Source organism: Zosterops lateralis (assembly GCF_965231275.1).
Source record: "Zosterops lateralis genome assembly, chromosome: 5".
NCBI classification, from domain to species: Eukaryota; Metazoa; Chordata; class Aves; order Passeriformes; family Zosteropidae; genus Zosterops; species Zosterops lateralis.
The window spans coordinates 31,283,036-31,427,214 of record NC_139766.1 but is presented as its reverse complement, the minus strand read 5'-3'; the positions used below and the strand labels follow the sequence as shown (position 1 = coordinate 31,427,214).

Sequence of the window (144,179 nt, the reverse complement as noted above, 5' to 3'; positions counted from 1 at the left end):
ACCATTTCCCTGGAGAGCCTGTTCCAGTACCCAACCACTCTCTGAGTGAAAAACTTTTTATTGATATCCAACCTAGATCTCCCTCAACTCAGCATCATGCCATTTGCTTGAGTCCTGTCACTGGTCATAAGAGTGAATAGATCAGTTCTTGTGTCCAAGACATTAATGAAAATGCTGAAGAGAACTGGGCTGAGGATGGAGTCCTGCAGAACCCCACCAGTGACAGTTGCCAACCAGATGTCACTTCATTCACTACAACTCTTTGTGCCTGACCTGTGAGCCAGTTGCTCACCCATCAGGCAAGGTGATTATCCAGCTTTGTGCTGGATATTTTGTTTCAGAAGAACTCCGTGTGAGAGCTTCAAAAGCTTTGCTGAAGTATAAAAAGATTACATCTACATGCTTTCCAAGATCAAGTAGATCTAGATGGGTTACCCTATAATACAAGAAAATCAGGTTCAACAAGCAGGATTTTCCTCTCATCAGGCTGTGCTGACTGTGATTAATGACTGTGTTGTCCTCTATGTGTTTTTCCATACCACTCAGAATGGCCTTTTCCATTATTTTAGCAGGCCTTTAGCAGGCCTGTAGACCTTGCTTTACTTAAAAATGAGAAAAATGAGGCTACTCTGGGCTGTTGTATCCAGATAGTTGACTGAGCAGTGGATGAGTTTCTAAAGTATACAAAGAAGAAGGAGAGAATTAGTGATGGAAAGAAAGAACAAAACCAAAACAAAGGAGGAGAATAAAAGAGAAGGAAAGGAAGGAGTAACAGGTAGGACTTTAGTGACAAAACCAGCACTAAACCAGTGAGGACTTATTCAATGCAAGAACATTCCTGGCTAAGATATTATCCATGGCTTTATCAAGATTTCAGTATGAACTTTATATTAACCTTAACTCAGAAAGTGTTGTTTATTCCAACAGCCATAACTGAGCAGTATGTGAGAGGTATATTCATGGTTATTGTGAGCAGAGTGCCTTTCAGTCACGTTGCCGTTCAGTAATCCTGTGGTGAGCTATGCAGTGCTAAATACTAAACTCCAGACCAAAAGTTTTAAAATTGTGATGAGATGGTTATCCTACATGCTTTTGGCAGGCATGACTAAGGGCTTATGGGATGATCATACCCTTCTGAGGGCTAGCTGTAGGCTTAGCATATCCCAAATGCCACTACATAACACATGTGTTTTGGAATTGCACTTAGTGCTTAATGCCTCTGTTAAACAACAAGCACATATAAAACCTTTAATAGCTATAGCTATAGCTATAAAAATGGAAATGAGGCTACAGTTAGTTTCTTTGAATTTCAGCACCTCAGGAGCAAAGTAATAATTTTCATTGTTTGCAACAATAAATCTCATTTTAACACTTTTTTTCCAGTGCTGGTTTGAAATGGTTTGTTCTCCAGCTGGTCTGGCACATAATAGTACATCCTAGATGACTTTGAACAGTAAACTGTGCTGATTTTGCATGTCCTTTTAATCTATCTGCTGGGAATTAGACATACCATATCCCCAGCTGAGGCCTCTTTACTGTTTGTATTTATCTTCAAGTACAGAGCAAAATTTTCAAACTAGACAATGGATACCACTAGAAAAAAAAAAAAAAAGTTGCCTGTTTGTTTCTCTTTTTTTTTTTTTAATAACCTATAGCCTAAAGGAAATTATGTGTGCACCTCTGAGAAACTGATGACAATATTGAACAAAAGCTGAAGACTGCTTATTCAACTCCTATGCTTTAAAAAGGTAGTGAGAAATAACTAGGAAGTTATGAATCATTTAGTGTGAGCTCAAAGCTGAATATCTAATGGGGTGTTTAATTTCAGATCTAAAATATAAGATTAATTTGTGCTAGTCATTAGAGGTTTTTTTGGAATTTCATCTCCTTAAACAAACTGCATGATGTTTTTAGAAACTAGCTGGAAGTGATGATAGTTATGATTAAAGACACAAGGATTTCTTCAGAGCATTTGATATGCATTTTGATTAAAAGACATACATAGGGGGAACTCACAAGATGACTGGGCTAGAAATTGGATCATTGATAAATTTTGAATGTTTTGAATAAATTTATTTTACCAGGACTTTTAGACACAGTCCTTTGTTTGTCCCTACTTAGTTTCTTCATCAGCTGTTGAGATGAGGACATCAAAAATGCCCTGGAAAAGTTTGCAGATGGCATGCAGACTGAGAATTATGTTATATTATACAGTCATATATGACAATATGGCATGTATCTATTGTAAGTATATCATATATTACATATGTGCTATATATATATATGTATATATGGAGAAGAGTGTTGAAATAATGAAGACTTTTCAAAGTAGTACTCCAAAAATTATGTGTAGCTGAAAAAAACCCTTAGTAGGTTCATTTGATCAAGGAGTTTTGTGAAACATTTCTAAATTGCTATGGAAATCTGCCTATACATGGGGAAAAAATCAGATAATGGAATGTTTTTCAATTTTGCTGATCAAAGTGTTACAAGACCTAATAGTTGGAAGTTGTTGTTAGACAAAATCAGCCATGAAATTAGAAGCAATTTCCTGGATGTAAGAGCAACTGAAAAGTTTCCAGGGAAAATTTTAGATTAACCATTTCTTAATGTGTTTTGGATGAGACTCATTTTTTTTCCTTTAAATATTATAGTTTTATATCATTTCTGGGAGAAATTCCAGAATCATATAAGTATTTAAGTTAAATCACTGGGATTATTCTTTTAAGGCAAAAAAAGTTGTGAATTTACATGTTATTTATTGATTTCCTTCCTTGCTGAACTGTAAGAAAATAATATTGCCCTGTGGCTTCGTCTGCTTACCTGGAGGGGTTGGAAAAGACTTTATCCCTAGAGGCACAACTGATCAGAAGTGGTTATGGTTGCAGTTGGTTATTGCAACCAATATGGTTATTCCTTCTTTCCCTGAAATACCACTGAGTAGTATAGCACAGACTAAATGTAAGACTAGGAAGACTCTTTTTTCCCAAAAAATGGGGGGTTAAAGGGAAGAGAGAGAAGGAGGAGAAGGTGACTTGTTTTCAAACTTGGATGCGAACTTGACAACTTCATCTCGTTGTGTCTCCATATGTATGCATGCTGTGACAGCCAGCTGGTGAGCCCCCTGCCTTTGTCAAAGAATGTTGATCTCTGTTCTTTCCTCTCTCTAGGGGCGTGGTTTAGTGGTGCACTGCAACCAGAGTCTGTGTAGGTAACACATATCCAGAATGCATGAATGGGTGCCTTATACCAAAGGTCTGAGCAGATGTCAGAATGAGCCTTTTCCCAGTAATTAATTTCATCTTGTTTGGTTTCCACCTCACAGTTTGTCAGTTTACCAGTACACTGAGAATACAGTCATGGCAATCATCTCATCTGTGCCAGACTTTGAACTCAACAACTCACCATTGCTTTTTCTGGCTTTACTGTTGCAATTTTGCATTAACATTGACACTGTGTCAAGAGCTGACCATTGTGGGAACTGACAGTGGTCAGAACGTGGATTCTTAGGCTCCAGGCAGTGCCTCGAAGCCTGTGGGAAAGCCAAGTACAGAGCTCTCTCAGTCTGGCCTTGGAAATCATGAGAAGGAACCCAAAACAGTCCCTATAAACAATCCCTGTAGATAGCCTCCTCCTGACACCTGGCGTGTTTCCAACTTGTTTACTGTTTTCCATCTGATAGAGATGTTTACAAAAAGGTGGTACTCTAAAGGACCAATCCTATTCATTGTACCAAAACACCCTATAAAAAGAATCTGTCTTTCAATAAACTTTGCTTATAAGCCCTATGAAAAAAACCACAGTTCTACATGTCGTTACGTGACCCATCCTAAATTGTAACAATAGACCATTTTTGAAGAAATTAACTCACTGTTTTGCCTAAAAGTCAGGGCACAGTGTTGATGAAGTCCGCTTGTCAGTGAAGGCCTAAGAAGTCTAAAAAAGTGTGAGAAGCAGATCAACAAGAGAGAAAATAAGTGTCATACATTGTCTGCAATTTCTGCTTTGAGCATACCGCTCCTCAAGGCCATCATCAAAAGTAATATCTTCTCATTTTATGACCTCACAGTCATTCTAATTCACTTGAATAATTTATGACAACAAGGAGGCTTTTGCTTTAGAAATACAAATCTTTCTTTGAAGCCACATTTTTCACTTTTAAGATGGAGAAATATTCATTATGATTAGATTTTCTTTTTTTAAAATATGTTAAACATAGCAATCAGGCTTTAGAAAAACTTTGGAAAATATAATAAAGGCATTTATTTAAATTATTGGCTGTAAATAAATTTTAAAAGTATAAAAATTGACCACTGGAGTACAAATTATGTTAGGCATACCTTGTAATTTTTGACTGTCTGTGAAGAACAACAGCAACAGTCAAAAACTTTATCAGAAACTATCAAAGGATTCAGATCAATGCAAAGAAATTACTAAGAGCCAGTAAGCCATAAGCATCTATATATCTACGTATCTCTTAGCAAAGAAAAAGGGATCTCCTAGAAAGGACGTTTCATTTTCTGCCACTTCAGCCCTTTGTGTTCCTTTGTGTTTTCAAACACAGCCAGTACCATTCCTCATAGCATTTATCAGCCTTTTATTTTTTATTTATTTATTTATTTATTTATTTATTTAAGTTTCTTTCCATCTTTGAGATAAAGCTGAAGGGAAATAGCTAACCCTTGAAATGGAAAAAACAAGAAGTTCTTAGAGAGAAGAACTAATTGGTAAATAGATGTAATGGACTGAAACTGAGATGGTGTACCAATAAAGAGACAATGTGGGCAAATTGTTTCATGGTGATCATCAAGCATGCACCAAAGCATTCATCTGAAGTGTTGTACTACACAATACCTTCAGGAATAACACAAGAGATTATGGTAAATGCTTTCCCCCCTGAGATGTTGAACACTCATAGAATCCACTGACTTGGTAGAAAGCAGAAATAATCCATCTGCAATGTGACTGGATGCTCCTGAGCATCTTTAAGGCAGCAGATGAAAACAATGGGCTCAGATAAATTTGATAATAAAATTCCCTTTTATAAGATGGAATGAACTTTCTTATCATAAATGTTTATTTCAAACTGTATCATACACAATGTCTTTTTTACTTAAGGGGATTAAGTCCAGGCTGGAGTCCATGGTTCTGTCCATGTGATTGTTACCAGGGCAAGATCTTGAAGAGATTCACTGACTGTAAGGTTTCACAGGCCAGTCTGGCCATATGTTGTCACTGAAGACTGTTAATTACAGGTTTAAGGAATTTTTTCGGGATTTATTTTCAAAGTAAAATGGCAATTTTAAGATTTTTCTCTTTCTTCTTGAGACTACTAACTGATGATGAAATTATACATGCTCCAAAAACTTATCTTTTTCTTCAACAAACAAACAAACAAACAAACAAACAAAAAACCCACCAAAAACCTGAGGGTTTCTAAATAAAACATAAATATTTGTAACTGTTTAAATGACTGCCAAACAATAAATTTTGCTTTTCCCTTCAGACCCCGTAAAAAGTGTGACATGATACACTTTGGCATCCACTAATCCCTGTGAAAACATGTTATATAAAATGGACTGTGCTATCATAATTTTAAAGCATTATTAAATTTTTAGCATTATTTTAAATGAAAATAATTGCCATCAGTTTTGTTTTGCCACTTCTCTGTGCATTAAAGTTCTGGTCTTTTTTTAAAAAACTTGGGGGGAGGAGAAAAAATGCATTTCAGAAAGTCAAATGCAATTTTTTTTAACAGCTGTCAAGATTTCAGTATTACCTTGAGCATACACACTGCAGCTAACATGAAAGGTTCTGTGGCTGCATTTTGTTACAAGATTGAAAGATTTTGTTAGATGATTTGCTTTCTTCTCAATTCATTTTCTTTGAATATATCCAGAATTTTTTAGTTGTCTCCTACCTTCAGATATCCTAAGATAAAACAAGCAATTATCATCTGACCCTATTTCCTCAAATCATGCTAAATGTTAAGCTGTTCATCTTGTTTTGAAATTCTGCAGACTCTCCAAGGGAAAAGTTCCCAAGTTCTCTATTCAGTTTCCTCTAAATACAGAGTTCGCACACTACAGTTCGCAACAATCAGCCCTTTGGGTTAACAGAGATTCTATAGAATCATTCATTGCAAGTGTATCCCAAGACCCCTAGATAAATCAGTTGCTGGATTGTTTCTAGAGGGCCTCCTTATCAAAAGTTCCCAGGGAAAAAAAAAAATTGGAATTCATTTTCAGCCAAAATTTGGGTAGCTCTTATATTTCTCTGGGAATTGGTTGCCAAGCACTAAAAATTCAGTTCCTGTGCAAGTATAGCCTGCACTTCCTTGCTCAGATAAAAATGATAGTGCATGAGGAAGAGAGAAAAAATCACAGAACACTGAGCTGAGAAACAATCTCACATGTCTAATGCAGTATCTCAAGAAGATGAATTTGTATCACAACTATTTGAAAGCAGAGAGCTTGGATTGTGTGACAAAACATACAAGATTCTTCTGGACCAATGAAGTTTGGGAGGAATGGAGGGTGCATAGAGATTATTTGTAGTCATGTCAAAATGATACCTTTTAAAAATATAGAATCTCCTCCAGTTGAATTATTGTAAATTTTACTGTAAGGTTTATAATTGAACAATGTAATATCAAATCAAACACAGGATGAAGGGTGATGTTGTGTTTACTCAGTCACAGATTCAACAAGCCATTCTGTTCAGAGCATGGGAGAGGTTGCAGATACCTCTACCATGAGTGTGCTCAGTGACTGTGAGATGTCTGAGCAGTTTGATGTGGGGTACCTACCATGCTGCTTTTTACAAGCAGGCCATCAGGATACTGTGAAAATTACATACCTGGAGAAAGAGGTAATGAAACACTGATGGAGTCTTTCTCTGCACTGGACTCAGTTTCGAGTCTCCAATCTGTGAATTAATTCCTTTTTAAGATTTCTAACTTGAAGATTTATAACCTTTCCAATTAATACCTAATGCAAATGCAGAACACAAATATTTAATCACTCCTGGAAACAGAAACCTCAGTCTAAATGGCCCTAAAAGAAAAATCTTATAAAAAACATAATAACCTTCCATCAAAACCTTTGATGTTAAGAAAAACATCCTAATGTCAATGTTTTGCTCAAAGGTGATTGTTTAATATTATTAAAATTATTTCTGACCAGAGACATTTAAAAAAATTTAAAATTTCACTTAAGTGTATAAATTATTAGGTTTCATTTAGTGAACTGATAATAATAGAGTCAGTCATTTTAACACTGCCAATGCTTCTGATATCTCATCTGTAAACATGCATAGCCCACTTCTATGCACATGAGTTAAATATTTAAGAATATGAAGCTGAGGTTGCTCATGCATGAGTGAGCCCAATCTCTTGGAATTACAGGAAAATCTAACCCCTTGTAAATTCTCAAGATGTGTTTTCTTGTACCATTCCCCAGAGAAGAGGGAATGATATTAAGAAGATTATTTTATACAAGAATTTTAATTATAGCACTAATGAGCCTTTTCTGTATTCACTAGAAAATTTGGGCTATTAATTCATTAAAAAATTCTCTGAATTAACACTAAATTACCAGTATATATGATGTAATAATCTTTAGCCATAAGAACACTTTGACTAACTCTTGGAGATCTCCTCTACACTTTGAAAGTTATTCTACAGCTTTCTCACAGTTTTCTTACTGTCATGATTGAAAGCCTTCTCAAGGTTTCAAAGTATTATCATCAGTTTATTTCCAGTTATTCTGACACCAGCATTACTCTATGCCTTTTATAAATATTTTGTCTCATGTTTCATTTATTTTTGCTGTCTTAAATTGTCTTCCCTTTAAAATCTATTCTGAATTTTGCAGGGTCCCAGCTGTGTGATAGAAATCTGTATAAGGTCTGGTAAAAAGGAAAAGTGAGAAGAATCAGCAGTGCATATCATCTCATGCAGAGCCATCTTCAAATGAATTTTCTTGGTGTTGTTTTACTTTTTTTAAAAAAATTCAATATTAGGGATAAATTTAATATAACAGCACCTGCTGGTAGATTTAATACATGAACAGAAATTTCAGATCAAAGGCAAATTATTATTCTTTTCCATATTTTCTTGACAAGTTACATAATGCCAATTATAAGTAATCAAAAGTTTCCTGATTAATGTCAGAGAGATTTCAATTGTGTGCCTCATACAATGGTACAACTAAGATAACTGCTAGTGATATAACAAAGCCTTGGAGCTGATAAAAGTAACCTAAAAAGCTCCAGAGAAATTTAGAGAGTGAATGTATGTATGCTGTACTGAGAAATTGTAATCTCACACATCAATGATAATCTCAGATGCATGCAAAAAGTTACAAAAGAGAAGAGATGAAAAAAGTCAGTGGTAGGAAAATAGCAAGATATTATATTTTGAAGTAAAGTTGGCTTTCCTAATTAGGAAATCCCACTGGTTACTTGCACCTTGTAAGGGAAAGAAATTGAAATGCATGCAAAAACTTTTAAAATACCATAAATATAGAAAATTATTAGCAAAATAATAGAATTTCAAGTACAGTAATATGAGAAGAATAGACTGAGAATAAAAACTGAAATCTATTGAAGATTTCATCAACTTCACAGCTTCTTCAAGCAACATGAAAATTAACACAAACAGCAGCTGTTTAAAATATAATAAAGGGACAAGCCTCCAAGTAATGTCAGAAATGTCAGCTCCTTTTCAGAAAAGGGAATGAAATCTTGAAATCAGAGAAAAAAGTCTAACAAATTCTCTGGAAAGGAGATATGATAAAAAAATGTGATAGATAAAAAGCAGAAATTTTGGAAATGGAGTGACTACAACCAAATGGACTGGGATGAAACGAGAGGCAGGGAAAAGGACCAAAACTTGCAAAAATTACTCCAATTAAAATCCTGAAATTAGGGAAGAAAGATAAAGAAAGAGAGTAATCTAAAGAAATGAAATGTTAAAAAAGAAAAAATAAAATTCTGAAACCAAGTGGAAACAGTAAAAGTGAATGGGATGACAAGAAGTACAAGGAAATGGACCAAAGCTTGCCCAATTAATCCTCATTGAAATTGCAAGATTTCATTCCCTTTCCTGAAAGGAGACCAGAAAATTCTTATTTGTACGATCCTTAAAATGATAAGAGTGTTGAGAAAATGTGACTGGGGCATTGCAGGGCAGAGAGGTCAATAACAAACCAATCCATACAAAGTCTTTTCTTCAACTTCACCAACTTTCGGTGAATCCTTTTCTCATATTGAGAGTGAAAGGATGGGAGAAGATTTTTGGTGTAGAGAAAAACCATTTAGATTGTTGGTATTTCAATCATTGGCCTTTCCCCAGCTGATTACAAATTTCTTCTGGCCAGCTTCATCCTTTTTGGCACTCTTTTAAAGTTTGTGGGAGCTGGCCAAAATGGCTTTAGTTAGCTTGGAAGACTGGGATAAATAGGTGTGTACTGTGTGTCAGTTCAGATCATATCCTACCAATACAGAAACAAGCTTTTGTGGAACAATGTATTATCCTGCATAATCAAGCACTGATTAGAGCAGAGCATGGGGGTGCACATCAGTATGTATAACATACGATATTAGGAAAGAAACAGAGCAACCTGATAAGAGTCGAATCGTATCTATGAGATTTGCTATTCTGAGGGACAACTACAACAACAAAAATATGAGATAGAACCATTCAGTTATTTCTGCTTTAGGCATTCATTATCAATAGCCTTAACATTTCTCTGCTCACTGTTGTTTGTCTCCTGCTCCTCAGATTTTTCAGTGACATCCTCTATGAAACTATCCAATAATGGAATTTTAGTTGTGTAGACAGTAATATTAGGAAAAACTAATTTTCTTTATGAATATTTTCATCATGCTGGAATTCTAGATTTTTTCCACCAGTTCCCATACCTCTCAAAGTCTATCAGTCTAAACTTCCCTGAAAATTTCATCAAGGCAAGAGGAATAAATATTAATCAATAGCTACAATTTTCAGCAGGTGAAGATGCTCAAGATAAACCAAAATACAGTCATGTTCATGGGCCAAAGCATTGTATTGCGCTTACATAAGAGAAAGTATCAAAACTGGTTTCAAAAGATGTCTGGGAGAATTCTGATTCACCAGTATATTGTATTAAATAATTCCCCGCCTCCCTTTTTTTTTTTTTTTTTTTTTTTTTTTTTTTTTTTTTTTTTTTTTTTGACACAACAGAATTACAGGAAAAAATACTGGTTTAACAAAAAAAGGGAGCATCAAGAAAGAAGCAGGAGCATGGTGTTGACTTAGAGCTATAGAATAATTTTGCACTAAAAAACCAAGCAGAAGGTTGCAAGCATTGCCTCAGTCTAAAAAGCTGCTAGGAAGAAAAAAAGAAAGCTGAGAATTATTAGAAGTGCAAACACAGTAATAAGGATATGTCTCCATGTCACATCGTGACACCCCCAGGCACCTGAAAGGACAGAACTGTGTCTGACAATTTTCACTGCAGCGTCACAGAACAGAGTGCTACTTATGTTACCCACAGGAAGAATTATTGCAGGAAGGTGCTACTCTCTGATTAGCTCAAGTAGCTCCACACAACCCAATAACCTGCAGTGTCAGAACAGGAGCAAAACTCTGATTTGAATCTGGTAACTAGGCTGCAGTTTTCTACTGTGGTTTAATGTTAATTTGAAAAATCCTGATTATTATTTGTACTGACCAGATACATGTGTAGAAGACCTGCAATGTATAGTGCCTTGAGCTAGGTACTTTGCTGCCCTATTCTGAAATACTGATTGATCAAAACTCACAGTTGTTTATAGATGAGAGTTGTGTGCCCGCTTGCCCATTTTGTGTGAAAACTAAAGAAATGCTTTATTTAATTTCAAAACTAATTTTGCATAGACATGATTTAAAATACAAGCCAAAGTAGGCTCAAAAGTTAATAGGCAGATCAAAACAGGAATAAAAGCAGCAAAATAAAGATATGTTTATGAAATCAATCCTTAATATGAAATAAAAATATTTCTAAAAAAAGGAACTGAAAGGCTTGACTGAAGATTAATTTCATACAGAACAGTTGATATATTTTTTCAGACAGGAAGTTGAAATATTCAATATACAAGATTCAAGAGATCATACTGATAGCATGATTTGCACTTAGTAATAGCTTAAAATTAAAACTCAGTTATACCAATTCAAGCAAAATAAAAAATCTTGTTTTTAAAAAACAAAACCATAATGTTTTAATTTAAAGTAGCTCTCTAAGCAACATTTTTAGTGCTAAAAAGTTCTCTAAACTTTTATTATGTTTTAGCATCTTTAGATTTCTGGAGGTCCTATACATAATTTAATATCATATTTACATTCTGTGTATTTGCAGAGTGCTCTGTAGCCCATGCATAGTAAGAGATCTGTGGGTTTCAGCTTATGAAATTACTATGTTAATAAGGCACAAATCCTGTAAAGTAACTTTACATCCCACACAGTCTACCACTAAATTAATTCTGGCATTTTGACTCATCAGACTGGCAAGGCCTAAGATACAACACTGGAAATAATAAAAAGTAGCACTTGAGGGCTGATCAACCTAGAAATTTTAAAGCAAGTGCATTGTCTGTACCCAATAGAAACATTTAAATTATGTCTCATATAATACATGTTTCAGCTTGGAAAGGCTTAAAAATTACATATTTACTAAAAAGCCAAAGGTTTCTAAAGATCAAATGAACAGTCTTTCTCTGTAGGAGATATCACTTCATAGAATAATTTGAATAGAAGTAGAATAACTTTAACAGCAAGCAAATGTAAGTTTCATGGGATTAAAAATCCTGAGGATAATTAAAAGTTCAAATTTTAGTAGAGCTTAGTGAAAAATAATGGTGCCTAGCTGCCACTGTAGTAAAAATTTAACTTCTTCAAACATTTAAAAATATTTTTGTGTCATTCCTGTTTATTTGCCTTCATAGCCAGGCAAAGTCCTCTCTACTAATTCACCTCCAGTGGCACAATGACACTTTCATAATGCTGTTGCCAGTTATCTGTTGATTCACTTGCTGCTCATGTGCAGAACACAAAAAAAAAAAAAAACAAAACCTCTCTCTTTTGAGAGAAAATTGCCTTTTACATTCTATATATGGTGGCTAACTTAGTAGAATTGTTAGGTTTGAATGACTTTTAAGGACCCTCTGGAAACAGAACTGATCAATTTACTCTGGCAAGTGCAGGAAAACCAATATTGAAAGCAAAAGCCATTATATCCTGGAAAGTTGCTCTCTACATGGCATTACTTTACACACTAATCAGCAATTCATCTTATTTTTTCTGGTGAAAAAGTTTAGATTGGAAGTACAAGAAAATATAATCATCACTTTCTTTTTCCCTAAACATGGAGCTTACAGTAATTATAGGGGGTTTTTACTTTCATTGTGCTTTATGTTTGAATTTAGGCAGCTGCTCAATTTCAAAACCTTTGGGGAAAGTAAATGAAGGTGGTTCATCAGTCTTAATTCTTCTTTGTCATACAAGGCCATGATATTTTCTAAATATATAATTACATATCCTTTTACCTTTGACCCTCTAGTGCGTGTAGTGAAGATGAGGTCTATTTGTACAGGAGCAAATGCTGTCCACCACCAACAAGTTTGTTTGACTCATCTCCACTCGAAAATGCACAATTTCACAAAAAACCTCAGTAATACACTGCAAGGTGTAAAGCAGAACCTATGATTCGACATCTCAGTAGGTACTGTAGTCATTGAGTATAGCTAAAAAGGGGTGCAACTGGCTCCATCTTCCCCACCAGACAACTACTCTTTTTTTTCAGAAATATTTGCCACTTTCTGTGTCAGTGATTTCAAACCTTAGAGTCCAATATGATGAATTGCAGCTTAGCAGTAACAAGCTAAATTGTTCTTCACTTCTGATGCTCCTTATTCCTTGCACTCCCAGATCTTTTGTTTAACCTATTTTTCTTTTCCTTCATCTTATTCTTAAAAGTAGCTAAAATGTTTTGGCTCAATCATCACTACAGGGAAAAAGTTCAGCCAGACGCAGACACATGACATGAAAAAGGTTGGGAGAAATTATTGAAAAATTGGTGAAGTTATGTGCGCATTTAAATAGAGTGAAAGGCCAAGAAAACTTGAAACTACTTTGTCCTCCTGTAAACAAGGTTATCCAAGGATTGCGTGTTGGTTTGCCTGCATGGGTATTAGGATGCATCTAATACTGGGTGTACTTAGGAATCTAGGAGAAGTAAAGGGAATGGACTTTTTCTGAATGAGTACTAACCTCAGCTCCAGAAAGACCTCTTATAAGTTTTCACACATAAAACAGAAAATGAAAAGGCACAAGTTAGAATTGGGCTAATACACAAAACAACAGATTCTAGATGCCTCTATCAATGTTTATGGTAACCCTTCTCTACAGCTGTGTCTACCTGGATTCACCTTCCTCTGGGCAAGGTGTGCAACTAAAGACACTGCAGGCAACCAAAACTATTTCAGTGGTGCCTGGTAATAATAGCAAGGCTATTTGTTTCCATTGCATTCAAAGAGAATTCATTTACTTCCTCTGACACTAGAAGCTGCTGTAGAGATCACTTTCCAATTTATGTTCATAACGTACTTTGGACTTTTTGTCGGTTGAGGTTACTAATAGCCGCAGCTGCTACTTCACATTCCTTATATCTGCTTCTGAATATATTTTCTTTCTCTGGAATGTAGGTTTAAAGGAAATGATTTAGTGAATGTTGACATTTGATTAAGGCCTTTGTGCATAGGGAAGATATTTAAAGTATTTTGCAGGCTACACATCTAAACCAGCCACTTCTTGACATATCTGTCCTGAAGCAATGGCCCAACCTAGTGAACACGTCCTGCTGTGCTAAGAGATGGCCATTGGTCTGGACAGCTGAGGGACATGAATTCACATTCAAGTGATGTAAATTCATTCATCCAGGTGTTAAGTGCCTGATACATGGTCAAAAACTTCAAACAGTTGGATTTCTTGAGGCTTTGTGACTTTAGTTAAGGAACTGAGAAATTTTACTCTGCTTTTATTATTAGCTAAGCATCCACATTTAAGCATCTGTTGATTTGGTCTTCTAGATGTGCTCATGAGCTGAAATATGTAATAAAAAGTAGATTCATTAATGATTATCCTATAACATCAGAGCACATTAATTAATTCTCTTTGAATTCAAGTTTTTATGCCTGCAGGAAAATTCACAAAATGGTGGATATTATGAAATGTTTCTGTTGAACTCAGTGAACAACACCAAACCAACAGTAGCTGCATATGAATTAGGATTTATGTGTCCATTAAGTATATCTATGTACTGCAGTAACTGTGGCAGGAAAATACTTGGGATTTACAATCTCAGCTACATACAGCCCATCTCCAACAATGATTATGGCCTTGGATTCAAGAACATCTGTTCTATGTGCTATGTAATCTGCACAAAGTGAAAAATACCATAGCACTTTCCCTGTAAAGTGTCTGCTGTGATCTTTCTATTTAGAAAGTTGGAATTTTCTTTTTGTAAGAAGTAAAAGTGTATCTCCGCATACCTGTTTACTCCAATGAAAGAAAATCCACTTATTTCAAAGCCATAAAATCAGCTCTGTCTATGAAGTCATAAAATACGGTGTAGATAGGGTCTTGAATTAAAATTCACACTGATAAATAGTTGTTCAGATGTTTTGTCTGCTGTAATTCTCAATATCAGAAGTCATTTAGATATTGTCATGATGTTTCAGACCACTGTTCTGTTATAGGAAACTTAGTCCCAACAATTAAGTATCAATGAAAGGAAATATTGAATTTCTATGCAATGTCACTAATACCTACAAAAATGTGAGCAGAAGAAATAAATCTTTTTCATTAATTTCCAAAAGGTATGGTTCTGCTGAATTCTCAACATGAAATAAATTTATATTAAGAGTTTTAATTTTTTTTTGAATCAACTTGAATATAATGCACAAAAATTTAGAAAACTATTGGCACATATTGCTACACTGCAAATTGTATGGGCTCCCTGAGAGTTTATGTGAATCCTGATCAGTAAAAGATGTGAGATAGATATTATCACAACAATTTAGTGAGGCACAGAAAAGGATACAGCACACTTGCTGTTAAATTTCATCCATCTATTCTGGCTTGGTGAAAAATCAAGTTGCAGGTACACACTGGTGATGTCTCAGATTTCTTTATGTTGGTTTTATCTTCAGGCACAATTATCTAAACTGCAGTGTAGAATATAGTTTGAATCTATGGAGCTATGACCGTTTTCTATCATGAAAATGTCAGTTACAGCTTTTACCACAATCATACTGGCTAAAGATCACATTTCCTACTCAATAAGGTGCTTCTAGCCATCCCTAACCTGCGCTTACTGGTCATATCTACTTATGACAGAGGCTTGTGAGAGGGTGGTGGTAGCAACAGTGTGATGACAATTCTTGGATCAAATTCTTGGATCAGAAAAAAAAAGCAAGAGGCAAATTATAAGAATTTAAAAGTAGCATTGAGGAAGAAGGGATTGATATTTTGGGGTGGGCATGTTCTGATTTTGGTGATTGCACAACTTTCCCGGCCCTGGTGGAGAAATTATCTGCCAGTGATTCCAGTTCATCAGAATAGGAGGTACTCTTAAGGATCTAATGGAATTCCGCTATATTGTATAACGAGGACTGATTTCATGTTTAAGATCTAGGGAAAGTCCCTGAAGAGGAGGAATAATTTCATGACTGCTCCACAGATTCATCTTTTTTCTTCACTGTTAAACAGAATAGTACTTACTACCTCACTGGGATAAAGCAGTTAATGACGATTTTCAGTATGTACACTGTCCACTTTTGAACACCACAACTTTTCTAAACATGTAGTTGGTTTTTTTATTTTGAGACTTGTATTTCATTATGTTTTACCTAGGGTTTTATGTTTCAGTATTCTTTCTGGGCTCTAACATCTGAGATGATGATTCATTGAGGTTTTTTGTATATGCCAAATTATTTTTGTAATATGGGTAATATAATAAAAGCCTTGTGAAAGATAAGGGTCTATTTGCTACATCCAAATGATCACCTCAAAATTGAGAATTACTGTAGGCATCAGGGTCAGAAAATAAAGTTTCTAAAATATTTATAATGTGCCATGCTCATTCTGGCCTGGATAAAAGAAATGCACAGACTAAAGAGGAGTGTGGTCCTCAACACTGGTTAATTCAAGGTCGAACTGAAAATGAGCTTTCCTGGCTTTAAACAAAACCAGTTAATATTAAAGTCTTCAGAATAATTTTGAAAGCTTTTTATGGAAAGAACCATACAAGTACTGACTGGTATGCTTTAGATGTCCTTTTGTTAAGACCCAATTGGTGAGGGGTGCCCCGGCTCAAATTAAGGTACAAAATTGCCCATAAACTGAAGTCAATAATATGGATTTATTTCGCAATAAAAGTGAGGTAGAGAGATAGATCAAGCAAGCACTACCTCTGGACCCAGTGGCACTCCTTGGGTGGGTTGTTGGAAACTTTTCACTGTTTATACATCTTAGCGAACACAGTAATTAATGCTCATTGGCTACACAGTTCCCTTACTCTATTGGTTAAACAATTCCCTGATTTCTAATGGTAATTAGTCCACATGCTTTGTCTTTCCCATGGGCAGGTGTTCAGCCATCTCAGGGAGAGCAAGGCTCCGCCATCTGTAAAACCATGGGAAGAAAAATTCTATCTCTCCAGTTGCCCCCCACTTCTTTCTTCCCCAGCTTTACAAACTGAGCATGATGTCACATGTTATAGAGTATCCCTTTGGTCAGTTAGGGTTAGCTGTCCCAGCTGTTAAAACTGTTGCTGTTCTAAACAAGATGATTAGCTGTTCCTTAGATCTAATTATTTCTCAGTTGTTGCTCTTGGGCTACGGGATGTGGCTGCTACTCTTCTATGTATTTTAATACATCTTACAGCCTTGTCTTGACAGAGAGTCTTCACTCTGCTTTACTCCTAATTTGTGCAAAATTTTCATTGGGAAGACAGAGCACTCTAGAGATGTACCCAATGTTATAGCTGAAATAAATCATCAGTATTGAGGTGGGTGGTAGAGGGAAAATTGCAACACCAGAATACAACCTAAACAGCAAGGTCAGAAACCAGAAAAATCTATGTCTATGTAAGGGAGTAAGTCTTTAGAAAGTAGACTTCCTACCAAAGAACTTAGAGTAACTAAAAATGTTTGCGGTGCCATGAGTTGTTCATCTGTCATTTCAGAGAGGCAACAAGATGAACCAGGACTTTCAAAAGGCAGTTTCTCCATATTTCTTAAATCCAGGAGGAAGAATGAAGAAGATTAAATGGAAATTCCTTAGGGGAATAAACTACTCATAAAGGAAGCTGATACAGAACATGTATGTATGTATGTATGTATGTATGTATGTATGTATGTGTGTGGGCCTGTCTTTGGTCTGACTTTGTTTTGTTCTGAGGCTGTCTAAAGAAAAATTCTGAAACGCTCTCAGAGTTCAGAACAAAACACACATCTATGTAGTACAAATACGCATTCTGGAAGAGATGAATTGTAAAGATCCAAGAAGAGTACGTCTAAGCTTGTGGGAGGTTCTACATTGAATTGTGAAAGAAAAAAAGAGACAGCACTCAAAAATGTGCTGAAAAAACTGACTGAAAGTGATGTTTCAACTCAGTCATAGAGGAATGACTAAGCTATAAAGTCTGCGTTGACTGACACAAAACTGGTCCTCCAGGAAAACGACTTAATTACTGAAGCATGCAGTTTTAAGCTTGTTCAAGTTATTTGTACAATAATTCCAAGAAATAGAAAGTGTTCCATTGAGAAAAATACAAAAAAAAAAATGCTATTATTGATGCAATTTCAAAAGAAAATATCTGAAGTTTTTATTCGAATCTTAGTTCCCTCTTTTATTTTTAAAATCAGTTATTCACATATCTTTCAGTGCTATCTTTACACAACATAGCTGCTCTTCTGTAAGACTAGTTTTCATCTGTCTATTTCTCAAAAGTATCAGAGCTTAGACTATCTGGAAAAATAATTTTTATCTTTCAGGTTTTAGTGCAGTCTGAAGTTAGACAGCGACTACTATGACAAAGCAGGGATATAACTCTTATTTTGAGTACGGAAACATGGCTACAAAGTGTTTATATACTGCACAGCGGTTTCACAATCATCACTGAGTTCACAAGAAAATTAGGACAGTATTTTAAACTTGCATTGTGTAGTTAATTATGCTGCATTATAAATTAAAATATTTCAGAAGTAATATGAAAGAAAAAAAGAATGCTGTCACAAAATAAGAAATTTCAGGGTGAGATATAAAGAAAATCCAATAATTAGTTTTAAAGCTGGAGGCATTGATTTTTTTATAATTCTTTACTAAAATTGCTTTATTCTACTGCAAGTGTTTGATGGAAATATAATTTTCTTGTCCCATAGATGATGATGAAGTAGCACAGTAGTTTCTCAATAGGTAATTTTCATAAAGCATTTGAAATGCTCCCTATGGAAATTTCCTATTTTATTTCTGCAAGGTATTTCTCCATCTTTTCTTGTGATGAAACCTTGAATTAATTTACCCTTCAGGACTCATATCCATGGCAAACCCCCTATCAGTAATCATCCTGAATGGATAGAAAAAATTCTATCCTTTTATTTAAATACTATCAGCCTTTTTTTTTTTTTTTTTTTTTACCACATAACCTCAAAATTACTATGTTAAGATTTTACCACTAGCAGTTGGATATTAATAGCTCTCAGAGAATATCATCATGGATTTTTCAGGGGAGGAAAACCTTTTAAATACCATTACCTTCAAACAACATTTTCTACTTGCAAAATGCTTTCTTCTCACATGATTCAACTCTTTAATGGTGCTGGTTAAGTGTTTGGAAAGGAGACGCAGTCACATGCCCTGAAAAGCAGAGTCACATAATAATAAATGACATGTAATTGCATTACATGATATTTCATACCATTACTTTTTTTATCAGTTCTCAGACAATGCAAATAGGCTGTTAGACATCTTCTCATGTGCTTCTACAAGAACCTAACACAGTGAACACAATCCTTTAAGCTGTAAGAATTATGTTACCTCAGAGTTTTAAGTTAACAGGGCTAATTTTACAGTGGAGTGATATCAACTCTTCATGCAATTTGTTCTGCTGATTTTAATGAAAAATATGATAAAAACATCTGGGGTAGATCCCATATTAATTCTTGTTTTGCTGGTGAAGATGCTTTGCTACATGATGAAGACTCTTTGCTATATGCAGCAGGTACATCACTGCTGTCATCACAGCTGCATAAGCTCTAAGGTGAGCCCTTGTTCACTGTGAATAAGAAGATGAATCAATTTTTTTTTTGTTTCAGTGCTGTCAGAAACACAGTGAAATCTGTGACTAAACAAAAGCTCTCTGAAGTAAATATTTAATTTCTGTTGCCAAATCTACATATGTTTAATGAATTATTTGAGAGGAAATATTAAGAGCTTTGGATGTTTAGATTAATATCTATAGTATTACATTAGATTTGCTGCAGTATAATTTCAATATAATTTGAAATAATGTAATCAAAATTAGCTAATTTTCTATGAAGTCAATATTTACTAAAATATTGAGGTATAATGTTTGTTGTATCAGTAAGGGAAGATGGATATTTTATTCTGTCCCAAGACAAACAAAATCAAATACAATTTCTCAGTAGAAATATTGCATCTAGAACCATACCTGATAAGGCAAATCTTGAGTTAATTAATTATGGTCATATTCTGCAAATTGAAAAAGTTCAGCTAATTAAAATGTGAGCTGCTCCACTTGACTGTGCTCTGGCAAAGGCAGTACTGGGCACTGCAAACTAAATTTGGACAACTTGCCTTTGGAACTCTCAATGTGCCTTAAATTTCCTATTGACTGTCTCTGTTGCTCTCAATATTCTGCATCAGTAATTGTACAAATACAGACTTCAGTGGTGGTTAAACTGATTAAACTTGAGTTTCAAGGCTTAGCAAGAGCTAAAATGCCTTTGTTGTGAGCCTACCATTTATATTAATTACTCAACAGTGTTGACCATTGCACAGGGACTGAATTAATCCAAATCATGGCCTCGAGACTGCACAGATATTTAAATTTTCATTGTAAACAATTTATCTTCCTGTTTAATTTTACATTCATGAAGAAGATATTCTATATCTGATATGAATGATTCTTTTCCTGAAAATTTTACCTATCACACAAGATCTCCAGCTATTTGATTTGTAGAGGTGTGCCAGCTATTGAAATGGAAAATAACACCTGTCCTCCTGATTTTATTTCTCACTTGATTCCTTTATATTTTTAATCCATCATTACAACATGGTATGCTAGGAATCTAGGAAAAAGAAAGTAATTTCACTGAAAACAATGAAAGGCTTAGTGGAATTAACAAAATAAATATTATAACTAGATCATTTCTATAATCCAGATAAGGCTGTTCCTGAGCTCCTGTACCATTTAATTCACTTTTATTCCACTTAAAGTTGTCTTACTGCAATTTAGACTTCTTCGGTTATCTCAGTAGATGTCCCCTTAGACTGAAGGGGTCTAAAAAAATTCTTCCATTTTGTGTAATAATTTTTTTCTTGCAATCAGTTCTAATTTACTTCTGTTGTATTCAGTTCCCTCCCATTGATTCTCCTTTCTGAGCTGGACCAAAACTTCCAAAACATTTTGCTTTGTCGTTTCATATCAATAATAAATTCCCTCACATATTCACCATGTTCTTTGCCTATTTTCTCTGTCTTTTTCCATCAGTATAGAATGGAATCTAATCAGTTGTTAAATGTATATTGGAATTTTATAGCTTCTATTTTTCACTTTGCAGCAATTGAGTAATTAACAGTTCTTGTAAGCCTATATTAGTCAGTATAGGTGCTAAGAGATGATTTTAATTTGTGAAGACTTCTCAGGTACTATTAATATGGACAAGTACTGTTTCCATCTGAAAGTTGAAAAACAGGTTTCTCAAAGAAACAAGAATGTTTCTTTAAAAATAAAACTATTCAAAAACTTGAAAAGGACTGTGCAATTGGTGAAGGGCAAAAAATATGCAGTCCTTATTTTATTTTTCTTTTCTGTTTCCATATTTTTAAGACCTAGAATGGCTTTGATCTTCTTTGAACAACAGGTGTTGCACAGGTCTTTTGCTTCTGAGTAGCCTGACAGTTCTAAATAATATAATTTTTTTGGTTCTTGGGTGAGACCAATAACACATAAACAAAGAACAGGCTACACTGTACTTGCTACACACAGCTTACAACATTTCACAATAATAGCACTGTATGACAGTAACTCCACCAAAGTGAGAAATAGGTTTACATGTAATGACAGTAGGTAGGTAGTTCAAATCTCCGGTGGAGCTTCATGAGTAATTTATGTAAGAGCTAAATTGGTTGACGTAATTTAGGAAAGTGAGTATCATTCATTTGTAGACAAGAATCACTGCTGACAAAAATGCCATGTGGCTTTTTAGCAAAGAGAAGTTGAGAACATTTGAGTTTGCTATGCTCCACGGTTTTGGTATAATAAATCATAATAGCTGCTTTTCAAGGAAAAGAAAATAATATCTGTATGGTAAACCAGAACATTAAATGCTTGAAATTTTGATGGCGGAAGAAATATTATTTGTGGCATAATGTTGTGCAATTCTAAAATCATGACTTCAAACAAGTCTGCTAATATATTCCAGATAACATAGTTATTGCATTTTCTAGAGAAAATGAAATGGCTTCTCCAATTATGAACTAATATTTGTTAGCTACTTTTCAGGGTTTTCTCCCCCCAAGGGCTAGCTTGATAGGTCACCTTAGTGGAGACAAAGAAACAGCAAAAAACAAGAGCATGTAGTCCTAAATTAATAAACAAATACAATTTATAATGAAGAGCACATATCAGGCTATAAATTTTGTGAAGAACTTGCATACGTATTTAAGTCCACCTATACTCTATAGGAAAAACATATGGTTTGTATTTGGTGTTTATTTACATCTCCTTTTCAGAGAAGGTATTAAAAGTGCTTATGGGAGGTTTCAGAACTGCAACGCCTTCTTGAACGACAATTAAATGACCCTTTTGTGTGTACTCTTGCCCTTGTTTGTACCATGATTGTTTTTAGAATAGCAACAGTCCCACGCAGAGGACTCCTAGAAAATACTATATCCACAGCTGAGTTTAAGCAGGTCTGTTTCATTCAGTGTTTCCCAAACCAATGCAAATATGTTAAAGAAGAGTTATTCTTTTTTCCTCTACCTACCAGAGCAACTAGGAATTTGGATACTAGTTTAAGTGGAATGAAGATGCATTTTTTACTGAATATAAAATATCATGTTGAGAGCTACTGTTGGGCAACAGAGACATTCTTGTTTTTCATGTGCTTTCAGTACAAATTGACTCCTTTTCTGGCTTATTCAGGTGCTTCTGAGGAATAGAGAAACAGAGGAAAGCTGAAGAAAGGTGAAAAATCATGGTCTCCAATATAGAGTTTCAGGGTGTGAGCATGATCAAACAAACGGCACCACATCTAGCTTGTAGTCTGGACTCTGCAGAAGGCAGGTTTCCCTTAGGAGGCAAAGCCTATTGATATAAAGCTACAGATTGGGGAAAATAAAAATTTCAGTTTGGAGTAAGCATCTGTTAAATTTTCCTCCTAGGCTTTTGCTTGTGCTTCTATTAGTTTTGGAAGCTATTCCCTGGTGGAGCATCTAATTTCATGTCTCTGTATATCAGTCAACTGTCACTTATGAAAATGCTGCCTTGAGTCAAATCCTACAATTCTGTTCCAAAAGTGCTCCCAAAAGAACAAAAAGGGGATAGTTTTGATGGACAAGATAATACAACACTCAAGTCTTAATTTATAATCTTCAACCAAATTTGTTTTTTTCCCTTGATATCAACCTAGATTTTTGTCATTATTCTGATTTAAAGTATTTGGCTGAAAATGAGTTATATTTATAACTCAAAATCACCATATCCTTAGTCATGCAGTCTTGTTTTTAATAGTTGAGATCATTACAAAAGACTGACTGTAGCAATTGAGTCTGCTTTTATTTCCTTTTGTCTTTGGAGTGTTTCAATTAAGTTTTTCTACTTCATTAATAAAAAACAACATATCCTTTGCTTGCTCTAGGCAAACTGAACTATGTGAAATAGTAATGACATGGCTTAAGATTCAAAGTCTAATAAAATGTCTTCAGTTAAGTCTGAAGTATGCTAAAAGTAAAGTGAATGTAGTAATCAGCACACCTCAGTAGGAACTTGATTTACATTACAGCTTCTCTATGTTCAATTTTATTCACCACTGAAGCAGATTTAATTATTTTTACCATGTTTGTACAGTTTACAGCTGTTGCTGTAGGAATTGCACAAAGCAATTAACTGCTTTCTCTGCTATTAAGAAACTTGAAAATGGTGGGGAAAATGGGTGTCAAGCATTCTGTTATTTGGTTTCATAGAGAAAATCCTGCTGCCATATAGGTCAATCTGACTGTGCAACTGCAACATGTTATCATGCAGAGGATTCAAATTAGGATCTTAATTTTCAACTGGTTGATACAGAAAAAAAGAGTGTCAATTGTCCAGTGATATCTGAAATCAAACCAAAAAATCCACTGAATCACTAACCTGAAATTGACTGACAAGTTATGCAGTAGAAGATACAGACAAGTAAAAATTCAAAAGATTGTATAAACTGGAGAACTATTTTCTATTTCTTCATTTTAGACTGAGAAGACAGAACATACTGGGCAAAAGGTTCCTGATATACATTCAAAGCAGGCAAAACATTGTGTCATCATTTATTCTGGCTTTAGAACGGCTGTACACACAAACTTGCCATAAAATTTTTAATTGGCGCTTCTCAATGTCATTTTTAAGGCAATCTTTTAGTAGAGGTAGAAGCAGATTGCACCAGAAAAGATACAAAAATTTTTCAAATCAAAGTAAACCTTTACACATTGTTTGGTGCTGAGGCAAGTTAAGACATAGAAAATCACCAAAGCTATACCCCTAAAATTTAAATCTGTTCTTATTGCTAGCCCAGACACAGTTTTTCAATTCTGCTTTAAGAGATATAATAATTGGAACTTGTAGTAGATAGTCAATATTATCATTAGACTGGATCTGTTCTCTGAGCAAAGTGCAAAGTGTTCCAATGATACTTCATTGTAAATACTAAAGAAGTTTTCCACTTGAAGTTATCTCCACAGGCAACCACAAAATACTTATGGAAAGAGCTGGTTGCTATAAAAACTTCAGTGTTTGGAACCTTGACTCTTTCTATTTCTAATTTTCCAGCAACTGTCCTAATGCTCAACTCTTTTACATCTACAGAGCTTCTCTAGGAATAGGAATGGGATTTCCTCAGGAATGCAGGAAGAAGTAGTTGCACTTTCATGACTTAGGTGCCACACCTACCTTCCATCATGCAAGATGACTCTATTCCCTAAGTGGAATCAGGATGGCTTCATATATCAAGACCACAAATATAGGGACAGAATATAGAGTAGGATACATAAATCCATGGACACACTTTCAGACATTATAACATAGCTTTGAAGAGATCAAATACCATAGTGCTATGCAAACACTGAGAAAAGCTGAATTTTCACTGGTGGTGGGTATGCAGGAAAGAGGATTAATAACAAGAAAAGGGAAAGGCAAGAAAAGTTAGTCCTCTTAGAGATTTCCATAAAACTGCAGATGAAGTTATCCCTCCTAGAAGCAGAAATAGGAAAACAGGTGGGTTTATATATTGCCATGTTTTATGCAAAACAGGCTTTAAAAAGCCTTTAAACATATGTCCCATGACACAAAGTATCCTTCATGGAATATAATCTCACTCAAATAGAATAAAATTTCAAAACCTTGGTGAAAGGTTCAGCTTTGCGTGTAGTCCAGCTAACTGAAGTCAAAGATCAGAAGATAACAGAACCCCTGCTAATCGTTGAAACAGTATGCTCAGAAATAATGACGATAATTTGGATTTCTGCTTGCATGCCATGTCCTTCAGAAATGCACACTAAGAAGCCACTCATGCAGTCAAGAAAAACCTACACCATCTTTTTTTAGCAGAATTGAATATTAATCAGCATTATAAGGAAATGAAAGACCAAAGAACAAAGAGAGGCACTCAGTTACATTCGATACCAGAGAACAGCCCAGGTTCTAAGGGACATCAACTGGTCAAACTTTACTGGACAAGGGAGGCTGGGAAAGTTTCTTTAGCATTATGTCCAGTCATGTCTTGAAAACCTTCCGTGACGAGGATTCCACCATGTCCCTGGGCAGGTCGATACACTGGTCAATTCTCCTCACTGTGAAAAATTTCTTTTTTATATCACACAATGCAAGTTCCACTTGATGTCTTTTGTTCCTTGTATAGTTCCTTGTGAAGAGATTGCTTTTCTTTCCTTTTTCAGTTACCCTTTTAGGTAAAAATCTATGATGAGCCCCCCTCCACTTGAGTGTTCTCTTCTCCAGAATGAAAAGACATAATTTCTTCAGTCTTTCCTCAGAGTACAGGTGCTCCAGTGCTTTGATCACCTCTTGCGTTTCTCCTTTGGACCCTCTGAAGACTGTCTGATATTTCCAGTATCTTCTTGTTTTGACCACTTGTTTCATAATAGATGTATGAGAAGTAGGCAAATGCAAGCTTATTCATGACTTCCTCAAAGAAATTTTTCTTCATCCCTATGGGCTAAATTTCATTTACAATAGGATTGAAATTATTTTACAAATTGACTTTTAACTGTTCCACCCAAATTGAAAGTGTCCAACCTGTTAGGAGTCTTAAGGCACATGTAGTTGGAGGCTAGGGTTGATAGTCATCCCAAAGTTTTAAGTTAAGCAAGTCTCTTTGCTATAGAAGCTGCTGCCAGTAGATGCACTGTTTACACAAGGGCCTAACAGCATCAGGAGAATGGGACAAAAGGAGTTGTGCTGCCAAAAGAGAGGAAGGCAGAGAAATTAAGTGCATTATAACCAATAGAAGATTTATGGTGGAAATGAAATTTGAACATCCTGATCAGCATGCTTGTGGAAATTAACACCCAGTTAATTTGAATACTATAAAGAAAAGAGTCTGAAACCATGAAACTTTCATGTTTTGCTAGGGAATATAATGCCATGTCATAACAGCAACAGGATATAAAGCCTTGTCAAAGACAGTTTGTTATAGCTTTCCAGACTCCAAAGCTGAATGAGACAGTCACTGAACTTCAGCTCATTCTTTATAAGACATAATTAGTACTGGTGTTTCCAAACTGCAGCTGCTCTGACACTGATATATCAAGTGTTACAACTCTAAAACACACTTTGCTATCAGACAATGGACACAGCTACAGGAAATAGAAAACAATTTATTTTAGAAAAAGAACTTTTCTCATAAGCAAAGCCTTGTTTTGGAAAATTTCTCACTTCAGGGAAAAAAAAGTAAAAGATATATTTCTTATCTATTTTAACTTTTCAAAATGTTAATTGGACCAACTCCTAGGCAAATGGAAAAGTTCAAATTGTAAAAATTGTTTTGAGGTTGTCGAAGCAAATTGTTTTACATCAAAATACACTTTTGACTGGAGAAAAGGAAGATTAGCCTTTGAAAATTTTGAAACTTTGACTTTTCATCCCAACTGAGAATGAGGTTCTTCTAAATTTCAATAGTTTTCTCATGGTGAAAAATTGTTTGAGTACTGTTTTTCAAATATGAAAAAGAATAGTGAGATTGATAGATTTTGCAAGTAAGTCCTTCAACAGTAGGTAGTAACCTACTGAAATTGGTCATCACTGAATTGTACTTACGGAGACTCATTCTGCCATTATCCAGTAGAGAATTACACCATCTCTATCCCCCAAAAAATTGCAGAGAAAAAGGTTATGTCATTTTTTATGGAAGCCAGTCAAAGCCTAATAGGAACATAATATCATTGTGCTGATACTTATATTCTTAATGAGCATCCTAAAATTCTCTAAGTGATCAAAGATATAAACTCTTTATGGTGCCAAGAGACAAAAACAGCTCAGTAGAATGTTTAAGCCATTTTGATTCACCAAGTTCAGAAAAGCTTCTGAAAGATATTAAAGCGACCACTTGAGGAAAGTGAATCGGGATGAAGACAGAGTATGTTGATAAACACATACTGAAGAGTGAGTAAATGGATTTATTCTTTAACTTTATAGGATTATAAAGTTTTGGTATTAATTCAGTAAAGGGCCTAGGCATCATTGCAGGCAACTCAGTGGAAGCAACAACTCAGTGAGCAGTTTCAGTCAAATGAATAATCAGGTTACATGAATGCAGGGTGTAGAAGGTGATTATGCCTTTCGAATACTGGAGATGAAGCAGGTCTGCTTTCTTTCCCTCAAAGGAAAACTTGAATTTGGATTAGAGTTTCAGAGAGGGCTACTGAGAAAGAACAAGTGCACAGAGCAATTTCCCGTGAAGAGAGACTGAAACTACTTGATTTGTTTACCTCAAAAAAGGGATAAATGAAAATCTATGTACAGAAAGTAGTTAACATTTCACACACATTCTCTAGCAACAGAATCAAGATGACAAAATCAACCACGAGGAGGTTGGAAAATGCCAAAACTAATAATGCTTTAACAGATGTGTCCCAAAAGAGAGAGAAATAATGCTAAAAAAATGGTTTGTACAGAATTGCTTAGTTGCTTTCCCAGAGGTAAAAGATTTCATTCTTTAAAAATAAGTTTTATTTCAGGTCAGTTTCTGCAATTTAGAATCTTTATATAATGTTTATGTTACAAGAAGTCTTTCTAATTGTGGTGGTGCTTAAATTCAATTCCAATTGGGTTTTCACTGCTCCAGTTTGGTTTTATAATTTGTGTTTTATAATTTTGTAATTATTACTATTGTTTAAGATGGCCTCTCCTTCCCTCTCCTTCTCTCCTTCCCTCTCCTTCTCCCCTTCTCTCCTTCCCCCAGACTTTCCCGCCAAAACCTTGGTTGTCCTGGTAACCCTATCCCATAATAGTTGTTTACCACTTTTCTGTTAAGTGTCAATCTTTAAGTTATATAACTTCCCCACCCCCTCATCATGTATTCCTCCTCCCCAAGTTACTTATTATTGGTTCAAAAGTTGTGCATTCCCTCATTATACGTTGGCAAAAGGTTGTGATTGGTCCCACGCAATCCCACCCCTGTAACCCACTCAATAAAGAGCCGTGGCATTCCGAGGTCAGCGTCTCTCCTCGGAGCGCTGCCTTGGGGACCACGCATCCCTTGGTTGCACATCCTGAGAGTCCCGCCTTTCTATTCTGCGCACTATCCGCACCATGGTCGGGTTTGCCCACGCCTCTGGCAAAGTGGCCCCCGGGTTGTAGTGGCAGCAGGGCTGGCCGGAACTGCACCCATTGGAGAAGCCGAACCACTGCACTAATGATATTTGTTTTTACACTCATAAGAGACTTACTTATGTTGCATTGATAAATGGACCATAACCTGTCACACACAATGCACCTCAAGCTTCATGTTCTTTCAGGCAATTGGCAGTTTGGACTATTTAAAATCAAATATACCTCTAGATAATGCTGGAAATGGAAATACTTATTTTCAAAACACTAACCTATAAAGCAGTTTTCCTAGATATTTTTTAATCCCTTTCATTTTTTTTCTCCTCCTGATTGCAGCAGCAACAATTTTAATGGTCACAAAATTTTGACATATTAATTCAAAATGTCAATATTTTATTAGTTATGTATTACATATAGAGACAGTTATAAAAATATAGGGAAGATATATAAAGCATAAACATTTTTCAAGAGCGCAACCATCTTTGAGTCATAAAAATAGTTTGCCAGCATGTTTACCAGGGAAAGTAATCCAGTCCTGATTTGTGTCTTAATCTAGTAAGAGAGGGAAATATTAGGCTTCTGTCCTACTTCTATCATATATATTATGTCAATTTTGAACTGTCAATGACTATGCCTCAATTTAGATCTTTCAAATGAAAACAACATAATTCCCATTGGGTTGTTCCAATATTTTTTGAAAGGATTCTAAGATGTAATGCATAGTAGTTTCTGATTGTTAGGCCAAGGAGAAAATATTTAGAGTGAATTTTCTCAAAAAACATAAACACAAACAAGATAATGGAAAAAACTGAAAAATATGACTAAACTACATATGACAAGATAGGTAATACAATATTTAGATAATACATAATTGCATAATTACCTTACATAAACATATTTTTATTTATGTCAAAATCTACCAATATGGTCACCACGTGAATATTAAAATCCTAAATTTAAACATATCTTACATCCTACTGTTTTGGTAGATACAATTTGGGTTTGAATAAGACCAACAAATTATATCATGTTTTAAATATAATTTATAAAATTATTGCTTGCAAAAATAAATGACAGGGTGAAGATCTTTATCACAATCTGTCATTTGTTTTTTACAGCAGTACTACAGAGGCTCTCATCTTTACAGTCTTGCAAGTCTTTTGAAAACTGACAACTTCTTACTAGATTAGCACATAAAATATGTTTTCCTTAAAGTTATGCTATTCCCACCCCCACAGTATCTCAATTATATACTTATGGGTAATAAAATACCTACAGACTAGATAATGGCTTGTGTGTCTTACCACATACAGAATCTATTTGCTGATTGTACTCTGAATACTCAATGATGATTGTGTCAAGCTGCATTCCATACTTTCTACTGTTGCATCTAACTACTTATTAAGGACCAAGTTGAAATTAATCCTGTTCCAGGCACAGTCTGTTGTTAGAATAAAAGGGAAAAGCCAGTGGTAAATGCAAAGTGTAATTTCCTCCTACATATGGTCATCTTCTTTTCACATAGATTTGCCAACAATCAAATTAGATTTCTGCATCTAATTCCACAGATCTTTTCAACATACTGAATCTGTAAGTTTTAATTTTAAAAGTAGTTATTCAAAAGATTTTCATGGCAGCTGAGCATTCAATACTGTTTTGTTTCATCTGAGCATTAGAAGTAAGAGATTAAACTCCATTCTTATTTGGTCTGAATTGTTGTTATTTTTATGTAAAATAGATAGATTCCTAAAAGAACTAATTACAATTGCTGTAATAGAATGCCATAATTAATAATAGGCAGATAATTTATTTCTTACCCTAATTAAAGGTGGTCTTAGCCTGCTTTCTCAAGCAAGCATAACTCCAGAAAGTCACTATGTCTTTTTCATGTAATGTAAAACTAATAACATGATAGTAGATAAGACACTAATAATGTGTGTACTAAAGTACAAAATTGGATAGAGAAACTTGACATCAGCATCTGAATTCTAGAGTTCTCAAAATATAAAATTTGTCTTTAAAATAAGTATCATGGTAAATAAAGTAAATAAATATTTACTATACAGGAGAATACTTAACAATGAAAACATCAATTACTTGCTTTTTGTCCATGAATAAGTCACAGCATCTGTCCAATCGCTTTGTCATAGCCTTCACATGAAAAACCCTAAGGAAAGACTGTGGATTAGCATGTATATTTCCAGTTCTTACTTAGACTGGTAAATTAGGAGTGCACTATCCTAAGAATTCTTCCTCAGTCAGGGAGTTTCAGGAGTATCTTGTCTGAATGAGTAACTGAGCTGGAATCTGTATCCAAAGGAACTTAGTCACTTTATTACATGTGAGGAGGATGCCTGCTGTCTGTATAATATATGAGAAAAAGTGATAAGGGAAAGGGAAAGACATAGTCACCTTGACTATATGCCAAAATGATCATGTTCCTAGAGACCAAATTGGCTTCATTTTAATACCACAGCTATTAGAACCATCCCTTCTGAATCCATTAGTGGATATCAACCTGCTTCTTTAGAGAATGACAGTTCTCTCTCTTCTGTATTTCTTTGTCTTAAGTTGTTTCCTTCAAAAAGTGATTCAAAGAGTGATATGGATTTCAGATTGAAAAGTAACACAAATTATGTGTACCAAACTAGATAGTATTTCTGTGACTTTCTGGTAAACTTGAAAGACACATTCCACCTGAAAGAAACAGAAAAAGAAGGTAAAATTTAATACCACAGAAGCTTTTTAAATGTTTCCTGTTACAAGTAACACTAGTGAAGCAGTACTTTCAGCATCAATGCGTATGACTGCCTAGGGAATAAAGAACAGAAGAAGCTATTTCAATAATATTTTTACAAATCTGTATAATGTTAAGCATAAATGTGATCCTGAAAATATTCTGCTATTACTAAGTCAGCAGTATGCCAGTTTCTATTATCTCTGTTATGGCCATGTATAAAAGTTTTAATCAAGGATAAATTTCTAATTCCCTAAAGCACTGTAAACTCATCCATACTTAAAAATCAGCTGTTTGACTAATAAGGTACCAGTAGGCATTACTACTGGCAAAGTTCAAGTAAATTAGTATGTGATATTTTAGTCACAATTAAATTTACTTTTATTCAATACTGTGCAAACACACACACATAAATTGTGGTTATTTTTTTCCATAAAGAAACTCAGATTTCAGGCACTATTTGATGCAAGATACCTGAGCTAATTAATCTGTACTGATATATCCAATATCTTTTAATGGCTCTATATGTCTGTCTGTATATGCCTGTGGAAAATAACAATATAATTGAAAAGACATGGATGATGTCCTGAGAAACAGGCAAATCTACAAAGATGCTAAAGGAGCAATGGATGAACACTTGCGTAACAAAGGAAGACTGGACAGTGGAAATTAAATAAGAAAATATGTAAGACAAAAAATATACATCAAACACAATAGTCATTATGTTTAGCCTGAAGTGTCAAAATACAGGAAAGGAAAGACTGGAAAACAAGCCTGGTAAAGAAAATCTTTTGTGTATAGATAGAGTAGAAGAAGTAAAACAGATTCAAGAGAAATGACAACATACAGATAAAACCTCTGAAAAGTTTTTAAAATCTAATATTGGCTCTGAAAGCAATTGCAAGGTGTTGAAATGGAAAGCGGATCATCGTATTGGTAAGGTTGGAAAAGACCTCTTAGATTTCAAGTCCAATGACCAACCTAGCACCACCATGTTCACCATTAAACTATATCTCCTAGTCCCACACTCCTTTCCAGGAATGGTGATTTCCATAGGCACTTCCATGGGCAGCCTGTTCCAATGCCTAACTCTTTCAGTGAAGAATTATTCCTAATAAGTAATCTAAACCTGCTGTGCTGCAACTTGAGGCCATTTCCTCTCATCCTGTCACTTGTTACCTGAGAGAAAAGACTGGTAACTGGAAGATATTGGAAGTCCTGTGATTTAAATGCTGAATATCAGATCCAATGTATACCTTAGTTTCATTGACATGTTTGATAACTGAAAATCAAACAAGTAATTTAAAGAGATGAAATACTATATCATTACAACCAAATGTGTCCATAGCCTTATAGGAACAGTATTTATGTTAAAATAATCCTATTATAGCATTATCCTTATCCAATTGATTTGAAAGTAGGAAGTTTAGCAAGTTGCTAAAATCGTCAGTGGACATTCTACATTGTAGCATGAGGTGAGATGGGAAAAATCTAAGGAGAAACTAAAAAGCTGCATCATCAGTTCAGAAATGCTTTTAAAGCTTCTGGTGGTAGAAGGAGAGCTTTAATACAATTTGACTTTGTGCCATATTCATTTTCTGTATGGCAAATACTCAAACTCATCTGTAAGCAGTGTATAAGGATAAGCCAAAGACACAAGCCTTGTAGAAAAACATGAACAAAAATTTTGAGGAGATTTGTGTATGAAGGAAAGGAATTTTAGTAAATATATGCAAATAATATAATTTTCTGATTTCAAAGATTTAACAAAGAAATCGATCAGGGTTCCATTAAAATTATGTCACAAAATACAATATATTTCTTTATCAGATTTAATATTCATTTTTTATCTGAACCAGTTTTGAAAAATTCCTGATGTTCATAATTTGCAATGAAAATTATCTTTTAAAGTTTTATAAAACAGGTGAAATGTGGGAATGGCAATTTTTATTGTTCAGTTAATAGCAGTACCTAGTGTACAATGAGTGAATTTCTAAATCATATGTTTTGTAGGCTTTGAAAAACTTAAATGAAAAAGCCTTTTGAAAGCCACAAAAACCATTCTGATACTTTGAATTGGAAAAATAAAAATAAATTTTCAAATTTTCCCTTAAAAAATATAAACATGTTCTGATTTGGAAGTCTTGAAATGTTTAAGTCTGTATAATTTCATTATTTATTTTCAATAATTATGATATCCATATTATGTATCATTAACTTGTAAAAATGCTAGCCAAAAAATATGAAGATAATTACAACTGATCAAAACAGCAATTATTCTGATTATCAAGTGAAAACATATGTTTTAACTGTATTTAGAATATTTAATTTTAAATGTGCTATATTTTGCGAATAAAAGCTAATCACAGGGAACACACCTGTCCTGCCAGGACTGTGGGAAAAGCACGGGCAGATGAGCATCGATGACCCAATGAGTAAAATGGCGTTGTAGAACCATCTTCTCCAAAGCCCATCAGAGAAGGCTCACTAGACCACTGACCCCAGTGGAAACCCCACCAGGATTAGTCAGCTAAACTCCCTCCAGAAGGATATCCATGCTATCAGGGGTGATTGCCTGTGTGGGTATAGGACTTACTATTGATGCAGGAGGAAGAGTATTTTGGCGTGCTAAAGCTTCTAATATGGCTTAAAGCAGCTATGGGAATAAGCAAGACTTATTATGGGATGCTGTACTCAGGCTGGCTATACTGTATTTAATTTCCCTCCATAGTGGCCCATACAGTGCTGTGGCTTGGATTTGTGACAAAGAAAACACAGGAGTTTTGACTACTGCTGAACACTGCTCTCAGAGCATTAAGGTATTCTCATTTATTTGTCCACCAGCAGCCTTCATTACTGAGCAGCCAGAGACACTGGATCGAGTTCTTTCTGTTCAGGTGTGTGGCAAACTGTGCTAACAGTGAGGGTGTGCTAACAGGAATGCTTGACACTGACTGGATGTGGGACATGGAGTCACATCAGTCGCATATCTAGGAGGCTGGGACCTGAGAGGCTCGCTTGAACCATGAAGTTCACCAGACATAGACTCTAATGACTTAAAGTCAATGCATTTAATTGACACGCCCATACCAGGGGACACCACTGAATTTCTGAAGATCTGGCAGTGCAACTATTTACCTTGCTGTCCTCAGTGCTCTTGGGTATCCTAGAAATGGAACACCATCCTTCTACATTCTTCTCTCATGAACCTGATTAAATTTCCTTATTTAGGTACCTCTGACAGATAATACAGTCTCCTCTCTGACCTGTACAGCAAGTTCCTCTCAGCTTCAGCTGATGTGGCAACTAAAGATTTCCTCTCTGCCAGGAAAAAAGTCCTTTGTTCCTTCCTTGAATTAACCTCTGTTTTTAGAGGTCGACAGTAACTCTTTATGCGTTTCTTCGTTGCCTTAAATATTTTCCCTTTCTACTCTTCTAAGTCTCTAAAGAGAAACACTCTATTTCAGGTGCAAGGTTTACACATTTATCTGTGAATGTTCACCATCATTGCTAGACATGGCAGTCGCATCTCTGTTAACTGACTTACTGTCACTGCTAAAAGTCCAGTCCAGGAATCAAAGACAGTATCATGACAAAAACTTGAATAGGCCTCTTAATCACAACATTTAAAATAAATGGGGAATTTTTCAACCTATAGAATAGGGTCCTGAATTTTATTGTAACATGCACTTACTAATATCATGCTGATAACCAGAATGATTTACAAGCAAAAAATATATACTAAAAAATATATGTGTAATACAAGAAATCTGTGACTTTTTAGAAAGATTAATTAAATTCTTATGTCAGGAATCACGACATTACTATTTTAAACATGATTGTAACTTCAGTCTAAAATTTGTATAGGCTCAGTTAAGGTAATGATTTGCTATCCTAATTTTGCTTTAAGAAAGAAAGCCAGAAAATATATTTATAAGACAGTAATGAATACCACAAAGAGTTGGAAGTGTAATTTATTGTAAATTATGGGAAAGGTTTCCTTTTCAAAAGGAAAACTACTGAAAAATATTCAAACATTTTTAACTTCCTAAATGCTTTCCAGACTATATATCAGATATTCCATGATTAGAATGATTGCTTTTTGTGCTTGAAGATTTTATACATTTTTTTTCCTGAACAGTAAATTCCAATGAAAAAATTTCCTTTTTTCTTTATTTTGTTTCAATTTTTTCTATTTTATTGAAGTCTAAAGTTGTTTAATTAACAACTGAGTTTAGTAATTATCCCCAGTAAAATAAATCCAGAATAATGATACAAGGTATTAGGAACTGATCTGAAGAGATTTAAAAGGTCTATTGCAATCTGTAGGTGCATTACTGTTTTAAAGGTGAGAATCAACTGTGCTGTAGAGTAAGAGAAACTCATGAGGTCATGCTATTTCTATGCTGAGTCTGATTCTCATCTGAAGCCATTTTTGATGGATTTTTTTTATGACAGGAACAAACAAAGCCAGCTTGTCCAGTAGTGGAGCTGGAAGATACATATATTTCTATTCATAGTTTGTGACAGCTGATTGGCAAAGGTTGCTTTTCTATGCAACACCAAAGTCCTATTGAAAAACTGTCAGGAAAGTTATACGCTCTGTTCAAAAATCTTATGGAAGTAATTTTTTCACATCTTTTTATTCTCTGCATCAAGATTTTTTTTGTTATTTATAAAAGACAGTTTAGGCTATTTGTAGAAGTCATCAAATAGGATTTAGGATGTTTGGATCATAAGTTATATCTTCCATAGCTGTTTCTTTTCCTCCTGGTCAGAAATAGCGTGCAAAATAACATTCTTCTAATGAAAATAAACAAACTATGTATTGACTTCACTATGATGAGTCAGAATGAATACAGAGGAGAAACAAGGAAATTACAAAGAGGGAGATGTAGCAGAAAATGTTTTGGTCATTGGGATTATAAATTAATTAATATAATAAAAGAAAGTGCTCACAAAACATTCTAAAAGAGAAACATTGAATGTTTATGTATCTGCTTCTCTGCAACTAAATAGGCTTGAACTCATTCAGGTATCTGTCAGCAGGCACCTCCCTACATTTGCCAATCTGTAGCACCACTGTGGACACGGTGCAGCAAAAAAAATCCCCACTAGATGGTAGTGGCACCACTAATTGCTGGTCCTTCATCTTAAAACCGTATTTTTCAATTGCACTGATGCTTGTACCTTCAAGATCATAATTAAACGGTGCTATTTTTTCAACCCAATTATAAGCCTACAAAAGGTACTGATAAATTTAACAAATACTGAAATTTCCATCCTGTTGGTATCCTCTTTACTAGCACTTGTTGTTGGGCTAAATGGAATCAAAAATAAATGTGGAAAAGGAACTGCAAAATTCAGAAATCAATAAATGACATTAACTGAATATAAGAAAAAAAGAAACAAAAATCTTTTACTTTGGGTCAATTCAAGATTAAACTATAATTTTCTATAACACCCTGAGAATCATCATTTAAGGAATGGGTGTTCTGTTCTCTAAAGTCTTCAGTCCTTTATTGAATTATACTTTTCAAGACTCACTATGCTTCTTCATAAAAAAGTAAAAAAACCCAAAAGAAACACCAAAAAAGGGTGATTTAGAAGAAAAGGTCATCTTAAAAAGCTCATGAGAAAATTGTTGTAAGCCACAATTTTCAAGAGACTCTTTGCCATTAAAGAGAGCAGCACTCTTTATAACTAAATGGTTTCAAACTGAAAATTTATGATCAGTTCAATAAATGGTAATACTTGACATCCATCTGTTTACAAACACAAAGAAGTGGTTCAGAAAAATGTGTATAAGTTTTTTGCTACACAAACAAATATTACCTACCAGGGAATAATTTAAAGCAACATTCCCAGACTGCTCTGGGGGATATCATTCATACGTCATGTACTTTGGCTTGTCTTAATGTTTTTCTGCCATTGCCATTATATCATGTGTGTGTGCACTTGCTATCTTGCTTTGCCCTGTTTTAGGAAGGGTCTCTGAGCTACTCTAGCCTCTAACACAGTCTTTATAAACTTTTTAAAAATTTCTTTTTCTTTCTTTCTGAAGTACTCCTATTCATAGCCCATATTTTTCAAAAAAATCTATATTAATCTGTATCTTTGTGCAATCATATTAGTCTGCTAATTTTAGAGAAGCTTTTAGTAACTCAGGGTTACCGCTTCTAGATTACTTGATGCTTGAGAAACTAACAAGAAAGGAGCCCAGAAGTAATGGCAACAAGCTAGGAATTAATACCAAGAAGGAAACAAATCAAATTAAATATGTTGGGTCCATGCCCTGGGCACAATTTGAATGTCCTAGGTCGAGTAAAACTCTATTCACAAGTAAATCTAGTTCCCCGAAGCATCTACAGATTAAGAATGGCTTGTTTTAGAAATTCCACTAATTGTTTCCTCAGGGAGGATATTGATGTTTATATGAGCTGTTATGTCTGTAGGCAGACATTTTCTTTAGTGGAAGAGACTTCAAGGAAACAACTCTCTTTTCCTGGCTATAGCTGTTGTATATCATGAAAACAGAATCTGGTAATCTATCCTGCCGATTTTTGTTATGCTTTAATGCTCATTTCAGACTGATTTATGCATTTTTCCTGGGTGCAACACATGGACACAATGAATTCTGCACTAAACATCCAAGATAGCTTTGCAGGATTTTTACCCTCAGAAAGCATATGAAACCTGGCCAGAAGATGCAGAGTCTTCAGACTTCAGCTAAAATATCTGCAGTCTATAATCTGTGCAACAATTTCATTTCCCTGAAACACTGAAAAAATGTGGGTTGTTTCCTGCAACCTTGAGTGCACTTTGTTGAGTTTCTCTTTTTGAGAACAGGATACCCTATCATTATCAGCTTTTTAATATTTATATTATTCTGTTTGTTTTTCTGTGATTTAGGTGGTCAAAGGGTATCATGTGGTGGTCTTCAGGAGCCAGTTCCACCTTCATATGAGGCTGCTGCAGCTCCAGGTCTAGCCAGTGGGAAGGCTAAACATTTTCCCAGTAACACACCCAAACTGCTAACAGGGAGTAAACTGGATATTTGACCAGTGGCGTATGTTCTGTTTGAACGCCTTTTCCTCTCTCAAATTTTAACATAGGTAGTGAAAATAAAAGGCTTGGTAGATCATCAAAAGCAGCCTCGGGCTTTGGCAGATGTCTAAAATCTGGACTATGACTCTTAATTCTCTGCTTAATTTCTGACTAATTCTTGAGCTCCAGAAACTTAAATAATGTCTCTGTTTCCCTTGGCATCTGTGTTCCATATCTGTAAATGACTCTAATATTACAGACCTGACTCTGTGGGACAGCTCATCTCCAAGATGGTGTCTAAATATATTCCACAGCTACAAACTGAATGGGACAATGCCTATCTAACAAAGGAGAGTAGAACTAGTAGTTGTAGTAGCTGCAGGATGGATTATAATTCCCATGGAATTTAAAGGATTCTTGTTAAACTGCTGGCATCTCAGTGACTACAGCTCTCACTCAGGACCACAAGATCAAGAATCAGTTTTCCCCTGAGGATGTTACTTCAAATCACCTGCCTCCCTGATCAGAAAGTAAACTCCTCCTGTTGAAGCCATTTAATCCAAAGAAAAGCCAGTTGGGCCAGAAGAACTATTATGTGTTTTTTAATACCTATGGCAGTCTCCTGGACTGTGGCATAAACCAAAGAAGGAAGCTCAAACCACACCAGCTTTAGCATGGCATGTAAGTTTTTCTATGGCTTTTTTTCTTTCTCTCAACCGTTTCCTGAAAACAAAGAACAGCACATTTCATTTTTCAAAAAGTCACCGACCTTAGTCTTAACTGCAGACAGTCCTGCAAGGGAGCATTCACCTTGGTGAAATAAAGCACCCTAGTTCTAAAGAGAAAATTTGTAGAGGCTTATTTCAGCTTTTGTGTCTCAAGATACCTAGACAGTCCAGTATTTAATTTTCTTCAGGCATCATGCTGAGGGGTTTTATCCCTCACACATTAGTCTGGATTCTACTTGAAGAAGCAGGAACTTCAAAATTACATATTTAAAGTCTCTGCATTGTAGTACACATACCTGTTTTCAGACTATAGCCCTTTGATCTTTTATTATGTAGCATATTCTAGTCTGAGACATTAGTTGATTCATTTTTTTTGGAGCATACAAAGATAAGTGTGAATTCTATCCCACAGTGACCAGTTTAGAATTTCTCAAATTCCAGCTGCAGAATTTACATAATTCTACCTATAACTAAAAGTCCTACTGACATAAAGAAAGGCTGGTCATCTCAAGAATTTATTCTAAATATTTTATAATCCAGGAAAATGAATAGGGAAATTAGACACTGTCATGTAGCAATTTCTAATAAACAACATTACAATATATCATGTGCTAAACAGGCAGAGAGAGAGTCAAATTTTTTTTAGTTTGTTTGGGGAGGGGTGAGTTTTGTTTTGAGTTTGCTTTTTTTTGTAAAGGATCTCTTCTTTCATACACAGGTTTATGGATGATGTGTTCTGTAACAGATTTTTACAACTAATATTAATATTTACAATATTTTGACATTTTCAATTGAAAGACAATATTAAGTTTGACATCTATAGGAAAGACAATTAAAAGTTTGAAATCTTTAGGATTAAATATTATCCTGGTTTAAGACTGGTTAAAATATTTCATACAGAAATCAACCTCTCATTTTCCTGAGGATAGGAAAGTGTATCTCCCACACCCTTCCCACATATATCTTAATGTTTATACTAATCACTGACAGCAGGGTATGTGCCAACACTTTCTCAGATGGCTGTCATTTTAAGGTAAAATGAAGATACAGATCCCAGAAGCCATTAACACCCTCCATGGTTATTCTTTTGAAAATCCTCTGTGACGACAGTGTAATCACTGAAAGAATAGCAATGGGGACTCTGAGAGACCTTGAGAACTCAATAGATGTTGTGATGACTTACTTAAATAATTCTTACTGGCTTTCTCTTATTGCCATAGAAGGATCTATGCTGTTCTCCTTTCATATGGCAGAGTGTTGGAGTTCTGGAAACATACCATGTACTGAAGACCATACTGTGCTTTGTGGGTTTGTACTGCTTTTTGTTTTGTTTCTAGAACTGCTAAATATGGAAAAATATTTTCATATTAAAAAAGTACTTCTGGACTCATTTATGAGAGAAAAAGGTGGAAAATTATTTCATTATTGGGAAAATAGGTGAAAAACATTTTGTGAATTATTCTAAGTGCTCCAAAATCAAAAAGTGAAAGAAATAAACCCACAATTTATTAATTCATTAAGAGTTCATGACATTGCAGTAAATTTCCTTAATTTTGAAAAGTTGTTTCATTATTTCCGATCACTTTGAAGTTTATATATTAAAGAACTATGAGATACAGTGTATCAACTCTTAAGAATTTCAAACACATGGTTGTTTTCAAATGAAAAATACAAAATAAACATTTTTAATATCCCTGAAAATCTTAAGGAAACTTTAATTAATTGTTCAAGTTATGCTTATTCAACTGCAAGTATTTTCCATTAAATCTTCAAACTGTATTTTAAAAAACTGTAAAAGAAACGTGATGTTCTATTTTTTTACCCCCTTTACTGTTATCAATCCTTGAAAAAAGACTGTGATCATCAAATATGATTGAATAACTCAATACAGAATCATATTTGGGGTAAGACAGTGTCAGGTTCTGTCATTGATAATTATGTGGATAAAATGCCAACAAGACTAGAAGGGAATGTTTTGTAGCTAGGCTTTGCAAATGCAGTCTGCAAATTGCATGATGGGAATTTTCTGTTTTATAAAGGGGTAGAGGTGAATGATGCGTTTAAAATGTAAAGCTTCACAAAATGTTGAGGAAGGTATTTCAAATATCATCTAATATAGAGAGTTTTTTCATCTAATATAGGGAGTATAAACTTAAAGAAGGTAAACAGACAAAGGCATAGATGAAATATGTTGCTTTCATTTCTTTTCATTTTCATTTTCATTGTGAAATGCACACGTATTAACATGAAAATGAACAAGAGACTACATAAACTAACTTAAATACAATGGAACCCAGACCCCCTTTTTTCAGAAAAAAAAAAAAAATCTCTAAAAGAAAGAAGACAGGCTGGGAATTAGCAAGACACTTTACTCACAGACTTTTTCCCCCTTGCTAATATCTGGCATTTTTTAAATCTACTGCTTTTAAGCGTCCGGTACTAGTTACTTTTCAGAAACAGCATAGTAATGTGTATTAACAGATAGCATTAACAGATGATGGGGGGATTGTAACACTTATGAGCCATCATATTGGACTGGAAATTCAGATTCTATCCCTTTGGGCAAATATTGTTTTCTCCTTAAAAAGTATTCTTCTCACTTCTCTGACATTTCTTTCATGTTTGGGATCTGAAATTATTGGAGTGTATAAATAAGATTATCCAGATTTTTACAGTCAGAGAAACTGGGGTATTATGTGGGTAAATGGCTTGCTTAACTTATGGCAGAGTTGAGAACTAAACCAGAATTTTCTAACTGCTAGTTTCAGTAGCAAATATTATGTCCTGTGTTTGTTACCTCTTTTGGAATCTGGGGGTTGAGATTTTTTGAGTCCATTAATGTTAATTCCATTTTTGTCATAGTAATTGAGTAGATATGATAGCCTAATGTCTGGTTTGTAGTCAGCTGCAAATTATTAATCCAATGGCCATTTATCTCAATTTTTTATGTGTAAAGAGTTAGCCTATGGCTATCTCAGAAGAAATAAGCAGACCTGAGAAGAAGCTTCTGATTAGCAGATGCATACTACGTTATTTGACTGCTCACACATCCTTGAATTTAAAAGGCACTTGGAAAAGCCTTCAATTTTCATCTGTCTTGACTAAAAGAGTTAACTTGTTTTAAATCATGGCTTGCACAATCCTGTCCATAAGACAAATAAAACAAATAAGTCTACAAATCCTTTGGAAATTCAGGTCATGATAAAAGTTAGTGGTTTTCTGGTTTATATTCTCAAAGTCTACTTGCTAAAGAAAGAGAATAATATGTAATTCTTTTAAATGCTTTCAAAAAATGTAAGTTAAAGAATGTAACTCATTTTATTAACAAAAATGTTTATGTTCTATAATGTCTCTCAGTACTAGAAGGCTGTAAAGTTTTTATTCAACCAAGATGTTAAAACATACTATTAAAGCAGTTAAATAATTGTTAATCCTTAGAACAAAAGAACCATGCAGCCAAGTGTGGAATTCAGAAGACATGAAGAGGGGAAAAAGAAAAAGAAGGAATGGGGAAACTTGATGTGTCAGTGCACCTGAGCAATTATGCAGGTAAAAAAATGCCCAAAAGCTGACATTATCTGTCAGCTTCATATAGAGACAGAAGAAGACATAGTCTTATGTATTATTGCTGCAGGAAACAGTATTTGGGAAGTTTACGCTGCTTTTTTCCATCCTCAGTGTAGCAGCCACATTTAAATGACTCTATCCTTTTGCAGGACCTGGGAAATTCACACTTCCACTGAAGTGTTTTCTCACTTATATTCTCTGACTCCAAAGGCTGCCTTTTACTCGGAAGCTGGAATACTTTTTCATTCCCTTGAAGTCTTCATTTTTTGTCCAGGACAGCCGGTGTCTTAGGAGAAGTAAAAAGTAATTCTGTGTTCAGAAAACTTTTGTGAATAATTTGCTCGAATATTGTCACGAGCTGGAGTCAACCATTCCTTATTCATGACTACATATATTTTGATTTTTATCCTTTTAAAATCCGAAATACATGAATCGGATTTAAGTTATCAGATGTGTGATTCTCCTGTGCACCTGGCCAGTTTTATCTGGTTGGACATTAGCCAGCAATGAGTGCTCACAGCCCAGAAGGACAATTGTAATCCGTGCTTCACCAACATAAATGTTACCAGCAAGTCAAGAGAGGTTAAACCCCACCTGGAGTGCTGCATCCAGGACTGGGCTCCTCAGCACAAGAAAGGCATGGACCTACTGGAGCACATCCAGGAGAGGGCAGACAATCATACGATCATAGAAAGGTTTGGGTTGGAAAGGGCATGAAAGGTCGTCTAGTTCCCTAGTGATAAGAAGAAAAATTCAAGAATGATTTAAAAACAGACAGGCAAGGGCCATGGTCTACATTTTAAATAAGACTATATTAACATTTTAATGGTGTCTCCATCGCTGTCATAAGACATGTTGAATTGATTTGATTTTCTGGGAAGTAGATTACTGCATTTTCAATGCTGAACATAATTGATCAATGTAAAACCTATAATTGCTTTTGTAAATTAAGGCTCTCATGCTGAAAATTAGGACAAAGGGGTTAGGAATCTTCAAAAGATTCTCTGGCCATGTAAGAGATGCATCACACTAAACAGGTCTTGGTCTTTGAGATTTAGCTGCTGCTTGCTGTGGTTCTCTTAAAACTCACACAGAGTGCTTTTCCTGCCAGGGAAAGGAATGCATGGATAGGAACTTATGTGCATCTGATCTCATTCTGATATGGGATTAAAATATGCCTGGATCACTTACACGGGCCTAGGTACTAAGATGTGCTCATGGATTGCACTCTAAATATAGGTCTTCTGCCCTAAAAGAAGCCACTTCACCACTTTACAATTCCATCTGTTTGATGGTGCCTCATTTGAATTCAGGAGAAATTTTTTGGGGACTTCTCTCTCTCAGCTGAGTCTGATAAAATGTTGGCAGACTTTGGTGAGAAGTTAAGTGTGCAATGAGTTAATAAGAGATCCATGGTGATTGAGATAAAAAGATCTTTTGGCCTCTATAAGAACGCTGCTTCCTTGTCTGTACTACTGCACCACTATATTTAATTAAAATAATATTAAATTTTCTCTGGTATATTGCTGGAGAGTCAGTTAAATAATCTCAAGTGTCCTTAAATGATAATTGATCAAGCTGCTTGGAAGTGAGTTTGGTTGATTTAGCTGCATCATGTCTCTTTCAAGCTCATTTCTCTGAGCATGAGATGAAGATTTCATAGCTGATCTGCACTCGGTTTCATAGTGTGTTTGTCTTAAAAATATAATTTTCTACCTATATTTCACCAACACAAATACTTATATGGGCTCTTTATTTAACATCATCCCTGACATTAGAGGAGGAAATTATTCTCCTTAAGAAAGAATGAGATAGAGACAGAATGCTCTAAATTAGCGTTATGTGGCTGAAAAAATTATATGGAGAGGAATACTCTATTAATTGGAAAGCCCGTGGGAATATTCAGCCAATGAAATCCAGTGATTGACTGCATGTTGCTAACTTACTAGACTTAAATAGATGTTGACTCATCGCAACAGTGGTCATAGCAACAGATCATTCCATTTAGAGGAAATAGGGATATAGAGCAATACTGTGGTTGAAATATGTTTATACTTAAACTGACACACACACACAGAGATAGAGATATAAACCTCTAAAACATGCTTTCCAAGAGCCATATAAGCATTTTATAACCTGCTAGGAACTTTGCCCTAGGCAATACTTGTAGTCTACACACTCAAAGATATAAATGAGAATTGAACATTTTTGCTGCAGCATTTCATATCCTGACTGTTCTGATTAATCTTTAAATCAATTGTAGATTAATCATCAAGCAAAGTATATGAACAGAATTATATTAGAGTAGGTTAATGCAGTTTATATTGATTTGAAATATATGATATGTTAAGAGTGAAATCTGAACTTGTAAACAGAAAATTACATATTATTTAGTATTATTTACTTTCACTCCAAGTTTTGGGGGTTTTTTTAATCAGAAGGGCTTGTAAGAATCGTAAAAGTAACATGCCAAAGTACCACCCACACAGTGATATTTTTAACATTCACTACCACAGGAACATAATGCCCTCATCATTGATGAGTTCCTGAGGAAAAATGGTTCCAGATGCCTCGTTTATAACTGAACCAATTGTTTTGGAGAGAATGATGCAGTAGTGGAACCACACCCTTGTTATTGGAATAATCCTACAAGAAGCTTCTTATGCTTCATCTCGTTCAGATATTTAGCCCCCTGTAGTATCTAAATAACTTAGTGTCTTTACTATTCTTGTCACAGAATTAATAATAATTTTAAAAAATTATGATAACACCTTTTTTACACCTAGTGATGTAAAGAGTACAGAAAAATGAATTGATGGAAGATACAGTCAGCATTTTCCCCATCATAGTACTTGAAAAGTTGGACTACCTGAACTGCTGGTGGAATATGTGGGTGTAAAATTTTCTATAGTAATGAAGTACCTTTTCCAAATCACTAAACAGCCTTTAACTGGACTGCTCCTAGCAAGTTCTCAAATTGTTGTCCAGAATCCTTGTTTCTTTCTATAGAAGAACAGCCTCACCTTACTAAAATTAAGAAAAGAATATGTCAAATACATACATTTCCAAATAAGACCAACTTTAATTTGTTAAAACTCCCTAAATCTCCTTGGTTTTTATCTCTAGATTTTAAATAATATATTTTCATTTTTAGAGATATTCAGAATTCAGAGATAAGTACTTGATAAAGCATTAGCAAATGAGAATAAGAGTAGACACAAATGAATATAAATAAAACTGCCAAAGGCAAGTGCTTAGATTCTGCACTGCAGAGTGTAAAGCCCAACACATTCTCCTGGTAATGCTGTTTACTGGACTACATAGGGAGAAGTTATATATGTTTGTAGTTAAGGTGATTTAAGGGAAATCCTATGACAAGAATAGAAGAGCAAATTCATACTGTTCATAGCTCTGTTCACAGCTGCTTTGAAAGAGAATATACCAATTTTTGATTTACCCTTAGTTCAGCCTTTTGTACCTTTTATTCAAAACTACTTGCTTAGAGATGTGAAACAACAGGACCAGACTTTAGAGACTAGGGTGGAGTTATTCTGCACATTCAAACAAAACAACCAAGTAGCAATTTGTAGGCTTTTGTGATTCTCCACATAATTGCATTATGCATGGAACTCTGAGACACATGTAAGCTTGGCAGATTTTATCTAGTAATTTTTCAGCAATAAACAATAAACACGAAGCATCACTCCTCATTCAAGTAGTTCATAACGTACAAGTGCTTCAAGCTGATGAAATAATCATGTTATCAAAGTTGGCTATTAAAAAATCATGGCACTCTCTCCTTCATTAATGGATTAAGGTGAAGGCAACTAATTGATGTATGAATCAATCTAAGTCACTGGTTTTATTTGTTTTTCCAGAATACTTGTAATCTGAAATTCGCTTTAAAAAAGCAGATATAGCCAAGCCTCTGTGAACTGCTAACATTTTTTTGAGAATGCTGGGTTTTTTTCTAATACAATGCTTCCTGCAGTCTCCAGCCTCTCTCCAGGTTCTTATGGGTATTATAACATCTAGAAAAAAATATCAGGTCTATCCCAATGTTCAAGAAGCTGAATAGGCATGGCAGGTGGCCAAACTGGTTAAATAAGGAATTGCTGACTGAACTAAAAAATAAAAATATCCTATATGGAAGGTGGAAAAGGGGAGAGGCTACCAATGTGAAATGAAGAAACATCACCTAGATTTGCACCAGTGGACTTGAGAATGGCAAGGATGTGAAAGACAACTGCAAATATTCTTATATATTTAATGACTTTATATAAACCTCATATGTGCCCCCCAAATCTTTACTCTAAATGTCATGAAGCATTGTTAAAATTTGCACTAAGACCACTCTTCTTCATATGAAGAACATTTGGGAAGCTGAATGTGTGGAAGAAATCAAAAGTTGTAGCAGCATAATGAAAGGCTCAAAGGCATGTCTGTAACTTAAAGTGAATTGCATTGGTTACATTTTCTGCAAGGTATAATGGGGGAAAAACATATACTATGATCAAATATGAGATGAGTTACTGAATCATATAATAAAGATTTTAAAAGATTAAGTGATTTTTTTGATACAACTATATATATATATATATATATTTGATATAGGCAATGATTGAATAGCAATTCAGATAAATTTGAATCTAAGAAAACTGCAGCTGAATCCATAAAGGAGGAAGGAAAATTGATAACTTGACAATCTGTGATGGGTTTATCTTCTGAAAGTGCTTTAATACAGTACTGCCCTAACCTATCTGGACTTATCTCTCTGCCAAAGGTTGCCCTGTAGAGACAGCACAGAACAGACTGCATGTTCTTACAGTTGCTTTGGTTCACAGTCTGGCTGTGACACTCCAGCTCCTAATAAAAGGAACTATTTATTAATATGTCAAAGTGCAGCAGCTGACAAGCAATCTGTCCTCTGTAGCTACTGAGGTGGTGGTGATCTCTGGCAGAAGGGCAAGGAAACATCTTCAGCTAAATCTGCAGTAGTGGATCTGACAGAACTTTAAATTAGTACTTCCCATTTCAAACTGGAAAAAATTGAATTTTTCTTTCCTCAAATTGTGCTCTGGACTTTCTTTTTTCACATTTATCTGCAGGAAATTTTAAAGGAAAAGTAAAACATAATTGAGAGAATAATTTTTAACTACTACCAGCATTAAATACATTTTCAACCTAATTGTGCCTGTCTTACACTTACGTAATGTTACACTTGCTGTCTTTTTTAATGTTTCATCTCCAAAGTTGTTGCTACAGGCTTTGAAATAGTAGTTAACTGCATTTTGGAATTTAAATGAGCTGTGATCTATTTTATTTTTTTTTCCCTCACAATGCCAAAAGCACTGTCTTTCAAAACAAGCTGTATCAAATCAAAGATTTGATGAAATTTGTTAGGGAAAACTGTTCACTTCTAATCCACCAATACAAGTACAGTACTGTAGTGCATGATAATGAACATGAGAAGATCATGTGAGACTCATTTGTGAATTTGATAGACATTTTCAACACATACGTGATCAACTTTATGGTACATAAGCTTATCACTCTCTTGTTCATGTTAGAAGTCTTCTTAACTGCTGCAGAGAATCCCTATTCTTGTCCCAAAAAATGTAGATTTTTTGAGTACTGTGCCGCAATAAAAATTATATTTTATTTGTTCATTTAAAATAACAAAAATCCATAGGTGATGCTTTCATTTGTAAGAAATCATTCCTAATTGGACACTGCGTGTCAAGAAGAATAATCTGGTAATAGTGATGGATTTACACAGTCATGCAGATCAGTAGGTATTACTGCATATTTTGAAACAGTTCTATGGCTGCATTGTCTCACAGACTGAATTAATGTACCAGTTGAAAGGGAGGCAGTAAGCACAACGGTATCCAGGAGATCAAGCTCTCCTCTAGGATTCCTACTGGCAATTTCTTGTAGCAAATTTTTTTCTGCATCACTTTGGTAACTACAAATATGACATAATAACTGTTATTTTATTCTCCCATCCTGTCTCCTCTGTTCACATTGTAAGCTCTTCAGGAGAGCAATAAGCTCAGATTGATCTATGCTCATTGTGAAATATCTTTATCTATATCACCTATACCTATATCTATATCTTTCTACATCCATCTTTTTTTGTCTACATCTGTATCATTTATATCTAGATAGACAGACAGACACACCATGTCCAAGAACTGTGCTTCTTTCAGAGTAAGTACTTTACCTACACTTCAAGAAAAAAGGTGAAAAAATAAATTACTTTAAATTCTGGAAAAGTACAGGGATTTGATGCATTAAGTGCAACTGTAATACATTCAGAAATTAGAAATACAGTTACAAACACCTCCCATATGAAATCATGATTTTCAACTAGAATTTCTAGTAAAAGAACATACTTTCAGTGAATATTTTTCCCCAAAACAGTGATCAAGAATAGCAGAAACCAGAAGAAATAAACAAGCTAACAAGTAAGATAATAAAATGGCACCTCAGTAAATTAAGTAAAAACACTCAAGAAAAAAATAGAGTTTACCAAGAAAAATTCCTTCAAATAAATTTTAAATGTCCAGTATAGTTTTATGTAAATTTTGAATTGAGATTTGTGTAAGACTCTTAGGAAAAAAAAAATAAGGAGACATGATCTTTTTATTAAATAAAAAATGGACCTTGCATTAGACTTTTAATGGATTTATAAATATATAAAAGATCCATATAATTTTCAGATACTGAGCTGAAGGGATTTGTATTTTATTAAACAATTTCTTCTGCCCTCCCCCTCTTTTTGAAGAATTTATATTTAAGACATAAATTCAATTTACTTTTCTTTTCAGGCTGTTAACTGCGTCTAATTTCTAACTCCAGGCAGTAAACTTTTAACTACTTATAAGCATGCACACAAAAGTCTTTCTTCATCTCCACGAGAAAAATACTTTTAAGTAATACTAATGAAAATTATTTTATTATCAACAAGCTTTCTGATTTTCTGATTCCTGAGAATTTTGCTCCGTCCTACAGCATATATGTACACAAGGAATATATTTGAGTATTTTTGAACACAATCAGTTGCATAGACATATGGAGATTGTTACAAACATGTAGGTCCTTTACTTAGACTTGAACTTAAAGAAAAGGATGAAGAAATAAGTTTAAATCCCTTTTGTAATCATCCCCCAACAACAGCAGATAAAATCTATCCAGATGTTCAGCCAACTGAAAACACTGGGGTTTATATTAAAGGTACTCTGCAGTAGTCTATGGGAACTTTAATATCTTGTACTAAAGAAAGTTCATGCCACAAAAAGGTATGAAATTATGTCCTGGGTTGTAGTGTAGGATGTACACAAAGTATTTATTCTATCACCATCTTCATGAACTGTTAAAACCAAGTGGGGCAGAGCTCTAGTGTTGGGTTGTCTTCTGCTAATGGCCCATCAACATCTTGCCCTTGACTCACAGGTAACTCCCTCCAGGGGTTATCTCTGTTTAATGGGCCATCAAGGACCCACTTCACACTCATCATCCCATTGTGAGATGCCCTGCCCAGGGGGAGGAGCCAAGCATTCTCACCTGGATATAAGCTGGGATTTGGAACAGCACAAGCAGCCCTGACCCACTGGATTCCCAGAGGAGCAGAGCTACCAGACCTTTCTACAGGATCACTGCTTCAGGAAGACCACCTCATCTGGAGTGCTTCCACCATCCTGCTCAGGTTGTATTCTGACTCTGTCAGTGATCCTTTGTGTTATTGCATTTATTTTATTTTATTTTATTTTATTTTATTTTATTTTATTTTATTTTTACCTTTTTACCTTTCTTCTTATTAAATTGTATCTCTGACTTGGAGCCTCTCACTCGTTTTGCTTTCAAACCACAACAAATACCATAGAAAGTAGTATTATTACCTGTTCATGAAAAAGACTAAACTCACAAAAGTAGCACATGAAAGAAGGTAGACATCTAGATAGTCCAGGAATGGATCTTCACTGGAAATAGTAAAACACTTAAACACAGATTATGTTCAAAATAGAAAAGTATTTTAAACAGACATTCACTAGCCTTTTTTGTGATAAGCAAGGAAAGCACTAGTTCTGTCACTTCAAAATATATGAGCTCCACCCTTGGAACTACAGCTTTTTTGGTAAATACTTTTGTTATTATTCTATCTACATTGGTCAGAAAAAATGCATGACTTAAATTGTTATATTCATAATTAAACACTTATAAAAGCATAGGAAAATTACATTCATTTTTGTGAATATGATGAATCAGTCTTTAATAAATCAAGGACAAATCTTCCTGTTAATTTTTTAGGAAAAGGACTCAGATAATTAGGCAAATTTTTAAATATAACAGTAGATAATTTTATAAATTCAATATACTTTTCTGAATGTACATTTTATTTGACAGGAAACTGTAATGGACTGCTGAGGAAGTTAAGCTTTAGTCTGTGTAATATAGCCTTTTAATATTTGTAATAACTACTTCTGTAAAGAACTAATATGTATTCCTCTGATGCATATTATGTCAGAATTTTGTCACAGACTTAATTGCTTCACAGGATCAATTGGCTATCACTCTGCTTTTCAATATCTTAAATAAAACTTAGGAGATAAATTAACTCTAGAGGAAAGAAAACAAAAAAATATCACTTCTTCAGTCATTCTTTGTAGTAATATCTGCTAAACTTGCCAACTAAAATAAGTACAAGAGTTTAAAGAGGCTCATGTTATTTTTACTGACCATCAGCATCACTATATGAATTACAATGCTGCTTAAAAGTTCTTGGCACACTTGAGCTTTGTACCTGTTAGGTAACGAAATTCACAAATGGGTGAATTCTCCTGCATACGCCATATGAAGTAGAGTGGGAAAGGAACTAGAAGAATTATTTTCCTAAAGTATTTTTTATTTCCTAGTACTGTTTTCAATTACATCAGCTTCAACCATCAGAATAAAATGTCAGTGCAGAAATGCACATCTCAGGAGAGAGGCAAAAAGAATCTTCACAAGTTGATAAATCCACTTGTAAAACGTCTATATTTTCTCTCAAGGAAAACACAGGAATAATATGAAGATGTGTCTTTTTCTCCTCCTCTGTACTGCCTCTGTATTATCTGCATTTGGACACACTCCTTTACGTTATCATAAAAGCTATAAAGGAGCAGCAGCAAGGCCAAACATTTCTCACAAAGACTCTCACTTCATCTCTAGAGCTGATTCATCTCTGATCTCTGCACTCAAGCATACCACAATCACACTGTAATTGCAAAAGCCTAGTAAGACAACTTTTACATGATTATTGTATCTTTGTGATTTCAGACATTACAACTTAGCTACTGTCTTTCCAGAGATTTTACAAGTATAAGGGTTTTATAGTTGTGAAAAGATCATATCTTACGATATTTGAAAGTCATTTAACCCCCAATTAAGTTGAGGCCTCCATGTGCCATGTAAGCTTATTTTTGAGCAATAAATGTTGAGCTTTTAAGAGCCATCTGAATCTGGCCAGCAAGGAAACACTAACAAAATCCCTGGGGAAAATTTGATGCACTCATTTGATCTCCAAGGCTACTGAATGCCAACACAACACTTTTCTGAAGAGGTTTTGCTACATTTCAGCAATCTTACTGAGATCAAACCTGCAGGGTTTGATCAATTGTGGCACACAAAAGGTGAGGAAAAGTCTCTGAAAGAGGCTGTGAGGGCAAGCTGGAACCTAGCACTTCATGGCACATTTGAGTGTCATGGCTGCACCGGAATTTAAATGTGAACCACAAGGAAGAAAGAAACATGGAAAACAGGAACAGTCAGACACATGTTCTTGTACTGCAGTGACCTATTTTTTGATTTTAAGCTGAATTTATCTCAGAGAGGTTGATTAACTTTCAGTAATGAGATAGAAGAAGAAAAAATTATTCAGAAAAAATATATCTGTAATAAATATCAATTCTCCTGCTAGAAAATGCTACCTCTCATTGAGAGCAAAAAGAAAAACACAAAAGCTTTCTCTTTTATTGCTAGCAACCACTGTAATTAAAAATATTTAAGTTGACATATTTGTTACACCTCTAGATTTCTGTTATTTCCAATATATATTATATGAGCTGAAGAATTTTTATATTGGTTAGGCAGAAGCAGTAATCCTAGCCAAAATGCAGTTATACGGAACTGGTGGGTGGCTGGAATTCCCTGGCCTTTAGTTATATTTTTTATCATCCTCCATTTGCCATGTATAGTCCAATTATATTCCACTGATAAACGTTTACCAGACTTGCTTGCAGCAACAAATTATGTTTTGTGCTAGGTATTCAGATAATTTACTTTCTACTACAACATCTTACATCCAAATGGCCTCTTCTCACTAAAAAGCTATCCTATGAGAATAACTACATATTTCCATAAAAAACCATTGTAATGTAACACACATTATACAGAACAAACTTCACAGCTTCTGAAATCATTTTAGCATATTTGACATCAGTATTTCATAGTGATAATAGAGCTACGACCATCCTAGAATGAAACATATTCATCAGAACAGTTTAATTTTTAATTCAGAGAATAGTAATTTACAGTTACATCTGGTCAAGTCCATATGTGTTTCATAGGACCTGCAGCAGCAATTAAAAGAGATGAAAAATACACAATTAAAATGGTTTTCATAAAGAACGTGTGTTTTAGCAGTTTCTATTCAAGATCCAGGTAACTCAGAACAGCCTCTCAAATATGAGAATTTTAAAAAAAGAAATGCAAACAATATTTTAGTCAATATTATATCTTCTTGCTTCCTGTCCATACTCCCTTCTCCTTCTGAAACCTTTCCCAGCCTTCCACACAAACTTTTTATCTCCCTATCAGATGTATTAACTTCAAATAAATCTTGCAATGGGAGACTAGAATGTACTGTGTATGCATTTGCTTTGCACATTAAACCATGTCAGCACGGACAAACTGCAAACTGTCCTATGATCTTTTTATCCTATAAAGACATATACATGTGAATCTGCCCAAGAAAGGGAAACAAAATAATTTCTGCCTACCTAAAAACTAGTTGGCCCTTGTTGTAAATGAGATTGAACAGTTTACCAAAGTAATCATATTACTTAAAATACCCTTAGGCATACTAATACGTACTATTAAAAAAAAAAAAAAAAAAAGGCTCAATGAATTATTTATAACAAGAGATTTAATTAATTAACTTCCTTGCTCCTTTCTGCCTGAGATGTGTCTAGGAACAGATTGTCATTTTCACACACTTGTTTCTTATTCAGAATAATTTTTCTTAATTAATCTTTGGTTGAGTAGTTGTGCGTTAAAAATTCATCATAAATATCCACTGTTTCTCATGAATTCAAAATAGCTTGGCTTGTTTTTTTGTGGCAACAGCATTTGTTTTCCCTTCTGGAGAGTAATTTTAGAATATTTGTACCAATCTATTTGTTAGGGTTTCTATTTGGCACCAGTCTTAACAGTATCTTTATTGGACACACTTCTATAAATAGTACAGTAAGTGCATAGGAATGAGTGCCTAAATACTAAAACACCAAGCTTTAAGCACAACTGGATCTCAAAAAGGAGAGACCACGACTGCCCATTTGTTTGCCTTCAATGGATAGCCAAGGGTTCAGAGGCAGCCCCCATGATGACCTCAGTGCCTGTGTGTCAGTCACATTCTCTGGGAGCCACTGGAGAGGAGATGGGACAGGGACAGACCTGGCTGGGCGCAAAGAACAGAGGGTGGCTTGGCATGAACAGCCCTCATACTCTCACCACACGTATTGGCACTGTCAAACAATCTGGCTGTGATTTGCTAACCCATACCAAATCACACTGTCTTGCCTATGTATTTATATTGAGCAGGTTTGCTCAATAGTCCAAGTCAGACTCAGTAGCTGATTACCCAGACTTTTCTCTGCTGCAAAATCAAACTCCATGCTAAGCTGGGATGTACCCTTGTCACACAGTGATCAAGAGAAAATAATGAATATTAATTATGTTGCAATAGAAATTACTCCAGCATCTTCAGTCTGAGGCTCTGCAACTACATATAAATTAACTTGATTAAATTGTCAAGAATATGAGTGTAAGCATTGTGATATCTATATAGACATATATGTATGATCCAACACATATCCCGGAAAACTAGGTTAGTTCAATTAAAAATCCTAGAAATCATGCAAGTATAAAACAGACCATTTGCATATTCACCTTATGCAATAATTTACACTGAGCTTACTAAAGATTCTACCTTTATATTTGAATTTGACATAGGATTACTTTACTCTTTTTTTAAACAGAAAATATATTTTCCTGAAATAAAATCTCAAAAGAATCAAAATGATTCCATGATGCAAGAGAGAGGATGAATACTGCTGTACTTATTTACAGGTAATTCCATTTTAAAAGTGACCTTTCTCTTCCAGTTTGTCCTTCCCTTCCTTTCTCTTTTAAAATTGTTACTTACAGAGGTGTTCGGTATCCTGCCAGCTATGAGAACAAGACAGCTTGGTGAAGTATTATGATCTTGAAAGCCAAAGGAACTTGACATGTCCTCCTAAGTCTAGAAAAACAATTTATAAATTATGTAGTACAAAATAAAAGTATGAGATTGGGTGTAGGCAATAGATACTATATTTTACTACTGTGTTGTGTTGTTCTCTTTCTTACATAGCAGGGAACACACCAAAAATACATGCTGTGCAGATTAATCCCTGAATAATTGTTGGGGGTTAGGTTTGTTCCTTTTTTACTTTAAAGAATTTTTTTCCCCATAAGTTACCTAGGAGACTAAGTGTTGGATACTTAAAGAGTACTTGGCCAAAACAAAGAGATGGCGAAAACTCAGTTGGGGAGATTTTTCTTTATCTGTTGTAACTCCAGAAGGGAGTGGGTAACTGCCTTCTCTGATAACAAGCCAGCTGTTAAAAACCAAGTAGGGTATTGTTCCTTATCTCTGTTCTCTCTTCCATTACCCCCATGGGAATATCCTCTGTTAATGGACCATTAAAGCTCATCAATGGCATGACACATTTCATCATCCTATTGTGAGATGCTCTACCAAGGAGAAGAAGCCAAACCATTTCCACCCAGATAAAAAGGAGCCACAAGTGTCACCAGGCACTTTGGTGTTCCCACGGGACTCGCAAAGGAAGACTGGACCCACCTCTGGACCCCTGGCTCCACAGGACCATCTCTGCTTCCAGCAGGACCACATCTGCCACTCCAGGAGGGCTGACTTTGGACTATTTCCAATGCCCTGACCAACAGGGTGTCTGGTTGTATTTCTGACTCTGTCAGGGTTTTCTGGGATTCCTTGTATGTTTATTTGCTTATTCTTTTGTACTACAACATTTGTGTTTTTAATATCCCTAGTAAAGAACTGCTATACCTATTCCCAAAATCTTTGCCTGACAGCCTTTTAATTGCAAATTTATAAAAATTTGAAAAGGGGGAGGGGGGGGGGCTTACATCCCAAGGGAGACTCCAATCTTCCTTGGCAGATACCTGTCTATCCAAACCAAGACAATAATATGCAACAGAAAGAGGTACAATAGAGAAAAATGCCATGTATTTTTTTCTGTAAAATAATGATCCTTAAAATTTACTGCAATATAAATCAACAAGAATATTTCTGCAATGTAAAAGTACCATATGCTGCTCACCCTTCTCCAAAAACCAGAGGCATATTTAAATTACAATGTAGAACTAAATTGCCTTGGATGTTGCATCCAACTGGAAGACAAAGTAGACAATCTCTATTTTCTGAAGTTTCAGAAAGCAACATCTCACATCTCACTTTGGCAAAGCCCTCCCCTGTTCAGCGTCTAATAGGCAATAAGGGCTACATCAAATGGTTCCTGGTACAGCAAGTTTCTGGCTGATCTCAGTGTGGACTCTGACTGACAGAGCATCAAAAGGGGCAGAGCAAAAAAAAAAAAAAAGAAAAAGAAAAATGACTGCTAAAACAGAGCTATGCAATGACAGTGCTGAGACCACAGGCCCAATTAAGACTGCTGCCAAAATATTCCTCAGGAGGCTGGATAATTTCCTAGAACCACTGGCGCCCTTGTTAACAAGATCAGTTCAATCTTCTTTTACAATCCAAAACAAAGCACATCCACATGGAGTATAAATCTGTATTATGTGTGCAATTCCCATCAATAAAAAAAATTAAGTGAATTGTGCAATGACTGAGAAATAATTACCTTTATGGACAGGCTTCTCTTTACTTCCGGTTTGCCTAGTTTAGGCTTCACACACACTTCAGAACTATTGTGATCAAAAGCCCCAATTTAAATGCCTCTTTTACTTCTCTGAAAGAGAACCTTCCCGTTCTCTTCAAATACCAGCTGCTAGCATAGGCATTACTGAGCAGAATATTTAAAGCAACCAAAGAACCAAACATATACTTCAAATATCCAAAAGAACATGACTCATTTTAACCACTCCATCAATGCTTTGTCTATGTATCACAAATATAAGAAACATCTACCTAACCTGTGTAATTTAAGAACCATAACAATGTTTTGTTAGTACTGTTACCCTTTTTCCTTTTTTTTAATAGCTTCACCATTTAATTAACTCCATCCTGATTGGCTTTCACCTTCTTTAACACTACAGGGTAATAGTCTTTGAACTCCTTTTCTTCACAGTCTTCTTCCCACTTGAAGGTTCTCTGTGCATGTTTAATAGCTTCCTACATTGCTAGAAAGATGACTTTGTTATCTTCTTTTTGTGACAGAAATTTTAAAATAGTATCCATAAGCAAGTTCTTATACCTTCTGAATTTTTCAGGATTACACAATCCCAAGTCTAGCAGCAAGATATATTCTTGAGGACTGCGATTAAATATGTCTCTGTAAATGCAAGAAACACGGCCAATACTGTGGTTACAAAATATTTTTACATTTTAGAAATTAAATATTTTACAGCAAAAGTTTCTGCTTCAGTGTTAATATCAGAACTGTGAAAACAATATTATTTAACAAGGGGATTAGTGACAGCTTCAAAAAACTTATCCAACTGAGTCTGACATTATTTGAATTACTTTTCTCTCAATACTCTCACCTATTTAGACTTTTACACATAAGACTCAGGCAAGTTTGGCCCCAATTTTCAGAATTATAAGGACATCACAGAATCATAGATTATGCAGAGTTGGAAGGGACATACAAGGGTCATCAAGTCCAACTCCTGGTCCTGCACAGAACATACTGTCACACCCTGTAATTGAGCACGCTGTCCAAATGCTTGAACTCTGTCAGGCTGGTGCTGTGATCACTTCCCTGGACAACCTGTTCCAGTGCCCAACCACTCTCTGGGTGAAAAACCTTTTCCTGAACCTTCCTTTTCCTAAACCTCCCTTAACTCAGTTTTGTATCATTTCCTCAAGGCACTAGTCACAAGGGTGAAGAGATTGCTACCTGACCCTCTGCTTCCCCTTGTGAGGAGGTTGAAACAATGCCTGCAATGTGGTCTCTCCTCAGTCTTCTCCAGACTGGATATTATAAATAGAGAACAATTCTGTATCTATCAAGTCAACATATCATGGATAGGACAGCTGAAACCTTTGTTTCTTTTACAAGGTGTTTGCACATATTTCTCTAGACATCACGCTCTGAGACTTGACACACTACTTTTAGCTTGTTTGCTAGTTGTTTGCAACCTTCTGAAAGCCTCAGAGAGCAAACCATATCCTTGTGATTGCAGAAGTAGTGTGGAATTTTTTTCCACCTCTCAAGTCTGTGCAAAATCTCAACCTGTCCCATTTTCTTCTGGTAGCAGGAATAAGCAGGGCAGACTACAGCCTACGCTTTTCTCGTGGCATCAAACCTGCCCTCCTGAAAGCCAGCTCTGTATTTAAAGAGCATCTTCTTTTATCTGCTTTCAGTACAGGGAATCTTATATATGGACAAAGTCTGTTTAGTTCATTCCTTAGCTGACATTTCCATCTTAGTAGTATTCATTCTTTTAGCTTCAAAGGTCTAATTGCAGGCCTGTGATCCAGACAGGAATCTGTTCCTCTCTGACTGAGGCTGATGCCTGACATATGTGACCAAATAACCTCCAGAACCCCCTTTCGATCTCAGCCATTCTGTGATTCTCTGATAAGCACTATATTTTGCAGCACTGATTAAGAATATTCTGAATTATGATGTTAAAACATCACCGCACAGAAAAACAGGATCTTGTGCATGATAACAGGGTATTCAGCAAACACAGCGTATTAACATCCCCCTGGTGTCTGTCACAGCCATACTGATACAAAAGTGCTTTTGCCATTTTAGGTTATGTTATGCAGGGTAGGTAGTGTTGCTATGACAGCTGAAAAGGTTCTCCTGTCAGCCTATGCTGCATCTCTAGCAGGAGCTCTGCCAGCGTGGCTGTGCTAGAATTGGCCTTGTAATGTAGATGTGTTCTGAAATATCAATGGAGCATGATGCCTGGAAACAGAAAAGCTCTGGAAGCTGGTACTATTGTTAGCAGAAAAATGATGTTTTGTGTTGTAAATAAAATTAAATTTTTTCCCAGGAAATGTGGAGCTGTGAAAATGTGGTTGCATGACAAACTGATGAAGCCCTTTGAGAAACTCCAGGCATTGTACAATTTTATCCAGATATCATCATTTGCTGCAGGCCAAGCTCATTTTAGAGGGCCTGGATGCATGGAGGTATATATGCATTTAAGTGCTTACTGATGTGAACCCTAAGGCAGACATATTTGCACTAGAAGCCCTCCTTCCAAAGTCCTTGAGAAGAATGAAATTTTAAATTTTTTTCTAATTGTAAAATGTGATTTGACATTTCCATCTATTTTACATCTCCAGATCTCTTTTGAAACTGGAAACTCAAATTATATTTTCAAGCTGTGACCAAAAAACCCAAAACCGAGTAAGGAAGGAACTGCACTTCATTATATTATACCGTAAGCATGCAGAAACCATGTCTGAAATGTTGTTCTCTGTCTGGTAAAATGCCCGTTTCTTCCAATCAATCATTCACATAATGCATTTAAATGAAAGAATGATTAAAACTTAACCTAAAAAAAAATCTCACTATTCAACATAAGATATGAAATAAAAATAAATTATTTCACTCATTTCTCCATTACCACCTAATACACCACATTCCTAATGAGCATATGAAATTTGAATCCCAAGCATTGCTGCTAAGTTCATTTTACTGGAACTTGCTTCTGTAGCTGCAGAAGTCCGAGAGAAAGACCATACCACAGAACATAGCTTTAAGGAGACTATAAGCTTTTCTAAAACTATTTATGATACTCTGTTGAGTAATTTTTTGTTGCATATATACCCAATATTTAGTGCTTTATAGCAGTGGTAAATACACATACCCAATTCAAAACAGAAGGCTCTCCAATTCACTGTCCAAACCCAGAATACTTATCATTGACTTTTTGAGTCTGCTTATAGTGTAGTTGACAGCATTTCACAACTTATGGTCTTATAGGTAAGGGAGAAACTAAAAGGATAACTGATATCCTATCTAGGCCCTGTCTAGGCACAAGGATAACATGTTTTTTTTCTTCATTAATATCATGTTATGGCTAGTTATAAAGAAACATATGGATAAAACTGTCCTTGAACCATGGCAAATCATTGCTTTTTTATGATCCAGTATAAGAGCAATTTAGTTCAAGTAGTGACTTCCAAAATTCTTGAAATTCTGTGTACTCTAGCTGGTGGTCTTTGAGCCATTGGTCCACTTATATTAGGCAATGATTTCTTGCCTAAACCAGACTGTATAATGAACTGAAAAAGCTTATCAGTTCAGTTAAGAAACAAAAGTCAAAGATGGGTGAAAACTACATGATATATATCACATAAAGGCGCTGGAAATGCTAATGTGCTCTATGAGTTTATAGAGGATTTAACGCTAAATCTGCTTAAATGAAATATTGAAGTTTTCCATATAAGAAGCACAACTACAGGAACCCAGGGAAAGGAGAGAAAAGCACTAATAATATCATTATTTTCTGACATGTAAGGTAAGTTGGAGAAACTATAAAAAAATCTTTTTTTTTTTCTTTTAGGCCAAAGACCTGTGATCAAGGCAACAGAATACTTTGTTTCTCTTTAAAAGGGTTTTCATGCAGAGAGATACAGAAGTCATGTAATTTAAAACAATAAAGCTTCATTTTACATGTAGGGAATATAAATCAGGCTAGACCCTTGTTAGAAAAAGCAAAATCTCAGAAGGAATTCTCTAGGTGACATCTTATAGCACTGAAGATGATGATGAATAAGTGCTGATGTTTCCACAGAGATGAGACTGTCATTCTAGTTGCTTAGTTTTTGTTGCTATTTCCCTGCTGTATCCATTAAAGTGGTATACTGTGAAGAAAATGAAATACCATCCTAATGAGACCAGGTGCTCTTTATGTAGTACTAACAATAAGCCTAGTTTTTGTTCCTTAGTTCTTATGTATAAGTTCTTTTTTTTTTTTTTTTTTTTTTTTTTTTTTTTTTTTTTTTTACAAATGCTGAAAAATATTTTAAAATTGTGATTAAAGATGCCATGCTAAATGTTCCACATCTGCTTGGCTTTTCTGGTTTCCTATGGAGCTGTTCATTTTCGTCTTCCTCTAAATTTATGAAGGAACTGTATTTAGAAACAGTTCAGTTGGAGGAATTAAATGTGAGGAATTAGTTTACCTACATTCCATGTCTGGTTATGAGTCTGAATATTTGTTATGATGAACAGATCTTTATGGATTTTTTTTAAATATCCAGAATATATAATTTTTTGCTATTAGTGACAGCTTTGGGGAGTACCAGTATTACTAACCAGTGCTCATTCATTTAAGCTATTATAAATTTTTAAAGTAAAATGGAAAAGACTGCATTAATATAAAGAATTTCTATAGGGTATATTCACTGCACTTAAGTTGTTTCCCTCTGCACACATAGCAGGTGTTTCCATCCCCCAGTATGAATAATGACAGGCAATGATGAAAGCTGACCAAAAAAAAAAAAAAAAAAAAAAAAAAAAAAAAAAAAAAAAAAAAAAAAAAGACAATTGTCAGGATGCTGCTTTTACTGGTAGTGGAGGACACTGGACTCTTAGGGCTGGAACTGTCTTGGGATGATGTGGTGGGGAAATATTTGATGTTACTCAAAGTATCATGATTTCAGCACAACATCTGTAAGATTTTAGAACATTTTATACCATCTTTGATGAGAGTGCAGCTTATTTAAGTCACACAGACAGTGTACGTGGTAATTCTCCCTCAGAAGATGGATACACACACTCAACCCCACTGTCAGTGTCAGCAGAGTCAAAGCTTACAGAACAAGGGAATTGTATTGATAGCTCTGAGATCCTCAGGCACCAAAGACAGGCCTTTTAACTGCTTGTGATGGATAAAAACCTTAATTCAATCTATCTGGTTCTTTATTCCTGGGTCACAGGTCAAACCTGTAAAGTAGGCTCTTTAGATTTGGTGCTAAAAATGGCAGAGCAGACAAGGTGCTGCCAAGCTTCTACTGTCCTTATGGCTCACTATACACCACAGCATTCCTTTTGGGAATCACTGGCACTTGGGCTGCATTCACCTTTGGAGATTTTGCAGTTGCTCCTGCAAAGCCACAGCTTTAATCGGGGGCATTGGAAGCTACCAAATTCTAAATATAAAGCTATAATAAATTATAGACTAAATCTAAGTACACTATCAGCAAGCTTCTCACAAATGGAAACTGACATGATTTAATATCCACAGATCTATGAAATAAAGGGGAAAAATGGCATATTTAAATCAAATTGTAATATTGATTTTTTTAAAAACAAACAGACATCTATTTTCTTAGTTACATCAGCTAAGGACTACACTTGCATTTAAAGGCAATAGAATACATCTTACAAAAAACATTAAAAAATACTGTGTGGACTTCAAAATGATAATATTTTTCTTCTAATTGTCTTTGTTGGGTTTTTTCCCTAAACATAAAGTATTTGGATTAAAAAGATTACTTAGTAGTCCTTTCTTCAAGCATGGTGGTTATAGATAATTTTTGTTTTCTATTTTAGCTAAAGCAGCATTTTTGAAAATATAGGGAAGCTGATTAATAGGAACCTTGGAAAACTGGCAATCTGTTCATGTGTTCATCAGTTCATGTAAACTTAAACTGAGAAGGGCCAAGTCATTTGATCTGGTACATTTAGGACCTAGTGATAGCCCAGGTTCCCACCTGGAACTGTGCCTTGAGAGATCTATTGCAAAAAAAACCCAGGAGCTCACCAAATGAGGCAAAATGGATCTGTTGAGCCAGACTTGTCAGCAGAGAAATCAGGTGGAACAAACTTTAGATCAGCAGATAATTATAGGATTTGTAAAATTGGAGAATTGATAAGGCTGGTATCTCTGATGAAGGACAAGTGCCCACCTAGCATCAGGTGAAAACTTTTCAAGTCTGGAAAGAATTACAGAGTATCTGTTGACACAAACCTTAATCTAGGCAGACCTGTCCTGATGGCAGCTAAGGAGAATCAGATTTGGTTGCAGAAGCAGTCTAATTAAATTCATAAAGGAGTCCTGTGTGAGTGAACACTACATAATCGAGCCAGCACAAACTGTCCAGACTTGTCACCCATTTTTTTAAGCCTTCCTAATTTCTGAGAACAGTTATTTATGTCCCACTCCTCAATGTAGTGTTCATCTTTCCAGGAACTACTAACTAGTTTGAAAGTAAAAAGAAAACATTTGAACTTTGGGTTTAGAGTTCAAGTTCCAAGCGCCCGAGAGTTTCTGTCTTAGGATTAAAACTCAAATATTTTGTTTCATTTGAGAGAGAAAAAAAACCCAGAAAACAAAATAAAACTGCTAGACGTAATACTTGGATGTATTCTTGGTTTTGTTAATGACATCTAATAAAAAAAAGAGTGTGCAATGTGGTTTGCTTGATTTCTTTTGACATGAGTGTTGTGGTTTAACCCAAATCTGCATCTAAGCACACATGGTCACACACTCACTTCCCCACAGTGGGATTGAGGATTCAACCCAAAGGCTAAAAGTGTGAATACTTATGTTAAGATAAACACAGGTAGAGATGAAACAAAAGCCACACAAGCAAGCAAAACAAAACAATTCACTGCTTTCCATGGTCAGGCAGGAGAGCGGGGCCCCATCACACGTAATGGTGTAAATTTAAATGTGATGTAATGGTTGCAAAGTTAAACACCATAAACACCATCACTCAGAATGTCCCCCTTTCCTGCTTCTTCCCCCAGCCTTGTATGCTGAGCCTGGTGCCCCATGGTCAGTTGGGGTCACTGTTCTGGCTGTGTTCCCTTAAGGCTCACAGTGCACCCCAGCCTCCTCCCTGCAGGGGTGAGGGGAGGAACAGAAAGGCCTTGACTTCATGTAAGCACTGCTCAGAGACAACAAAAACATCCCCAGTGTTATCTACACTGATTCCAGCATAAATCCAAAACATAGCCCAAGCTACCTACTATGAAGAAAATGAATACCAGACAAATCCACCAGTAGGAGACTGCTAAACTCACTTCCTGCTTCTACAGGAAACACTTTCACTGATTCTGGCAATCTGTTTTGGAAACTATCAGTCAGTCTGACTTAACTGAAACTGACAGAAGTTGCTTAGATAGCATTTCAAGACAATTAATTTGATCTGGAAAACTGACATTTTGCAAATCATTTTTCCATATATCTGTTAATTCACTTGAGTATAGACTCTTGCCTCATCTTGTATATATTTTCATGCATTTTACATTTTCATGTATTTAAAATGTGTGTTTCAAAGACAGACAGATATAGAGAGAACAGTTTTGATATATCTCCTTCTCCTCTTTTGATATATCCCTTACTTAGATAAGACTTAGAAGAGAGCATTACTGAGGGAAAAAAGTTGAGGTTCTGGAGTCATACATTCTTGTGTGGGTTATACCATTCATTTCTTTAATGTAGTGATACAGAGAGATGGTGCTTTCTCATAATCAGATTTTTTTCCATCTCTTATATTACACATCTTCTATAACAGCCATGCTGGATTGTAAAGTAGGATCACTCTGTAGTTAAACTGAAACTTTAATTCCAGCGAAAGTTTGTGTTACACTTAGGCACAACTGGTGTTCATCACAAACCATTCAGTGAACAAAGAGCTCAAAACATAAGCAGCATGGTTGCCTCAAGATCTACCAAATGAGTCAACTGTTACTTCTTTTCTCCCATAGACTGGTGCTGCAGTGGGCATTTGACTTATGGAATTCGAACCTGAGTTGACTTTGTTGAGGTAAAATGCAGAACCCACACAAGTGCAAGCCACTGTTGCTCTTGTAGTACTTGGGAAGGCTTCTGGGAATTAGACCAGGAAAGCAGAGGCCAAATGTATTGGTTCTTATCACACTGCAGGTGTAGAGAAGGTTAAAATCTAATGGTGATGAAGAGGAAAGATGAGGCAAAGTGAAAACTACCTTCTAGAGTCTGAGAGAGAAGCTAGAAAACACTTTTGAAAAGGGCAAGAACATGAAAATAAAATCCTGCCTTAGAGTTGCAAAGGAAATGGACGATCAATTAACACTTTGTATTTGGTTTCTGCTGCCTAATTTGTGAATCATGTTTGCAGTGTGATTCTCCTCCTTTTGGTGGAAAAATCAAAACCTCTTTCATAACTCTGGGAGAGAGACTTGGTGTTTCTCTTAAACCAGACTCACTGCTGGAAGCTGTCCAAAGAACCTGTCATAATACTCTGTAGCAAAGCCATGACTGAATCACTAAACATAATACAGAGCAAGAGCAAGCTTAGCATTCCTGGAAACTAATGGTTAGTTTTCTATTAATTCTATTTCTCATTAGCTCCTAGTACATCATGGATAAACAACCTTGACTTTTCCTTTAAGACAAGAAAGGCTAATATAAGTAGCTTTTTATTTCTAAACTATGACAGACAGAAAACATCCTACTGGGTATTGATTTTATTGGATGGCAGGACTAAAGCCTGCTTTCAGATGGAAGTAAGGAATGTGAGCTTGGAGTCACATGCAGGGGCTGTTTGACAGAATGACGCGATGGATACGTCCTTTGGTTGCTATGGTGATGGCTCATCTGCTTATATGTCCAAGAAAGAGGGCTTTTCATTTTTTCCTGTAAGAGGAAAAACTGCTAACTCATAATAACAAAGTGATTTGGTTTTGCACTAAAGCATAGCTAATGCAAATACCATTGCCCAGTTTTAATTTGGACATGAAATTAATATCCTAGAGCAAATAATATGAACAAATAACTTTCCCATCCTCTACCTACTTACTCCCATAGAATTTTTCACCACAGCAACTGTTTACCTCTTCCGTGAACCTCCAATATATCTGCAACAAATTGGATTTCTAAAATAACTGGAACAAGCTCCCAGAATACTGTGGTAACTTTAATAAATTTATTTCAAAATGGGATTTAATTTTATTTTTTCACTCAAGCCATCCAGATGCTAGAGCTGAACAGATTTTACTGGCTTTTTCTATCAATATTTTCCTGAATATTTAAGTGAATTCTGTTCAGCTGTGGCCATATTCTATTTCTGTTTATTTTCTTCAAGTGCCCTCTGACCAGTCTCTGTTAGTGGGAATGTTTACAAGAAGCTCATACAGAAATGCACAACTGAAGCTCCTGAAAAAAACTGTGTTTTTTAAATGTACCCAGGGAATATTTTTGTTAGGATTGCCTGCATTCACAATCCAGGATGAGCAACACCAAGATGTGACTAAGATCAATTTCATGTGTCAACCAGAAGTCGCTATTTGATAACACTTGCTATCTTAACTATTTGATTTGAGATGCTGAGATGCAGCACTATTTCACTATTTTTCCTTAAGCAGTAGAAAAATCAGTGGAATATTAAAGAAAAACAAACAAACAAACCCCACAAAAAAACAAGCCAAAGGAAATCATGTTTTGCCTGCAAGAGTTCCAAATGAAAAATTAAATTCTCGGTTAAGATTATTTGCAGATACATCAGTCATGCCTTAATTAAATGTAGCTGTCATTCGTTATAGTAATCCTCATGCTGTTTCAGAAACCCAAATAAAATAAATATCAAGAACAACCTGATATGGAAAGCATTACAGAAATTACAGATGTATCTGTGAGGCATTGAAGTCATCCTCTCATTCAACTCATTCAAAATCAGAATGCATGACCATGTTATTTATCAAATGCAGTAGGGGCTCTATGGCCTCCAGAAAGTATTTTTGTAGGTTACCATAACAGTAATTGCAGTGTGACACTTATTTCCATGTGATACTTATTTCCAGATGTCCTCTTGATAAATGTGCCAGATAGAAAAACCAAAAAATCTAAAAATATATTTTAGTTGGCATGTAGCATCAAATCCGCAGGTACCTGTTGAAGAGTAAGCCTGTTTACTTTGAATTAATTGTGATATTTGTTTTGAATGGTTTTCTCCCTAGATATATTGCATCACACAGCGTATTATAAATACCCTTGTTAGAGCAATGGGCAGCTATACATTCTGAGTAGCAATAGTCTTTCCCAATATAAAAGGAATTACTTTTTTTAAAGGAAAATAGAATGCATGAGTTTTCACAGATGCCTGTGAACACAAACCTCCAAATTATCATCTGAAGTCCAGAGATGCACCCTTATGTGTCTTTTATACATGGTCCATTTCATTATAATGATGGTTTTGAGGTTGCAAAAAATACGACAACTTCCCGCAAGTAGTAATGGTGATAATCTACACAAGGAAGCAAGAACTAAAACTCGTGAGATTCTTTCAACCACTGAGATTCTACCAGAGCCATTCCCACTGCAAAAAATTTGTACAAATTCTGTGACATGGTAGGCCCTCCAAGGTGTTAGATAGGATCTAAATCTCTCTTCTAACTTTTAAAATAACGTTTATGTTATTTATAAATTTGTGGTTATAAATTTTGAGTTTGTTTTCATGCAAATTTTTTCACCACAGATTTTAAAATGTTGGTAATAAGATTAATAATACAAATAGGCTAATAATAAAAGTATGCTGAGTGCATGATTTTTTTTTTTTTATTACAGAAATAAAGCAAATTAGCCACAGGTAAACTAACCATCTGCTTTATGCTTGAGCAACTATTTCCCTCACTGCAGTTCCTAACTCACCCATTTTAACTCCACACTAGCAAATAAGTAAATTGAAGTGAACAAATTTAAAGGCTAAAAGGTCCCTTGCCATCCAGACTGTCTCCTACAGGTCTAGGACCTTGCCAGTACATTTCTCTGGTCCATATTCAGTTACCTTTGCATGCCATCACTGTCTGGCTACATTTCAGCTGTTAGTCTGGAAGCCAAGCTTGTGATGTGGTGAGGAAGCTCTCTAACCACAGAACATACTGACATCCTCACCCTGGTGCGGGCCTTAGCAGGCACACACTGGGGACACTCTCTGTGGTGTCACTTCCCAGTGCTGAGAGACCTGTGCCTGGCTCCCAGCAGTGACATTTCCATTTCTAATCCAGCCTCAGATCCTGCTTTAGCCGAGGTGACGTCGATCACAGCTGGCTCATCAGAGTGCCCCTGGGCTGCAGCAGCAGGTGCTCTGCTTGGCCTGCCATCTTTTGCCTGAAAGAATATGCTGGACTTTAATTGAAAATTACTGTCCTGTAGCAGACAGAACTTACCCGTTTTTCTGTGATCCACATTCTCTTAAGCATGCACACACACCCTGCACCTCACAGATAATATCTATAATTAGGCCATGCCTGGCCTGTGGCTTAGATCAGTCTGAAACCCACTTCTCCTTGCTGCATTCCTCCCTTGCACCTCTCTTCAGCAAGTGTTTGTGCATGTACACTGTACTTTGCTTTTGGGTAATATATACCTGCTTCAGCACTCTGCAAAAGAACCTTGGCCAATGATTTTAACATCCTGATAGTCTCCCACTGCATTTAAGCAGTGGATGCACCACACATAAGCATTTTTCAGCCACCTTGATGAAGGAAAAAGACAAAGGCCTGGTGCAGAATAATGGCATTGCTAGCTGAAGCCAGGCATTTGGCTGGATTGGGGAACCAGCCATCTGGGGAAGGGGTGGGGAGGTGCTGTTTGAGGACGACTACCTGGCAGCTGAGTGCCAAGGAAGCCTGGGCCTCAAGTCCTCTGAGGAAAGGCATTTTGCTGCTCTTCTAGTTAGCACCGTGACAGGAGATCCTGGCAGGTGAGACATCTCACCTGGTGGTGACCATGTGCTTTTGGCTTGGGTTGCAGAGGGAGCTGGAGCCACACAGCAAGGCACCAAATGCTGTCTTGTAGAGATGGTACCACTTAGTGGTGAGAGAACTTACTTAGATAATGGCAAAAATTTATATTCTGCTGGGGTAGAAAGTGCCGTTAATCACCTACACAGTGACTGAATTTGGCCTCTTCTGCTACCTCAGCATTGCTTTGATATAAAAGCAAGAATTGTTTCAAGATAAAACAATTGCAGGGCATTCCTTCCTATTGTGTTTTATTACAGTGCTTCCTGCAGTTTCTATGTATGTATCACCTTATGACTGAAAGTACAGCTATAAATAAGTTTCTATGAGATCTTATCCAAGTTTGATTCCTTGAGAGGGGCAAGCTCATCAAACCTTACTGTTGTCATAAGTATCTCCAATCTGGAAGCAAATGTATGCAGTTACAGGCAGACTGATTCTGGCACCATTTTCTGTGGCCTCTGAAAAGAGCTTAGCAATTTAGATAGCTGGGATCTTTCAAGTGCTCTTTTGAATTTAGGTCCCTGGAATTAAAAAATATTATACAATATAATTGCTGTCCATTAGATAAAAATGTATTCTGAAATCAAAATAACTCATCCCCAGAGCAAAACAGAGAGAGTTTTATTATTAATTTTGAGGAGCACATTTCATTTTTAAAATACCTTGTAGAAAACACAAACTGAACGATTTAAACTTTTTAAAGAATTTCATTTTTCTTCAATATATCTTTAAGCAAAAAAAAACAACAACAAAAAAAAAACAACAACAAAAAAAAACCAAAAAAAGAGAAGTAATTCATATGTTTAATATTTGAACTTAGCTAGTTTTCTTGGGGAATTTAAACCAGAAAATTATGAACCTTGTGTTTAAAATTAACTAAGTAATTAATAATAAAATTTTTTACCATAACTCAAATAACCTTATACGACAACATTTCTTCTGTTACATTAAAAATATAATTAAATACCATTCCAAGTTGTATACACATTGTCCTCTGTGTTCTAGTCTGTATGTCATACTGTGCTGGAAATATGGGCTACAAGTTTTATAATTGCTTACTAGCTTAATTGAAATAAATGAACAAAAATCACTTGAATTAAAATAGGGAACAGAATGCAACTTAGACTGCAAGTTTTTTAGAATTGAGTTTCAAATGTAAATTTAAAGAAATTTTCTCAAGTTCAATATGTAAAATTTCTCTCAGAGACATGTCTCTACCCTTTTCTACATTAGGAATATTCAACCTATGCAGGCTCTATAAAATCCAAGAAGCTTTTAAAAAATCATGTGTTGTCATGAAATCACAATGGTGTTCCAGTAAGCCAAAATTTTTCACTACTCAAGCACTTGACAAACCTATACCTCAGTTTTTACATAAACTAACTTAGAGTCCTGCATATTATTTGAAGGACTTATAAAATAAATAAAAAAACCATAGCCGATCTTGTGACCAAACCATAGCTGATCTTGTGAACTGTTACAACATGGTAGGAAGATAGATGGTTAATTATGTGCTACAAAAAACTAAGAATTAAAAAAAAAAAATTGGCTAATAATGTTGAAGTTTTAAATTTTCATTTCTTTTTTAAAGTTTTGAGTGAATGTTGGATAGTTTTAGATGGCATCTTTTATGACCTATTAACATTTTTTATGACCTATTAACACCTTTTGGATAACTACAGTTGAATGGATACTTTCAGATTGATGCTTTAGTAAAAAAAGGAGAAGAATGATATGCATCTTTGTTTACATATGCTGTATTATTCATTGGTGTGTTAATGAAAGAACAAACAAATAATCAAACAAAATTTTTAGTTTAATACCAATAGGTCTAAGATCCATTATATTTGTGGGGTTGACTTAGAAAGGTTTAAATTTCCAAATAGGCACCAGATTAGTTATTCCTTGTACCTTGGATGTCTCCAGCCTTGATTAAGTTGACTTACAGTGCAAGAATCTGAGTTTAATGCTTACTGCATTGTGTGAGTAGTTACACATTTGTCAGGTAAAAGAATGACTGCGCATGAGTCCCATAATAACTTCAAGAACTCCATGTGCAGTTCCATACTGGAGAGGCTGCACTTGCAGGCCATATGCCAGAAGAGCTGACTCAGCACGTGCCTTACTCCCCTGTTATTTCTGGAGAGGTCACACGCAAGAGCTTGGACGTTTCTCATCTGCAAGGGGCACAGGACACAATTATCCATGGGAATGTGAGTGGATAAAAGTAGTGTAGAGTGCTTCCCATAAAGGAAAAAAAAAGGGCTAAGAAAATTAGCTGAGAGTTTGCTTAAGGCTAGGAAAAAATTTTGCTGCCTCATGAATACAGATAGCTGCATCTCAGTTCACAAGAATTAACCCAAAATTGTATATCTTAAGCAGCTTACACTGCCACCGTAGCAGAATTAAACTTTGCCAAAACCAGAGTGAGCAAAATTATTTTTTTTATTCGTGAAGGCATCCTGACTTTGGTTTATTTTGTTTTGAATTCTTGCTTAAGTTCCTCTATTTTTAAAGGTATTTCTTTTAAATGTGGGGGTTTTAGGATTGTAAAGGTTTAGTCAATGATTTTTATGCATATTTGCAATGACTGTGCATTATTAAGTTAATTTGGTTTTAATTTTTGAAACAATAAATTGGAGACAATTTAAAGGCAATCAAAATCCTGAAACTTTCAGAAATAATTCCTAATCCTAAAACTGTTATGTAAGTATAGAGAGAATTTGTCAAGAGTTGTATGCTGCTGTAAAATCCTGAATGATGTTATTAAACCAAATCCACAAATTTTGCTTATTCTACTGGCACATACATCTTCTCTGCTGGTTGCCACTAAGGACTGCTGCCATGTGGAGGCCTGAAATACCCTCATGCTTCTGCAGTCAGACCTCTGGGTCTGACTCGCAATAAATCTTTCCTAAAAGGGAATTTAGCCAGCTGCTGCTCTAGATTTTTACAAAAGGTTGTAAAGATATGCACAAAAGGAGTGCATGTATTCATCACTTTTTGCTCATCCAGATATGCACGTGCTGAAAGTGATGTATCACCTAGCTGAACTGAAGCCTTTCCTCCAGGTCTTCCAGCTGGGATGCACTCATGATGCCCTGAAAGCCTTGTAGGATCTATAGGACCAACAATCAAAATGAGTGAATTTTGTTGTACAACTGTCTATTTTAAGCATTAAAAACATTTAGGGTGGGAAAAAATAGGATTAGAAAATTATCTAATGTGAAAAAAGCCCTGAATATTTGGAAGAATTAGCTTCTGTGTTTATTTTTAATGAAAATATGTTTTTGGAATAGGTGTGATGTACCTGATTCTTAGGTCACCATTTCAGTAGTAGTATTAATTTTATTTTTAAGTGTATGTTAATATACAAATTTTCCTCAGTACTGAATAGCAATAAAAACCTCAGTAAAGATATTATACATGCAGTTCATTTACTGTGCTTTCTTCACAGTGCCTGATCCTACCTAGGATTATTTGCAAATAATAGAGGAAAAGACTGACAGAGTGGAGGTGTTAAATAATAGTTAGGTGATTTATCCTCCCAACTATTCACAAGCTATATTTGCATTCAAGTGATAAAGAAATACTGAAGCTGATTGAAGCTTCTTGTGCTCTTGAGAATGGGAGAAGTACATGGAGACTGCTTTTGCTGGTTTTCAAATATATATCTTACTATTCACCTTCTAATTTCCTCATGATTATGATATTTAGTGTTTTTCATTTAGAGTTACAGGAGAATACCTTTCTTATCTGGAAATGTCTGTCTATTAAAGAAGGATCAAAAATATGAATATGGTTGCATTTTTAAGACATTAAAATGGAAGGCAAATTAAGGTACTTTATTATTATTATTATTTGAAATCTCATTTTTTGTTTAATGCCATTCTCAGGTTTTTGTGTGCTTGATTCATGGTTTCTGAAGGATTAAGGCTGGCAATCCCAACTTTCAAAGTGATCCGGGGAAACAACTCCATTGTATTTCTTTTAATTCTGAATAAGTCTCACTCTTATTCTAGAAAGAAAATCAGATTCATGGTGTGGACTCGAGTGGGGAGAATTTATCCTATATTATTTGCAAGTAAAGCATACATGTGTTTGATGGCTGGTTAGAGGAACGGTTTGTGCTGCCTTTGTCATTTATTACAGAATTATAGCCACGCTGGGAGCATAATTCCTGTTGCCATGGAGTAGCAATGCATATCAATGTTAGAAAAATTTGAGGCTATGAAACGAAAAATATACTAGGCTAGTTCTAAAACAGAAAAGGGGCATTTAGGCAGAATGAACATAATAACTCAGTCTTGAATTTGCACAAAACTTACCTTTCTTTCAGAGTGTGTCCTTTAAAAAAAGACAAATAGTGGTGTCCTGATGATACATTTCATCTAAATGAGATCACAATGTCCTCCAATTTTCCATAATAAAATTGAACTAGTATTGAGTGTCACAACTGTATAAAATTCACTGGTAACACTTGAAAAGTTCAGATGTCCTGTTCAAACACCAACCAATTCACACTGTCTTTATCTGCAAGATAAGCTGACATAAATGTGAGAGAAAAAAAATTTAACAAAGAGTGGTGTTGTTTTAATACAAACTGCTTATGTTCTATTTCAGTTTATCACCAGAGTTAAAATTCTTGCTTTTTTAGAAACAGCAAACTCAAGAAATTCTAGATTTCAATGTCTGAAAATGAAAAAAAAAAAAAAAATACCGCCAATTAGATTAACTTTCTCTTGCTGCAAGCTTCGAAAATAAGAAAAAACTTCACAGAATCTACTGTCACGACTCAGTTGAAAACCATTAATACCTTGATCCCTGGTATTAGCAATTGTGCTGTCTGTTGCCTAGGGAGGAAAAATTAAGGACTGGTGGGCAGTAAAATGAACCAGTAATGGCTTTTACAACTGTGGTCCATGCTCCCCAGAGCTTCATGAACACCAGCAAAACCTTTCAAAGATGTTCCACTCTTGCAGCACTTGTGTGTGGTGCTGCTGCCAGCACCAAGCCCAGCACAGCAAAGCATCACGTCAGGAGGTGTGCCCTGCAGTGGGGAGAATGCTCTGCCTGCTGAGTAGCCACTGTGGTGTCTTGTCTAGACCTGGCAGAGACAAACATATAGAAAATCAGGCTAAGAGGAAAGGAAAACCCACTGCAGGGTGATTTAGAAGAGAGTAGCCATTCATTCACACACACACACATGTAGAGTGAACTCCAAAATTTTCTGTTGGCATCTCCACCACCTAGAAAACACGATGGTTAAATGAAATTAAATGAAAAGTAGGATAACAAGGGAAACGCAAATCCAATGGTTTGGTATAGCTCAGTTTGTTGACATTTGCTGTTGACAAAACAAATGCAATACATATGATTTTCAAAGGCTTTAGTCATCCTCTATGACTGTTACATTCCTTACTGAAAGCAAACTTAATTTTTATAGCTGCCTACAATTATATATGTGCAGCTGTATCCAAACATATTTGGAATATATTATCAGGGTTCTCCTTGAATGCTTTTTTTTTTTTTTTTCCCCCAAAATAGAAGGAAGAATTGAAACCAAGAATGTCATAGGCAGATGATAAACAGATTTTGTCAGTGTCATGGAACACTGCCCAAAAGTTCTGATGCTGAAGAATGAAACTAAAAAAAAGTAACTGATAAGGGTGAAACTGAACCCCATTTGTAAGAATGTTTTCATGTGGCTGCAGACACTACTACTTATGTCCTTATTTGTGTATTTTTGCAATGAATGGAATGTTTTTCATTCCATCTGCCTACGCTGGCATCATCCTCCCCTTTATGATGATGAGATGGTGAGTTGGCATTTCATAATATTCATCTTTAGATGTGACTCTGCACTGCAGCTGTTTAGAACTTTCAACAGTCTCTTGGATTGTCTTCCTGAATAGACATACTTATCCATGAAAAACAGTGAGTTTGTTTTTTTGGGTTTTCTTTTTAATTATGATATTGGTTTTTACTTGCCAGCAATATCCTAAATAAGAAGAGTATGAAAAATTATGCTTTTGAAAGCTATGCTGGACATTTGATCATATTGTATTTCAAATTTCAATAGAAATGTTACATAGGATTGATTGTGTCTTTTAATTACTGCTTTCATGGACCTCAGCGTTCTAGGAGTATGTGAATCAAATGCAAATTCTGCCTAGAAGGAGTAAACCAGAAACAATTTAAGAAAGAAGTAGGAGAATCCTGTTCTGGACTAGCCTGACTGCCTGTCCCAGCTAACTGCAGACATCTGTGTAACAGACCTTTAAATCCGTTTGGGATGACAAAACATTTATCCTCTGTGTCCATGTTTCAAGGACCTTCCATGACAAAAAAATATCCCCATGAACATAAGACTTTCTGCTACACGCTGTTGCGTTTCAGATGCTGTTTCCCATAGGATGAGGGAGTGACAGTTCAACCACTCCTGTCAGATATGCTGTTAAGAATCAAAAGAGAAGAATGTTATAAACAAATTTACACAAACAGAAACTGCACCCATGCTGGTTCTTTCCTCCAGGCTTGGAGGTTTTTGTGGCTTCATAGCTTCACAGTTTCTTTACGGCTTTGTCATCTCAACAAATAGGAGCATAAGAATAATTGAGAAGTACTGAGAAAGGGTATTAAAAGTATTAAAAGAGGAAGAAGAGCTAGATGTTAGATTCTATGTATAAAACTATACTTCACATGTAGTCACATACATGACTTGAATCTTGTAATAAATAAATATTTTCTACAATACTTAAGTAGTTTGTACTTCAAATGCTAATTTAATTGTAACTGAACTAGGAATAACTTGCATTTTTTAAATAGACCAATAAAACATTAGTTAGACTAGCAGCAAAATCTTGCTTCATTTATATGATAGGCTCCCTTTTTCCCCTAACAGTCTTTTGATGGTAGCATCAGGAGTGATTTCTTACTAACTATCTCTCATTGCTGAGCTGCTCTTGAAACAAGGTCTATTTTCTTTCTTTAAAATCTTTGGGAACAGACAGTTATTGCCAAATGCTTCAATACTTAGTGTTGCCTATTCTGAATTTGATTTCCCTTCCTGACACAGCCCATAGGAGTCTCCAAGTGCAACACTTATTTAAGCGGCTATTCAATTCCTCCCTCAGCACAGAAGCTGGGTTCTTGACTTGTGGAGAAAAAGATAAGGGATAAATATAATTAATGAGCATTTAAAAGAAAAACAATAACTATAAAGGTTATAAATCAAAGGTTATATTTAAAGAATAAAACCCCTTGGAGTTATTAATGCTGTAAATTTTTATGCTTGTATTAAACCGGAGATTTTTCAGAGTGAATAGTACTGATACTATTGCATTTAATTTGTCTGCAAACAGTATTTAATTGATATCGAACTACGGTTAAAAAACACAAGTGGTCATAATAGATTTCAATAGGACAGGGACATTTCAGCATCAAGAGCACTATGGCATATGTTCACTGGTATGAACATGTGGAAAAAGGACAGCCAAGCTGATAATATGAGGAGCTGAGGAAGAGTTGAGGAAGGAAAACATGCTACCTGGGATTGAGATGAGAAGGGATTATTTTTGGAAGGAGATGTATTTCTAAAAGTTGTTCTGAAAAAATTGCATCAACATCAAAATTGGTTGGGAGAGATGACTGGTATGAACATAAATATTAATGAAACAGTTAACATTTCTGCTTTTAAGCTAGGTGAAGTTTACGGTAAGAGAGATATTGCATGTTAATAAAAAATCAGGAAAGACTAGAACAGAGTGAGCAAATTATTGGCATATTACCTATTCAGCCAGTCTGAAACAGAAGTTTGGGGATCCATAGTTTTATGTGCCTGTAGTAGCTGTGTTTCCTTATGCTGGATGTAAATATCTACTTGAATATAATATTTGGGGGACATGTATTTTTATATGACTTGAGATTTGTAAAGCATGTATATATAGTCCATAGATCTACACAATGTTTTTATGCAACTTCAAAAATAATCACAAAGGGCTTAATGACATTTTTTCATGTTAATTTTTAAGCATCTGATATTGTACCATTAAAAGTAAACAGGGTTTTCTTTCTGCAAATTGGTGCAATTGTTTATTTGTATCTGTTTAGGGTTTGTATAGGCAGCGCTCTGTGGCAGAAAAATTCACAGCCTAAGTTGTGTGGAAAAATACTTTGGTCTGAGACATACATCTGATAATATTGTATTTCTCTGACTTTTATAAACCAGCTGAACATTTGTACATATTGAAGAAGAGTATGTACTTAAGTATAGAAACATTTAGAATCTGGAAACAAACGTGAAAAGTAAAATTCTTGGTGTGGTTAAATGAAATCCGTGCGCACACATGCAATATAAGCAGAAAGAATAATGGCAGCCAAGTAGACTTCCTGTCTGTAAATCTCTTAAGTTTGGTATAATTTTCTGCTAAATAGTTGCTACTTATACAATTAAGACTGAAGCCACATAAAAGACTGCTGACTTTTTATATTTATTTATAAAAACAACAAATCACAGAAATCACAAGCACTGGATGAGATTAATTTTGCAGATCATTAGCAGGAAGATTCACATTCTCCTGGACATCTGACAGTTGGGGAATTTCATAGAAATAATATATATATTGCTTGTGTAATGGTGTAAAATAGCTAATTTTTGGATTAATGAACTCTAATATACCAAAATCCTCAGCTGACATGAATCAGTTAAGCTGTACTATTTTATGTGAGATGAAACCAGACACTGTCTCTCAAAGGCTATTTGGGTTTAAGTCTTGGAATAATTTTTGGAACACTGTATATACTTTTATGAATAACATTGTTCTCAAAATGTGAATACTTTGGTCAGTGTTTGGTAGCTGGGATAATTTGAATTATGAGTATTGTATTCAACTGGGAAAATATTTTCCATGACCATTATTAATATATGTACTTCTTTGCTGGATTTACTTCTGTTTCTATTGAAAACTGTAAACACTGTTGACTTATACTGTGAGTCTTTTCCACCCTATACACATTGCAATCTCTCAGACACATATTTGAGGTAGGAATAATATTTTTAATAAGTAAATTCATAAAACCACATAATGGAATTCTTATTACAGGCAAAAATTTTATATACAGTACATGGGCTGTAAGCCAGGCCACTACTTGAATATTTTTTCTGCTAAGAAAGTTGGCTTTAGCATGTGTGATTTCCCAAGCCTCAGTGACAAAATGACATACATTTGTAGTTCTTAATTATTCATAAACCACATTAATGATACTTAGTGCAGTCATTAGAAAATAACTAAAGAATAACAGTCCATTTATATTACTACAGTTTGTGAACAAGTTGTTCAAATAAAAGGAGGTTTTGAAATTATATTTCAAATTAGATGATCACATATATTTACGTACTTGTGTATTACATTTTAAGGATCTTTTTTAATTATTTTTTTCAGTGCCATGTAAGGGAAATAACACTTCCCTTCAGTATATCATAATTAACCAAACCTAACATGATAACATTTCAAAAGTGGTCAAAAAGAGGAAAAAGATGTGACGATTAGAGAAGGATGCACTATACACTGATACAGATTGTTCATGATAGTCTCTTTATTATGGATGATTCACATACCTACCTTCTAAAACAAATTAGAACAAAATAAGTAAAATCATTGCTACATATTATGTCTATTGAAATAACATATGCTTGTTTCATATCAATGCACTTGCATTAGCCCAGTGATAGAAGAAAAAGTGCAAAGAGAAAATGTGCAAAGCTATGCCAAATGAAACTACATTGTTGCATACAGTTACAGTTTAAATACAATAACTACCCTGTTTGATATTAATATATTCATTAAGATTCTCTTTGCTGGTAAATATTTAATAATGCCAAGCTTCTTTGTAAACGTAAAGTTTGCAATGTAGATGACCACCAATAAAACTATCTATCTGTAAGGGTTCAAAGTTTGTCAGATTGTCAGCGTAATCAAGATTGTGATAAAGGAAAGGAATTCTTGCAGGATAAGGTAGCACTCAATAAGGCTGTAAGTCTTCAGTGTGTTGCATACAGGGAGGGGGACAGGGATGTTTCACTGCTCCTTCCAGAGGTCCTTTGGCTTCACTGGGGCTCAGATCAGAAATGGATAAGAAGTAGGAAAGGGATGAGACTCTGCAGATGCTGCAGACTCCTGTGACTTGCATTTTAGGAATAAATCTATCCAGAGCTGATGACTGCTGTAGGACAAGTACACTAGCTAAACCACCCAGATAGAACTCTTAATAATGCAGTTGTGCTATGCTAACCTTTCATACAGGGGAAAATTTAATGACTTAGAATATAAAAGAGCATACTATGGCTCATCCACTTTCACAGAAGCAAGTAATCTCAGACTTTTCAAACTGCATCTCCTTAGAATGGACAGAAATCATTATTATTTTCACTAGTCATCTTTATGTTGATCATAAAGTCAGATCTTGTGAGGTGCTGAGTTACATTGCCACTCTCATTGCCAGTGAGCAGCTGGTAAGGCTGCTGATTGTCTTGCATGAATCACTTTGACTCTTTTGAAGCCACAAACTTGAATTAAAAGTAACCATTACTGCAGGTTTAGGCATCATTCATTATTCTTCTACTTTTGCAATGGGTAGTTTTGCAATCCTTACCTAAAACATATTGCAGAATGGCAGCAAATGCAAAAGTAATCTCAAGAGGGCAGCAGATATTATCCAAAGTTATCCTTAATAATTTAAACAAAATTTTCAACTCTCCCCCCAAAAAAAGAACAAGAGATAAATATCTTAAAATTATTGCTATATTTAGCAGCTCATAACATCACCAACATGCACATTTCTGTGATTTAGACTTAATACAAATATTTCAAAATACAGATCTGAAAAATGCTCTCAATTTTTATTACTGGCCTATTCAATAAAATATATACCTTTGGTATAATATGTTCTGTTGTATATAGCAAACCATTTTCATCAAAAATATATTTTAGCACTTACTAGTTACAGGGGACTTTAACTCCTCAGATAACCCACATATTGGATACAGTATCTTGAACCAGCTCATAAATATGATAGACATGATACAGGTGTACATTTTCTATAGGAAATGGAAAGTGAAAGGTCTTTGAGAATTCTAAACTTACTAATGATTAAGCTACTTTAACTGACTTTATGCTACTTTCATAGATATATAATAAGACATTATTTTCATTGAAAATATGCTTTAAATAAGGCAAGTTTTGTAGGAATTTAAATAGCATTTTTTCTTGCATGAAAAACTCATTTACTTGTAGGTGGTCATGCCTCCCTTGGTATTCTAAAATCACTACACACAAAGCAATAAAATTACAGAGCTTAGCATCCTCCAAGGATGAAATCACAGTGAAGAAAGCTGTGATATATTTTATGCTGTAAATCATATTGTATCATATCATATGATGATACCACAATAGAAGAGAGCTGGTTATTTACACAGTGGTTCTGACTGGAAAATGTAAACAAAGATGAGTCAAGCACCTCAGCAATGCATTGACTTGCTAGTTCATATCCAAGGTTTTACAATGTTGTTCATTTAGTTCCGTTGATAACTTGACATGAGGCACCTGTTTTTAAGGTAAGAAGCTGGTCAGGTGATGAAGCGTCAGTGGGGCTTTCAAGTAAATACAAATCCATTCCCTTCAGTTCATTAGTAAACCAAGGGTTTACTAATCTATGATCCAAGAAAGATGGAATGCTGTCAGGTTTATATGCAGTTTAAGGAGTTCAATGACAGAATGACTATTGTTTTCTAAGACATATAAGCTCAAGAAAATCTCCAGTACAGTAAATAATATTTTAAAATAACTGTTTAAGTAAAATTCACATTTTAACATCGATTAACAAAATCTGATGGCTATTCAGAAGCTCCTAGTCCCACTGACATTTTCAGAATTAGCTTGGAAAAGCTCAAGTGTACTTGAACATCACTGTAGGTATAAACAATTGAGCATTAAAAGGTATTAAAAGCTCTTTCCAGAGCTAAATGCCCTTTCTTTTTAACGTCAATTTGAAGGTGAATCTTATTGTGAATTACTTTTCTCTGCCAGAGAACTTCATTATAAGGAGAGATTCACTGTTGCAGGAGACAGTCTGTCTTGTTATTCTTCCTCACTTCACACTGTACTTCCCCTTACTGAAGAGGTTCCTGCTGTCTGAGGAAAGTCCTGAAAATCATGTGTTCCTCTTTGTACCATTGTTTTAAGTAGTATCTTCTCTTTTCTGTTATTTCAAGGTGTCTAATTACACTTATGTTATTACACTATGTTCATAATTTTGGTAGACACCTAATTATTAATTTGAAATCTTTATCCATGGCAGATTAAAAAAAGAAAACCTGCTAGCCTCAAGTTATTCTCAGGAGATCAGTTTCAGAAAGACCTTAAATACTCATGCTGTATACATGTCTCCTTTCCTAGCATTTCATGGGCTTAAGATTCCACTTACGAGACAAAACTGTCATACTCAACTATCATTCCTATAAAATTAATCTTCTCACAGAGATTTAGAACTCCTGTCTTGCACACAATTGAGATATAACAGTTCTTCCTCACTTATGTTTCTAGAAGGTGTTTTCCCAGAAACTCCTCTGGGGCACTTCCTGATTTCAGGAGTTACCATCTCTTCAGAAGTAACGGTCATTTAAATTTCTCATCCCAACCCTCCTACACCTCTTTTTTATGCTGAAACAGCTTGAACTGATGAATCACGGCTCTTTGCCTTCCTTGCTGTCTATCCTCCTGCCCTTGGAGCTTTGAAGATAATCATTCAGGCATGTTTCTCCTCCTAAAAGCTATTTTAAAATTGAGAAGTCAATTGAGAATGTCATTCCTAGGAGGGCTGATGAGATTTAATATCAAAAAAATATATATTCATGTCCATGTTAGTAGCAAAGAAATATAGATAGAGGTATTTATCAAAAATCCTAATGAATTTTAAATTACTTTGATTTTTCAGTTTACATCTTGTAATACATTACATAAAGGCTGGATTTAATTTTTTAAAAGAAATTTTCAGTGATTTTAGAATCAGGACCGTAACAGACAGAAAAAGCATGTGGAAAGTGGCAGGAATAATTTTATGATTTTTTTCACTGAATCAAGCAATATGGATACTTCTGATTCAATCTTTTTCTAGGTGCTTATCTCCATCTAGGAAAAAAAGTAGCCACTCATAACTTTTTATTCCCTCAAGGATATCATTATGTCATTGTACAAGGGATAGACCATTGTATAGTAGGATCTGTATGTCAAGGCTCTGTAACAAGCTTCCAAACACCATGCAAGGAATTTGATCAAAATGCTTTCAGTGTAGAAGATATATTTCACTATAATACTTAACAGGAGGTTTAATAAAATGGACACTTTTTTTTGGATGCTGTTGAGTGATAATAGTAAGATTCCCGTTTTCAGACAGAGTCCACCTTCACTTGATTGTTGTTTGTAATCAGTGGAGAAGGTTTGCTTCTCATTCTGTCTCCTGCATCATTAGAACTATCCTGGAAAAAAACTTTTGCTGTACAAAAAGTGACAATAATTCTCTTGTATTCTCTTCTGAAGTTCTGGTTCAGGAGTCCATATACTATAGCATTAAGGCAGCTGTTGAAATACGCCATGTAATAACTAGACACAAACAACCACTCTGGAATCCTAGGGATTACAGTTTTGGGGTTGACAGCCACTGCAAGGCCTATAAAGTTCAAAGGAGCCCAGCAGACTGCGAACAGTACAAATACCACAAACATGGTTACAAAGTTTCTGAAGTCGTGTGGTTTCAGCCTAGGGTTGTTATCTGGTTTAACCCTTCGCCTTACCTGAATGACGAGGATCCATATTCTCAAGTAACAGAAAGTAACTACAGCTATGGGGAGCAGGAAGTGGAAAAACACAACTGCTATAGTATATGCTGAGCTCACAGACTGTGCAAAAGTACACGAGTAAATCCTGGGGTCATACTGCAGCGATCCCACAAACAGGTTGGGCACGATAGCAACAAATGTTAGGACCCATATAAGAACAATGTAGCACAATGAATTCTTGTCACTGTACAGCTTGTCATATTTGAGACTGTGGCAGATATAGCAGTACCGATTGATAGCGATGCCTGTAATATTGAAGATTGATCCAATGACACTTAGGCCCATCAAGAAGCCACTAATCTGGCAGTGTAGGTATCCCAGTTTCCATCCGTTGTGAAACACAGATGTGAGGACCAGTGGATAAGGGTAGATAGCTACTATCAAGTCTGCAACTGCCAGGCTTACAACAAACACATTTCCTGTAAAATAAATATAAAGAGGCAAGTATTAGTTTTTCTTTTGCTCTTTTCTGTCATTTCTGCTCTCATTATATTAATGAGCAGCCTCAGTGGAACACTTTAAATGTAATTAGTTTTTAGTTTCTAGCTCAAAATTCATTGTCATATACCAGAAATAAGACACCCATTTTTAGTTTAAAAAGGTAGATTAACTTAAAAATGCACCTTTTGGAAGAAAACTGTCTTTAAGCTTATCTATCATGACCTATTATTTTTCTTATGCCATTTATTTGGATTCTTTCCATCACACAGACTTAGAATTTATATCAAATCAAGATATTCATAACTGTGGTTTTAAATAGTCTCTCTTGAAAAATCAGCAAAAATAATATTACTAATAATTTCCAAACTCACCTTTGCCTTCTTTATTTACCTTCCTTTCATTACATTAACTAGCCCTTAACTTTTCCAATCCTGGAATTAAAATCTCTTTTCTCGCATTTACATTTCAAGCTTCCATGACTTTATTATCGCTTTTACATTATTCTCTTTGAATATGCTGGCAAGTACATAAATAATCTTAATTCCTAAGAGTCCAGTTGAACACAGTTGTCTTTCCTAAAGACATGCTCTTCAGTAAAAAAAAGAGATGCTTGGCAGTGGCCTAGACAGTTCCCAGACAGTTTTGATGCCCCCTTTTCTCTGCCTCCAAACTGAAAAATTAAGCAATGAAACATCCTGGTTATTTATTTTTAAACAAAGGGAGATGATATTGTTGAAAGACAATTTAATCCATCATGTTTTGAACTCATTTTTTGAGGGTAGATAATACTTTCTTTTTTCAGTTGCTTAAATGATGATACATATGAATCCCTCCCAACCATTCTAATTTCTAAGAAGAAGTTCACAAGAAACATTGATGTTGCTTTTATTCATTTCTTTAAAATAACTATTACATGAAAAGCTCTAGTTATTCATGTCCGTAAGTACACAAAACTATCAATGTTATCTATACAAGCATGTTTTTAGATATATAAATGCATATATACATAGGTATTTGATATTCTACTTTGTAGTTTTGAGGTTATTCATGGAAGATGAAATACAAGCTTCCATTGCAACCTGTAATAAAATATGTTATTAGTTTTAGATCATGTACAATTTCAGTGCTAATCAAAGATGGGCTTGGTGAATTGTTTTTAGTATTTTTTTGGGGCATACAAAATATAAACAGATAACAGCAAGTTAGTAGGAGAGGCAATGTCCAATAGGGCATTTTAACTGCTAAAATTCTCAAAACTAATTTTTGACTATATTATTTCAAATATCTTCAAATGCATAGTCCCTTACCAATCTCTGGCTTTAAAAGTCCAGTTAGAAATGTTTAATCTGCAAATACTGTCAGAGAAAAACATAGAAATTATCTTTCTCTGGATTCTACCTACACTGTTGTGTTTAAATTTTGATACATGTAAAAATACTACATTTGATATTATCCTAATGGCACCTGGAACAAATGGCCTCAATTAAAAGACTGCTGCACTAGTTTTTCCTTGATTTAGTATCTGGATTTATAAATAACTTTCTTGTGATAATGTCTGTAGCTGTTTCATCTTTGACTGGGGATTCACTGCCAGACTGAAATATGCTTATCCTGAAGCCTTTGGCAGAATTCCAGATCATTTCAGCTCAAACATCAGAGCTTCTTTAGGCAGAAGATGACACAGGAAAAAAGCACTGCTTTCAGAATTTATCCTTGACGTAGTGGCAACTGATATAAAAACAAGAGACTGTATGGAACTTATAGCTCTTTGTTTATCTGATGAATCAAGAAGTGGAAAGTAAATGAAAAGGCACTGTTGGCAGGTTTGTTTCCCCCTGTCTAGAATATTGCAGGATTGATGAAATGGTAGCGTATAAACTCCAGACACTTAATAAAAAGTAATACTTGAAAGAATTCTATTTATATCTGCTTATTAACTTTCTGCTTAGCTGGAGACTGCCTATCCTAAAATTCTTTCTCTGCCATCCACTAAAACTTCTGCTGCTGCTCACCATTATTATTGCTGATATTGTCATCATTTACCCACTTTAGCCAAATGATAAGGATCAAGTTAAAAAGAATTTTTTTCCCTTTAAAAGGTGACAGATGGTATACATTTCTCTGAATAGTTTTAGCTTTGGAAACAAATGAGTCTAAGAAGAGCAGGCACTCTGTCTCTGAATCAACCAAATTTCAGGCTTCCATAAACTCATACACTACTGCTGTTCCAGCTTTTTTTCAACTAGCTGCTGTAGAATGACAAACTGAAAATCCTGGAAACCCAAGCTGTTTCATATGAAAATTGGAAGCTAGCAGGAGGCTAGCAGGATATCCCAGTAGCCTGTCTTAAAAAAACCAAAAAAGAAATCAGGAGTTTGGAAACCAAGTCCCAAGCTGCCAGCTCATGGTTAGCATGTCAGCTGAATGAATGAAGTGCTGGGGGTGGAAACTGCTTGAAAACCAGATACCTGTTTACAGACAGGATTTTTAATTTTCCTTTCAGGAAGAGTTATTTAAAAACTTGAGTTCAGATAAATTTTCCTTATAATATGGAAATATTTGGGATTAGTATGATTGTTGTATATTTTGAACTTTGTTGTTTCAGACCCTGAAGTTGGAGCTGAAAAGAAGTTGAGCTTTCATATGTTCTATGATAAACAATTTAAAAACATGATCCTAGCTTTAGCTACCACAATCACTGAAAAATATTTCTAATTTATGAAATTTCCATGTTATAATGGCATACTATGAAATTAAACACTTATGTTTGTAGAATACTTTCTATTTTATAGGTGAATATGACAAAAAAATATATAGGAATGGGTTAATTTTTATCTTCAGATTTAAGGTTGAACAGAATGCTATAAATGAAGCCTGAAGTTCTATATTGAACTCTTCAAAAAGGCCACAAAATCAAAATCTTAAATAACTCTTCCTTGAAGTAAAAATGTTCATTCTCTTTAGGGAGTAAGATCACGTTACTGTGAAAAAATGTGATTTGTGTACCTAAAGAATGTATTATTATGCATTAACACCACTTGTCTGAACTGAGAAGGCAAGAGGTTGAATTTCTTGACTTTGACATAAGCCAAATAAGCTTTAATAAATTTAAGCAAATGTTGTGCAGAGGATGTATGTGGGAAGAAAGATAATCTACTGGTAACCAGCTTGAGCAGGTTATGTTTTTAGATGCTGTCTAAAGCAATGTTCCATTAAATATTTTCACCACCCTTACTGAAAAAGAAGCCTTTCTGCTTAGCAAACACATAGCAACATCAGACCTATCTGCTGAATATAAAGCTGTATTAATGCAACAGAAAACAAACAAGTGTTTTCCTTGACAATTTGACTTCCGAGAGCACAATACAACATTAACGGAGTGTAAAAATCATGACCCTGACAGATTATAAGAAAAATGCTTATGGTATTGCCAAGATGTCAAAATGAATCTAAGAGCCTTAATAAGAACTACATGATGTAGTTGTATCAGTAGCAACTTGTATTTGCAGAGCATATACAAATTACTGTGTGGGTTGTTATTCCCTAGATTTAGTGATAAGTATGTCCTGAATGATAATCAGAAAGTTTCCAGAAATTTCTAGCAACTTAAATATGTGCAGAATATTAATGGAAAAAGATTAAAATTACATAGATTAGGTGGTGCTGAATGCCTGCCATAGAGTTAGAATGGAGGGCTGAATACAGCAGGTCAAAAATGACTAATTCTTCTGGCAATTTTAGGAGAACTGAGGGTGATGCAGTCTACAGAGCTCTTTCTTCAAGTGTTAGTATTGTGAAGTACTTTAACTCTTCTAAAGTATTTAGTCTGGGGAAAATAACCTACTGTAAAAAAAAAAAAGGGAAACAGCTTATATATAGAAAAAAACCCAAAACCAACAATGTTTTAAAGCATTAGGGAGATTCCAGCTAGAATATTAGGTACTCAGAAAATCTGAGTGAATTTTAGAAAAGATCTCATATTGCTGGCAACATCAGTAAGGCTATGTTTTCTCCTTTTTTTCACAAGTTATTTCTATACCTTTTAATATTGATGGCCAAGTCACTATTTACCTTTTTCAAAGTTTTTCCTGGATATGTAATGCTTTGGCTGCTTACAACAAATATTTTCCACAAGCTACATGTTTTCATCATGTAGCTGCACTTCGAAACACCATTTGATGAATACCATCATGTTTCCATCAGTGCTTCAGCTGGACCAATTTTAGGTGAGTGTTTTAGTCTTTATGCCAATTGGAGCTGCTTTATCTTTTACGTAAGACTAAACAGTATGTGCAGCAGTCATTGAAATCACATACAAGGATTTTGTTTCAGTGGCCACTGTCTCAGACCTCTAATGTTTACTTGCTAAGTATATCTTTAAGGAAAGAGGATAGTGTAATTGGTCCAACACTGCTAATTTTTAGATCAAACTTAGTTTCTAACAATCAGATTAATATCATTCTTATCTACTGTCTTTTCACCGCTTGTAAGACATTGCCAGATATGTTAGAGTCATTTACAATTGTTTCATAAATAGCCTTAGGTAACAGGATGCTTTCTTATAAATTTTGATCTGGTTTTGTAGAGATTAAGCTGTATTTAAATATTATACTGCCAAGTTTGATATGTACACAGTTTTTACACATCTAATGGACAAAAAAAAAATATTTACATTTTTAAGCACTGGTTTCTGATCATTCTAATACTTCTACCATGTTCTATGTTCCCTCAAGGATAGCTTACAGATTTTTTTGACATTATTAAATCTTTCTGATTAATCTAGCCCTTGCTCAGGACATTAATTTGAAAGTTTATGCTCCTAGCTGAAAACAAGACTATGATAGGTGCTCACCAGTGAATGCCTGCAGCATCAGAAACTTTAAATGTGATACATAACTGGGTATTGTTACCCCTGCCCTTAGGGGGGCAACACGTTGTGATGTGGTGTGGACTCTCACAGAGGACAGCAGGCACAGCAGGGTCAAACATGGAAGGCTCTTTATTATCTGACTCCAAAGGCTTATATATATTTTGTACAGAGGGCCAAGATTGGCCCAAGGAGGTTACAACCTCCTGACTCCATTGGTCAATATGACCATCAGTCAAGTTCTCTCTCAGAGAACAAGAATGCAAAACATACAGATAATTTCTAAGAATACAATATTGTTTACATGAAGCAGCGTGAGAAGCTGCTGCAAAGCCTCAAACACTTGAAAGCAAGAAAGTCAGAGGTGACAGGGTACAGCATCAGAGAGATGAACTTCTTCCATAGAGAGGCATTTTGTCAGGCCTCTGCTTATTTAATGATGTTTCCATGCACAAAACGGTATCCCAATGACAAATATTAAAGCCAGATTTGTTTCACATTCCATGAATATTTTCGTCCCGAGTGTTGTTCCATTAGCAACAATATTTCACTTGTAAAACATCATAAACAACAACAAAATCAAGGACTGAAAACTGTTTTTGTGAGTACCTAATAAAATTTAATACAATTTTCTTGTACATATATCCAGAGACAATCTTAGCTCTACTCAGTGTTTCTTCTACCTGGGAGACCATCCAGCCAGAATGTTTCAAGAAAAAGATCAGTTCATAATTTTTCTAGCATTAAATTAATACTGGAAAGTTGTACCTGGCAGAACAGTTTAGGTTTCCACAGAGATCATGCACAACAAAAATTGCTAAATTAAAATACTTCTAAGTGGGGAAAATGACCATGGTTTCTTAGGAAAAATCCCAAAGTCAAGTAAGGTTACCTAGACAAGAAAGTCTGCAGGCCCAGTTTCACTGAAGAACGATTTGAAATGTCTAAGAACCTAACAGTCCTTGCAGCTCAGCATCAAAATGGCACAAAACCGCTGAGCAAAAATGTAGAAATAAATATTACATAAGCTCTAGTTACTCCTGGGAGCTTCATTCACTTTACAGATCATAATATCAACTCCCCTAGATCTGAAAAGCCTATTTTTAAACTAAAGGCACTATTTATAAACCTGTCCTGAATCAAAAAGTCCACGTGCACATTAAATTTGAATAGCATGATGGGCCTGTGGGTTCTGCTTCTCATTATCAAGTTAACCATGACGCTGCAGGTGGTGATGCAGGGAAATGTGAAAGTTTTAAAGCCCACAGTCAACCTTGTAGCTTTAAGTATACATAAGAAAACCTTTTTCTTTGCTTTTAAGCTTAGAAGAGACCTTGTATTACTTCGTTATTTTCATAAAACCTCATTCAAATGTACACTTCTGTCACATCATAGAAGGGACTTTCAGACCTATCGTCTAGTAGGGATGTTAATGAAACCAATAGGGCAATTAAAGACATTGCCACTGCCTACCAGAAATAATGATGATAGGCAGGTAACTTGTTAGCACTGAGGAGAGTATTAAATATTTGAGGTTTAAACTCATTAACAATCTTACTAAAGTAGAAATACTTAGTGTCAGGTAAGTTCAGACATTGAAATCACCTAAGTAACCTCAACATTTAACTCCATTTAAATTCAGTCCTGGTTCTTACAGGTCTAGACAGCTGGAGTACTACATAACAGTATATTAGAGAGATATTGAAGAATAGATTTGTTAAAGAGCTATCAGAATAATCCATATTGTAATGTTTTGTTTCACTGTGCTGAAAGTTGAAGAAAAATTTATGCAATCAGCACAGTATAAATGAAAGATTACTGATGCATTCAGAAAAGAAAATGCTATACTGTATTTAGATTAATTATCACACGGAATCTTCCAGCAAATCTGCAGAAACAATTAAATTTGAAATGCCTATGCCATCTTCTGGCCAAGAAAATCAGATGCATGAAAGAGTAATTGGCAGAAAAAGGTAGTGAGAAATTATGCAGTATTCAGACCAAAGGAATGGTTGTGTATCAGGTCCAAGTTGACTGTAGCCAAAGAGTATGCAGATGAGATAAAGTGGTTTTACAGATATGCCAAACGACATACAATTTTCTGTGGTTTTATCACCTACTATTTTTTTCTGCAGTCCCATGGTACACACGTGAGTAAGAAAGCTCCTGCTCTCCTTCTCACAGTCTAAAAATATTTCTTGCTGCTATTTTTGGTGGTTCAGTCAAGAGAGGAAAGTGATTTGAGTTTACTGTCAGGCACAGAAGGGAATTGAATCCATATGCTGGATCAGTGCCATAGACTTGGGGATGTTCCTTGCCTCTGGAAGTTTTGTGTGTTATGCCAGGGCTGCTTTGAAAATATCTCTTATATTGGACCTGTAACATGAGAGGCATACTTAATTTGTACTATGTGGCAGATTTAGGAGGTGCATGGGATGTTGAATGTCTCAGTACTGATAAGACTGAGGTATTTCTGGGTATGCCAAGAAGGGCAGCACTATCTACTGGATGAATTTACTTGACATGAAATATAAAGCACCTGAGGAAAGCAGCACTAAAGAAAAGGCCTAGACAACCACTGCCCACCTAACACAGGACCAAACAGGAGCTGACACTAACTGAAGACCTCATGTGAAACTGAACTTAAAAAAATTCTAAAAGTGGTCAGGGTCTGGGTCTTTTTTAACAACTTTTAAGAAATGGCATTTTAAAAAAGCACTTTAAATAGCTCTCAGAACAACAGTGCACCTCGGTATACACTCATCTTTCTGTTACATTATGCAGTGGCATGAAATATTTTGCTTTGAGATTCTACATAGTGGGTTCATGTCCAAGATATTTTGCTTTAAGAGCAGCAGCAAATTGAACAAGGCTTCTGTTCTTTTACAGAAATTTCTAAGATTTTATCACAGCTAATACCTATTTACCTTAGTAACAAGATTGTATTAAACTGGCACTGTCATAGGGTTTTATAGTTTTAAAACAGAAATAAAAGATAAAAGTGACTCTTGTCACTCAGCCAAGAGTGAATTAAGACATAACATAAAATATCAAGAAGGCTTATAATTACACTGACGTGAATCAACAAGTCCTGCTGTCTTACAGGTGAAAGTTAGAAACCAGCACAGGCAGACATACTGATCAATATCTCAAGCTCTGTGACCCTGGTTTTGGCTCTGGTATCTGCCTGGCCTGTTCTTTCTACAGTTCACTGGGTGAGTGTGTTTTCAAGGTCAGAACATCTATCTCCTTTGAACATCAGCTTCTTCTATCATGATGGCAATATTTCAGAGATCAAACAGATTTGCCTGAGTAACTTATCCACTTTTACAGATGGGAATTATATTACCACTTCTGACTTGATCTTTTCTATCTCTAATTTCTGTGATCCATTTGGGAGGAAAAAAGTCCTGTGGACAGCCTGTTCTCCAACAAGGTATTGCCTAGATGTTACAGAACACTGAGGTCCAGCGAGCTTTATGAAACCGATTAGAATAACAATATTGCTGATGTCAGAGGATCATGGTACTGAAATGCATCACAGTAGAATCAATGTGAGAGTACTTTTCTCCCCTTCAACTATATATGCACTAGAGACTGGAAATATATGGAAAGACAAAAATTATACTGTTACAGTAATATCAGAGCTCAGATAAATAAAATTAATAATACAGTTTGACCATAGGAACAGGCAGAGATGGATGCTTATGAAATATAATTATGTTTTGTTTCTGTACAAAATCTCACAGATCTGTCAGGACTGATGAGAGGTAATGTGAAGATGCAGTCTATTCCCTTCCAAACTCTAATACGTATTTTGAGAAGACAAGTAGGAGAAAACAAGAGAGTGAAGTTGCAACCAAAACTGACAGGAGAGCCTGACAGGAAAGGCTTCTATACTGTATAAAACATTGCAAACACAAAATCACTTTCCTGAACCTCTTTGAAAGTCACACTTTTATGTAACAGGATTTTGTGGCTGAATTTGTCCAGAATTATTCATGGGATGAAAAAAAAAGTTTAAAAATTCTCAAGAGGATAAAATAATCCATTTTCTTTCTGTTATGACTAATAACTATTGCTGGTCAATCAGCCTATGTAGACAGTAGACAGCAAAGCTAGTAAAATGAGTTCATAGAATAGTCTTCCCAGTTCTTTCTCTTAAAATCAGCAGTGGTAAGACACCTGCCAAGAAAGTGGAAAATAGCATTAAAAAAAAAAAAATCACTCATATATAGTAAACACATGTGTTTACTGTCCTTTCTTCTATCCATTCTCTATTTATCTATTCTTCCTTTTCCTCCTTTCCATATTTATTGTATCACTGTTTTTTCTCGTCTCACTGATTCATGACCCAAAACCTTTTGTTTCTGACAGAAGCTTTTTCCTCCATCTTTCCTCTCTTTTCCTCTTTTCTTTTTTGCCCCAAGTTTCTTAGAAAAGGAGAGAAGACACAGATGATTATCATACTAATTTCCACCTTATCAGTTTGATGATTTTTAGACTGTATTCCACTGTGCCACTATCGCAGACTCAGGTGACTTTATTCCTTCCTCCCTTCCTTTCAGTTCTTCATTTTCTCTGTTGTGCTGCAGCAAAAGTCAAGTTGAATGGTTGCACACCAGAGTGGAGCAAGTGAAATGGTATCAAGTATCATGGGGAATTCACCCAAATAAGTGCTATTTTTCTTGCAATATTAGTGGGGCTTGTTTATGAAAGTAAATTCTGATGGTATCAAGAATTCTTGCTGTTCTATACCATCAGAAATGCATTACCACTGGAAACTGAAAGATGGGCTAATAAGTGGAACTTCCATATGCATGGGAGCAAGGTGAAGGATCTTGATATCCATCTTCTTTATTGTCTTTTCCTCTTCATGATGGACAATCAAATCAAGGAAAAAGGATATGGGAAAACAATTCTGAATTAAAAGAGAGTAAAGACCCTAAGATGTGTAGTTCCTTTCTTCTGTAAAAAGATTGTAAAACCTTGTGCAATTTGCTCCAGCAATTGGACCAAATAGCTGGAGCTCTTCCAGCCCAACATTAGACACCTCTACCAAACTCCTTTTTCTGTTGTTTGTTTTGTAATTTGATGGGAACCCACACCAACTGCATAGTTCTGGACCATCCACCAATGGGGTAAAAATATGGTAAGAAATTCAAATTAAATTTTAAACTGGTTTCACTGAGTGTCAGGCAAATTCAAAATATGACAAAACAACAAAGCAGACAACTTTCTTAGAGTAGATACTCTGGATTGTTGCTGCAAGAATTAAAATGATAGCCCTGGCAATTTAAATCTGTCAAAACCTTAGAGGAGAATATTTTTTCCCCTTTTATTATTCAAAAAAATGGATTTAGATATAGGATAGATTTATAAGAAATTAATTTATAAGAAATTAAGGAATAATAAATAATAAAACATAATATGAGAAATAGATAAAAAAATAAGGAAGAAGGTAGTTTATTAATTATTGCCCTGATTCATTAATCATTACTTTTTAGCTTCTACCCAATATAATTGACTCAGAAACAATGTTTGTTTGCTTATATTAGATGTATGCTTTAAAATATGTTACTGATTAAACCTACAGTTGAAATTTTGTATTAGAGGAGAAAGAATTAAGATGTTGCACTACAGTAAGTAAAATCTGTATTTTAATTTGTATCAAAAAAGTTGCAGGAAACATATATTTTATGTGCACCTTAGTCCCTTGTTTCTTTTTTTTTTCTTCTGTTGTTGTTTTTTGGGGTTTTTTTTTTACCTAAAGATCTAACTTCTAGTCCTCTCATAGAACTAAAATAGATGTGAACAAATAAAATTCTCAGTTTTCGAATGTTATCCTCCTTGCTAGTAGCAACAATCTATAAAGAATTTAAGATAAAGTTTAACACTTGTGATATTTGAATGACCATAAATTATTTTCATTTATTCTAAGGCTCCCCAGGATTCTTGTCTTCGTACAATTTAGTTTCTTTATTACAAAAGTAACTGTCAGGATAGACAAAACAACAGGAACAAGCTGACTACAGACTTTACAGAATTTTAAAAAATAGTCTTAGGTAATTTTTCCCGTAATTCTTCAGACAAATAAAGATATAAATTTTTTCCCAGTATTTCTTCTAGACAGCCTAAATTAGACACTGTGACTTCACTGCAGGCAAAAAGACTAAGCCGCCCTAAATTCATGCCAATACCTTTACAGTATACAGTGATATGGGAAGTACTGATGCTCATGTACATCATCTAGTTATTCTGCAACTGGATGCACTATAATACTGGATGCAAGTAATTAACATATCTCTACTTAAATTTTAACTGAATGATGTATTTTTTGCTATCAGTCTGAATGATGAAACTTTCACAGAAGTTGGCTCTGGGTTGATCAGCTCTCTGGAAATTATAATAAGGAGACCCCATTTATTGCTTGTTTCTTAGATTTTTATTTTTTCCATGCATGATAGGATTTTTCATACAGAACAGAATAAAATTTTCAAGCAGTAATCATTTTAGAGAAAACTAGTTAAACAAACAGTGAGGTATGATTACCCTTTGACATCATAGGAGATTTCACGTATTTCCACACTGTACTTTACAAAAGTGAGGCCAACTTAAAGGATTTTTCTTCTCTTTAGCAACTACTGATACTGAAGTCCAAAATTTTTCAATATCCTCTTGACTATTTAATTAGAAAATACATAAATTTTACTCTTAATGCTAATTAGAAATAAAATGGGGTTTGGATTTTGCCTTTTATCTTAACAGTATTAAATTAAGTTCTTTATTGAGAGCTCCCTTACACAGAGACAAATAATTCAGCATACAGATGAATTTGCCAAACCATTGAAATCCTTAGAAGCAGGCTTTTGAAAAGAAAAAAAATGGCTAAAATAATGATTCAGCTAACTCTGCTGACAAGTTGAAGTAATGTAAGTGAGCAAATAAGTGGGTTATTGCATCATTGAATTGTTATTCCTCTCCATCTTGTTTTAGTCATTTGCCTTTTCTCTGGGTTTTACTTTCATGAAGAGTGGTGTAGAATTTCTCAGAAAGCATTCTTTTTTTGTTGTTGTTGCTTAAGACTAAACTGTTGGTTTATCAGTGAATGTAGTCAAAAAACTATGAGTCTATGGCACGAGCTAATATGAAAGAAATATATAAATAGTGTTGACTTTCAGTACCTACATATGTCTTCAGAACTTATAACTCAGTGTTCTCACTTAATATGCTGCACAAGACTGTCCAGCAAAATAATACAAAACTGCTGAAATCTACACTTGCTGTCAAGTATTGGATTTTGTATTATAGTAATTTCAGTGTGGGTGCATTTAAAAGCTGTGTTATGATAGTTCATCTGAATTATTTGTACCCATTGATTTTTGTTATGACTCAGAAATACCCTAACTGAGCACTTTGAGAAACCAAACACAATTTGTAAAATTAAGTTCAATACTTCCAGTGTAAAAATGTGAACACTTTCACTGTGTGCAAATAAAACAAATCTGCAAAAATGATACTACCATTATTACCTTAATCTCATAATATTATTTATATAATATCTTAGCTGTGGAGCTCCTTCCCTTTTTTTAATGTCTATTTTTTTCTCTTATACTCCTTTCTATCTTTGTTTAAATGTTAGCAAGAATCTTACAGAAAAAAAAAAAAGCTTTTAAGCAAGCTGAAAAAGCTATATATAGACAGCTAAAGATAGTATCCTTTTAAATATTCAGTAAAAACATTTCCAGTTCTCCCTCTGAACCTTACTGCTCAGTTCTTCATCTTTTTTTAGGCACAAGCTTTCTATGTGCCAACATACTTCATTATTTAACAAAATTTAGCAAACCAGAAGTCAACACTACTACTTATGAAACTAAAAATAAGAAACTCAAAGAAATGTGGGATAAGTATCTCAATGAATATTAATAAAAAGTATTTCTATGCTGAAAGGATGCCAAAAAGTAGAAGTTCTGTACTTCTAGTACATCTGTATTTCAGTTAGTGTATGCCAAAGATGTCATGTGCTTATATTGTGTTACAAAACCTGACTTGAAGTTTATTGTGAAGAAGAATGAGTGGTAAGGAAGCCTTAGCTTCAAACAGCCCTGAACAGTAGCTTCACATTTCTTTGCTTTGTTCTATTAGAGAATAATCATCTCACTTTTAAAACAATATCTCTGTAAAATGTTCTACAGGTGACTGAATGCTAAAAAAATTGGTGGGGAAGGGAAAAGCATCTTTCACCCCTCATCTAAAACCACCTAGATTTTCTTACTTTAGTTTCAGAAAGATTGGTATTCAGCTTTGTAGGTGAAAAGGTTTCTTCAAAAATTTTAAATGACAGCTTGTGCTCCTCAGAGAACGCTTTAGGTGTTTCCATGTATGAGCACAAAAATGTCTGCCTCAGCACATTAATGTTTTTATTAAACTAACAGCAGAAGAGCTTCCCCTAAAGATCTGACTAACAGCTTTCATTTGTGTTGTGGAAAACTGGTCAGTTCATAAAACAAAGTTAATTATTTTGGTAACAGGTAAAAAATCTCCTTCTAAAATCTTTTATTGAAGTTGTGTGTGTCAGTTGAAACCATTCATTGGCAACAGTAGAATTTCCTGGCACTACAGTCACCTCCTGATAGATTCAAATTCATATTTTAGGAAAGTTGAAGTGGATTTTTTGTTTATAAATGCCAGTTCAGTTCTTTACTGTATTTTTAGACATATTTTATTAACAAGGTTGTTTCCTGTAAGTTTGGTGTGGAAGGATGTTGATCTAGTCAGAGCTTTAAAACAGATCAATCAACCTTCTTACGGAGAGCTCAGTGAAGAAAACCATGCAAGATGGAGAATAATAAAACCAAACCAGTTTCTTCCTGCATTTTTTGTATTTCTAAGGCACCTCCTTTCTTCCAGAATTGATTTCTCTCAGTTCCATACTTGATGGTCTCCTGTGGTCCTCTTCTCATTTCTTAGGCCTGGTGTGTTTTCTGTTCTTCTCAGCCATCCCACTTCCTGCCATAGCTGCAAGCTCTTTTCTTGATGCCTTCTTGTGCCTGATCTTCCTGTTGGCTGGTGCTTGCTTTTATTGACCCTGCTCAGATGCTTCTGAGGGAGAGTAATTTCCCTTTTCTTCTGGGAGATAAACCTCACCCACACATGCCTTTACTAATGGGGCAAGCAGAGGGAGGAAAAAGGTAACAAACACTCTTATTCAGACTTAAGGGAGAGAAGAACAGTAGTTAAACTTTTTATTCTAAAGACAGTCCCTGAAAATGTCTCTTGCAAGTCTGCAAAGATTTAAAAATCTATGCCAAACCACTAAGTCAAACAAATGAACAAACACATCCAACCTTATTCTTCCAGTATAAGAAAGTACTTAGTTATATGAGCTTTTCAGTAGAGCTACAAAAGTGAGAAGAAGTAAAAAGCAGGACCGGTATCAAAGGAAAAAAACAAGTATTGTTTAGCTTATCCATCAATGATTTGGCTAAAGGGGCAGATGCCTCCTCAGCAAGCTCAGGGAACACAAAGCTAGGAGGAGCGGCTGACAACCCAGAGTGCTGTGCAGCCCTTCAGAGGGACCTTGACAGCCTCAAGAGATGGGCAGAGAAATGGATGCTCTTTTGATAGCATAATGGGGAGAGATTCACTCCTTTTCCCTTCTGCCCCAGGGAACTGCATTTTGGAAAGTCTCTCCACAGGTGAAACATGAGCAGCCAGGTTCACTCTGAAATGCAGCCTGTCACGCTTGGATTCTACCATATCTCGACAGTAAAAGGTTTGTTGAACAAATGTTCATGCAATAAGTTAATATTGCAAATGCAATTTTTATTATAAACTGCAGAAGTATAACTTCTATATCCTTTAATAATAGCAAAAAAAAAAAAAAAAAAAAAAAAGAAAAAAAAAAGAAAAAAAAAGAAAAAAAGCCATAATTAATATCCTGTGCATTTTAGCCTATTTTTTCTCACCTAGATCATCATCACCTAGAATCATCAAGGCTAGAAGAGACCTTCAAATTCAACTCATCAAATTCAACTAATCATCAACCCAGCACCACCATAATAAACCCTGAACTGTGTCCCCGAGTGCCTCATCCAGATGTCTCTTGAATATTTCCAGAGATGGTGAACCCACTACCTCCCCGGACAACTTATTTTAATGCCCAACCTCTCTATCCATGGTTTGTTTTGTTGTTTTTGGTTGGTTTTGTTTTTTTTTTTTTTTTTTTCTAATACGTAATCTGAACCTCCCCTGCACCGTTTAAGGCCAGTTGCTCTCATCCTTTGACTTGAGACATGGCAGAAGAAATCAACCCCCTCTTTACTACAACCTCCTTTTGAGTGGTTGTAGAGAGCAGTGAAGTTGTCCCTGAGCCTCCTTTTCTCCAGGAACAATGCCAGTTATTTCAGCCTCTCCTGTAAGATTTGTACCTCAGCCCTTCTCCAGCCCTGTTGCCCTTCTCTGGACTGTCTCCAGCACCTCCACAGGTTTCTTTCAGGGTGTGGCCCAAAACTAAACACACGATTCAATGTGCAGCCTCGCCAGCGCTGAGTACAGTGGGACATCCCTTTTCTGGTCCTGCTGGCCACACTGTTGCTGATACAGGCCAGGACACCATTGGCCTTGGCCGCCTGGACACACAGCTAGCTCCTGTTCAGCTGGTTCACATCCAGAACCCACTAATGGGGCACCTCCACTTACCAGCTGTGTCAGGCAGTTCTGTACTCTCCAGGAGCCTTCTAGATTGCCTCTTCTCTGCTGTGCTGTATTTCCAGCAGACTTCTACCAAGTTGAAGTCCCCCAAAAGATACAGGTAGAACAAATACAGGCTATACAAGGCTAGAAACAATCTTAGCTATATGGTGGAAAAAAAGTAGGGGCTGCCATGGATTTGTGTCTGTATAAATAGGGAAGATTATTTGAAATGTTGCCCCTAATTCTTAATAAAAATTTAGATGCTGATGTAAATATGATTACAGTCTGTTCAAGATTTAAGGGTTAAAAATTGTGCTATACATGGCCTCCAATTACAAATCAACCTCACATCTATTTCAGTTAATTGCACAAATATGGAGTACTGGGACTAGGGTTTATAGTATTAAATTACTGCACTAGTATTTTATAATTTATAAGCACATTGTTCATACATAAAATGATTCACTGAGAACACATCATTATATAGTGACCTTTTATTACTCTCTAAAGAACCCTGCTCACTGAGATTATTGAACTTCATAGAAATGAGAAGAAATCCAAACTCCCAACAGAGCCAATGACGGAAATCTAGAAGAATTATCAAACCATCATGAATACATCTTTTATTCACACTTATAATTATTCCACACAATCGAGCCCTTCAAGGAACACACGTGGAAATTTCCAGTAGCAGCTATTACTGTATTTTTATTATTTTAGTCATAAATAATGACTAAAAAACCCCCCACCAAAAACCACTAGAGTGTAGTGATATCAAAGCAATGCTTTTCTAGAAGAAAATTCCATGAAGCAATAAAAATATATTTTTTAAAAATCAAATTCAGAAAAAGTAGCATCATTATAAAAAAGTATAATGGGGTAGTAGATTAGATTTTTATTTTAATATAGTATCTTTTTATATTTCTATTTACTAATTGATTACAATTCAGTTTCAAAATTAAAAAATCTGGCATAACCTATTTCCTTGTAGAGTTAACTATTCTGAAGACTGAATTAATTTGTTTGCACACAAGAATGAGTGTTTTAAGAATGAATAAAAACACCCCAATAGATTTATTCATATAAGGTTCTGAAGAATCCTTTGAAGTAAATTCAAGGGTAGAAACCCAGCTATCTCAATGCTTTGGTTTTCATGACAAAGATTAAAGAAAAGAATATTTTTTACAGAAAACAGAAATATTTCACTTCTTCAGAGAAAAAAATCATTAATTAAGTTCTTATTTTAAGTGTCTTATGGTTGATGCTTTGCCTTGCTATACTATAGGATCAGTATTTGCTGTAGAGTCTTACCTTCATTTCCTGAGCAAAGGGATTACTTTTAAAAAATCTCACAGTTATGAGGCTGGATCAAGAGTTTAATTTAAAAAACTCTAGCACCTAGCACAGACAACTTTATGTGTTATAGGTTTTGTTAAAAGGTCAGAAAACAAAATTTCTACTTTGAAAAGAATGGCTTCATTCATTAAGACAGGGCTGTTACTAAATTTGAGCTTCCAGTAATCTTAAGAGAGCTGCAGTGTGGTCATGTCCAGCCTGACCCGAGCCAGCAGGAGATATTGAAGATATGTCACTTCTCTAGACAGTAAATTGATGGATCATTTCCAAGACTATGCTGGTTATTATTATTATTATTATTATGCTTCCTTCTCTGTTCTTTGATGGTTTTTTCTCCCCTTCTTCTACCCACAGTTTGAGGCACAAATATTGGGGAGGACATGCTACCTCTAAATGACAAGCTCTGCTTTCAGTGCATGAATACTCCAAAAACAAAAAGAATGAGGCATTTGAAGATAATTTAATCACATTAGGACCAATCCTTTTGCTTTTTTTTCTCATAAAGATATGATGTTGTATGGCATATGGGGAAAGAACACCTCTGAAGAATAACGTTTTATATTCCTTAGTCTAGTAGATACATGAAAGGATATCAGTATCCATCACTAAGTGATGGACAGCTTTTTCTCCTGAAGTTTTTATGCCACAAATTTAATAAAAAAATTGTGCCTTTGCCAGTGGCAAGTGTAAACTAACATGAATTTGAAAGTGTTTTTTATCTAGCTGCTGGAAATCTTAAGAAATTATAATATAAATACTCTATCCTAGTGATCTTGACATTATGAACACATGGCTATGTCTCATGGAGGTTGTACTAGACTTTCAATACAATCTATCAGAACCATTAAATATTTGAAAGAATGAAAAAAAAAGAAAAGCTTATGTCCTTTATCAAAACTTTACCATTAAACCTACTTTTAATCTTTCAGGTAATTTTTTATTTTAACTGACGAATACTTTTTGTGTCATTAAATGTTGGTATAGTCACTGCAGTTAACAAATCTATCAAGCCTGACATTTTCTCCTGCAAAGTAATCTGCTCTGGGAATAGAATTATCTTATTTGCTCTCAGTTGTGTTGTGTTTAAGAATGAATGCAAGTTACACATTAGATTTAGTAGCCTGAATGAATCTGCCAGTTACAGCCCTGTATTCTTCTGGCAAAGGCCAGCTATAAAAGAACATAAAAAGTAAAAAGGCCAGGGTTTGTGCTAATATGCATTCATCTTACCATCTCTAAAAAGGGTTCTGTGTTTGAGAGAAATTGTAACTGCAATGATCATTGTAGGAAAACTACTGCTACTGGATATGTGTTCACCTTCTGGTAAATGGAAGACAAAGCGCAATGGCTGTTATGTGCCATTTCTCTGTATTTTCTTGTGATTGTATTGGAGGAAAACTTTCAGGTCCAAATATGTTTGCTTAAGCCAATCAACATAATCATGGCAACTTTGAGGAAACCACACATGGTTGCAGGCACTGAGAATAAAGCCATTTAGTGGTTTCTCAAATTTAAAGTCATATACATTTGACAATGTGTCCTTATCAAGGCCTAAAATCAATCATTACTATTCTACAGGATTTCAGATCCCCCAAAGGTAATTATATTGAAATCTATCCAACAATTTCAGCATAACACCTTGGTAAAAATAGAAACTCTTACTACTAAAAATAATGAACATATCCTTAACATATCTTTTAGGTTTTAACTTTTAATTCAACTTTTAATGTTAACTTTTATTTAATAAAAAGAAAATCAGTTTAAACATCAAATTGCAGGAGCATTTTTAGATCTGTGCATGTCTCATTTTCAGAAAGCTGACAGAATATAAATAATCCACTGGTTCTATGGCCTGTTTCTCATGTGTACTGCTCTTTGTATGTGGCGTCTGGGTGTGAATGTTCTTTCAATCATCTCATTCATCATGATGCAAGATACCCACATCTCTGCCTTTTAGATCATTTGGGAACAATATGCACAAACAAAAAGAAGAACTTAAAAATGAATCATGTGTAATTCCCAATTCATAATGACATATGCTATCTACTGTAGTAAGTATAACTTTAGAAGTTACAATTTTTTACCACAGGAACAAATTTCTGTTCTATAAGCTGAACAGATATAGATTTTATGAGACATTGAGCTTTTAGAGGTCTATTTATTTCTCGTATTCACAAATCCCATGCTATTGGGAGACATTGCAGTTCAGCATATATGAAATTTCTGGCCAGTTTTTTGAGCTACAAGTCTGTGAAATAATAATTTTTAGTTATTTTCCATACACATAAAAATACTACAGTATTTCAGGGGATATCGTTGTTGTCACCAGCTGTAATTCTGTTTGTTAGCAATATTTTATTTTGGTTCAGATCTTCCTCTGTACATTTGAATTTAAATAATTATAATTTAGGAAAAATCTTTACTTTCTTAGCTATTATTATTGTAATCATCAATATTTTTCTCAGTAGGTGACTGTGAACTTAAACAGAGTTAAACACTGAAAATAACTGACAGCTCTTTTAGTCAGCTAAATCAGAATCCCTGAGTGTAAGAAGATCTGCATAGAAGGAAAAGGTAAGTTCTTCAGAGTCCTGAAAGCATGTCTATGAGCCAATACTCCCAAGTATTTGATATAGATGGGGATCAGACTTGGAGGAAATTTACTTAAGCTTCTAAACACTTTCCTTCTCCATTAAGCTAGAAAATGTACAGATAAAAGCTTTGGCTCAGGTCCAGATCATATCTGTATGCGAAAGATGGCTCTAGACTCAGTCACATCTAAGGAGAGTAACTTCTCAAGATCCTCAGTTACTTTTAAGTTTTTCTGAGACAAAATTGTCAAATCAATCTGAATTTGCACATTGGACACCATAATTCTGCCCACTGACTTTTTGAGAGCTATGATCATAGTACTTGTGAAAAACTCTGCAAAGAGCCAGCCAAGCCATCATTAAGAATATGCTTGTTTAATTAAAGGATGCCATTAACCCAGTGAATAATGTTGCCATAGAGAAGACTTCCACTGCTTCACAAAATATAAATTTACATTTGAAATGTTTTAAAAATATTTTTAGATAGCTTTCAAATTTGGATTAAAATATAATGAGAGAACTATATTCTAGGTACATTTTTCATGCAATAACACATAGTATTTACATGCCTGTTGAGCTCCACTGATTTCAAATGATATTAAACCCAGTCTGCTCTCAAAATTCAATACTCAAAGAAAATTCAAGTATAAAGTTACAATGACATCTTTAAAAATTTTTTTTTGGAAAAACAGATGGGTGTCCAAGTTGAAGTCAAGAATCTTTTCTGAGCCAATAATCTGTAAATTTAGCATTTCATATGTGCATCCATGAATGAGCCCACAAAAAATACTTTAGTAAAGTAGTAAGTTAATGACTTGAGCACAGTGCAGTTCTCTCATAATGCTTGCATCTGTAGCCTAAATGCAGTCCATCTTCAAAAGCTAATGAGCATTGGATTGACGATTACAATGGTTGCTTTGCTTTTGTTGATTTGAAATCTGGTGGAGAAAAAGCCCAACATGAGTGGACAGTTTGCTGCTGCAGCAGAGAAGGGATGCTGGGTAGTACCAATGAAGGCATCACGAGCAAGGAGAGAGAAATCATTGCGCCAATCTGCTCAGTGCTTGTCAGGCCACACCTGGAATACTGTGATAAGTTTTGGCTCCTACTATACAAAAAAGAAGTGTATGGGCTGGAGAGAGTCCGCAGAAGGGCCACAAAGATGACCAAATGACTGGAAGGCTGTGAGGAAAGCCTGAGAAGACCAGGTTTCTCAGCCTTCAGAGAAGAAGGCTTGGAAAGACCTTATCACCATGTTCCTGTATTTAAAGGCTAAGATAACTCCCTTTTTACAAGGAATCACACAGAAAATATGAGGGGTGATGGGTACAAGTTACTCCTGGGAAGATTCCAATTGGACACAACAATTTTCACAACAAGAACAATCTGGCCTGGACTAAACTGGGTAAGTGTGGGATTCCCCAGCACTGGACATTTTAAAGATTCAGCTGAGACATCTTACCTAGACTGTGGCTTTACTGTGCTCTTGCCAATAAAGATAAATCCCACTTGAGGTCCCTTCCAACCTAGTTTCTTAACTGAGATATTCAATGAAAATACCTCAGTTAGGAGAGATGACTTGGGAATATGCAGAAGTAAGTAAATGGACATTTTTGATTTTTTATAAGAGAAATGATTACTGGATAAGATCAAGTAGTCAGCAGTCTTCCCTTTCAAAACAAAAATTTAACTTATGTACAAAGTGCTTTAAAAAATACTAAAGAGGACTCTTCTGCAATATTCCAAAACTGATCAAATAAGTGCACAAGCTAGCAAACCAGTGCATGGCAATACTGAATCTTTACTGTCCTTTTTTAAACTAGGGTATTAGGAAAGCTGTCTGTAATATTTGACAGCAGTCTATTCCAAAGAGTAAGCAAACATGTTTCCTGCACTGTGAGTTTCAGTGGAAAGATGGCTGCACATATATAAAAGAAATACTTTCCAATATACTTGCTAGTCAAGACACAGAGATGACTGATTCTTACTACTCTGTGGGGAACTGGCTAGAACAGAGTCTGCAGTCAATTTAGCTCCATCTGAAATGGCCCTCACATACAACACAGACCTCAGAAAGGACTATCCAGCTGTGCTAGGAATATGCATAATGAAGACTTTAATTTTGTTCATACAGAACTGGTTGTGTAGGCTGGTTACACAGCCAACACATACCATTTGAAGAGTGGATTTAGTAATGATTTGATAGTAGAGACAACAGGGATAAGAAGCTGCAGCAGATTCAAACATAGCCTTTTTTAATAACTTTAGTTGAGGTTTTCAAAGCTGCATTTAATGTTTAGACTCACATTTTGTACCAGTTTTAACTGGTAGAACTGGCCATCTAGCCACTTGAGGTGGCTTTACAAATATTACCCACCAAATACTATTTTACTCTATCAGCAGCTGGTGCTAAAATGTCCCAATTGTTATACTAGGCACTGCCCTGAGGTTGTTGGGTGAGAACTAAAATGACAGTACAAGAGAGAATAGAGGAAAAAATACTTTTCCATCTACATGAAGAAGGCAAAATTGAACATTTCTGTGGTTTTGGGGTTTTTTTTTTTTTTCATATTTTATACCTGTTGCTAATCTTTTGCTGTACATACTAGGATGGAAAAACAGGATGAGGTAAAATTCATTGACAAATAAATATCCTAGCAGAAGGATCAGTCTTGTATTCCAAATATTAAGAAATCCTTTTCTAGGTAAAATCTTTAAATATTACAAAACAAAACAAAAAAAAAATTAAAAAAAAGCTTTAAAGTCACTCCCATCTGGATGTTGAAATCAAACCTTTGAATCAAATTTGAAAGAGGGTCTCTAAGACACTGAGGCAAAGTTTCTACAAGGCCCTAGTCCTCAAGGAAGTCTTCAGTCAAGCTGATATCTGCCAGAAAGATAACACAGAACCTCAAGCAACCTAGATTTATGGAGAGACAACTTGCTGGCACAGGCAATTGAGGAGCCAAAAGTAAAGGTGCTAGACTGGACCTGGTACTTATGAACAAGGAAGAACTTGTGAGGAACTTGAATGTCAGAGGCAGCCTTGGCTGCAGTGAACATAAAATAGTGGAGTTCAGAATCCTAAGAGAAGAAGTCAGGCACAAAAGCAAGATCATAGCCCTGCATTTCAACCTTTTCAGAGGATATGGCCCTGGATAGCAGAATGGTCCAGGAGAACTGGCTGATATTAGAGGACCATGTATATATGGTCCAATATATGGTCCACTGCTGCAACAGGAAAGAAAAGAACACTGTAGAGGCAACATAAGAAACTTAGACTATACCAAGCCTATACCAGATTTTTCATTTTGCCTTTTTTTACTAGTTCTTAGCTGCTGCACTGCTAATTGTCTCCATAATATTTTGTGCCATTAAGGAGTATCTGTAGCATACGAAATAGCACTGACACTGAGTACAGCAGGCTAATCCAGTTTGAATTGCACTTAATCTTTGTTAGTAGATTAGCAAAATATATTTTCCTGTTTCTTCTAGATTACACATAAATGTTTCTGGAGATTAAGAACTGGAATAGCTTACAGTCCAATACCAAACGTTTTATTGGTTATGATTTCAATACTGGAAAAATACTGCATTTGCAATTGACAGAATCTCTGTGAAATAGGTAGAGACAAAAAATTAGAAGTCAGAGAACAACATGAAGTTTTTTCTGAGTATATATAGTCTCTTCCATAGGGACGTCTCTTTATTCTCTTCTAGGATAATGATTTAAAAACTTCTATGTATAGTTATGCAACTACAGGATAAAAATCTTGTCTTTATATACATACTAAAAATAATGTTTACATATACATATATTTTATACAGGTCAGGTATATGACACCAAATTGTCTCTGGTATAAATACAGAACAAGAAATAAAATGGAAGTAGTTGCGATAAAGGCCTCTAGGAGTATCAGAGAAGTTTAAGTTTATATCAAGTTAGTTTAAGCAGAAGTCTGCCTCTGTTACAAAGTTGATTTTTAGGTGCATTTTCTTTATAACTCATAGTATAGACAAAGTTGCTGACTAATAATGTTAGAATGCTGACTAATAATGTGATAGAATAGTAGAAAATTAAATTATTTAAGATAATCAGAAATCTTAGTGACAACTCATTCATTAGGGATGTATTTTCCCTTTGTTGAACATACATCAGCTTCATTGATATCAGCAGGAGAAGATGACATTTAGTAACCACATCAGTAATGGATATGTGTTCAGATAATCCAACTACTCATTTTTGGAAATCATTGTGTGGAAATTGTTTTAGTGTTGCTGAGTAGTCACATTGGCTATACATTGTGAATGAAACTGTCCAAAACACATGAAGTGCTCCCTTTTATGTATCATTCCATTATAGATGTATTACTTTTATGTATGTGCTGCTTTGGTTTATCTAATTAATAGCACATTTTGATTAAAAATAAAGCCCGTAATTTGAGAGATGCACAGGAATTTTGAAGAATTGTTAAGAGAATTTTCAGAAAAATCTCTATACATTTACATATGTAGAAGAATAAATCAAAGTATTAAATCCTCTCAGTTACTCAATTTAGCTGTATGGAATCCTGTCTAAACTCTGTATTTGGCTGTCTGTCTAAAATACTATTTTCTTCCGGGTGACTAAACCAACCAATCTGGTTTTAGAACTCTTTCCTTCATGTTCAGATATATTTACACTTTAGAAAAGAATCTCATCAAAAATTTGGGAACTCCTGATAAACAACAAACCAATCAAACATTTTTTGAGAAAGGTGTCAATCTTTTGCTTGTTATGATCAGCTTTTTCTACCTTCATGGCCCCCAAGTGTACTTGCAGCCTTGTCTTCTCACCTATCAAATGAGTATCAAATAGAAGTTCATATTATTCTTTACTTGTCAATTCATCTTTCATCACCTAGTAGAACTAGCACAGCATCATTTCTCACTGTACTGTAGCACTCAGACAAGGGGTAACCAATTATATTGAGAAATTCTCTTGGCTGACACTTCTATTTATCCTTCCTCCCTTTTACTGTGTTTCTTGCATTTATCAATCTGAAAGCAGAACACACATCTCTGCCCTAGATGGAGTGTTCCTACACCTTCTGCCAAATCTAACCTGCTGAGAGTCAGCAAAGGAAGTAAGGTAAGAGAGGTCTTCACAGGATAAACTGGTCTGAGCTTCTAAAATGGACCTCAGCTTCAGGGGCAACTAGAAATCTAGTTTCTTTGGGCTTCTTTGAAAATCTTAATCACATCTGTCAGCAGTACAAACAGCAGATTGCATTAAGGAGGTGTAACACAAACATAAAGAAAGCAGGTAACACCCCACTGGTTCTAATGCTGTCCTACAATGCTATATGCCCTATAGTACTAAAGATATTCTAACACCTGGGTTAGAACGTTTTTTGGCTTGGTTTGTGGAGCACACTTGTACATGTCTGTTGTTCTCCCTGTTACTCACTACTGTTCAAAATTTCTTCTTTCTGTGCCTGTCTGGGACAAAACACCACTGAATTTTCTAAAAATCTCCTGATTATTTCTGGTAAAATGTATTGTGACATATATTTGGATATGAATATTCAAAGTATTTTGATTTTGCAAAGCTCTAAGTATACAATTTTTAAAGTTTTTTTTTTTAATTTTTTTTCCCCAGTAAAGCAGAACATAGTGTGGAGTTCAAGAAACAAAATTGTCAGACTTATTTTAAGAAACACAATCAAAAACATAGAATAATTAGTTCTTTGTACTCATGAAAATATTTCATAGAAAAGAAAAAACGCAGTTTCTGTGAACGAACATGTTCACAAGAACTTATCCATACATGGGAATCGAACCAGCTACCACAGCCTGGACAAAGTTGTTACGTTCTAATTAAAATACATTGTATTTTAATGGATTTTCCTACTCTGTAAGGATTAAATAATCAGACTGCATCTCATCTTGATGCCAGCTGACTTGTAACGAATACTGTTATGAACCCCATGTCTGAGTGCTAATTCAGTGAATCAATAACAATATGAGTACAGTATAATTAATAATTTCCTGCTACAACTAGAAAATCTATGACAAATGTATTATACTCTGCATTTTTATTCAGAGAAGTGATGCATGAAATGGAATACATTACAGCTTAGTTTGCATCTTAATGGTCTAAAAACACGGAACATTTTTCCCCTCTAGTGTCTGGTAGTGGAAATGACAACGACTTGAATGCATTTTTTTATTTAAAAAAACTATATTTTTTTAACCTATACCTTTCTTTTTAATATGAACATGTTAAAGTCTAACAGTCTAAAGTCTAATGCATTATTTTGAAATTATTTTCTAATGAAGAATTAATTTCAAACCCAACTTATACTGAATTATTTACTAAAGTTTTATTGTTGATGTCAATGGACTTTTAATTCCTTTCTAAAATAAGAAAATGGGGAAAAGATGTATCTTCAGAAGTTTAAGATTAGTTAAAGTAACATCAGAGTTAAAGACAATTACAGCAGATGTTGATTGGAACTTGTATTGATAATGTGGATCTAACTTTTGGAAAAGCTCTAAAACTTCAGTTGTATCAATACAATCCCCACTACAAAGCAATATTTTCTGGGAATAGCCAGCATCCGTTTACTTGCAGTCAGAGCCCGATCTGCCCCATCCAAGCTTGCTTCTAAGCTTTATATATTTAATATAGTGAAGCCATAAACTGATCCTGGCACTTTGTAGAGCAGCCAAATTCAAGAGATCGAGAAGAGCAATTCAAGGTGACTGGTACTTGTACCATCACTGGCGAGTCCCACAGAGCCAACAGAGAGGAGCAGGCTCGTGGTCTAGGGACTGAGAGAAGATTTGTACATGACCTTTTCCTGTGTGTGTGGGGGTGCTTTGGGGACGTAGGAATCATTAATTGCTACATCCAGTGTCACTACAGTGACCAGATTTTCTCATGAGCCTGAGAGTCCATTCTCTGAATGCACTCAGCAAGTGGTAAATATTATTAAATCAGACTACACAATGGAATGTTTCTAATTTTCTGCACTGAATGTACATTCCTACAGAGTCTACAATCTACTGTACAATTATATAAAAATAAAAGCCTTCGTGTGTACATGAGACTTATCTGGATTTTGCTAGTTTTTCTCAGCTCTCATTAAAGGAGTCTACATTTGGAAGTCTGTCTGTTTTCTCCAAGCATTATTTTAGTGAAAGTCATCCCTTTGGACAAAATATAACTCAGATAACTAAATTTCTGTAACTTTTCCAAATTGGTTAGAGATGGCAGATTTTGAACATTGTTTCCCTTGGAGCTTGGGTTTTTGGAGTTGGGTTTGGGGATTTTTGTTCCTTTGTTTATTTCTGTGTTGATTTATTGGATTTTTTGCTAAAGATTTGCCAAGTGTGAAAGAGAGCTAGCTAACTCCTGCACACCCAGATTCCACAGGCAAAATGACAGCTTCAATTATTTTATTTTCTAATCAAGTTTTTTTTTTTTTTTTTTTTAAAGAGGTAAAGAGAAGGAAGAAGTTGTGTCTTTCTTTTCTTAATCCCTCTGTACCTCTGTTCCAAGTTGCACAGGCATACATTCATTGTTTTGGCTTGTGGTGTCTTCATAATGACGTTCCACACTGTTCTGTATTTACTGAGGAAAATGAAACTTCATACCTTTCAATGAAACCTCTCACACTGTTCCTTCTCTGTCATAATTAATAGGCCTCTCTCTTCCTCCCAGTGATTCAGATACACTGTATGTTTTTAAGAATGAGTAGTTATCCCAGTAACCAAATTGAAACCTAGAAATTGTTACTAAGGGAATGGAGCAAACAGCAACCAGATGTTTCATTAATGAGAAAATTACATCTCTCAGAAAATTCATAATAGTGCTCATTATTGTCAACCTTCTGTATGGCACTCTTATGAAGATTTGAGACCTTAAGAAAAAACTTGATGGGGAATTCTGTCTCAGCTGACCAGCCTTCTTGAGGCATTTCCACTGATTTATAGATGCCTTTGATACTGTACTCTTAACTGAGGTACTTTCATTGTTAATTTTTAACTTTACAGCAAATTTGGTTGGTACTTTAATCTGTAGATGTTTTGGTGTCTAGTTCTTTGACACAACACAGTGTATCTCCTGTTCAGGAGATTTCCTAGGCATTTTTGTCCTAGAAAATATTCGTGGAGGAGAAAGAAATCCTGTATATGACAGACTGTTTTATTTTGACGCTCCTATGAAGGCAAAAAAGAAAAGATGAAAGATTTTATAGGAATTTTATTTAGAAACTTAAATACAACACTGAAGTACATTATTGTTTAAAGTATTTGGCACTCCAATATAAGAATGAAATCAAGTAGCTCATTTCACTTAAGGAAGATGCTGGTCATCCTCATGGAAACATTCCTACAAAACTATGTCAGGCTTAACAAAAATGAATAAATTGCATTCCAAAAGAAGAAAGTTTCAATGCCCTGTAGCAATCTCAGAAAGATATGCTTTAGGTACATCAAGTGATGCCTTTTATGGAACTTCCAAATTGAAAGATATTGCAACTTATTTTTTTTTAGTGTGCTTAATTGAAGATAAATTCCCTCCAGGGAGAAAGAGTTCTAAACAGCTTGATGCAATAATATTTCATGATATTTATTGTAGTATCTACCCACTGCCAGAATCATTGCTAAAAATGTACTTTACTTTCAAAATCTAAAGAAGAAAAAAATCTTACCAAGTGCGGGTGAGCTGTAAAAACCTGACGTTTGTTGAACCTTTGGCTAAATAGTGCCAAAGGAAGCATAAGTCAAATATTTTGCCTAAAATGGCTCTTTAACAAAATTCCTTAGAGTTTGCTGTAGATGAATTAACAAACAGTTGGTTGCAGAGGGAGTTCTCTGTAGATGGCATGCTAATGAATTCTGACAGGCTGAATGGTGCAAAGATAATGGGCTGAGCTGTCCACTGACTGTAAAGCAGAAGATGATTAAGGTTAAGACTTCAGGGAAATACCCCCCAAAAAATGGATGAAAAGGAACAATTTGACTTCGGGGTTGAACTGCAGGGGTCTAGTTTCTCTACAACCTACATCTACACATCAATGATTGATGAGTTAGTCAAATTCAAGCATCTGAATTTTTACACTGGTGTCATGACTTACTGCAAAATTCATTATTGTTCTAATATTTCCATTCACTTTTCTTTTCCAGATATGAAGGGTCAACCAACATTTACTTCATCGTCTTAATACTGCCTTTGAAATAAATTCAGATTTAATTAAATATAGAGTTCATAATTTGATGGAAAACTTTTTCAAAAGAGAATACCTGAAATTAGATTTCAGAAGATGAAAAAAAAGATTAAATAATATTAGAAATATCTACCGAAGAATTGTTACACAGTTTTTCTTCCAGAAGAACTGTCATTAAAATCATGGCTAATAAAATGAGGACTTTATGTAAGAAAAGTGGCAAGACATGTGAAAAGGTTGAAAGACTTTTTTTGAGCCTGTAATCAGTAAAAAAATATGTAGAACTTGTTAGGTAGAAAAGAAAGCTTTGCTTCTAGAGATATTAATTAGTTTACCTTATGCATGAAACAGATTAAATCTCTCAGAAATCACAACAGAAGAAACAGCATTTACCCTTTCTATCCTCAGCAGAATGAAAAGTGATCAAAATTTTTTTCCCTTTTTTTAATGTAATTTTTTTAGATCTTGCCTGCAAAAAGCACACTGAACTGTTCTAGACAGTGAATTGTATATTATCCAAGGTTGGGTCCTCTTATCATTACTCAATATCAACAGACCAAGGTGCTCTTTTTGGACATGTTTACAAAGAATAAAAAGTTCTACAAGACCAAATGAGGAAAAAGGAAACAGAATCTGAAAGTGAACTTGGCAACATATCAAACTTACCAAGCTTTCATAATTAGGCTGTGAGAATTCTGAAAGAGTAATGGATCATTAACATCAGTAGGGTGCTGAAAACAACTTTCAGGGGAAAAAAAAGACAAACTAATCTTCAGCAAAATAAAGATTGTTTTCAACACACAAGTATGGAAACTTCATTGTTAAGCTATACCTTGCTGCTTTCAAGCTATAGAAAAAGTCTTAAACTTTAATTTAAAAAAATATTAAAAGTATTTTTTTTCTTTTTCACAAAATTATAATCTATCTGCAAGCAAAAAACCTAATATAATTTAAAAGGAAAGATTTTGCCTTCAAAAACTTTAAACATTTCAACATATGCAGACATTTTTTGCCATAAACCTCAACAAGATGATCCATGTGACTCAAAGTAGATTTCTAATTGGTCAAAATCTTTTGAGAATATTCTTCATGAGGTCTTGGGTGAAGGATAAGGGGCAATTGTACATTTCTCATCTTATGTTATTGGAAAAGTGTTTATGTATTTTAGTCTTTGTATGCCTCACAGACATATGACAAAGATAAGCTCCTCACAAAATGACGGTGACACTTTTGAGTTCTCTTCATCAATTTCACATGTCATTAAAAGGAGGAAGAGAACAACTCTGAAAAGAATAAGAAAGTAGTTCCTGTATGCATAGATGTAAATTCAGTTTTTACTCCAAAGCCTTCTACAGCACAGAATTAAGCAAGAAGATTCTGAAATCCAGTAATGAATTGACCAAGGAGATCCTCTTTCAGGTTCATGTTAGTAGAGCAGATCTTGTGTTAGGTAGGGTAAGAGGCAGATTGACTCCTTGACATTTTTACAGCAGCTGTTTTCTCTCATCCTTATAGAATTTGACATATCCAGTATTTTGGGAGTTATTAATGCTGCTTTCTAAATTCCCCAAAGCCTGAACAGTTGAAGAGACACAGAGTGGAACAAATAAAAATTTCCAACTGCAAACAAAAGTGTATATATATATCTATATCTATAAAAATATAAAGTATCCTAACAATTTAAATTTTTGTTTTTAAGGTCATGTTTATACATTGCATTCAGTATTCAAAAGCCATTGTAATGTCATAGATCATTTGTCAGCCACTGCTATCTGCCAGGCAGAAATCAGACAGCAATCACTATGGCTGTATCACTTCTAAACTGTTGAAAATACTGTTGTGAGACATTTTTCTATTCTGGATAACTACAATGCAGATGGAGTCTAAGGAGACTTTCTGCTTCATGCAGTTGTTAATGATATTATTCACAGAGCATATACATCAGGCAGATTTGGCTTGACAGTCCATGAGGTAACAACCTCATCTCATTTCTAAAGAGGAATGATGTTCCCTTACGACAGTCACGCTCTTCCAAATTTTGAAAGAAAAAAAAACCCTGCAAAAATGCTATTTAGCTTAAAAGATGTGATTAGGGGAAGGCATCACTGACACAAAGCAGTAAACTTATTTTCTTGCTGGAAATGGTACAAATTTGTCATTTTCAAACCATCCATTTGCCTTTGGAAACCAGAAAAAACCCTATGCTGCTCCCTAACATTCATAAGAGCTTTCATATGAAAAATATTGAAAGATGGGGTAAAATGTGGAACCACCTGGGAATTAACTTGAAAACAACAAAAAAATATATGCCCCAGAAAATTTAGCTGAAATTTCTTTCTGAATTTTGGACTGCAATTGATGTGCACAACTTTAGCCTGCCAGTACTCAAAAAACAATATTACCAACTTTATTTTGATGAAAATCAGCTGCCTTTATTAATATGACTTTTGTGACAATTCAAGCAGCTAAGGATAAGCCAAAGGGGAATGCAGTGTTTTGGAATAAATTTTGATTTTAGATAAATCCATGTATTTGAGTGACTGGAGCACGGGCATAGGAGGCACAAAGATACAGTGACATAAGAAATCTTTCAGCTACTATTGCTAGAAAACATGTCCTAGGAACTTCATGTTGAATACTTTGTTTACCAGAAGAGTCATTTGAGCAGAAAGTGCCTTGAGAATCTGGATAGAAAACAATATAATTTTGCCTCTTCTTCTCAAGTATAACTGGCACTGAAGCTATTTTTCTCCCCAGATGTTTAATACATCAATCATGATCTGCTTTTGTGGAGGTGTTGCAATAAGATGAAGACAGAACTATCTGAAGTAACTTAAGTATTCCGGGGACTTGTTGCAAATTTAGTGTCAGCACTCTGTTTATTTACATTTTAATCTTAAGTTCAGTTTAGACAAGAAAGAAAGAAAAAACACACAAAAAAAAAATCTTCATAATGGCTTTCAGCTCCAGACACTTCAGTAGTGACATGCATAGCTAAGTGCCACAAAAGCATTTCAACATATGTTAGCTTCAGGGATAAGCATTGTTTGACTGGGGCATTCAATATCCTTAAGATGTTTATGTGTTTAAATGGAACTGCCCTGAAAAAGAATGCTGTCTGAAAAAAAGCCAGACCACAGCAACTCATCAGTGACCACTTTTTATCCTCTTAGCTTGTACAAAAATGGTCATATGAAAATAAAAGAAACTTCATGTGAGTTCTCTGTGAGGGGACTATATTTGAAAGACAACAGAAACTGATTTTCTAAAAGAGTCCTTACAGTAAACTATAAAGCCTTGCCTATGTATCCAGGTTTTTCCGAAGAGAACAGAATGAACTATTTCCCAGTCTGTAGCTCCCAAAACACAAAAAAAATCTTTTATCTCAAGGAGAGAAAGAGAAAATCGCTAATACTTACATACCTTCACAATTCTATGCTTGCCCATAACAGCACAGGAGGGATGTACACTGTACCGTTCAACTGGAAAGTTTTATCTCAGGAATGCTCCTGTGAGTCCAATGTTCCTGCTGTTTTCTCTAAGCCAAAGCTGGGGTAGAGAAGCTGGTGCTTGCTTTCCACCTCTGTTTTTCTGAGCTTCAATCTTGGTGTGTCAATACCTTTGACTTGGGGAGAGTTACTCGGGGATGTTGGTTGACACAAAGCTCAACACGACCCAGTAATGAGCACTTGCAGCCCAAAAAGCCAATCGTGTCCTGGGCTTGTGCATCCAAAGCAGTGTGGCCAGCAGGGACAGGGAGGGGATTCTGTTCCTCTACTCTGGTGAGATCCCATCCAGCTCTGGTGTGCCCAACATACGAACAGTGCAGACCTGTTGGAGCAGGTCCAAAGGAGGGCCACAAAGCTGATCAGAGGACTGCAGCACTGCTCCTAGGCAGTCAGTCTGAAAGAGCTGGAGCTGCTCAGCCTGGAGAAGTGAAGAGTCTGATAAGACCTTAGAGCAGACTGCCAGTACCTAAAGCTGAGAAAACTAATAGGAGTTAAGGATGTGATTTTTTGATATAAAGCAGATTAAGGAGAAAACTACCAAACTCTGTAGTGGCACAGACACCCTTCTTTCACACAACAAAGTGTGGGCAATAACACAGTTATTAAAATTCACTGTGAGAATCTCAGTTCAAGGTAAAAAGTCCACACAGCGAATTGAAGGGAGCAGATGGCTCTGGATTTTCATACAATAGATGAAATATGACACTAGATTGAAAAGATCAATTTGAGATACTCAGTCCATCTGAAATCGGGTTTGAAGATAAATATATCAGTAGGCGTATTCTCATATACAGAGAGGGCAGAAAATGCATAGCCAAAGCTATGCAGATGTTAATTAGAAATAAAATTATTATTGTAAGGGGTGCTGCTCTGAGCGACACAAAAGGTATCATATAATAGGGATACATTTCCCTTAGTATATGATATACACAGTACATAAACACCAAGCAGTCTTTCAGTCTGCCATGTCTTGCCCAACTGTAATACAAGTTATAGCTGTGACACACATCTGGAATGAATGATTAGCAGAGAATTCTGGAGTCTTTATTTGATCAGACTTCAAATAATAAACAATTGCATAAACTGAGTTCATAATGGCTTAATTGTAACCTTTTTAAGAGGAAACTTCTTTTGGTGCTTTGCAAAGTTTACTCAACAGAAGGTCAATCCATGAGCAGAATAGATAAAAGTATGAAATTGGTAATATGTAATTGGTTATGTAATTTAATTTCTGTTGCTGTAAATGTAAGTCTCTTTCATTTTTCCCTCTTGTTTAAAAAAATACTTTTTCAAATTAGTAGATAACACTTCTGGAAATTAAAACAAGACTCTTTCCATATTTGTGCTTTCCCTTTAAATTGGTCATGAGAATTTCAATTTTTAATTACTGTATTATAAACAGAGAGACCACTGCAATGCTTTTTAGAAAGTTTCTGCTTACAGTTTATAGCTGTGCTAACAAATCTTTGAGCCATGCTAGTGGCTTGATTTGTAGTTTACTCTGTGACCTCAGCTCTGCTACTTATTTTCTTCAGGGATAAGATTTTTCAGGAGTCTTCTCCGATTAGCTTAGTTTTTATGAGACAGAACATTTAGCTGCAAGTGCTAGACTAATGTTTTAATGGAAAAAGCTTGTTAATTCTCTGATGATAATACTTCTAAGTCGAAGTTACTCATTAGCTCTTAACATCAACATATAAACATCAGTGCCAGCTGAACAGCAACTTTCTAGAAAGTTCTGAAGTCTACAATTTAACTGGCAAAGACTATAGCTATAGTAGCAAACAGTATTAGCTTTTCTTGTACTAGCTTTAAAGCTATGTCAAGCCTATATTTTATGACTACTTTATGGCTGTCAGTAGAATTTTCACACATGCATAGTTACCATTGACTGGTATTTCACCTTGTTACAAGGACAAACAATTTTATTAGAAGTTTAAAAATTCACAACCTAAAGGAAATCTGTAAAGTTTACTGTAAATCTACTCACAGATATCCTACAGTCTTCTGAAGGTATCACCAGAAATGCTGGTCTTAAGAGAAAACAGACAGAACTGTAAAATAAGCACCACTGTAGGTTTCCGAGTGAGTACAGAAGAGCGCTTTTTTGGATAAATACTTTAAAACAATGGTAACTTCTTTGATGGGAGAAATCTAATAAGGAGAGAGATGCAACTCAAGCCCACCTACTGCTCATGGAAGAGTACAGTATCTTCTGTGAAGTTTCTGAATTCAACAGTATGGAAAGCTATGGAAGGGTGATGGGAGAGATAACACTCCACCTGGTAAAATGAAGATTTTAGGGCCAGCTCTGAAGAATACAACAAGCATTAGGTACTGATGCAAAAAGTGAAAGAAAACATATTCTGGGGCATATTAGACATTATTTGAACTGTCATTTGAGTGAAAATATCTAAAAGCTCTATTTTCATTGAAAAGTGGCAATATGAGGCAAAAGAGTCAATAAAACAGCAGGCTAAAAGAGCTGACATAAAGCAGAAAATTTGCATGACCTATGGAACTTGTATCACTAGTGAATGATCTTCATGATGTATTTAGACCAAAGAAACACATGGCCATAGGAGTTTCAAACAGTATTATGTGAAAATGCTGGCAATTAATATGTTTTAGAGGGAGGTCACAGTATCCAATACCTGTAATCCAGTAACAAGTGTTAAGTTACAGCTGTACTGAAGTACTGAAGTGTGTTGTAGTTGAACAAAGGATCAGCTGAATCAAAGTCTCATGAAATCCCCTAGCTTTGCCATCTAACTGATGCCTATAGAAATGATACATTTTGGAATAATCAAAGAAAAAAAAAAAATAAAGAAAACATCCCTGTATGTTTATCTTCATTCTATCACTTCACCCAAAACCAGCTGTGCAACTTAAGTAAGGAATTGTGTCAGTACATGATCATGAAAAAACATCTAATTACATAGGTCATTTAATTTTGAAGGTGTATTGGACATATTTATCACAATTTGCCATATTGAAAACAGGTGACATATCCCAAACATAAATTCACAAATCTGTCTCATCTCTAAAGTACTACAGAATAAATAGCATATAAAGCTTGGATTCAGGGAAACTTAGTAACCTTCACAGTATTTAGAGGTTCTCTGAAGCTTTTGTAAGTTACTGAAGTCAACATACTGCATTATTATGGATACTCACTTTATAGAGGGAATAGGTCTCACTCAGGTAAGACAGGCTGACACTGTTCTTTAACATGTGAAAGGATCCAAAAAGTCTGAGGTGAAATGACCTCAGTGGAAGCAACTGTACAGAATAAGGATAGTTCGTAATACTTCCTCTCAAAATTTTTACAGTGCCACTGAAGTTGAAAATCTTCCTTTTTGCTATACCTAAATATGCTAAACTAGGCATGGTCAGAATATGTATCCATCACTCAAATCTCATTTTGAAATTATTTGAGAGGCTGTGAGCATTCCTGAGTATTGTATGTTTGTCATGATTTATACGCTCCTTTAATATATATAGAAGTTCCAGGAAAATGGACTTTGGCCAATAGATTCACAAATACACCTAGAAGTGGAAGAACCATATAATCAGTATGAATTTGTCATGAAAAAGGTTAATAGCACAGCCCTAAGGCACTCTCCCAACTACAATTTGTATTGATCTTGAAGATCCTAACACAGGTGTTAGGAGATAAGAAGAGTTTATACATATAACTTAAGCAATGTTTAAGATCAGATGATCAAATAGGTGATGCAAACAAATTAACTGTTCTAAAAAAAGAAAATGATATTTACAAAAAAAACCTCTGCTAAACAGTGCATGCTAGATACACAGTATATTTTTTTATTATTATTTTTCAGGATAAAATCAACAGTGGATTAGTGCAACACTGACAAAAGAGCCAAGAGACCAATTCAGGGACACTACAGGCCATGCTGTAGCTACAGATAGGATACAAATTCATAGAAAATATGAGTAGACATTGAAGAAAGCAAGTGACGGAAAGTAGAATGACAGACTAGATAAAACTGGGGATGTAGTAAAAGAAACTAAATGCATTAACTATATGTTCATTCTATGAAAAATCAAGTCAGAAGAAAAGCTGCAATTATATTCTGGTACAAGGCTTCTTTTGGCACAGAGGTGCTGTGGAAGACTATACTTTCTGCAGTTATTTAGGATAAAGAATCTTTGTCTGTCATACTGGGACAAAAGACTGTTCCAGAATGAAGCTGAGAAAAGTTGATGAGGATAAAAAGTATTGGAACAAATAGATTCAGTAGCAGAACCATAATGCTACATACAAGCCAGTATCACCCAAACAGTGAAGACCAAAAATGGCTTAGAAACTGCGCTTTTACAATATTGCAACAGTAAATGTAACAGGAGATAGACAGTTGTAAAATAAGAAGGAAATTCATTCTCAGCTGATAAGAAATGACTTAGCATTGCACATGCCTCAAAAAAAAATGTCAACAAACATATAATAAAACAGACCTGTATCAATTCTAGATAGTATTTAATTTTCCTGGAAAATGCTTCCTAAGCTATGCAGAGCATTACTTCAGTTGAAAAAAAAGATCATAAAGTCATACTCCTATTTCAGTTTGTATAGAAAGGAATTAGGAGGTCATCCTAGTCGTTTTTCTTTTTCAAATACATGACTAACTCTGCCTATGACTTTCCTATACACAATTGCCTGTTTATCTGAAATCAGCATGTGATCTAATATCTTTCTTGTTCTGGACTAATTTTTTACAGTGTTCAAGTCTCATTGAAAAAGTATAACAGACTCTGACAGAACTTTACAGGCTCTGAAAACTAAGGATCTGTAAGAATCTTTGGCATTGGTGGCATCTTCAGTTCCAGTGCCAAAGGGATAAAGTCCAGATGGGACTGGACAGAGTGGACCCTAGGGAATACACAGGACCTTAAATGAGTCACTACTTTTAACTATTGCAGAGTCCAGGTTTTCTAATACTAGAATTCTGAAAAAAATCATGTTGTTGGAATATTTTGTTCCATACTTAGAAAGGCCTTACTCTTATTATTTCATTATATACTTTAGTCACTTTTTTTGGTGTCAATGGTTTGCACAATTCATACACTACTACTGCCTTGAAGGGCTTTATAGTGTTATCAGGGAAATCAGTTTCGACTCAAGCAATAGTTAACTGTATCAGTAAAAGTCACTAGCGACAAAATTTTTTCTGGATTCCTGAAACTAGAAAATGGGAATTTTGGGTTCAAAATTATTCTACCATTTGCTTCACTTCACCAAAATTAATTTCAAAATTCCTATTAATTCCTTTCAACACAGCCCTCCTCTCTGAACAGTGCCAGTACACCATGAAATTTTGAAGGCAATGCTGATTCACTAAAATAAGCCATCTCTCTGGACAATTAACAAAGCATTGGGTACTGGTTTAAACAGCCTAACTCCAAGCAGCCTGTATTGTCCAGTGGCCATAATCCAAACAAAAAGTTGAACAGCAAGAATCAAACACTTGTCAGTTAATCCTAAATGCTACAGATTGTTCAATTATTATTCCCCGACTTACTAACAGGAATTCCTATATTTTGAAATTGTTTTGACTGAAGTTGCATTGTTGCTATACTCTCTTCCAGATACTACTGGCAGTAGTCAACTCGAATGCTACCAAGCCTATCTGTACATGGAGAGAAGACTTCATAACTGAACATTCCTGGTGCTACATAATGATTTGTAAACTGAAAGCATGATATAGATGGAAAATATATGAAGTGATAAAGTGCCATTTTAAAGCCATTGTTTCCTAAATGTAGGCAGAGTTTAAAATGAAACAGGATTTGATATAGAAATGACATATAGAAAAAAATTGTCTAGGGACTGCAAGAAGCAATAGAAGCCAACGGATTTTTATTTTCTACACTGATAGTCTGAAAATCATGCCATAAAGCAAGATCTATGAGAGCATCCAATGAAATCTAATGAATTATAAGCTTTGGCTGGGAACAAATATGGAAAAATGTTCATGACACATAGAAGGACAAAAAGGACAGTCTGAAAAGCAAAAATTTCAGGGAGAACAAGACAGGTCATAGATATGCAAGTGCTCAGAAATTTAGTATTCAACATATGGAAAGATTGAAAGATAAAGGTCACATCTGAACTTTGAGTATGGAGATGGAGTCAATGAAGTCTACAGAGGACTGGGAAGATGGTTCTCAAAGACAGTAAGGAAAAGGGCAACTGATGCCCTTTCGTTAGAACTTCAATAGAAGATTTTTTAAGTCTGCTCCTCCAAAGGAGCAAAAATAACAGCATTGGAGAGACTACTGCCAATTATTGAGATATGGAAAACAACCTAAAGCTGCTTAACACTCCAGAGAAAAAAAGGGCAAGAAAAAAAAAGACAAAATTAACTATGCCTACTTGTATGTATTATATAGACCTTTAGGGCATGCTGGATAACATGCTGTTTTGTTTTACTTACGAGCAACAAAATGTTTCATTATCCCTGTCAGATAATGATCAGGTACAAAAACTGAATCAAATGCATTCCCTTAACAGTGCAATCTAAGATGATCAGAAACCTGGTGGAAGCAAGATGTCATGAACAAAAGAGAAGACCCTTCTGGAAAGCCTCTTTGTAACAAGGTTTATGATGGCATCTAGTTCCATGCACATCCATTTCACAGATAGTGCAGAGGTATCCTTGAGTAGATGTACTGTTCTGCAGGGTGGCTGAGAAGAATTCCAAGGTGGAGCTAAAAACTAAGTTGAATAATTAAGTTCAGGGCAAATAAGTTAAGGAACTTATCAACTACATCGATATTATCAACCATGCTTATCAAATGATGCTAACAGCCAAAAACTTGTCCTGAAATATTCCAGACTCCAAAGGATCCAATTTCTTTTCCAGAAGCAAGAGGAATTAAAGAAAGCAAGAAAGAACAGCACCATTTTGAGGCTGCTAGCTGAGTGACATCCTGTGGACTGAAATCACCTCAAATGAACAAAAGTTTGCAGTGAGGTTGTTTCTGTTCACCAAGAGCACTGTAATTCCTGCAGCTGTAATCACTGGCTATGGGGTGGGGTTTTTAATCCTGAGAGCGGGCTCTGTTAAAAGAGACTCCAGCCCCAAGCAGTCATACGGGTACACATGCACAGAGTAGTACCTTACTTCTAATAACCAACACAATAATTACACCTAGGAAAGTTGGGTTTACGATTAATGAGTGCTCTACTATAGCTGAGATACTAATCTAATTTTTCCAGTTACATCATATTCCTAATTTGTTAGCTCATATGACTCTTTTCTTACCTCAGTATAGGCTCAGAATTTCTGAACAACGAAGACAAAATTTTACTTTACAGATGATCATTAGACAGTCACTTATTTCTTGTGTAGTCAACATTTTGTGTTTCTATAAAAAAGTATTTGATCACATACTGCATTTGCACTTACCAAATGAGTATGTAGAGATGTTCAAACAAAATAAAACCTTTAATGCTGGTAAATATGTCTTCAGAATAGGTATTAGCTTAAATGAAACATACCGAGCTGCCTCGTAATGTTATTACTGAAAACTTCATTTACTTCATTAGAATACCTGTATAAAAGAGTAGACCAAAAAACAACAAGCAAATTCATGATTTGGAGATTTATTTGCAAGACAAGCAAGTTTCTTGTTTTTGAGTAAAGTAAGCAAGCATGCTTCAGTCTTCACAATGAATGATCAGCAATACAAAAGACAGAAACAGGTGAAATCTCAGTGAAATTTGAATTTGATCAAGAAAGTTTTCTTTGTAAACATGGGGACAGGAGATAATATGAATGTCTAAATAGAAGCAAAGGATCTTCGAAATCAATTCACTGCTTTGGTGATAGTTATGTCTGCACTAGAAAAATGTGCTCAGGCAGCTTTACCCCAGGAAGCATTCTGGCAGCAAAGTCCTGCCACTGCAATAGCTTGAGGAAAGGAAAACAAAAACACCCACCAGCAATGAAAAAAGCTTGCAATGAAAAGATGCATCACTCTTGTGACAGATGGGATATCCCAGTACAAAACAAGCATCAATAACAAGCAGATTGCAAATTCTACGCCCACTGGGTTACTTAAACTTATCTTGTATACCTCATTTTTTCCATTCATACTTCTGCATGCCCATGTTTGTAAGATTCAGTCACATCTTTAGGTCATGTTGCAGATAACAATAGCTGAAAGTGGCGTTAAAAAGGTACAAGTGCAAGCTCTGAACAACTGTATAATCTCCCGTAGATTGTCACAAATTATGCATTAAAAATTCTTACTGGGAATAAATACAAAAAAAAGCACTTCATTTAAAATGTTAGTATTCCTAATCCCCCTAAGAATAGTGCAGCATCTCAGAATTCTATTTTTACAGAGTGTATAAATACCAGTTTTGACAGAACGTGTAAAGCAGACCATGAGGGAGAGACCTGAGTCAATAACTGAATATAGGCTTCAATAACTTCTTAAAGGCTCTAAAATAAGAGCCTTTCAGAAAAAAACATGACATCTGCACTCAGTGGAGAAGTGTAGGGGAAAGAAAAAAAGAAAAACAAACCAAAAAATTCAGCAGCAAACAATTCAGCAAGACTAGTGCAAAGTTGTTCTTCAACACAGGAGTGGTCATCTTCACACCATCCTCAGAATAATACCCAATGGGTACGGATCAACCAAAGAAAATGTAAAAATGTATGATGAGTGGAAGCACAACAAATTCACAGAAACATGCAGAAGTAATTGAACAAAAGTGGGTAAATACAAAATATTTTTTGGAGATTGTCTACAAAGGAGACCAGTGTTATGCCACAAAAATTAAGGAAATCAAGGCCATTTCCCACCAGCCAACAAAATGTTCATGGTTGACAATATTATCAGGCACTGCACCAGTGGGATGCACTGGATGGGCTAGAGAAAAAGGAATCAGAAAAAACAATACTATGTACACAAATTTGTATGTGAAAACACAAAATGCCCATTTGCCAAAAAATTGTTCAAAAACCTTTGCTGCAAGAGCAAGAAAATCTGACTGCATTTTGAGTTCTACATTAGATATTTAATATATGCTAAGACACAAATTGCTGTCTTCTCCATACTTACCAGTATACAGAGGAGATGAAAAGCTCTTATACTAAGCTTTATGAGGATTACTTTGTTAACTCTATAGTCTTGAAAGTTTGCATCCAGAACAGTTGGAATGAGCTTGGCCAACAAAGATTACGTTTACATGACACTCCCCAATACAAACATTCCCATGAAAGCTGCCTCAATAACCATGAATTACAAAACCACCAAAATTCTTGTAATTTATGCTAAGAACTAAAGCCAGTACCTGTGTCTAGCTGGAAGAAAGGCAAAGATTACTGTCCTCTCTCCCTCAGGGATGCCAAATATTGTTCTGTGTATGAGAGACTGAAATTTCTGGAATGTATATATCCACAAGCAATGCACAAAAATATGAGTTCCAATGTGCCAGCAGATGTTGCAGTAGGAAAAAAAAAAGTTAAATGAAAAGGTCCTTTCTGCAAAAAACACCAAATTACAAGAAATGTGTCTAAATGTATTTATATCTGTAAATTTATGAACCCAAACTATGCAAAATTAAGCAAACTTTGGATTGAATAACTTGTTCAACATGGTAAAACCCAGTAGGATTTACATATTCTTTAATATAAATGTGGTTCTGTACATACCCAAGACAAGACACAGCCAATGCTATGAAAATCCTTAGCAACAGGTGTTGGAATGTGTGACCTCATGAGGAACAGATAATAAGATGGGTTTATAAGCACTGCAGAGATTCTCAACAGTACAGTTCTTCAGACAAGGGGGAAAAAAAAAAAAAAACAACAAAAGACAACTAAAAAATTAGTGGTCACAGACAGCTGGACTGAGAAATTCCCAAAGGAATATATGGTGACATAATCCACAACAGAACTACTCATCCGTACAGTGAGGCTACAGCAGCAAAGCCCCAATTTACTCTGATTAATGAACATAAAGAAAAATGAGTTCCTAGAAAATAGAAGAGGACAAATATATCAAGAATATACTTGTGTGATCTGACCAGACAACTCTAGTACAACTGCTCTTTGATCTAAGTAACAATTCCCATTTGTAACCCTACAAAGGACACCATGCCAGTAGTAATCATTGGTGGGTGGCCTCTTGTCTTTTCGTTATTCCCAAGCATGTCCTTGAAGCGTCAATTTTCAGACTTAATATCTTGCATACCTACTATACATGAAATTCTAAGTGTCTTCCTGCAATGTACCCACCTCAGGATATATAGGTCATGCACTCACAACCCTTACCTGTATTCAACTTTATTACAACACTATCAGTGACCCAACAAAAATCCTATTCCAACTCCAGTTATGGAAGATTTCTCTGCTTACCACACTTTGGATTTAAGGCTATAAGCAGTATAGCAGCCTTCTTACTCAAAGGCAAGTATTGCAGACATAAAAAGTGAAGTGAGACAGACACTGACCTTGGTAAGAGATTTGCTATTGATTTCAGTAAAACCAGGATTGCACTTTTAGGGAAGTTATATCCCGAGATCAGGCATACTCCTGGAGGTGCAGCTCTCTTGCAAAGGGGAAAGGTTATTTTGTAGAAAGACTAACAGAACTTGGTATCAACCTTTCTTTGACTAGCAAAGCAACAGCCAAGAGGTGATACTTTTATTCTCATTACAGGAATAGCATCGCTATGTAATATTGGTACAACAGCAAAAGCATATAAACTGACAGAAAATACATTTAGGCAATAAGAATCATAGAGTGGGTTGGGTTGGAAGGGACTTTAAAGATCATCTAGTTCTAACCCCCTGCTATGAGGAGGGACAGTTTCCACTGCACCAGGTTGCTCAAAGTATCATCCAGACAGGCCTTGAACACTTCAAGGAATGCAGCATTCAAAACCTCACTGAGCCACCTTCCAAAGTATCAACACTCTTCTTCAGTTGGAGCAAGGTGATTCCAAGAGGATTTCTATGAACACCTACAACACCTGAAAGTTGCATTTGATGATCGAAAAGGTCCCATTGAATCCTATGTTCTAAGTGAGAGCTAATTCTGTGACAGATTCAGGGAAGGTTCAGAGATGTAATATGGAATGATGGGAATGTGGGGAAGAACCTAGGTTTCAAAAAATAGATTAAAATTATGTGAACCTGCATGTTAATTGCAGCACATTTCAATAATCAAATTACAGAAGTCAGACCTCAGCATTATACTGTCAGAGATAATCTGGAGACATCTTTGATGTTAATAATTACTGTAATTAAGACAGGGCATATTAATGTAAAATACACAAACATTAAAGACCATTAATTCTTCATCCAAAAAGAAAAAACTGAAGTAAATTACTAATTTTCCTTTATGCAAACTTTGATTCTTCATAATATGCAAATCCCATATTTTCAAAGTATTCCTAACAAAGATGTCACACCCTAGCTGTACTGGACTCTCACCTGTGAAAATGGAAATACTTTTGTCTCCCAAATACAGACAGGGAGATGAATGTGTCCTTAAAAATCAAGGTAGACTAAGGACTAGAAAACTGTTCATCAGTCATCCTGGAAAACAGAAAGAAATTGAAACCTGTAGTCACTACTGGGGAAAAGAAAAAAAAATTCAAAGTTTTTTCCCAGAATGCAAAGATCTGATGAAACTTCTGCATGGTGTGACTGGATATCAATTTTCAAAGCTGATCCCTGTACTCATGCCCACTCACCACTTTGGTTCATCTCCACAGTTGGCCACTTTGTCTGGCTACGTAACAAAGCCCTGGCAGCTGCACCATAACCTCAATAGGCTTATACTTGGTGCAGCTGAAACAGCTGACTAAAAAAGAAGTCACATTGACCTCAATATCAAGCATGGAGCTGACCTCTGTCAGCACAGGGACAAACCACCTCTGCTTGGTAACATCTCCTTGAAGACAAATCAGTTTTGCTAATCTCGCATCTGCAGTCAAAAACAAACCCCCAAAAAACCAAACAACCCCATGGTGATATGATATAAATAGACCTTATATTTCAGCACCACATATAGAATATCATGTACACATCATGCTGAATGAGGCTTCTGTAGGCCTAAATGAAAAAGCTACATGTCCAGTCCAACTTACACAAAGGTAGCTGAACAGTCATTTCAAAGGTATTAACTGAAAAATATAATTAATCTGAAACCCTTCCAGCTGCTTAATCTGTGTTTGACTAGAGAATTTCAGTGCTTGGTCACACATATAACTGTTTAAAATCAGCTGCTTCTATTTTCTCCCATTTTAGAGAACATTGTTTCTCAGGATAGAGTGGAGAGTCCAAATGAAGCACTGAAGGACTCTCTTGGAATTCTAGCAATGGAAAAGATGAGTCCTCCTCCATCCAGAAAACCCAACCCACCACCCTGCCCAAAACCCAAACAACCAAGTTTAAGTCCCCAGCTCAAGCATAGGATTCTCTGATATAACCAATACCTGCATTTTTATGAACACCAGTAGTCTAATATCTATTCTTTAAAAAGCATATCTAACTATACAACCTGGTACTGTATTAGGAAATGTATAAAATGCAAAGCACAAATTGAAATTTTTTACTTCTGATGTTAGGTGTTTCTCCAAGGAAGGGAAAAAGTTTTCCTCCTCATTAAAACAAAGTATAGGACATGAAACTTTTTACACATAGTGGTCAGTTATTACCACAAAACTACTTCAAAAGCTATAGAAGTCATTATCGAAATACCTTCACTGATTAATTTCAGTTGCTGCTGTACTTGGAAAAAAAAAAAGCAAGAGTATTAAGAAGCTTGCAGCATGCTTGTCATCTGAATTTAAGGGCACTGATGAAGTTATTTACTTTTTAAGAATGGATGAAATATGCAAATTAAGTTATTCAGATTTCTTTTCTGTCATTTAAGGCAGAAACCTTGATTATCCCACCCGTCCACCTGCAACTTCAGGAGGGCTAGATTTGGAAAGAACTTTGGATTTGTTTAGTAGCAGCATTTGCATTATAATCCCAAGCATTACTTAACTACTACACACATTAAATACATGTTTATTTGTTCATTCAAGAAGCAAACCTTGTTTGCTGTGTTAACAACTCATGTTCTGTTATCCAGAGGAATTCTTAGTAACTCCTGTCCTCCTGAAACAGAGATATGTAATTGTTCCTCAGGAGCAGAAATGTGGTATTTAAGGCAGCTCAGAGATGTGACTAGGAGAAAAACTGCCAACAGCAAGAGGGACAAGTTCTTATTGACATTGCAAAACTAAACTGTGATGCATAGCATTGAATTGACACTGGAAAGTTTTTACTGCCCTAGGAAAGCAAGTCTCCCCGGAAAAACAGAAGAGACATTGCCACACCAGCACTGCATGTCTACTCTTGGTAGCATTTTCTGTCACTAATCTGGACTTGCTGATGATGTCTGACTGGTGGAAAGACAAGTATCTATATGTTATGAAAGAAAAGTGGAAAGGCATGAAAAGAAATAGGAAAGAGATAAAAGCAGAAGCAAATCAGATATTGCTAATGAAAAAATTAAAGATGAAAAAAACACTTTATGAGAATAGGGAAATCTTCTCAAAAAAATCTAAAAGAGACAGTTAATAGTAGAGAATAGTAGAGTATAATTGCCCACTGGCAGCAGCTAACTAGAAAAAGAAATTTCTCTAAAAACTTCAAAACACAGAATCTTGCAAAAAGAATAAATAACTGAGCTTGACAGACACATTAGTAAGAATAAATTATTGATTATTTGAAATACTCACCTTTACCTTTGGGTCACTAACAGCACAGCACCATTTAAACAAGTCTTTGAAGCAAATCTTTGATTCAGTAAATTATTCAATCAAAACCAGTCTGAAGAACAACTTTATTGAAACTATTTTATGCTCGGTTCTGTTCAACAATTGGCAACATTCAGCATCTCCTCTAGACACCTTCCCTTCTCCCAAACAGCTTACCATTTTTAATACTGGAAGTTATTAATTTCTGAAAAAATGTTCATTGCCATCAACATCTCAGTTTTATCAGAACCCTGAATTTGTGCTAGAACTTGATCTTCTAAGTTCTCTTCCTTGAGTCAAGTATTTGTCGAGCTACCAATAGTCTCTCAGGGCACAAAATGAAGTCCAAGGTTCACCTGTGACAAAAAGAATGATTTCATTAGTCTCAATCCATAACAGGAGTTTCATGTATTAGATAAAATCTTTACTAGCGCATTTAAAATTGTAATTTTAAAACTAAAAACAAAACATCATCAAGAACAGTCATTTTTCTGAAAAGGCTGATGATATCTCCAATCTGGTTATCAAAAGATAGCTCCATCCTTATTTTTAAATTTTTTATTATAGAAAATGCATTAAGAGAGGAGCACTCTTCAACTAGATTCTTACACTGCTTAAATCAAAACCCAGGGCCAGTTTGAAAAGCCTCCAAAATTAAATTCTTACTGAAAGATTCCCAACCCTAATTCTGCAATGGCTGTGCTTTTCAGCAAAGAATAATAATTTAAAAAAAATTATAAATTGCTGTGTTACTTAGTCCTTTCAAGAGTGACTTCACGGATCTTAAGAGATTTTAGAGAGATTACCCTTAAGTTCATAATATTCTTTTGGGCAGTCACAGAGCTGTCCTCACAGAACTTTTGGGATCGAAAGCAGGTGAGGCAGATTGAGCATACAAACATTGGGGGTTTTTTCCCTTTGTCATTGCCATCTCATTCAGAAGTTACCACACATTGGTAAGTTTAAGCATGTGTGCAGTCCTAGTGAATGAAATTAACTGTATCTTGTTGCCCAGAGCCCTGGGGCCTCAGCAATGTCAAACTTCCCCTATGCCCTTTTCACTAGTAACAAAGTTTTAGCAACAAAACTTCTGTGCAAAGGAGGTGGAAAACTGGTAAAAAAGTACAAAACCCCAAAAACGCCTAGCACAGAACAGAGATCAGTGAGAAGCGGGTGAATGCAGCTTTCTGCCCTGCTTTGGTAGGTGCCAGTTACCAGCCTGGCACCAGTCCCTGGATTATCCCAACCCACGCCAAGTGTTAGCAGACAGAACAGGCACACAGGAGTGAGGGTGAGACTGCTGGGCCTCCCTTCTTGCCTGCTGGAGGCTCCCTTCCCACACTGGACTCAGCTGGAGGGGGTAGTCAGAGAACCTCTGGACCCCAGCACAGGAAGCGCCCAGAAAAAAAAGCAACCCGCCGGGCCAAGAGAACAGTTCCAAAAGAAAGAGAAAGAAGAGCAAGAGGTGCAATATTATTCAAGAAAACTTTCTTCATTGACCTTAAGAATGGTCCAGTCCTGCAATCACTGAGTACCCAAATCTACCTGTCACCAAGAGAACAGGCATGTGCTGACATTTTAATGTCACTACCAGAAAACTAATCTCCATAGTCAAAGACTTAGAACTGCTCCCTCACCTTGTTCTTGATGCATTTTTTTTTCTTGGTGTGGGTAACAACAAAGGCATAAGGATACCAGCAATCACCAAATTTGTTTGTCGTATTACATAAATCACTTAAATGATGTCCTCAGTTTTCTGAGCTGCTCTGATTCAACGTTGAAAGTTTCAAGTAAAAATTCCACTTGTTAAAAGTATTAACAGGTTTTTAATACACCTTCCCTAAGGCTAGTTATTGCATCTTCCCAGGGTGGATCTGCTGAATTATCTTATTTCTAATCTATTAATATTTATAATGGTAAATGAGACAAGGATTTACACAAAACTTTTTTAAAAAAATGATCTATTCTCATTTTTTTAAAAAAATTAGTTATTAAAGAAGGCACATCAGCTCAAAGTTCAACCTGCATGAATATGCTACCAAGCTGCTACCAAGATACAGTCATTAAAATCCTTATGCCTTGAATGTTTCCCTTGAACTTTGTTTCAAAGTTAAAAGATTACAGATATCATAAACCAAGTTCAGTCTTTGTGTAGGTCAGCTTTAAATCGCAGCTGTTCCCATCAGGACTGAATTGGTGTCAGGCACCTCTTAGATGACAAGCCATCATAAAAGAAATAACAGACCAGAACTATGAAACTTATTATAAGTCAAGTACATTAAATAAAAGAGGATCCTACCAGTTGCATCATCAGCTTCTGTGTCTAGAAGAGCATCTATTGAAGCCATGCTTGTGCCTATGAAGGAGTCTGTAGTATCAGACACTCCTCGCTTGCTGAGACAAACTTCTTTGAGTTACTGACTCCTCTGCTTTGATCTGTGTCTTTTACTAACCTTCTGACTGTCAGGAAGGTTACACCACTTGTTGAGAAGGTTTTTCTAGGCCTTCCTACTATTCCCCAATGCACTTTTTAAATTGTAAGTCCACAGGTTCAATTTGTAGTATCTTCCAATAGATATGTACATGATAGAGAGTAGGACAGAGATGCAAGATGTTTTCCCCCACCAAATCCACCTTTTTTGTGAAAGGGTTAAATAATCCTTATTTCTGTTAGTCCTCTCTTGCAAAGAGGGAAGAAAATCTTCAGTGAGATACATTTTCTTCAGGAGGCATCTTCTGTTCCTCCCTGACCTTTTTCCAGTGGAACTTTCATCCTGTGTCCTTTTTCCTCAATAAGTGTGCCAGCAAGATTTAATTAATATAAGTTGTTGCAAAAGTAGAAGTTTCGTTCTTATTACATTTCTGTAAAAAGTCATAATTGCCTTTGGCATTACCAAGTTACAAATTAGTTGTATGTATAAATCAGATTATTTTCAATGTAATCTCTTTCTGAATAATCTGAATTAGGATAAACAAGATTTGGGAGACTTTAGTCTTCAAACTTAGAAATATTAGGCCAGGGTCTTCTAAATACTTATTCCCTGTTACGAATTTATTTGCCTGAGTAACCCCTTCCTAATTGAAGGTCCCATTTAGTAGTGGTGCTCACAAAAATAGAGTCATGCCGAGGCACAGGCTTTTGCAGGATTTTAAAACTTATGTTACTTCCAAAGATTCCTTTAATCCATTTACTAAACCATCCTCATACTTTAAAGAAAAAAAATCCCCAAACTTAAAAACCTTAAAAGCTTGCTCCTATTCTTCTCCTAAATTTAGACTATAAAGTATTTTACCACGTTGTACCAAGTATCTACTTGTTTTAATTAATCTTTAATTTCAGAGGGTCAAGCAGTATCTAGTTCGTGTTCCAGTCTCAAAATTTATGTTCAGAAGAATGCTCTAGTCTCCTAGCTGTTGCCAGATTATTGCAGCTCTTAACAGTCACTATGACAGAAAAGGCAAGAACAAGAAATGCAGTAAGAGTGAGCAAGTGAGCACGTGTTGAGATTCAGGTGGGATTACATGATATCTACAGCAGAGAGTATGCACACACATAGAGCCCAAGGATTCAGTTATGTCTCCAGAATACAGATATCACATTTATTTCAGACTTTACCAGACTTGTCCATATCATGAACTACCCACAGAAGTGCTAAAGCATAGGTTTATTAATTAAGGAGGAAGAGAATACCACTCATTCCCCTAGAGTAACCCAAGCAATATGCCTGTCTCAACCCCTTCCCCCTCCATGTAAAAATCTTCCAGGGAACAAGGGTAGCCAAGTGCTCACTTGGAGCTCTGGAGCTGGAGTCTCCTGTCATTACATGCTATTGCACGTGTTACCCTGCCAGCTCCAGTGAATGAAATTTCTCTCAATGAAAGCAGGAAGATAATGCAGCTTTTAGAATTTACATCACTGGAAACTGTAGGGAGGAAAAAATTAAAATCTGTTACTCTTCATTTTGATCTTGTGTGTGGAATTCCACTATGGCTGAATGAAACCGAAGCAGACAATCCACCTGAATTACCTGACTTGACCTTAGAAAAATGACCATTCCACTGTTTGCCAGAGTCCAACACTAGACACCTTTCTTAGGCTAGCTCAGAACAAAGCCCAGGCTCAAGCTCCCCCTCAGATGAATTTTAAACCACTAACTAATGAACTTCATGCTGTAGTAATGAAGACCCCAACAGCCCAGTTATGAAAAAAATAAAAGCAGCTTCTCAGTTGTCATGGAGTGAAATTCTGCCTTCATTACCAGTAGAGCTCTTTTCCCATGCCCCTGTATTTTTTTCAATGAAAGATGCACAGGGTTTGGAGTGCACAGATTTGGTACACGTGCACAGCAGCTGGTCTGACATGATAAAGCAGAATGAATCTGAAGAAGTTCCTGCCTGTCTGACCAATAATCCATGAGCTAAGAGGGATTTACTCAATAGACCAGCACAGATTCTACCCTGTCAAAAGTAGAGAATTTTTTAAGTGCCTAAAGCTGTTTTCTGTTAGATGTTTTCCATTCCCCAAAGACCTAGACAGCAAGTAGGAGGCGAACAAAGGCGGGGGGAGGGAATTGTCTGGATCCTGCAATGTTTATAACTTCGTATTCACTTGATTTGAAGCTCCAACCATAGAATTTGTTACTGGAGACATTTCTGTAACTCAAAGAAAATCAATCAGAAGAACAGCATCCAGCATGCACAGGCACACACCGTGTGCCAAGGCAGCATCCCCGGTACCGTGTCTAAATTTCATTCTTAAATACGACTTACTTGTCATTCTCTTTTGCTAGGTGGGATCTGCCGAGAGCTAAAAATAACACCAGGATTCAGTGGCGGGAGCTAAAAATACCCTTTTCCCGCTCGATTACCGACTCGGCAGGAAAGACGGAGCTCTCAGCATCTGTCACAGCCCATACCCGCCAGCTGGGGATGGAGCAGAGTGCCCGAGCCCGGAGTTGGGCGCTCGGGGAAAGTTTCCCGGGCAGACCAGGAGCCCACAGAGCTGCACCCCGGACCGCGGGCCCCCCCCAGCCTAGCCCAGCCCAGCCCGGGCGGCGCCCCCGGGCCTCCCCGCCGCCCCTTACCCGCGTTTCGCAGCTTCTTGTTGCGGTACACGGAGAGGATGACCAGGAGGTTGCCCAGCAGGTCCACGGCGATGGTGAAGATGAGGATGGCAGCCAAAGTGGAGGTCACCCAGGGCTGGCGGCGCGGGGCGCCCTCGGCCGGCGGGTCCCGCGGGAGGACGGAGCTGTTCAGCTCGCTCTCGTTCACTCTCATCCTGCCGCCGCCTCCCGGGGCACGGCCGGGCACGGGCGGAGCGGGGGCAGCTCGGGTCGGGGCGGGAGCGGCGCTGCCCGCCCTAGGGCGGAGCGGGGCCGGCGGGAGCGGGCGCGCCTCCCATGGCGGCGGCGCGGGCGCTCCGGGCGGGAAGTTTCCCCGAAGTGTGCGTGTGCCGGGCGGGACACTCTTATAGCCCGGGCGCGCCGCCGCCCCGCCCCGCCCGCCGCCACCGCTGCCGCCAGGTGACACCGCCCGCCCCCGCGCCGGCACGTGCACGGCCCGCGCTCCAGCTGCTGCCGCGCGGCGCCACAGCGCCCCCCCGCGGCGCCCCGCGCCATTCACCGCGCGGCCGGCCCCATTCATGCTCCCGCCGCTCCATTCACCGCCCGCTCCATTCACTGGCGGAGGCGCGCCAGGCACCGACGGGGCTTGCTGCCTGCGGTTGGGTGGTTTGAGGCGCTCGGCGCTATTTTTAGCCCTCCCGGTTAACGCCGGCTCTTAATTAGGCGCCCGCCGAACTCCCTTCCCCTCCTCCTCCCCCTCCTTTATTTAACATCGCACCCGTACGGTAACGTGAGCGCGGCGAGAAACCTCCCATCGGGGAGCGGGTCGGGGCTGCTATAAAAAGCTCCTGGCGAAGGAGGCTGGCTGGGCGGGCTGGGGGGCGTCTGAGGACCCGCGTCCCGGGAGCACCACGTGCCGCCGCAGCCGGGGGGCGGCGGGGGGGACACGCACCGCCCCCGCGGCCCCTCCCCCCCTGCCTCCCCCGCAGCCCGGGCAGCGCGGCCATCCGCGCAGGGAGCACGGAGGGAAGGGTGGCGGGGATGCCCTGTGCCACCCCTACCAGCCCCATGAGCTCTGGCTCCCTGTTCTCCCACAGCAGCGCACGCCTCAGAGAGAGGAGGGAACGGGGAGCCGCTGCCCAGCCTTGAGGAGAGCCCAGCTGACTGAATGGGGTATCCCCCCTTCACCCTGGCGTGCGGTGGGCGCTCTGGGAAATAAATAAATAAATGAACAAATAGGCACTTTCCTCTGACTGAATCTTCTCGCTTGCATGGCACAGGGCTGTTGAAAACCTCTGGGCAAACTGGGCGTGGGAATCGCTCTCCCATTCAGGATAAAGGGCTGTGGGTGCGGATGGCAGAGCGCGGGGCCGGGGCGCGGTGCGGGCCAGGGACGGCACCCAGCGCCATCCCGCCCGGGGCTCACGGGGTGCGGGCCAGGGACAGCACCCAGCGCCATCCCGCCCGGGGCTCAGGGGGTGCCGCGGCCGGGGGGGCGAGCGGGGATCGGGAGCTCGGGGCTGCTCCTGGCGCTGCGGGGCGGGAGGGGCTCATCGGGCAGCCCGCGCCCCCCGCCCGGGTTACGGCGCTGTGTCCGGCCCGAGGGGAGGGATAACCAAAGGCACGGTCGCGACCCGCAGTTACGTAAGGCGGCGGTGAGACAGGGCGCGGCGGGAGCGGAGGGGCGCGGACGGGCAGGGCGGGGGCCATGGAGGCGGTAGAGGCTCCCCCGCCCCGGCAGCGCCGCAGTCCCGGCCCGCACGGCTCAGCGCCGGGGAAACCCCGAGCTCCCCGTTCACCCACGGTTTCCTTACAGCACCGCGGGCAGCGGGGCGGGGAGCGCCGCCACCCAGCCTCCCGCTGCTCAACGAGACCGCTGCTTTGTGCGGGAAGTGCTGACTTATTTCATCACTTACTGACTTAATCAATGCTCAATATGCCGGCAGCGGGTTTTCCCGCCACCCCGATAAACGGCAGGCTCGGATAGATGCACTACAGAGCATTCCTTTCAAGTGCTTCTCGAGAAGAGCAAAGCCCATCCATCACTGGGGATGGAGAGCAGCAGCCCGCACTACAAGAGGAGGTTGCAGGAGGAACCCCTCGGCGCGGTGCCGCAGCTCCTGGGCAGGGGGTGGTGCTGAGCCCGCTCTGACATCCACATCCCCATCCACATCCCCATCCCCATCCCCATCCCCATCCACATCCCCATCCACATCCACATCCCCATCCACATCCCCATCCACATCCCCATCCACATCCACATCCACATCCCCATCCACATCCACATCCCCATCCACATCCCTATCCCCATCCACATCCACATCCACATCCACATCCCCATCCACATCCCCATCCACATCCCTATCCCCATCCACATCCACATCCACATCCCCATCCACATCCACATCCCTATCCCCATCCACATCCCCATCCACATCCCCATCCACATCCACATCCCCATCCACATCCCCATCCACATCCACATCCACATCCCCCCACCGCCAGCCCCCGCCCTCCATCCCCCCCGGCAGGTTAGTGCATGTGTCCGTGGAGGTGCATAACAAGTAGGTTATCAAGCTGTGGGAGAAGATTAAAAATAGGAGGAGCCAGTATCAGGGGGATATCAGATCAAGGGCAGCCACACGTGGAAACAGGCAGAACTGCCTGGTCCTCAGTAGATCTCCACGGGTGTTTCACTGGAGAGGGAGGGGCTGGCTGCCCAGGGAGAGCTGTGAAGTTTCACAAGGTCAGGTATTTTTAACCAGAAGGTAGAGCAATGGTGAGGATCAGCCCAGAATTTTGCTTCAAAGAGAAGGAATCTTGTCCATGAAGGAACTGCTGTTATTTGTCTCATTCCTGGGATGTCCAGTGACATATTTACAATTTAGACCCACAGGGGAATGGAGATAACACTCCATCTATCCCATTGTAGTCTTGTGATAAGGGCGTACTCTGAACTGAGGCTTCCAGCCATGCTTAGGGAAGGGGATGCTTCTTGAAAAGGGGACTGAAGACATGCTGCCAGAAAACCCTTCATGAGAGCTAAGGGTGACCCAAGCACCAGCAAGGGCCATGATACATTGAGAAGCCTTGTGCTGCTGCTCTGTGAGTTGGATTTGTCTCCTGCAGAGTGGGAGATGGACATCAGGATGTGGGTCAGGCACCAGCAAGAATTCCCCACCAGGGAGTAAGACAACCTTCTTTCCTCCTCTCACCTTGACAGAGATGCCTCATACTAGAAAATGCTGCTCTTTAAGGTTTTGCATGCGTTTACTCACATTCTGGAAAAGTTAGAGACTAAGATGCCACCCAAAACAAGCAAGCTGGGAAAACTGCAGAGGAGCAGATATAACAACATCAGGCTTCTTCACACTGATTAACATTCAGAGTCAGTATCTTAGAGGCAGTTTGGTATTGTTTGTTACATCCCCTCAGGCTGGTCTCTCTACCCTCACATTTTCTACACTTTTTCTACATATGCATTTTTAAAGTACAACTGAGTGAAGTTAAATGATACCTTACATGAAAGCAGCATAAGATAAGATCAAGGCACAAGAACAAGCAAATCACTTGGGCCAGCCACCCCATATTATAGGAATTTAAACCACAGTTGACTTTGCTGTAATGAGCAATGTTTGCAGAGATCTTATTACATGAAGAAACACTGAACTTGTCTGACCTGTCATGAAAGAGTCCTGATTTGGTTTTGCTTGGGTTATGTTTGGGATGTTCCTGTTGCTCGTTCTGTCTACAGTCAGGCTTCCTGGCTGGTCTTGAACAGATGTAGTCTTGGTTTTGGTCCTGTTGACGCAAACTGGCCTCTCTGGATGAGTGCTAGGCCTGAGTCTTTGCTTTGTCCTCTCTAAGGCTCTCAGTTGAGTCTGTCAGCATCTGGCTCTGCTTGCTGCTCTTAGGTCTTGTGAGACTGGTCTGGTTGGTGTGGGCACTGCCTTGGCTCAGGTTTGCCTTGGCTCCTGGTTTGCCTTTCCTGTGGAGAAGCTCTTAAAACTACACAGCAAGGACATTAGATGAGTTGAGGGAGCACCGCCATCTGAAAAGATAGATGGAAATAGAGAAAACATGAGAAGAAATCAGCAATTCAGCTGGTTCTCTGAGTAAAAGAATGGAGACTGCAGATGAGACTGAGATGGTCCGTAACAGGGGCAAGTACTGAGAGCATCCTGGTGTGGGTGCCTGGCACAGAATGGAGGGAGGGCAGAAGGCATAATATTTGTCTCCTTCTGGGGAAGTTTTCATCATGGTATGGTGTGGTTTTCTTCCATCTGAGGAAATAGCTGTGGAGGCTGATGGCAGATAAGATATCTTGGAAGGGGCTGACTTGAATACAGATAAGGGAGGAAGGCCTTGGAGGGCTGTACTGGAACAGGAAGGTAAGTTAGTTGTGGTGCCTGCCTGAAGCAGCAGCTTCTGATATCCTTTATCACCCTTTTGGTGCCCTTCTCTCCTTCAGAGAAGCCCCAGAGTTGCATGAAATATATAAATGCAGACTCTATTCTACTCAAACACAATAGGTATTTCTGTAGTGAAAAGCTGAAACTATCTTAGAACTGAGGTAGAAAAAAATGAGGTAAGCCAACTGGCAGTGTGTTTCTGTGGTGAGCAGTAGTGCAGAGAGTAGGAGCAGCTGCTCATTTGAACGCTTAGCATTAAATTAAGTGGGTGCAGATTCTGTCTGGTGCCGTTCCTTACTATTTTGAGACCTTCGTAATTCCCCTGTTATGCTGAAGAACAGTTATGATGCTGATGGTTCTTGAGCACTCCAGGAAAGAAAGGAAACCCACAGTTCCTCTCCACTGTGGTGCTCGGAGACATTTTCACCATTACATTTGCAAGTCTCTTGGGCTGCTCTCCGAGCACACTGACACAGTCATAGCTTTCCCCATAAACCTGCCTTAACAGCTGTTGCTCAGTACACAAATCTTGCTGATACACCTATGGGGCAATTCCACCTACTTAACAGTTAAACTGCTGTGGCAGCAGGTTTGTTGCAGCTCATCCCGTGGCAGGAGGCATCTACTCTTCGTTACATCAGACCATTGGTTGTGATGCTGCACTACAAAAAAAAAGTGGCTGTTCCTTCTGTCTTTTAGAGGAGTGATTCAGAGTGCTGAAATTTTGCCATGTTTTATTTTGTGATGTGCAGCTTTCTTTCTCTGACAAGTCTTTTATTTCAATGTTTTTTTCTTAGCTGCAATCTGTGGCATCTCCTACCCACGTTATAAGTCATAAAACAACTCTGTAAATCGCATCCTCTCCATGGGTTTGGGCAGATGATGTAAGAGATTGATGGGAAATGTGCCAGCTCTTTAATTCTTCATTCAGCACTGCCTTTGAGCACAATTTTTGTATTCAGAGAGCGCTGTTATGACAATTCTTGGGCAACACAGTCTGCTTTTGCTTCTGGCTTTGGGATTTCTAAGGTGAGATGCCATTCACCACATGGCTGGGACAGGGAATTTCATTTAGAAATAAAACTACATCCTAGGACACTTTTCTGCATTAATACTCTCTTCTCCTCCAAAAATCAAATGGCCTCAAAAGGAAGAAATAGTATCTTCTTACTGCAGAATGGCATATTATATAATTGTTAAAGCAGTCTCCAGGATGATTAGAAAATTATCCTTGAAACTTTGCAAGAAGAAAAGGTAACTAATCTCAGCTTGTCTGTATTTTAGGGTAGAGAAGTGAAATGCTGTATATTGTAATTGACTATTTTAAACATTCTACCTCATAATTTTGATTTTAAGGATTAATTTGGAACTAATTTTGAAGTTGGGGAGCTGAAAGTGAAGTGAGTTAATACTCATCTTTGTCTTCAGTGCCTCCAAGACCTCTAAATCAGTGCATCTAGTGGTAGATCACACTAAGAGACCTATCTTGCTATGTATAGAGTGAGGTTGCTTACCTCAGACTTTCTTCTGGTCTATTTCTTTGCCATGCCCATTTCTTTTTCCTGTGATTCTTCAGGATATTGGTCCCCAGCAACTGCTTTTGAGAGCTGATTGACATGTATTGTTCCACAATGTGAGCAGTCCAGTAACAAGCAAGGCTGCTGGAGAGAGGGCACTCTGGATTACATGTGTGCACCAAGGAAACAGAACTGTCCTATTATTTGTGGCTGCCTTCTGCTTCTTTCAAGTCTGCATTTAAAATGTTAAGAATAAGGATTTCCATGCACTAGCATTTTATAGTGTCATGACAACATGTCACTCTTCTGCCCTGCCCTCTAAGCACAGTTCCACAGTTCTTGGCAGATACTATTCATTTGCATTAACTAGAGAGGTTTAAATACTCCTGCAATAAAATAAAAGCCCTACCAAAAGCCTGAAGGTATCTGCACATTCAGATTGTTAGCTGGTATTCTTTTCTTGCAAGGCTGTAGCCTGTTTTCATATGCTGTTACAGTGCTTTTTTATTAAGCAAATTCAGAAATCCGCACCAATTCCAGGTCACCCATTTCTCTGGTGTTCTCACTGTGCTGACCAAATTCAGCCTGTCTACTTAACATTTAAATTTGATTTGTATTTTTTTTCTATACAGTAATCTATTACAGTCAGGGAAATAGCATACTCCTTTAAGAGAGCATACAGAATGGTTTAAAATAGAAATAACATTCACTTTCTTGTCATATATTTTTATATTCACCTTTGAATATTCTGCTGTGATGTGTTGTTGTTTTTTTTCCTCCTTGGCAGCAACTTTAAAACCTTTCAATATCTCCTTGTATTCTTTCATATGACTCTTTTGTCAGTCTGAGTGAATGTTTTCTTTGGCTTTCCTTTTGTTTAAATATGGGGAATAGAGGGAGCATGTCTTGAATCGAAATCACTGAACTGGAAAGGAACTACAAAAGGAATTGACTGTAATAAAGCTTAAGTATTAAAATCCAGCCAGTGCAGTTCTTACCAAGTGTAGAAAAGCAGAAAAATGCATACAGCCTCAGAAAATGCATCAGGAAGTTAATGGAAATGGTTGAAATGAATGGGAAAAATGAAATTGATAGTCTTGAAACTGGTAGTCTTTGATATGAAGCTAGATGAGAATGAGCCGAGGGTGGGGTAGGGTGGGCTGCTGACTCTGGGGGATTGGAAGAGATTTAAGTGCTTAAAATAGAGAAGCATAGGATTGTTGTGTGTAGTCAATATTCTAGTTTTAGGCTGTTATTAATGAACTGAAATCAGTGGAATAAAGCTTTATTGAAATGGTGATGACACAATTCCATGATGTAATGCTAAGGAGCACTTCACAATGGGCCCTTTAAGAAATGTGGAATCATTTACAATTAGAATAGATGGCTAAAAATACAAAGATTTAATCTGAATTGAAATCCTCAGATGCTGAACTAACTATTGAATGGTTTTGTTACTATAGCCTCTCACCACAAAAAAAAAAAAAAAAAAAAAAAAAAAGCGCATCAGCAACATAGTTGCTTTTAATTTTTTTATTCAGCAAATATGTGCTGAGCCATTTTTTTTCAATTAGAGTATCATCAGCAAATCAAGGAAGAGCTTTTTAAACAGTTTGCCTTGTCTGCAGTGTTTCCAGAAACCTTTTCAGGCTTGAGTCTACAAATAACAACTTCTGGCTTTGGGGGATTTTCACTTGTTTGTTTCTGTTTGCACACACCCCCTTCTCCCCCTGCCCCCCCTCCACACACACATAGAGATGTCCCCCTAGTATTCCCAGGGTAGTCTTGGATACAGTTTGTAGATTATAATAGGGTTAATGACAGTGATTTACCTTCCCCATTTGCCTATGAAAATTACAAAACATCCACTAAATCCTCCAGGTGACATGCCACTGTGAGCAATTTCTAAACTCAAATTCTAGAAGAAGAGAGTGTTTATGAAGAAATAGAGGTTAGAAAGGCCAAGTAAGTAATTTTTCTGAGCTGGAAATTGTGTACTGCTCAGCAGCTCTTTATATTAATTTTCTTTACTTCTTCAACTGGTTATTTCATATTTTATCTAATTTATTTTTATTTTCTACTCTTTTTGTTTCACTAATAAAAATGGATTTGGTGACAGTTTCTGCTGTAACTTTTTAATTCCCTTTCTGTGTGATGCACTAGGCTTCCTCATATTAGTATTAGTAACTCCTCAGGTAGTTAAGAGTTGTGTCAATATCAAATCTAGTCACAAAATAAATCACAAGTTCAACAAAGGTTACTTAATCTTCTCAGGGATCTCAAAATCACCAAATGTGATGTTTTCCTCAAAGACTAAACAAGTGACACATCAGAGGTTCTTTAGAAAGAATTGAACACATTTAGTATTGTTCAGTAATCAAAAAACACTTTTGTGTTTTCAATACAGCCCTCTTCAAAGAGACAAGTAACAGCTCTGAGAAATGTTTCCTCTGTGTGGAAAATGTACAATATATCCAGGGAATAAAAATGCTGTCTCTATTACTCCTGTACCTGAATATATATTTCAGAGGCAATGAGGCGTGAGAGGGCAATTCTGCCTTCAGAGGAAGAACTTGCTATTTTTTTTGAAACTGCAACCAGGATACCTGCTTTATTGAGATAGTTAATATTATTCAGAACATGTAAGACATGTCTTGTTTCCTGTATCTGCTCAGGAAAAATCTTGAGTGGGGATGGGAGGCTGTAAAATATTGAAGTCAGTGGTCAGCACTACATCACTGTGTCACTTGGTCCAGCTTGTTCCAGGTACCATGACCTGTGTCTTGGGATTCCTCACACGTCCTGTTCAGGGCTGATTGTATTCATTTCATCTGCTGGTTTTGCATCCTCATGTCAAGATATTTGTGTGGGCTTGAGCTTATCTAACACTTAATAATCTTGCAGCTTTTTTTAGTATTTGTGTTATCTCTCCCTACACATCCCATCCTCTTGCTGAGAAATCCAGTTTGTTTGTCTGACTTAGTCACAATCCTCAAGCTCAGCCACAGAATTTCTCTTCAGTTCTGAGGCAGTTTCACCCTAACATTTAATTTCTGCACTTGCAGATTTCATTTCGCTTCCATCCTTGAATCCTTAGCCTGGGACAATAAGGGAGAGGTATTTATTATTTTGTCCTCCCTACTTTTTCAAAGCATACTCTTTCCTAGTAATTACATCCCTCTTTTGACAAGAAACTTCCCATGTCTCTTAGAAAAGATGAAGAAAAATGGGAAGACAGTAAATCAGAGTAAAATAAATCTGATGATTATTCAGTCAATAAACACCACTTGTAGTGCACACACTCACTGAGGGGACACTTTAAATATATTGTCTTAGAAATCTGATGTCATTAATCCATGATTAATTTTTGAAAATAAAAATTCTCATTTTGCTGAAACTGTTTTGCATTCTAAAACAAAAATGAAAAAGTGACAATATGCAAATCAAAACTGCATGAGAAGACTGCATGCATAATGAAAGAGTCAAAAGTAATATAAAAATCTTTACTCCTTGAGAATCATGATTAATAGTTATTAGTCTGATGTGGTCAAATGATGTTTTTTAGAGCTCTTGAAAAACAGGCATGAACAATTATCCCACTCTTGGTGGAAAACCTCAAAATTCTGAAAAAACTGAGGGAATTACTTAAATTCAGAGCATGCATGTAAATAAAGTGCTAATGGAGGATTTCTTTAGTAATTTTCTTCACTCTGAAGGTAGTGAGTACTGGCACAAGATGCCCAGGGAAGTTGTGGACACCCCATCACTGGAAGTGCTCAAGGCCAGGCTGGATGGGGCTCTGAGCAACCTGGTCTAGTAGATGTCCCTGTCCATGGTGGGGAATTGGAACTGGATGCTCTTTAAGGTCTCTGCTAACCCAAATCATTCTGTGATTCTGTGATGTACTGGGCGAAGTGTTTGATCAGTTATGTGTTGCCAATTTCACCTTATCTAAATTTATTGCTTTCTGGGACTTCAATTCAGAAAATTCTGCAGCAGTAACCTACGTATGAAAGTGCAGATGTGGTCAAAAGTCATCTATGCTAGGTAAAGTTATATATTAGCCAGCAATTTTTAGTACCATCAATTTCAATTATGTTGATTAGATCCACATCTACTTTGTTGACATGAGTGATTAATTTCAGCAGTGT

At 36.3% G+C, this 144,179-nt stretch overlaps 1 protein-coding gene across 1 annotated transcript; it reads right to left on the bottom strand.

Moving 5' to 3' along the window:
- Window positions 1-82,115: 82,115 nt before the first annotated feature.
- On the bottom strand, window positions 82,116-134,313 carry MTNR1A (melatonin receptor 1A; the record flags this gene model as incomplete). Its single annotated transcript, XM_083861065.1, has 2 exons — window positions 82,116-82,984; window positions 134,121-134,313. The coding sequence occupies 2 exons, from the start codon at window positions 134,311-134,313 to the stop codon at window positions 82,116-82,118; spliced, it is 1,062 nt and encodes a 353-aa protein (XP_083717191.1).
- Window positions 134,314-144,179: the final 9,866 nt, after the last annotated feature.